Source organism: Lampris incognitus, chromosome 18, assembly GCF_029633865.1.
Source record: "Lampris incognitus isolate fLamInc1 chromosome 18, fLamInc1.hap2, whole genome shotgun sequence".
Lineage (NCBI taxonomy): Eukaryota > Metazoa > Chordata > Actinopteri > Lampriformes > Lampridae > Lampris > Lampris incognitus.
The window spans coordinates 24163968-24308146 of NC_079228.1; the positions used below are offsets into that span (position 1 = coordinate 24163968).

Below are 144179 nucleotides of genomic sequence, written 5' to 3' on the forward strand. Positions count from 1 at the left end.
TATTTAAGTAGTGATACTGAAGTCCATCAAACTTGACGTATATGCCAGGTGCACATTTCAGTTTCCTCACTGAAGCAGCACAATATCTTCACTATCGGCAACTGGAAGGACATGAAAGGATCCGATTCCGGCTACAGAGCATTACAAGGAGGTTTTGGCTACTCCTGCAAAACCTGATCTGACCTTGTGAGTTTGGAAATGAAGTTTCTGTGAGCCATGCGCCTAACCCAGACCGACCCAGTTAGTTATTGCAGCTTCACTGGCGAAGAGCATGACTCATACACCATTTCTCTCAATGACATAACTTAGTGAATCGTGATGTGAGGCAGTGAATTGTTTTATAGCTATTTGAATTACACCATGAACAAATCCGTGTTAATATCCAAAGAACTCCATTATTCCTTCCATGAACCCTTTTCATTTTCCTTAAAGAAAATTAATTTTCAGATTTGGCATGCTGTAGCCAAAATACCACAACACAATAAGAGCATGCATCATGAATATTAAGATTATAAAAGAGATTTAAGAGACTGGGGATGACAAAGACCAAATGCATGTTATTAAAGTTGCATGGCTGCAGAGTGATCACAGTGTGTGTTCCTGTATATAAGGAGCCCGGGGAATCTTAACAAAGACGCAATGTTCACAAACTTGACACATCACTTGAATTTATCTTGGTCAGCATGGGTAGAAGCAATAAGAAAGGGATGAAGAAGTGGATGAGGATGGATAAACTATAATCCCGTTTGCTAAGGAACAAAGTGTGCATCAGTGGGGCAGCTTGAGCGTCTGGCACGCTCTTTTCTGTTTTAAACAACACATCTCAAGAGCCACAAGATGCTACGCTGGGCAATGGCGCCAGATGAATGACAGCGTGATAAATTGATGTCGTGCTGACTGCATGTCATGATACATTTCAAGCTTTGAATGGTTAGGCTATTGGTAGCCGATTTCATCCTCATCCCACCAGTGCAGTCAGCAGCAAGGATGAGCAATACAGCTCATAACTTGTAATAGCATTTATTGGCTTTGTCTGCAGGGCCACACAATATTGAAGTGAAAGTCATATAAAAGTAAATTAAGAAAAATTTGTGTGTGTGTGTGTATATATATATAATATATATAGCAGTTTACATAGTCTACTGTAGATAGAGGCAGTAAAAAGGATTGTATTTGCAATATTGAATCGCAATATTTACAATCACATACTATTTGAAAAATTTGAAATGTATTGAATTGGCGCTCAAATAACATTGTAATATTGAATAATAAGGTACCTGCCATATATAGATAGATGGACAGATAGATAGATGGATAGATAGATAGATAGATAGATAGATAGATAGATAGATAGATAGATAGATAGATAGATAGATAGATAGATAGATAGATAGATAGATAGATGGATAGCGTTTTTTTTTCTCCAGAAACCATCAATGGTGTTGGTAGGAGTGCTCAACAAATGAGGAGCAGAATATTAAGATAAACAGGCTTGTACTACTATGAATTATATATATATATATGTGTGTGTGTGTGTGTGTGTGTGTGTGTGTGTGTGTGTGTGTGTGTGTGTGTGTGTGTGTGTGTGTGTGTGTGTGTGTCAAGCTAGGGAACAGAATACAACAAAATAATGATTACAAGTACTTCTCACCACATATCTAACCCTCCAAGCAGGTGTCTGCTTAAGAAATTCTTGGCTAAATCCTATCCTAAGAAAAAACAAAACAAAACAAAACAACTCCTTAACACCTTCACGTCTGAGCAGGTGTCGTGTGTGAATTAGAATTTGCACACAAGAGCCACTGAGGGTCTCTTGACATGATGCATATGGGAACCTGCCGTGGAAGAACAAATCAGAGAAATACTATAATCCCAACAATGCAGAAGTCCCATCAGTGCATGCAAATATCTCACTTACAAACAACATGGGATGTTATACAGTAAATGTTAGTTGACGAGCCCAATTCTCCAAGACGAACAAGAGGGACTGGTTCAGAGAGAGACTGATAGCATTATACTGTACAATCTGTCGACAATGAGGAAGAAACGTAATGGCTGTCAAAAGAAGGGCAACCTTATACAGGCATGCAGGTGTCTCATACCAATCATACCTGAGAACACACACGCACACACACACTCTTAAAATACAACCAACAAGCATTAAAAAGGCTTAAATAAGTTTGTATGCATGTGTCAACCCCCCCCCCTCACCACCACCCCTTCCCCATATACCTCTCATTGGATTCTGAATCCACAAGATGCCTCCGATAAGATGAGGGGACTGGCCGAGCATACTGTCTCAGATGCACCGGGGTAAAGGAGAGCAGACTCCGCTCACCTATTCTGTCCAGACAAGTTACACCTTACGAAACTACTGGCAGTCACAAGGAACAGCAAGTGCCCCATCCACATGTTACACCACCTGCTGCGAGATGAACTGCCGGGAAGCTCCAAGTGAACCGCTGCATTGGCTGGTCAAAGCCAGTATCGTTGATATGATCCAGAAGATCTCGCTCGGAGTGGAGACAGGATGCTCTGGTTTGAGATCACGGATGTATAGGTGTCACTTCCGAATCCTCTAGAGGATAGGTGGAGAGACGGCGTACGGCAGTTGGCGGACTAAAACACGCAAACGCCGTGCACTTTGCCTCTGTACTGGTGGACGCGCCTCAGTCAGAACAATAAACAGACCCGGTATCGTTGCATCTCCCTGCATTCGCACGGCTTTCGTTCACCGCAGCGCTGGAGCTCTCGCGCACATTCCGAACAGGCGCACCTAAGAAATACGAACACAGGCAGACGCCTGCGCACTAATACAGATCTTTATGGTAGCATGATAATGTTCCCTAACAATGACAACCACCGTGGCACATCAGTAAATTGTAGCCTGCTATGCAGCGGGGTAAAAAGAAGAAGAAAAAAGAAGATGACCCGCACAGGGTATCAAGCAGCAACATCACCCAATCACAGGCTTTTTTTGACAGTTGACTGGCGCCATCCACACCACGCAGATCGTTTTTTGTTTTTTTTATGCCACGGTAGTACAACAATTGTCTCTCACCAAGACCAAAACAGATTCAGACAAAACACAACAACAAAAAACGACAATGCCACGATGAATAACGTCCGGATTCTAAAAATGTCTTACCTTCGACAGCCATTGTCCTACTCCATAGACTTGTACATCCTTCGTGAAGTGGTGTGAGAAATGTTTTAACTCGGCGCTGCGCTCATGTGCAGACCTTGTTTCGCATGTTGTCACTTTGCTGCGGGCTAGCAGGAGCGCACAGCAGCCGCCGCTGCCGCCTCGCAAAGAACTGTGGGAGTTGAAGGCGCTTCTCTGAAATTAGAGAAGGGTGATTTTTCCATCAGACGTCTCCAGCCCAGGTCAGAGACTCTTGCGGTGACACATGTCTGTGAAACGTTTACTAGAAAACGATAACGCTGACGTGTGTTGAGAAAACGTAGTGCTCATCAAACTGTGTCAAAATGAACACAGCAAATCTATCATCGACTACTAAATCCCTTAAAAATGACCCTTTGTGAAAAAAAACGAATTTAAGTATAATTCTAAGGTGTTCTTAAGTATACGAAATGTACTAATTTGAGGGAACTCAAATTGTACTCTTAACTAACCTATTATATACTATACCATGTTAATATTTGGTACTAAATTTGCTCACTTTTTAGTATGTCGAAGTATACTTGTAAGTGTATACTTTAGAGCTATAACTGAAAATAAAACTGTGTGCTGTTGGGACTTAAACGTATATTTCTAGTCGACGTACTCAAACACTAGAGGTGTACTCCAAAAAGTGTTCAACAAGTCTAAAACTAAATATACTGTTCTCATGCCACCTACTTCTCAAGAGAAGTCTGGATGTTCCATAAGCTGTAAATATGTCTCTACTGGGTTTTTAAATAGTGTTCCAGCTCAGGAAGGTGTGGCTGATGGTATGCGTTTGGGGCTTTCTCTTCCCTCTTCCTTGTTTCTTTTTGGTCAAAAGGTCTGCTGAGCCTGTCTGATGAGATCCTCTGACATTTCTTTCAGTTTCCTGCAAAGCAAAACACAAGAGAGAGAGAGAGAAAGAGAGAGAGAGAGAGAGAGAGAGAGTGTGTGTGTGAGAGAGAGAGAGAGAGCGTGTGCGCGTGCATGTGTGCATTAGTGTATCTTTGTGTTTCTCTTTGTGTGTTTTGCTCCATCACGTATCATGTTGCCTGTTGTTATGAGGCTCAGAGGATGGAAATGTTTTGAGTCAGAAATGCCACCCCTAATAGGTTACCATGGGTGCGAAACACCCCAGATAACAGTCATTAGGAGGAGGAAAGGGAAAAGTGATTGAATAGTGAATATTTTGGGGTGAATAATCGGCAACTGTGAATGAAGTTTTTCTTACACTGTGGAGTGCACAGATTGCCAAGGTGAAAGAACAGGTTAAACTCAAGGTTTTGGTGGCGGTAACAGGAGCACCCTTTTCCATAAGTCTCAATAAGAAATCTATCAATGGTGGCAGTCTATCCCAGTGAAAGGGGTTACATTTCATTGCATTGGGGCTGGGACAATACCTAAGGCACATGAATGACAAACATGTCACCTTACTGACACCTAGAATATCTCGTCTGTGACCCAGATGAGATGGCGGGGATGAACCCTCCGGCTGAAGTTGGGGTTGGGATGTGTTGCACAGGTAAGTGTTGTGATGGTGAGACAGCAGCTCAGTCCCTTGGTGTGAATGCTAGCCCGTTCTCTGGCAAAGCCAAGTACGCTTTTATAGGAGCTTGTTTGGTGTTGTTGCCATCTCAAAACTAGACAAATCTTCAGTTTCATTCACCAGACACTAAATTTAAATATTTTCACATATGGGTTTATTGTAGTTAATGTGCATATTATACAATGACATGTCTGTTGATTGTGAAGCATCTTTTTTTTAAGGCTCCCAGAACTAGTCCACCATTTATTTAGCAATATCTGTCAATTGTCATTTGATTTGGAAGCACACAGAAAGGAACGATCCATATGGGAAAAGGCTGTTTTTTTTGTTGTCTCCATCGCACAAAGCAATTTTTTGTTGAAGTCAGGACAGTAGTGCAAAAAATACTTTGGTGATTTGCTGTATGACTACAACAGCACAATGTTATGTAAGATAGTGGATAAGGTACTCTGAAAAACAGTATAAACTCAGTCTTAGTGAGACAGGATAAGTGTGATCTGAGCCTTCACATAATGTTGAAGCTCTTTTGCCCTTAAACCTGATAAGTTTATCGCCTGCATATTGCATCTCAGCTCTCATGATGGTCTGTAAGACTGTGAAGCTACACTGATCAGCCAAAACATTAAAACCACCGACAGGTAAGTGAATAACACTGATTATCTTGTTACAATGTCACCTGTCAAGGGGTGGGATATATTAGGCAGCAAGTGAACAGTCAGTTCTGAAGTTGATGTGTTGGAAGCAGGAAAAATGGGCAAGTGTAATGATTTGAGCGACTCTGACAAGGGCCAAATTGTGATGGCTAGACGATTGGGTCAGAGCAGCTCCAAAACGGCAGGTCTTGTGGGGTGTTCCCAGTATGCAGTGGTCAGTACCTTCCAAAAGTGGTCCAAGGAAGGACAACTGGTCAACAGGGTCATGGGCACTTAAGGCTCACTGATGTGTGTAGAGAGCGAAGGCTACCCCGTCTGGTCCGATCCCACAGAAGAGCTACTGTAGCTCAAATTGCTGAAAAAGTTAATGCTGGCTATGATAGACAGGTGCCAGAACACACAATGCATCACAGCTTGCTGTGTATGGGGCTGTGTAGCTGCAGACCGGTCAGAGTGCCCATGATGACCCCTGTCCACCGCCGAAAGCACCTACAATGGGCACATAAGTGTCAGAACTGGACCATGGAGCAATGGAAGAAGGTGGCCTGGTCTGATGAGTCCCATTTTCCTTTAGATCACGTGGATGGCCATGTACGTGTGTACCATTTACCTGGGAAGTGATGGCACCAGGATGCATTGTAGGAAAACAACAAGCCGGTGGGGGCAGTGTGATGCTCTGGGCAATGTTCTGCTGAGAAACCTTGGGTCCAGCCACTCATGTGGGTGTTATTTTGACATGTACCACCTACCTAAACATCGTTGCAGACCAGCTACACCCCTCCATAGCAATGGTATTCCCTGATGGCAGTGGCCTCTTTCAGCAGGATAATGCCCCCTTCCACACTGCAAAAATTTGTTCAGGAATGGTTTGAGGAACATGACAAAGAGTTCAAGGTGTTGATCTGGCCTCCAGATTCCCCAGATCTCAACCTAATCGAGCATCTGTGTGGGATGTTCTGGAAAAACAAGTCTGATCCATGGAAGCCCCACCTCGCAACTTACAGGACTTAAAGCATCTGCTGCTAACATCTTGGTCCATACCAGATACCAGAGGACACCTTCAGAGGTCTAGTGGAGTCCATGCCTCGATGGGTCAGAGCTGTTTTGGTGGCACGAGGGGGAACTACACAATATCAGGCAGGTGGTTTTAATATTTTGGCTGATCGGTGTAAATACATACAGAAGTTTCCCCCATTACTTTCCTGAAAAGTTTTTTCTTCTTCATCTTAATCAAGTGTGTAAAGACAGAGGGTGCCGACCATTGTCCTCTACTCTATCAGCTTTTCACTTTATGAATGTATGTAAATCCAACTGAGACTGTAACTGTAATTTGGGGCTGCACAAATACACCAGACTTATTATGCGTTTACTCACAACACGTTTTCTTGTTATTTTATGGGCAAGCATTTTGTGAGAGTAGTTATAACTTATTTTAATATTTCATATTTATCTGACATATAAAAATCTCATCTCTGTGCTAAATGACAGATATGCTGTTCCTTTTTCTTCATCTGTGCTTCCTGTGTGCTAGTGCTCTGGCTCAGTGTAAGTGACTCTTACCACCACATCGTATTCAATGCACACACTTTTATATCTGCTCTCTTTTCTTTTTATACTTTCATTATACGTTGAAACTTTTGAAACACTTTCGATGCGACTCTCTGAAACCCCTCTACTCATCCCTGCCAACAATTCTGACAGCATGGCATAGGGAGAATAAAAGCAGAAAGTGGGAGATGCTCAGTGATAAAATGATCTGATAATTTGTTACTGTCTTTGATTCAAACAGCAAAAAAACTAAAAGTCTCATTGTTTGTCTCTGATAGCTTCATCAGTGCACTACTCCAACTCCCCGGCTGTCGGCACCGGGCCAGGGATGGTTTATGCCACCTCTGGGTTGGGCCGTATCACCACTCCCCAACAGCTTTATCACTGGGTAAGGACAGCTAGTGGGCACAATATTTAGTGTAATTACTCAAACTACAGAAATATTTTCACATATATGTTGTTGTCAATATTACTCCAAGATATGATTAGCATTTGCATTGGCAGCTTTGAAATATTGAAATCATAATAATAATAATAATCATTACATTATATAGCGCTTTTCTAGACACCCAAAGCACTTCACATTGAAGGGGGTAACTCACTTCAACCACCACCAATGTGTAGCACCCACCTGGGTGATGCCCGGCAGCCATTTTGCACCAGAGTGCTCACCACACATCAGCTTGAGGTGGAGAGGAAGAGGAAGGAATCATTGAGCTAATTACATGGGGGGATGATTAGGTGGAGAGAACCAGCTTGGGAATTTTGCCAGGACACCGGGGAACCCCCTACTCTTTGTGATTAAGTGCCATGGGATCTTTAATGACTACAGTGAGTCAGAACCTTGGTTTAACGTCTCATCTGAAAGACGGCATCTCCTACAGCACAGTGTCCCCATCACTGCACTGGGATTTTATATATTTATATATATATATATTTTTTATTAAGACCAGAGGGAAGACTGCCCCCTATTGGCCGACCAACACTACTTCCGACAGAAACTCATTTTCCCGGGAGGTCTTCCATCCAAGCACTAGCCAAGCCCATACCTGCTTAGCTTCTGTCATTCGGAAGAGCCAAGGTAAATGTCGGTATGGCTGCTAGATCTCTGGTTGTCCAATCAAGACTTCAGACTTCAGACTTCAGGAACAACACTATTTAATCCAATTGCAATTAGAAATATCTTTTACATTACATGTGACTAAAAATTATTCTAATTGCAGGGGGATTAGATAAAGTGTTGTTTCTCGGACTGAAGTCTGGATGAGAAGGCATTATTAAGACCAGAGAAGGAGTCTCTGGTCTTAATAATGGATTTATGTAATACTTGTATCTATTTTCAATTCTGTCTGCAAATCAGATTTTCATTAGGGCCACAAGTGGTGTGTAGCGATGCACACATCTTTGTGTGTGTGTGTGTGTGTGTGTGTGTGATAGACATTATATGATGTATGAGGATATACAGCTGTGTGTGTGTGTGTGTGTGTGTGTGTGTGTAGCTTTCAAATAATACACCTGGAACCGGGTATTTTCTTGCCCGGTGCGGGATTCGATACGGGGTGTACTGCACCACAAGGCGACATCGCTAACCGCTCGGCTAAAGGGTCGGATCCGTTAGCTAGGGGCTAACGTGTCTTATTAGTAGTTTACAGTCGTCACCCTCCCCGGAAGCGCGCCCTCGCGCTTTGTTATTCCCGCGCTCCGAAGGGACTTCCGAGGATCTGCAGGCTTCCGGATCCCCACCGCTGCCACCAATGTAATCGGGTATTTTCTTGCCCGGTGCGGGATTCGAACGGGGTGTACTGCACCACAAGGCGACATCGCTAACCGCTCGGCTAAAGGGTCAGACCCGTTAGCTAGGGGCTAACGTGTCTTATTAGTAGTTTACCCATCCATGAATATTCAAGACCTAATTTTGCGAGAAATTTTAGGTAATAGATTCTTACTATCATTCATTTAGACAAAATTGTGTGTCACGGTACGACAATAATGGAATTTCATTTTGATAACAATACTACCGAAAGACAATTATATTTTACTATGGTCACGGAAAATGCTGGTTTGTGGTTGGCTAGAGGGTGTGCGCTAAAACCATACACGAATCAGGGGAAGTAACGGAAGTAAACAAGTCGCCATTACTGCGGTCGCCATTACGCTCTCCACATTACGCGCGCTTTTGAATGCAAGCTGTTATAATTGTACAGTTTTCTACTTTTACCTTTACTTTTTATGTAACGTCACTTTTGGCAGCAATGTCTAGGAGGTCGGGACGAACTGTGCAGATCTTAGCAGCTCCAACGGGGGCAGACTTCAACTTGCACAGTTTAGCCGCTAAGCTAAAAGTAAAACAATTCATAGAGATGAAGGCAAAACGTTCGTGGAACTCAGCGATAGCAAGTGCCGGTGTGCTTTGGCCTTCGTGGTGGACATTACCAAGTACATGTCAACTGGCTGCTTTGTAAAAAAAAAAAAGTAAACAAAAGGAGTTGAGCATATTTGCTGCGCCATTGAATGTGACACCAGTTGATGTGCCTGACAACCTACAACACGAAAGCAACGACGAGCTCAAAGCGAGCTACAACAACCTCCCCTCCGCTCGAGTTCTACAAACTGCATGTACGTCCTGAGGGTTTTCCCTTTCTGAGGAGACATGCACTGAAGTTTGCATCTCAGTTTGGGACAACCTAACTGCGGTGAGAAGTTCCTCTCAAAACTGACTCTTGCAAAGACTGTTCCGCTCAAGCCTGACTGACCCAAACCTGGAAAACCAGCTGCAATTAGCATCATCATCATCATCGCTACCATCTGACATCAATCAGATGCCTCGCCAAAGAGAAGCAGTTTCAGCCATTTTATTAGAGGTATGTGTGAAGTCTGACCAATACAAAAGCATGTTAATTTAACATTTAAATTATTAATAAGATAGAAAAATTAATACAATTATTGAGCTGAATTTGAATTCAGTAATTTTGTATGGCCCTCGAAGGATGTTATAAAAATTGAAAGGGCCCTTGACAGGAAATAGGTTCCCCAACCTTGGCCTAGTGGCTGACTTTTGCGTCACAACCTTTTCATAACCCAAACGTTCAACAAAAAATAAGTGTATGCTTTCATTTTAATTCTTTGTTAAGTGGCCATGGTATAACGACATAATCAACTCCAAGGTGTGTGTTTTCTTGTCATGCAGTTAATGAGTGAACTCTGTATTTCTGGATCTTCAGTCAGTGAATAATAATATTATTAAACTATTGCCAAGGCCTACTTCAAACAAGTTCTGGGTGGGGGGGTCGAAGTTTCTCCCATTGTCCCGATTTGTATGAAATAGCTGCGTTTTGACAGTTGAGTGGCATTTTCTTTGTGAGTGGAAAGTTTGCGTTGATTCAAGCTGACACCCCCCCCCACACACACACACACTCACACACTGTGGTTATAATTACATAGAGAACTTTATGGTGTTACCAAAATTAATAAATTATTAGAATCAAGGCTTTTCCTGGAGGAGTTTTTATTCACTGACATTGCTTACTCTTGTGGGAGTTTTCAAGACAGAAAAGGGAAAAGACTTAATTTCAGGAACAAAGGAAGTAGTCATACATGAGTAGTCAAGACATCATGCAGTCAGTCACAGACAGTAGGAGTAAACCATAAGCCTTTGACAGATTTGCCCATTATGTCTGCACTGTGATGTATTTTGCAGTGTTTCCTAGTCAGACTCTTTGGGCAGATAAAATCAAGTGTGCTACTATTTCCACATTCTTTAGTCTGAAAGACAGAGCTGCTGTATATATAGCAGGAATTAAAGTAAATTATGGTTATTATGACATATAATTTATAATTTACATTGCATGCACTCTTTACTATGATAGTATTCAGTGCTCGAAGATCCCTATAGGTTGTAAATTGCTTATTCTCTTTGTAAGTTGCTTTGAATGAAAGCATCGACTAAAATGTAACATATAATGTGACAAAATGTAAATGCAGACGATTCCATGGATAAGGAATGGTGACGTGCAGAAGACACAGCTTTAAGAGACCATTTGAAATCGTACACACAGTTTAAAGAACGATGTAGTGCTGACTCAAAACTACACACCTGACAGACATTACTGAGATAACGTGCGAAATCGATATTATTAAAAATATTCCGGGAGTAGTGGCTTCTAGTAAAAAAAATGTGCTCAAAGGAAGGAAGGTGTCGCATTGGTGTTCTTTTCATATATGTCGATGAAAGCCCAGGAAATGCCAATGAAAGGAGAGCAAATTTTTTCTGAATTATGCACCTGCATTTCTTGTTTCTTTGTTCACACACACAGATAATAATCCACTTCACTCCTCAAACTGTTTCTCTTCTAACACACCCGATAGTATAGTATATGAGTTCAGCAGTCTGATGATACATTAATGATGAAAATAAACGGGGAAAGCAAAAAAACAAAAAACAGAAAATCAAATGTCTAGTTAGTCAAACTAGGCAAAAATACTCCCTCTCTTTCCTGCGGTACTATATGCTGAGAGGTAAACTACATTAACATACTACAAAAATTGTTTACAATAAGCCATACATTATAGTAATAGTATGGTTTATTTGAGCTTGTTTATAGGGTTAATAGTTTTACTAATCATATCCCATGACTGTTCAGTGACATTTATGTCATGAAAGTTTCTTTGCAGTATATTGAATTTATGAAGCAGACTTTTCATTGAAATGCAACAAATACCGACCTCAATCACATGATCAAAAGGATATTACCTTCTATCTGGAGTACACATACAGTTAAGTCTTAAGCATCATTATTACCTAATACTTATCATTCATGTCATAACTAATAGTAAACATTGTATTTTTTGTGTTCTTAGATTTAGTATTTGCACCGAGGCAGGCAGCTCTGGTGGATAGTCTGGCTGAAGTTATACTGAAATAACATTGTTGGCATCAGCAACAATTTTCAAGTCTATAGTCTAGGCTAGCATGCCCTCTGCTGGAGTAAATTTGTCCATCAGGTGAATTGGCTTAGACTAGTGTTTAATATAAGATAAGATAAGATGTACTTTTTTTTAACCCATGGGGAAATTCATCCTCTGCATTTAACCCATCCCAACACACACTGTAGATAGGAGCAGTGGGACCACCCAGGGACCAACTCCAGTTTTTGCCATGCCTCAGTCAGGGGCACAAACAGGAGTTTTAACCCCAACAAACATGTCTTTTGATGGTGGAAGGAAATCGGAGCACCCAGAAGAAACCCACGCAGACATGGGGAGAACATTCAAACTCCACACAGAAAGGACCTGGGATGGCCTGGGGTTCAAACCCAGGACCTCCTTGCTGTGAGGCAACAGTGTTAACCAGTAGGCCACCTTGCTGTTTAAATATATATCAGCAAAAATACACTGTAGATGACCCATATTAGTGAATTTCTAAAAAAAAATTCTCTCAATGCCTTTGTCCTACATGTGTCCAACACAGAGGAGACTCAGGTCAAACTGTTTTCGAAATCACTGACTTAGGCTTGCCCAAAAAGTCAGTACCAGCCGCATGTTTCTCATAACTTTGTGCCAGGCAATTGCAATTATTTAACTTCATCATGATTTCCAATACAACACTGATCCGGGTGATGTCATCAAACCAGCAAAGTGATGATCACTGCATCATCACGGCCCTGCCACAGCATCTCCCCCTCAAACGCCACCTTCCCATGTTTCCTCGCTCTCATCAGAATCCCCACGACCTTGTCCGAGATTCGGACGTATCTATCAAACAGGTGTCCAAATGTGACGCGGGACTTTCCGTCAGGGTCTGGGTCGGCCATAGTCCTGATGACATAACACATGTCGCCTATCTCGCGATGGATGTGCTGCTCGGCGCGTTTGGCCCTCTCCGCAGTCTTGGAGCCCTCTTTGGGGTGTCCATATCCTTCCTGGCCCTTGTGGAGACGGAGAGACATGGAGTACTCATAGTCAAATTCTTCACTGAAGGGGTTTAGTTTCTGGTTGACTGTATGCTCTGATGCCCAGTTCTGCCAGCGGCTCTTGAGGCTGCCCACAGTGCTGTACTTCATGGAGAGGGCATTGATCTTGTTGGCATCCTCAGCCTCCTTTCTATACCTGGAAGGTAAAATCACATAGAGCGTTGCAAATAAATAAAAGATATGATCCCCTAAGTGTCTATTTTTCTGGACCCCCCCCCCCTTTTTCTCCCCAATTATACTTGGCCAATTACCCCACTCTTCCAAGCCATCCTGATCACATGCCTCCTCCAATACAAGTGAAGTCACCAGCCGCTTCTTTTCACCTGACAGTGAGGCGTTTCGCCAGGGGGACGTAGCATGTGGGAGGATCACGCTATTCCTCCCAGTTCCCCCCCCTCCCTGAACAGGCGCCCCAACTGACCAGAGGAGGCGCTAGTGCCGCGACCATACACATACACATACACATACACATGGATATGACACATACCCACATCCAGCTTCCCACCCGCAGACATGACCAATTTTATCTGTGGGGATGCCCGACCAAGCTGAAGGTAACACGGGGATTCGAACCAGCGATCCCCATGTTGGTAGGCAACGGAATAGACCACCACGCCATCCGGACACCCTAATTGTCTTTTTTTTTTTGCCTGAAAGAGGTATATATGGTGATGAGGAAAAAGTCAGTGAAGCTGTTGCCGTGGGAAAAAAAAGAAAAAGGTTTTGAAACCAAAGTACTGAAATGTGGCTCACAGTTTTATATGATGGAGGCAGTCTGTGTGACTGCATGTGGCTGTGTCACTGTATAAAAGGTTCATGGGTGTATCCAAGTTGGGGTAGGGGGGTTTGTTTCACCTATCTCAAAAAACGAAAGGTCCAAAAAGTCCAACTAAAGCGGATTCAATAACACCACACAGTGGTAACCCTAGGAACAAAATAACCCCGTAATCACTACCACATGATGCTTTTCAACCTGAAATATCCATTATCTGGCTATTCTTCCTCTAAATGACAAATTTCATTATACTATAAATTACAGTATAATCATAGTCATAGGTTAAAGGCCGGCTTGTAAAAGGAATCCAATGCCTGGAGTAAAAAAGTCCACTTTTGGGAGAAAAAGGCCCACTCTTGCCTGCAGCCCTGAAGTTGGTTGAACATTTGTAAAGTCTACTCACACAAATAGACAGAAAATAATAATTAGAAGGAGTTTAAACACAACGAAACACTGTGCTCCGCTGTTAGTGTACTCACACTAGGGCAGAAGGCCTCTTTATCTTGATTGCTGTCTCAGAGTCTCCCTCAGGTAATTCCTCATTCTCTGCTTCAGACCTCTCTGTTTTTGCAGCCTCAGCTCCCTGACTCTTCTTCTCTGGGTCTGGGTCTTCGACATCCTCTCTAAGCACACTACAGCTACGTTCTTCTCCAAGTCCACCTCCCTCTGTTGCATATTTCTGCTCTTTCTCCACCTCCTTCCAGCTTTTGGTCAACGATGACACAATGTTGGAGCATTTTCTGTGGCACGTGGGCGAACTCTGCTTGCTCAGCATCTTGTTGATTTCCTCGCCAGATGGCAGAGCTTCATTGCTGATCTTCTCGGTCAGATATCCAACACCACCACTTTTCTCCTGCATCCCGGCGGTCACAGATTTGACCGCCTGCTTGGTCTTGATACAAGATTCTGTCAGCGGCAGTGTTGCAGGTTCAACCTTAGCCTCTGTCTGAGATGTATTTTGGGACTCCTGAGGGGAGGTTTGTATCTTTTGAGCATCTCCAGAATCAGTTATGTGATTCTGAGAGGTAGGTGTGAGTTGGTTGTGATTTGGGTGAGCCTCCTTGGAGGAGTTTGCTGCTTGGGGCGTCCATGGTTTCTTGGATTCCTCTGCCGGTCCCCCCATCCAGCCACAAGGCTCGCTGGCCTGCTTCTGCTCATTTTCTGTCACCAACTGCTGCCAGCTCTGTGTCAGGCAGCACACCATGCTAATGGTACGCAGCTTCTCGATGTTCTTGTTGGTAGAAGGTTTCCTCATTGGGCGCTGCATGGTCTGTGTCTCAGACATAATAGTGCACCTTTAGGTCGGTTCAAATCCAAACAGTATTCCTCTGAGTTATTCTCCCTGACAACAGTCAGGTTGTTTGCTTTGACAGTTTCATTGAGGCTCCTCTCTCTTTTAAACCTCTATCTATGTAACTCTTCTCCCTCTGCATGTGCCCACTCTCTGCTACCCTTGCCCGAGCAGTGATGGCTCTAAAATGGGGCAAGCGAATCCTAAAATGACTGTGGAAAGTATTTGAGTCATCCCAGGCTACCGTCCCGATCATCTTTCCTTGACACTGACTGGCTCCCTGAGGGCTCACATTTCATCACAGATCGTGGAGCTATATCCAGAGGTAAACAGGACAGCGGAGCTGAGAGGCTGCTAAGCTTTGTCAGTGCCAGGTCAAATGGAAGACAAGCGTACCAGAACTTGCAAGGATTTGTCGGTCTATCCAGTTTATCTAATTGTGAGGCTGGGGAGTAGTGTTCAGGTGCTGATCATTTAAAATGGGTCCACGTTCTACGGCAATGATCCCTGGCATCGCACAGCTATGTTGCACTACAGTCAATTAATGAGTGTGATAACAAAACAACCCCAAGTGCATGAAAGTCACAAGGTGTGTAAGGTATTTTTATTCATTTGTTTGTTTGTTTATTTGGATTTTCCCCTTTTTTTCTCCCTAATTGTATCTGGCCAATTACCCCACTCTTCTGACTCATCCCGGTCGTTGTTCCACCCCCTCTGCCGATCTGGGGAGGGCTACAGACTACCACATGCCTCCTCCGATACATGTGGAGTCACCAGCTTCTTCTTTTCACCTGACAGTAAAGGGTTTTGCCAGGGGGACGTAGCATGTGGGAGGATCATGCTGTTCCCCCTCCCCCCCAAACAGGCGCCCCGACCTTCAAACCGGCGATCGCCGTGTTGGTAGGCAACGGAATAGACCGCTACGCTACCAAATGCCCTAAAACCTCACTATTTTAAACTTCATACAGGTAGTAACTCAAGGTGATGTCCACCTTGTACAGTGGGTGGTAATTAAATGATCCTGCGGCTGTGTCTCCTGTTTTGCAGTCACTCCTGTCAGATGGAAAAACTTATGCAAAGCTGCAGAAAAAGCTGACAATAAAACCAGATTATATGAATCATCTGACAACTGGAGTGCAAATCAGCTACAACTTTCATGACTTCATAATCTACTACTACTACTACTACTACTACTACTACTTTTGGCTTCTCCCGTTAGGGGTTGCCATAGCAGCTCATCTGTTTCCATTTCTTCCTGTCTTCTGCATCTTCCTCTGTCAACCAGCAACCTGCATGTCTTCCCTCACCACATCCATAAACCTCCTCTTTGGCCTTCCTCTTTTCCTCTTCCCTGGCAGCTCCATAACTATCATGTATCTATCATGACTTCATAATCATTGAGCTCTATGTCTAATTATTATAAATCTTTTTACATCGGCAAATTAATTAACAGCAACAAGATGAAAAGACATATCCACAAATTCACTACCATACACCTTATCAAAATCTAACCTCTGTCTTGCTGTTTCACTGTTACATCCACTTTCACAGATGAACAGAACACAACTTGCCTGCGAATAGCAAACACATACATAACCCATGATGCTGAGGCAAAATACTATAAAGCTTAGAGGGGATGAAACAAGGTCTGGGACTGGACATGGACAAGGCACATGGACTTTGCACCAGGATAGAATGTTCTCACGAGGGTAGAATGTGACACTTGGGGGAGATGACGAGCTCTTGCGAATGGTAGGAGGTTTAGTCTTGCAATGCACCTGGTAGTAGGATCACAGTTCACTATATTACCCAAGCAGGGAAGGCATGTAGACCACAGTATGAGGAGTCTGGCACAGCACCCAAACCCTCAAGTCTATGAGTTAGATTCCAATCATTTTCCCTGTATGTAGCTTGTGTAAGCAGGATTTGGCTGAAGTGTTTAGTGTGAATTTAAGAGCTGTGTTTGATGTGAATATGCATTTATTTTTGTGTTGGCTTTTGATATGTTCATGTTTGCAGAGGGTGTTTACATGTAGATATAAATAGAATTTGGCACACCCTCACTTCTTGGGGACCCTGGCCCTGTGTGTGCATGTATACACGTGTGTACACACACACACACACACACACACACACACACACACACACACAGTCTCCCATACTTGTGGGACCCCTCATTGACTACATTCATTCCCTTGTCCTTAACCCTAACCTTAACCATCATAACTACATACCTAACCTTAACCTTTACCCTAACCTTAATCTAATCCTAATTCTAAAATTAACCCTAAACCCAAGACCTAACCTTAAAATAGACCTTCTTTCTCATGGGGACCCATAAAGTGTCCCCATGAGGTAGGTGGTTTCTGGTTTTACTACCCTAATGAGGGCATTTGATTCCCATTGGGATAGAAAAACAAAGGCACACACACACACACACACACACACACACACACACACACACACACACACACACACACACACACAGGCTGGGAGTGACAGATGTGAGCATTCTGTCATTAACAGTGGGCAGCATGGCTCAGGACGTAGAACAGGTCGTCTCTAATGTGAAGGTCGCTGGTTCGATCCCTGACTCCTCCAGAGAGCGCATCGAAGTGTCCTTGAGCAAGACACTGAACCCCTAACTGCTCCTGATGAGCAAGTTGGCGCCTTGCTTGACAGCCTCCACCACCAGTGTGTGAATGTGAGGCATACATTGTAAAGTTCTTTGAATGGTCGGTAGACTAGAAAAGCACTATATAAATGCATTCCATTTACCATTTTAAGTGTGTCTGAGCATGAGCGGAGGGCATCTAAAGTTACGTCAATATGTTTTTATGGTCGATGGTGCACAAGGAGATTTTTTTCATACCTGATCATGTGCCCAGAATTGTAGAGAACATAAAAAGAAAAGGGTCCTGTGCTTATCTACATATGCACAGCTTACAGAGAAGAAGTAGTCTTTTGCGTAGTGGTTTTACCACCAGCATAGAGCATAAATTAGGTGTGACTTTATTGAGCTGCCAAGCCCTCTCATACAGTGCTGCTGAACAAGGCATATTATCCTAAAATAAAAGTATTTGATTCATGTTGTTATAGATTATAAGGGTCTTTATAACAATTTATATCACTTGTAAACATTGTGGTAAATTGGGATAATTTTTTATTCGTGACAAAAATGTCATACAATTCATTATGTACTGAGATGAAGTTTCCAGAATAGTTTATCAAAGAATTCACTCGTCCTTCTAATTAAAAGATGCCAATAACTTCACCCTTTCATGTTGGATTATGTGCCTGGATATGACAAAGTAGATCAGAGTAAATGCATTTCTGACGTAATATAATTTCCATTTGAATTAACTGCAGTTTTAGGCAGGGTTGTAAATAATTACAAGGAAAACTAGGGGTTGTGCATGCAAATTAAATGAAGTTGAGTGTGAGTGTGTCATACCACCACTAGGGGGTAATATAAGGCCATTAATAGAACACCATACGAGGTCTACGTTTTGGGCCACAGCTCAGCGTTGAACGTTCTGACTCTGTCTATAACTCCATCCATCCATCCATCCATTCATCCATTATCCAAACCGCTTATCCTGCTCTCAGGGTCGCGGGGATGCCAGAGCCTATCCCAGCAGTCATTTGGCGGCAGGCGGGGAGACACCCTGGACAGGCCGCCAGGCCAGCTTCTCTTCTGCTGAGATGGATAATTAGGAATACGCTGACATGAAGTTAATGTGGCTCACATTTTAATATGACAACCTGCTCTGCATGTCAGATTTACCTGTTTTTTTAAAATTGTAATATGGGAGCTTCTCCACATGGGTCTTAGAAGGTGTAATATATCCTCTCATACTGTTTGACATTGTCCTGCAGTGAGATCCTTGCTTATCATTAAAACAAGTTGCAGGACAATTGACCTGGCAAAGACGATGACCTTTGTTGGAGTTTTTGTTTTCAGTTACTTTATTCCATTCTGCAACAACACCGCAGTCAAATATCAACCGTAATAATGCAGAGCACACATAACACAGCTCTCTTTCTCCGCGGACATCTTCTTTTTCACAACACCAGAACCTTTTCAGAGAAACCAGAAATTGTAGGCGTTGTGTACATCGATTTCCAGTTTAGCCGCCGCAGCGGTGATTCAAATAATAGGATTGCAGTGGAGCATTTTCAACTTCTCTCTCAAACAACAGGGAATAAAAATCGACAAGCGTTATATATTTTTCCTACGAGTAATTTGTGCATAATGATCAAGGTAACTTAACTCTTAGCAAGCTATGTTGGCTCTACTGAATGTTTCCTACTCCGAATTTATCAAAGATTGGCAATGCTAGAAAATGTTTAACCAGAATTCAGGTTATTAGAGGAACAAATGCAAAATTGAATTTAAATGTAAACTAGCTCTGCTAATACATCTGAACATGAGTACAAACAGTCAATTTACCCCCTCCCTATGCAATTTTTCCGTTGATTTGAGAAAAAAAAAAGGATTGAGCTGGAATCCCAGAGATGGGCATGAACATTGACTCCCCATTTTAGAGGTTGATGAATCTACACAAGTAGATAAAAAAAAATCTAAATAAAAGGAAAATTACATACAGCAGTAGCTGTATGTAAGCATACAAATCGTGTAAAAAGTGTCACCAGCTACTGCTACCGAAGAGTAGAAAAGGCTGCCAATTTTTGACAAAAATAAAGCTGCCAATTTTTGACAAAAATAAAGCTATCAGTTGCTTTCAATTCCATCCGAACTCATGCAGCAGTTTTACACTGTAAGTTGCATTTGGAAATACTACTTTCATGATATATAAGGCAACTAGTCTTTAGGGCTAAAAAGAGAGTAGGCCACCCCTGAGGAAGTCAACTAAAGCCAAAGGTACGGAACTGGACTGCACCTGTATCCGCTCTTGTTTCTCTGTTTTGGTTTCTTTCTTTTTTTCTGAAGCAAGTCCCGGGATTGTTTTGTTTGGCCGTCCATCCAAAAATTGTGCACGTTTACATTTGTGATGACCTCTCAAGCTGTGACTGCTGTGCTAAACCAGTACTGATTTGAAGGGTACTTTATGGGCTGCATAGAGATAATTGGATTTCTGTTGGTGCAATCAGCTGATGATTAGCGAGATGGTCTGGATCCCAACATTACAATAGACTTAAAAATCCAGCATAGTTTGATTGCAAATGCTGCAGTCTCTGTGGTTAACTCAGACTTGTTTGCTGGCCCACATGTGGTAAAGCCTCGGTAAGTATTAAAAAATGTAGCAGATGTAACCAGAATTCAGAGGATGTTTTTTTTAGCCAGTTGACGGGAGATTTTGATGGATTTAGTGTAATTTCCAATACTCTCAACAATAACATCCACTACTGTCAAACATATTGCTGCTGACAAATCATCTGCATGAAGAAACTACATGTTTTGGATAACTGTTCGTGTACACAACTGCATAGGATTCTTGACTGTCTGCAAAAGTGACCCCCTACAAGAAGCCGGCCACCCAAATTTGTCCTGGCCCAGTAAATGTAAAAACTATGTCAGCGAATCCATTGAAAAAAAACCCCTCTATAATCCACTTATACTTCCCTCCTTAGAGCCTATGTGTTATTGACTGTGTTTGATGGTGCCATTTGGTCCTCATAAATAAAATGGAAGCCAGAGAAATTTTCTCAAGCTATAGATGGGTCAGTGAAGGCTGGCCAGGAAGCCGAGAAAATATCCTATCTCCTGAAGAAAGATCGACAGAATGACTGAGAGGGCCTCTGAGGCCACAATGAGCTCATTAGAGTCTGAGGGAATGGTAAAGCTCGCTAATGTGGATTTATAGGACACATTTGTGATAGATTTCTACATGCATGGGAGATAAAAAGCCTTCGAGCCTGAAATTTGGAAAAAGATGAAAACATGGATTTTGTGAGGGCTGGATGGTGGTGAAGCAGTTGAACTACATTGCTGTGTATCTTTGCTAAGTTTGGACTAGATCAGACTCAGATTTCGACATCTCTCCAGTCTGTTTTGGGCTTTTGTGGCTGCCTATTTGCATAGCACATCTCTCCAGTTAATTTATGTTAAAGAAAAGCTGAGAAAAAGCCCTTTTATATTTTTCTGAACTTTTGATGAAAACGCTTGTTGAGCTTCATCCATATATTGGCCGCCATTTTGCAAAACCGCTCCCTAAAAATGAAAAGTTAACAGTAAATAGGTTCCTCTTACTGGATTTAATAAATTGAGAAAAATTTGAACCATGAACTCCAATTACGTAATTATTTTATCTTCCACAAAAGATAGGCTATATAGAAATTTAGAATAGATTGTTCCACTTGGTCTTGTTGCCAGACGTCCTGACAAAGTTGTTGCTCTTGGCTCGTGTTGTTAAGTCAGCAATCACACATCATATATATCTGACCAGCAGGCTCTGCAGTGATTTTTAATTAACTACATACTTCTCACTCATCATAATTAGAGCTATGAAATTTTATGAACAGAGTTATCAAAAAAAAGATCCCTCTTTAATCTAGACCTCACATGCGTTCATCTTGTTTGGGTTTCTGTCCAACTGATCACATTTTGTGATTTCCGCAATGCATTTTTCCTCCAAGCAACTGCAACGTAAAAATTAGAGCCGTTTCTAAAGACGACAACATTATGAGAATTCGGGGGGGAAAAAAACTAACCTAAACCTTCTTCCAGACTCGGCTATATGTCTTAAGCCTAATTCAATTTCTCTGCGCATTCCCTTGGGTCTAATCCACTGTTTACATGAAATTAACTGGCTTTGCTTTAAAGCGCTTTGTAATTCATCCAACTCACAAACTTGTATATTATGTGTCTGAACGGCTACTGCCCTTCGTTGCCTCACACACTCTTTCTAAACCAACTGTCATTTCCACTACCACAAACCATCTGTCATAATGAGCTCCTATTGAGTTTTTCTAGAGGGGGGACACCCTCACCTCAACCCATGTTTATTATAATTCTATTCTTTTTGATTTATTTTGCTACACGACAGGAGATTTTACTCAAGACTGGCACTGTACAGTCCAAGGTTGCTGTATAACTGCAAGTGCAGTGTTATTTAGGGGTTTTCGCCGCACATTTGGGCAGAAGATCTACTACTCCCAACAACCAATAAAATGAGCCATCAGCAACCATTCTTGTTGCAGAAGTCAAGAAGTTAGCACAAAGGACAATCAACCGTTGATTGTCTCAAGTGACAAGTTCACTTGCAGATTCTGGTGTTGCAATATTATCTTGGATTTATTTAATGATACAACTTATTTCATGAGAAACACATTTGCTCCACTTGTGATCAAGATTCACCATGACAGATATAAACATTTTCAAAATGCTTTAACTTGATGTGGATAACATGTTTGATTTTAAAAAGAGGTTCTACACAGTTGGAGTTGGAGCAAAACAATAATCCTGTTTCTAAGAAAAAGCCATTAATACAACTCATGACCTGATCCTAACGGTTCTGCAGAGACCATACGGCTGGTTTTGGATTTCAGAGTGCACTGGAGTGAAAAAGGCAATGACTTGGAATTGCATGCATTGATGTCAATACTTGATGCAAGAATTTCAGGTTGACTTGCATATGGTGAAATTATGAGACCGTTACCTGGGACCCTTTAGAGCGGACTCTCCATTGTGGCAGCTTTTTAAAATGTTTTTCTTCATCACTAGTCCATGTGGTGCCATGTAGCATATGGTTGAACAGCTGAGGTGTTAGTGTTGTTAATATCCTTACAGCATCAAGGCATTTTAGACCCAGCTGTTAAGTCAAACGCAGGAAAAATGTTAGCCTGCACCATGAAATGCAAGCAATTGATTTTCTTCTCTTTCCGATTAATTAACAAAACGACTGATCGAAGTTTAGTGACAGGCAAACAGCATCCAAAGGTATGAATACATTTTTCCTGTTTATATATATCCATTAACAGTCTACTTTCCTAAATGGCGTCACAGATTTGGTCTAATTTTGTGATCCGGGGTTAGACACCGTTCAGAGTTTGTTCCGTTACACAAACTGTATAGACTACTATTTAAGGGAATCAGTCAGGTTCAAATACAGCAATGCTATTTCTCCCGTCTTTTCCTGCTTTTAGGACTGGAGAGGCAAATCCTAGATATTTTCATGCGATATCACATGGAATTTGACAGTCTGGTCCAAAACCAGCCTCACATAAAGCTAGACAAGCTCCATTTAACTCTGCTGTAATGCTAGGATCTACTTTTGCTCATATAATAAGTTAATATCTCACGTATTTACATTCCGTTCCAATTTTCATATCCAGCAGCGCACAGCTGTTTTTTATTAAGTAAATTTAACGTAGTGATGTAACCAAATTAGCATGCATCGGTAAAATCAGATAAGGCTGCAAAATGCAAAGGCCTCTGGATGTGAGTGCCAGAAAAATTAGGCTCCCTTGTTTTATTTAATTAGACCCTGTGAAACTAAGAACATAATTTTAGTCACACCTTTGAATGTGCAGGTCAACCGTTAAGAATTATTGGAGTCTTTTCAACAGGCTTCAGGCTTGAATAGCAACAGCCTGTCTGGTGTCATAACATTGGCCAAGGCATAGCTAATAACGCTGACAGAATGATTTTCATCTTAACTCTGGAGCTGTTTGGATTAAATTATCATGAGGCTGGTTTGACGGCTATTTTTCTCACTTTGGCTTCTCCTCTCTGACTCGCAGTATCTTTTATCCCTCTTCTTTTTTTTCGTTCTAGGATTAGGTGCATGTGGAGCAGTCTGGTAGACCTACAGATCTTGACTGTCTGACAGGAGAAGAGCTATAAAGTATCTAAGCAAATGTCTTCCAGTCCTGACCTGATGATCCAACGTTTTCAGGTAAGAGCTGGTAATGTGTGCTAGTGCAAATCTCATTGATCCTTCACTGTATTCAGAGCAGATTTTTCTTTTTTTTTTTATGATCACTGTAATCACATTTTTTGTCAAAGTCATAACTAAGGAGACGTTTGGCCTTGACAATGTTAATGAGTTCTGGCCTAAACGAGACACGCATGCCTTCACAAACTCAATCTTTCCATTTCCCTTTCATTGTTCATATTCTTCATGGGTAGGTGGTCTCATGGGGGGGGGGGGTATGAGATGGCCCTGGGTCTTCACACTGCAGGTACTGTATTATCGTATCTGATTTGGCCAGGGTCCAACACTGTCTGTCTGCAGCCCCGGCCCAACCTCCCTCTGGGAGTCCCATTGCCCAACCACTGTCCCCCCCACCAACCCTGAACCCCTCAGCAAACAGGAAATGATCCGTCTTCAGCACAGCCAACTGGCTGTAGAAGCATAGGATTTGTGGTAGTGGTGCCTTAATTGTGTGTGTATGCGTGCGCGTGTGCATGCATGTGTGTGTGTGTGCGTATGTCTGTGTGCGAGCACACACATTTGGTGGTAAAAGTGTTCCGAGTCAGATTTTACTTTCACCTCACAGCCTGAATATTGCTGTAATGTTAGAGTCTGACCTAGACCTTCCCAGTGGAAGGCATGCATGCTCCGCTCTCTTCTCCTCCTGCTTTTACTAAGAGTAGACTAAACTTCTCCCTTGTTCAAAGTGCCTCTCCATTCTCTTTGCCCACACACCCAGAGAGAACATAACTCATGACCGATGTAGGTGTAAAGTTTGCCACTGTTGCCGACTGACCCTAATGCACCTCCTCATTGTGTGCGAGTGCATGGACCGCCATCGCTCTTCATAGCTCCAGACTCCGTGTAGAGCGCATTCCAGTAAGGGTGTCGGGTCAACACAGGCACTGAAGGATAAGCAGTGGTTTGTAGGCTGCAGTAATTTGTTTAACCTCCGATTAGGTCCAGGAATGCCAACTATGGAGAGACACTGCGGGTCCCGACAGAATCGTTTGACACTTTGGCAATCTGTCATTGCCGCTAGCAAGTAAGCACGCCACCATCTAGGACAATAGCCACTCCAATGAGCAGAAAGAGTGTCTAATCTTTGCACCATCTGGTGAAGTCCTGAAAGAGAGAGCCGGAGGGAGAGAGCGCACATCTCTTTTATTTATCTTTTTCCTTACTCTGCCTGTAAGCTTGCTTTGCGTGACGCATGCCATTTGTTTAGGAGCATTTTACTTGATTTTGAAGATATTATCATGAAAGGGAGTTTTGAGTTTCTCCACATTCGAGTTACGTATGTCTGCCCAGTGAAATATGTACTTTAAGGGGGGCCAATTTGTGGAATCTTGACTCAAAAATCATGTCCATCACATAGATTTGCGAGAAGTAAAAATTGCGGTTTGAACTCAGATTGAAAACATTAGTGCATCACATGCTCTTTATTTAATCTAACAACACAACATTGACCACATGTTACAAAAAAGACGTTTAAATAAATTGGCAAATCTACAGTTTTAATGAGGTAAAAGCAGAGTTATCAACGGCACATTTCTTCAGGGTTATTATCTTTACTTCTATGTTTTATGCTCAACTTCAAAACACCATTGTTCTGAAGGGAAAGAAAACAAAAAAAAATGCAAAAACAGTTTTCCGCAGGAAATCAGTTTTACACATACACACATTAAATTATACCATTTTAGTATGCTAATTAACATGTCATTTTGCAGTTTTACAAGTTTCCAGACACACTTTCTACTTTCACTACAAGTACCTTTCTTAAATCCTCCGCAAAATATTCATTGTTTTTGTTGTTGTTGTTGTTACAATTTGGAAATTATGCAGTTTAATGAAATTATCCACTGTACACGTGGAAGAATCGTGGATTTAATGATTCATCTCCTGTTCTCTAAGCTGCTTTGATGAAAGACAAACAGACTGGATGTTGAGGCTGTGTGATGCAGCTGTCCGCACACCACGAAACAAAGCCCAAGACAGCAACAAAGGTGTGCTGTCTAAGTCTTCGACTGAAAGACTTTTGACTCCCGGTTCGAGGTCAGAGTGTTATCTTATTGGCAGGCCTGACTGGACTGCCGTAGACTCAAAGATGCTGCGTATCAAGCTGTGAAGCTTAGAAACGAGATGCATTGTAGTCAGCCTTACTGTCATTCCCTCTAGGTTTTTGAACACGTGATATCAAGACACATGCGAGACAACTGTTTTTGCTCCACTGGTATTGTGGATGATTTTTTTTACTGTGTACCGTAGTGTCCTTACATTTAGCGTTATATTTACTCTTTCCCAATGGCAATGTGCTTTATTAACATTTCAGAAAATTCCCCTTACACACAGCTGATAGTGAATCTGCAAAAATGCATATTCTCATTTTCCATGTCATCTGCATACAACTGTAATATTTAAAAACCATGAGTATATGCATCTGTATTAAATGTTCTCATTTTTCATATTCAAAAGAGGTAAAGTGATCACCCAAAACTTGAGCCTTTGGCAGATATAACTTGTTTGTCAGCCAATTACAAAAAAAAAGACAAACTTCAGCCCAGGAGCTAATCCAATAATAACGTGGCATCTTGAACTCTGAAAATTATCAGCACACTCTGGCAAGGCAGCAAGTATGTAAGTGCGAGCAAATACGGCTCCCCTTCAAACTATTGCAAGGCTAACTTGACACCGTCCATATCAATGCTTGGGGTTTAGAAGGTCACCTCACAACAGAAAAAAATGTGTTTTCTTTTACAGTATGCAGACAATATATATATATATATATATATATATATATATATATATATATATATATATATATATATATATATATATATATATATACACACACACAAAATACACAGACATACAAACGCTACTCACTTTGAATGCCGTGCACATTAGGCATATCAATAATAGAAAAAAAACCCCAATATATATTGTACAGATGACAGATTTATGACCTGCTTTTACTAAGTATCATTTTATCAAAAAAATACATTGTATCTCCCTTTTACTTCTTTAGAACATTCCAGATGTTTGAAGTTCATAGAGAGTCCTGCTGTTTAACACAGAGACCCTGATGCCCTGTGACAGCCACTTTCCATTTAGACGAGTACAATCCCTCCTTGCCAATAATACAAACAAGTAGTCCAAGTGAAAATAGAAAAAAAAAAAAAAAAGCTGCTCAGATTTTTCACCTGAAACGCATTCAATATTGGCCATTTTTCCTCCTGACATTATTGAATAACTGATGCATTAATTTCAGCTGTGTGATAAGAGACTTGAATCCAAACATCTTGAAATGCATTTTATGTTTGCTATTTTGGTTTCATTTCAGAAACCCTTTCAAATCTTTTCAAAGTTAATCCAGAGGACCTTTCACTCGCCATCCCCAAAGCTGCTTTTCGGAGTGCAGTCAAGGCAAAAAAAAGGTTTTACTTAAGCAACAGCAGCCTGTTTAAATCAGAGCATCAGAACTGCGTCTCTAAGCGAAAGCCATTGCTCCGGTTAAGAACCAGCTCGGACTAAAGATTCAGATCAGGTGATTCCCACGATCAACGCAACGAGATGAGACAACAGGACTAAGCAGGAAGTGTGACACAGCCTTTTCGGCGGCTTAAAAGTTCAGAAGTTCAGCAGTCTATGAGAAATCTAGTGGACGGATCATCATGGCTGTGGCTCGTAGCGAGTAGCTGGGACCCTTGAAGTAGTGCCACTTGATACCGTTCAGCTTCCCCACGTGTTGCCCTTGGGTGAAGTACATGCCATTGAGGTTGGACGGGCCGCAGGCATCGAACCACCAACCTGAAGAAAGGCGAGAGTAAAAGCAAAAATGAAGCATTTTTTGCTATCTTTTTTTGCAAAGTTTGAAAGTTTGAGTATCAATGAGTATGATGTGGCATCAAAAAATGTGAGTTTTGTTTTAAACCACGCCCTAGGCCATTTACACCCCCTTCACACATGTCATTCAAGTGTCACATTCTTGCTGATCTCTCCTGGTATACAGTAAATGTAATTAACAGAATGTGCCACCTGCTTCTAAGTTGACAATGGACTCCTTTAGTAGTAGTAAAGGTTGACAGTTTCCCATGTATTCTCTCATGGAGCCATGGCAGTGGTTCAGACATAATTTCAGTGCCATCTGCTCACCGTGTTACTGTCACTGGGTTCACTGGGCTGCCGATACCTGTTGCTAACTGCTTCAGGAACCTCTCTCTATTTAAAGAGAGCATTGATGTGCATCAGCACAAATGGGACTGAGCAAATGACATGAGCAGCAATTATTTTACTACCAAGGTGACAAATTTCCATTCATCCCTGACCCTTAGTCAGAGAAAGAGCAGATGCACATGGATTAATGTGAACATATATAGATTTCAGATGAATGGCCTAGCCCTAGAGGACAATTACTTTATACCAACTGTGGCAGAATTTATCTTCTGAACATGAACTGCAGCACTATGCAGCTTTTAGGTCTTAAATTTAAAGTCTCTCTCTCTCTCTCTCTCTCTCTCTCTCTCTCTCTCTCTCTCTCTCTCTCTCTCTCTCGCTCGCTCGCTCGCTCTCTCTCTCTCTCTCTCGCTCTCTCTCTCTCTCTCTCTCTCTCTCTCTCTCTCTCTCTCTCTCTCTCTCTCTCTCTCTCTCTCTCTCTCTCTCTCTCTCTCTCTCTCTCTCTCTCTCTCTCTCACACACACACCCCGACACAATTAGAGATAACACGTATACCAGGCATGGCATGTGTCAATCTCAGAGTGACAGATGGTGGTAGCCCAGCCTGTCCTGTCTCTTTCAGACCTGAATACCACTTATGCCAGTGACATTTTCCTAGACTCAGTGGTCAGGACAATGTCCGTGTCCTTGTCCTTGGCATGGGGTACAGTGGTGGAAGTGTCACACTGATTGCCTCTTCGCTGCATATGCATGTATATGTTTACAGCTGCACCCACCAAAGCACTCACACACACAGACACACAATATAACATGCCTCTTGGAGGTGGATTTATGTATAGAAGTGCCATACATAATTATCAGTCAAATGCAATTCAAAGTGCTTTACAAGCTTTTGACAAAACATAAGATGTAAAAAATGGATGTGGAGATTAATGCAGATAATAAAACATAGATAATAAAAGAAAATACAAGCAATAAAAGTAACAAAATAAAATGAAATACTGCACAAAATAAATAGATTATAGTAAGGCAGTAAAATGTTAATAAAATAGATAATTAAAATGAGCCCTGTGATGGACTGATGGTCTTTCCAGGGTGTCTCCCCGCCTGCTGCCCAATGACTGCTGGGGTAGGCACCAGCATCCCACAACCTGAATTTGGGTAAGCGGCTTGGATAATGGATGGATGGATGGATGGATAAATCATAGTGATCAATAGTAAAATGTTGATAAAAACAGATAGAATAAAAGAAATAATAATGATGATAAAAATAAAATAAGTATAAATAATAAGATTATAAAACACTACATAAAAGCCAGACTAAATAGATGGGTTTTTAGTTTATGTTTACAAATATAAATATTTCCAGCTCCTCTCAGATCTTCTGGGAGGCTGTTCCAGTGGCTTGGAGCGTGATAGCTGGGAGCATCGCCTCCAAAGGTTTTGTTCTGCTTTACACAACAGCTGAGAGGTAGTCTGGTGTGAGGCCATGTAATAATACCTTATAAACTAACTAGTGCTGTCAAAATGAATGTGTTAATTTGAAATATTTAACACGTTAAAAAATGTAACGCAATTAATGCAACTGTGTTTTGTATACTTCCTGTGGCAGCTGTCTTAGACAGTGTCACAAGCATATTTATCCTCTGGGATGGATCTCCCGGAGGGCATTAGAGCGCACTCCACCAGAGGAATTCCATCTTCCATGGCTTTTGCATGGAGGAATGGAAGACATTTGCACTGCGGCTTCTTGGTCTTCCTCCTGTTCTTTGAATCTTTTTTATTTGCGAGATGTCTCCCGTTTTTCTATGACTCACTCTGTACTGGGTGTTAAGTCAGAGTGATTGATATCGGGGGGATTCAGTTGTCGACCGAAAGCTGTCCTTTTCCCCTACTCTGCTCCTCGCTGGAGTGTGGATTGGGAAATGCGCATGCGTGGAACGCCAGACCAATGCGGACTCTCCATTGTAGTAAGAATGGAACCGTGTGCGCATCCCCGCGACTGGTAAAAGTCCGCAGATGGATGCGGAGTGCAGAAATTATGTTTGAGCCTTTATTTATTCCCAGCCCTCATCCCCTCGTGGAGAATATTAGATATTCTACTATGCTATGCCATTGGGGTGCAAAGGGGTTTCTGTGATGAACACGTTATGAACATGTAATGAACATTGTGAATTCACAGCATTTTAAATTAAACTGGCACCTGAATATGGAACACTTTTTTTTTGTTAATTATTATTTATATTAGTGCAAATAAGAAATTATTGCCTCCTAAGCTGATGTCTAATTTTAAAGAGGCCATATCATGCTCATTTCAGCTCTATATTTTTATTCTGGGGCTCCACTAGAGTAGCTTTGCATGATTCACAGTTAAAAAAAAAATCTTATTTATCTTATACTGGCTCTTTATGCATCCTTTGTCTGAAACAAGCTGTTTCAGCTGTCTCATTAAGGCTGTTCTCCCTAAAACCTACTGCTTTCTTCTGATTGGCCAACTTCCAGAAGCTTGCTGAGGGGTAGCATTGTCTATCTAAAGACAGGATGTTGTGTTGCTGTAAAGCCCCTTGAGGCAAATTTGTAATTTGTGATATTGGGCTATACAAATAAAATTGACTTAACTTGACTTCACTAGCATTCAGTCCATGTGAGCACCACCTCATCCTCTTGCTGGTGTTGAGATGTTGAGGACAGCCCAAACTAGCCACTAGGCAGGGATTATGAAAATGTGTTACATAGTGATGTAGATAAGTAATGGGAGAAAACGCTGGACTACAAACGAGGTGTTTCAGGCAGTTTTTTTCAGTTGGAGAGAATAACTCCCTTTGGCATGGACTATGTAACTCTGCAGACGTTTTACATGCACCTCACAGCTGTATAACACACTAAAGGAAAGGGAAAAACCCAAAAAGCATGATATGGCCTCTTTAATGGACTTGATGGTTTTGAAATTCAACTGGCACTTTAACATATAGGCATGGGTTTTGTTATTATTTCTGTTAGTGTATATAAGCAATATGCCTTTCAAACTGACATTCAATTTTGATGGTCTTGATGGTGTTATTGGAAATCTGTAGTTCATAGGAGAGAATCTGTGTTCAAAGTCTAAAAGGTGCTATTAAACAATAGTATTTGAATTTAAATATACTTCCTTTGTGTTGTCTACAATCATTTTGGGATTTTACATTTAAATTTCCATCATTAGATGCTTCAGTCTTAAGAAAAAAAAACTAAATTTTGATTGATCAACAGCCCTAAAACTAATAAAAGAATTTCAAAATCAAAGACTTCATAATAGTCGTAATGTGTGCTCTCCTTTTGGTCTTAGTCAGCACTTATGCAGCAGAATTTTGAAATAATTGTTGCTGATTTATTGTATTCTTCGGTAGAACAGAAAGGACAACATTACAACAATCTAACCGGCTAGTTATAAGAGCATCCATCAGTCTCTCTGTTTTGCTCAGAGAGAGAAATGGCCTCACTTTGGATATATTCTTTAAATGACAAAATGCTGTTCTGTGACCCCGCACATGAGCGTTGAAATTAAAATCAGAATCAAACATCACTCCTAGATTGCTTGCTTCTTGGCTTGGGTTGAGTCCTAGTGTGTTTCGTTTGGAGGCCAGTTTTTTTCTTTGAGCCTTGAACCAATGGTCAATACTTCTGTTTTATCCTGGTTGAGCTTTAAAAAAAGAATCTAATACATCCTGGAGTTTAGATCTAAAATACAGTGAAAAAGTGAGTCAGTCGGCCCAGGGTCATCAGGAAACATGGCCACATAGTGCTGAGTGTCATCAGCATAGCTGTGGAAAGAGTTGCCGTGCCTCCTGATTACACTGCCCAGGGGTAGCATGTACAGATTAAACAGTAGCGGTCCTAAGATTGATCCTTGTGGTACCCTTCATATTGTTTGGAGGCATGGTCATAGATAGAAAATTTTTCTTTTGCAAAGATATGAGGTAAACCCATTAAAACACTTCCAGACAGGCTGACATGCTCACTTAATCTATCTAAGAGAATTTGGTGGTATCAAAGGCAGTATCATATCAAAGGCAGCACTCAAGGAGCACCAGAACTAAATGCTTGTTGCTGTCAAGATTTGTTCCGATATCGTTTGCTGCTTTCAGCAGGGCTAGCTCTGTGCTGTGCTGTGTCCTAAAACCTGATTGAAATATTTCTAATTTAGTTTTTGAGTTTAAAAGGGTACTTAGCTGATTAAAAAATAGTTGTTTCAAAATTTTGCTTAAAAATGGGAGATTTGAAATAAGTCAAAAATTGTTGGGTGTTAAAATATCCAGGTTCCCTTTCTTTAAGAGAGGTTTTACCAGAGCAGTTTAAAAATCAGTGGGGGAGACACCAAGCTGTAGGGAATAATTTACTATGGCAAGGATGTCTACAAATACAGAATTAAAAACAGTTTTAAAAAGGGAGGAAGGCATTGGGTCAAGGGGACACATGGAAGGCTTCAGTTCTGTTACTATTTCCCTGAGAGTTTCAGGATCAGCTAGGTTAAAATGTTCCAACTCGATATCACTCTGTACAGAGGTTATAGGTAAAAGTGCAGTGTGTTTGTTCTGCTGGCAGATACCAGATCTGATTTTGATTATTTTCTCCCTGAAATAGCCAGCAAACTCTTCACATTAAGAACCCGGAAGCTCGATACTGCAGTTAGTTGTGAGATTCACCAGAGAATCTATTATCCTAAAAAACAGTCTGGGATTATGAATCGTTGTTTATCAGCTTTGAGAAATATGCTTACTATGAGGTTCGAATTTAAGTTTTTCGGTGCGTATATTGTAATGTATTGATAATTTTTTTACGCTATCTGCACCCAGAAATTCTGCAGTCTATCTTTAGTTCCATGGTTTGACTGTTTTTCTATGGGGCGAGCTTTTTCGTAGTTATTTTCCTGGTTTTAATTGGAGTGACTGCGTCAAGCACTGTTTTCGTTTTAAGGTTAAGATAATTAATTATCACAGGATGATGATGAGACATTATTTTTGTAGGCTGCAATATTTGATGTGAGAGTTGTGGCTACTTCAGGGATAATGCAGCGTTTTTTGACAAAACATTCTGTGGTACTTGGCAGAGAATGATAAAAAACAAACAAACAAAAAAAACACAGTGGTGGTCAGACAAAGCCAGATCAGTGACAGAAGATGTATTGATGACGTTAAGGCCATCCATTATCCAAACCGCTTATCCTGCGCTCAGGGTCATCGTGGGGATGGTGGAGCCTATCCCAGCAGTCATTGGGCGGCAGGCAGGAGACACCCTGGACAGGCCGCCAGGGCCCACACACACACACACACACACACACACACACACACATTCACACCTAGGGACAATTTAGTACGGCCGAGTCACCTGACCTACATGTCTTTGGACTGTGGGAGGAAACCAGAGCACCTGGAGGAAACCCACACAGACACGGGGAGAACATGCAAACTCCACATAGAGGACGATCCGGGACGATCCCAAGGTTGGACTACCCCGGGGCTTGAACCCAGGACCTTCTTGCTGTGTGGCGACCGTGCTAACCACTGTGCTACCATGCTGCCCGATGTTAAGACCATATGATATAATTAAATCCAAGGTCTGTCTATATTTGTGAGTCGGTATTTTAACGTGCTGTTTAAAAGCCATAGAGTCCAACAATCTTAAAACCTCTGGCTCTGGTGTCTGCTAGATTATCAATGTGTATGTTAAAATCACCAATTAAAAAGCTCATATGAATGACAGATAGTACGTCTGAGAATTCCGATGAAAAAGAGAGGACAGATAATTTAGGAGATCTATATACTATCTCTGCAAGGAAATGAGGCTGAAAATTAAAAAAAGAAAAAGAAAAGAAAAAGCGTATATTAAAGGCATGGAATGTGCCTAGGTCCAATCCTTGTCCTTCAGTGACTCTGTAGATTGCAGCTCTCCATCCACCCTTCTTTCCCTCTCTGGACGAATAGGAAAAAGTGTGGCTGGGTGGACAGGCCTCAGTCAGTGTGTCAGGTGCATCTGTGCCCAGCCAGGTCTCAGTAAGAAAAAGACAGTCCAGATTGTGATCATTGATGAGGTCATCGATACAAAAAGATTTGTTTGTTAACACCCTTATAGTAAAAAGAGCCATGTTGATTTCTGTCCATTTTGCAGCCGAAAACGAGTTCCTGTTTATGGAAACTATGACCAAGTTGTATATACTCTATGTACAAAAGTATTGGGACACCTGGCCATTACACCTACAGGAGCTTTTATGACATCCCCCCATTCTAAATCCTCAGGCATTAATATGGAGTTGGTCCCCCCTTTGCAGCTATAACAGCTTCCATTCTTCTGGGAAGGCTTTTCACAAGATTTTGGAGTGTGTCTGTGGGAATTTATGTCCATTCATCCAGAAGAGCATTTGTGAGGTCAGGCACTGATTTTGGACGAGAAGACTTGGCTTGCAATCTCCGTTCTAGCTAGTTCATCCCAAAGGTGTTCGATGGGGTTGAGGTCAGCGCTCTGTGCGGGCCAGTCAAGTGCTTCCACACCTTGCTTTGTGCACAGGGGCACAGTCATGTTGGAACAGAAAAGGGCCCTCCCCAAACTGTTCCCACAAAGTTGGAAGCATGGAATTGTCCAAAATGTCTTGGTATGCTGAAGCATTAAGATTTCCCTTCACTGGAACTAAGGGGCCTAGCCCAACCCCTGAAAAACAACCCCATACCATTATCCCTCTTCCACCAAACTTGACAGTTGGCACAATGCAGTCAGACAGGTAACGTTCTCCTGGCATCCGCCAAACCCAGACTCATCCATCAGACTGCTAGACAGATAAGTGTGATTCGTCACTCCACAGAACACATTTTCACTGCTCCAGAGTCCAGTGGCAGCGTGCTTTACACCACTCTATCCAATGCTTGGCATTGTGCTTGGTGATGTAAGGCTTGCATGCAGCTGCTCGGCCATGGAAACCCATTCCATGAAGCTCCCGGCGCACAGTTTTTGTGCTGATGTTAATGCCAGAGGAAGTTTGGAACTCAGCAGTTATTGAGTCAACAGAGCGTTGGCGACTTTTATGCACTATGCGCCTCAGCACTTGTTGACCCCGCTGTGTGACTTTACATGGTGTGCCACTTTGTGGCTGAGTTGCTGTTGTTCCTAAACACTTCCACTTTTCAATAATACCACTTACAGTTGACCGTGGAATATCTAGCTGGGAAGAAATTTTATGAACTTACTTACTGCAAAGGTGGCATCCTATGACAGTACCATGCTTGAATTCACTGAGCTCTTCAGAAGGACCCATTCTTTCACAAATGTTTGTAAATGCAGACTGCATGACTAGCTGCTGGATTTTATACACCTGTGGCAATGGGTCTGAAGGAAACATCCGAATTTAATGAGTAAGAGGTGTTTCCCAATACTTTTGTCCATATAGTTCATGTTTGGCCCCTTCATAGCACTATTGGCCGTGTTGTTTTGTGTCGAGGTGATGGGTTTGGGTGGGGTAGGTAGTCATGGTGAAACATTGCACTATGTTGTGGGCGAGCATCTGAGAGCCCCTGTGGTTGGGGTGCAGTCTGTCACGCTTAAAGAAAACGGCAGCCCCAGAAAGCATCAAAGTTTTATATAAAAGTGACCTTAAATTTGTCACATGCAGTTTTCAACCATGAATTTAAGCTGACAGGTGTGGGCTCAGCACCATAAAATCATTTTCCAGTCTCAGCTCTGGATGAGATGGTAGGGGGGTGGAGGATTTCCCTCTGTCTTCCCCGCCTGCCTCTGTCACCCACCCATTTCCACTGACGTTCCCTTGAGCATGGTGTGGAGCAGGAGTCTGTTGGGCATCCCACTGCTGGAGCTGCCATGTTGGTGGTCAATGGTGGACAAAAGTCTTCAGCCAGTGTTTCCACTCATGGCTCTTGAACCGGGAGAGTTGATGCAAGGAGCGCTGAGTTTTGTGTTCCCACGCCAACTGATCCAATTAAAACTGTGGCGTTAAAAGTGTCTTGAAGTTTGATGTCTCTTTTAAAACAGCGTTTAGCTCTGTCATGTGCATGTGCACATGTGTTTCATGTGCAAATCAATCAGCTTCTCATGCAGTTCTTTTATTTTCATTTTTAACACGTGCCTGCACATTGTTTTAATGACAATAAATTGAATTGAATTGAATTTTATCGCATTCATGCAGATAAAAATTTTCCTTAAAAATCCTCCACACTGATGATTAAAAACATGTCACAGAGTTACCATTTTTGGGCCCTCTTGCTCTCAGCTGTAGTTGAACCCTCCATTTCTTGACCCGGAAGTCACCTCACCATTATGAGGGCATACCATTGTCATTTACAACATGAGTGGCTCCAATTGGAATCAAAAGCCTGACCTTAAGGACCTTAAGCCCATGCTGTACATAACAAACGATGCCAGAATATTGCATCTCAGACCCCCTGCCCACACACACACACACACACACACACACACACACACACACACACACACACACACACACCATGGTTCAGTCCTGTCATATGCTTGCAACATTGAATGCACACTGCAGAGATCCCCTGGGATTTATGATATCTTCTATTTCCAGGCCAGAGAGTTCTACTGTCATGTAAAAACAGCAGGGATGTCATCCCTTAGAAAAACCTGGCGTCTGAGCCACTGTTGACTGATTTCAAAACAGAGTCTTACTTTCGCTGTCTCGCCCCCATGCGCTGATGATTGGTGAATATGGTGTGTGTATACAAGTGACTCTTGCTATGGAGCATATAAATACCATTACATAGATACAACAATATCACAACCTTCCATATCCTTAGCACGACATGTTCTAGCTGTGTTCATAAATGGCAGAGATGTGTTTTCCTTTAGTTTTTCCTAAAACACTTACATCATTTGATGTCAACAGCGGTCTTGTAAATGTATGAAATAAATCAAACACTACATGTGCTATAGTTAGCACACCGCTGGCCTTGGATCAGATCATTGCTTTCTAAATGAGCAGGCCTCGGCTCAGGGGTACGTATTGTCATGCCTCTCCGGGTGCCTGACCATAGGCAGGCTATGAATCAAATCCAGTTCATATTTATCAAGCCTTTTTGGAGTGTTGATCTACGCTCAGGTGCCAACTTGCTGTGACCCATTTCATTCACAGTGACCTAAGAGCTAAAATTGACCCTGAATCTGCACTCACATTAAGAGCTGCTTGATTAGTACCAGGTCTGCCGGGGCTGCCATAGAGTGACAGCCAGGGTCATTGGGCTCCACTTTCACAGTGAAGAATTAATGTCATTTTAAATCTCTTTGACACTTGGTTCCTAGCCCAGATATGTTTAAAGTGTGCTTCTTTCCAGCTACAGTGCACTGCAGTTGAGAATAGATGTACAACATAGTAAATGAATGTTGATCTGTAATTGGTCATGTTAGCCCATTGCAAGGCTTACGAAACAGTTTTTTTCTCATAACATAAACTAATGATTGGGAAATGGACATTGCAAGGTTGGCCACTCGGCCAATCAAAGGAAATTGGTTTTGCACTTGTAAATGTCATGCATATGTCATGGTATTGTCAGGTCCCACATTGGCCCATTAACTTGTTTGAACTCAGCAGCATCGAGGGGACAGGCAAGATAATGCTGGTTATGTAGCGCAAAGAACCACGTGGTCTTCCTATTTTGCTGTGAATTCATCATTATTGTTTTGGAATCACTCTCCATGTCTAAGCTTACCCCCAGTGAGCATGAGAGCACACTTGCACATGCAGTTGTCGTTGTCCATGTCCTTGGTGCTGAAGTCCGCTCCGTGGATCACCAGGCTGCTCTGTCTGCCTGCAGTCCCACTGTGGCTCTTCAGGAACAGTCTTAGAGAAAGGATGAGGAAGAGACATGGTGAGTGAGTGTGTGTGTGTGTGTAGGGGGGCACAAATGTAGATGGGGGAGAATAGAGAATTGTAGTGTGGGCAATGTAAGCAGCACAGAGAGAAAGGAGACATAACACTGCAGGAAATGTCTCCTGAGAGATATATGCTTGACTGTGATTGACGGCATCTGCTCAGCAAACAGTTTCCACACCTGGAACAATGTTAGCAGAGAGGGAATAAGACAAAGAATATAAGATAAAGCACATATATTGAAAGAGAGAAGTGTTTGTATAAGAGAAAGAGAGAGTGATAGGGTGGGCAAGAGAGGGATGAAGTCTTGTAGAATGACTAGAAAGTACAGTACCACCTGCAGGGCCACAGTACAGCAATTTACACACATAAAGAGCAGAGAGTATAAAGACGAATGCCGACCTCTAACCATAACATAGAGAAGTGAAGAGCAATAACCAAGCCTGTACAACCTGCACAGTAAAACTTCTTATACATCCACAGCTGGACGGGCTATCCATATTCCCAGTGGGTCTCCTGTCTCTGAGTACACAATGTTTCTTCTTGTCTTTATGCTCTATATCTACTTCCTGATATCCAATTCATATTGTCACATTCCTTATTGCCAGAGTAAGCTAATAAGAAAAGACCTGCTTTATTAAAAAAATATGCTGTGTTGCTAGGAATACCAGCCCAGTGTTGCAGCTACCAATAATAATAATAGGGAGAGTTCTGTATTCATTGCTTGTTGAAAAGGCATGTTAAGAAATCATAGACACACAGCAGCCACACAGCATGCATTGTACACAATATGTTTGTCTTGGGCGATTCTCAGGCTAACCTGAACATGTGGAACCTGTAAATCACCTAGTTACAGCTGTTGAGAGACACAGGGAGAACAGGGTGGGGGCTTGCTGAGCATACAGGACTCTGGGACTCCGTGGATGGAGAACTTGTAGGAGAAAAACTGTGTTTTTGTTTGTATTTTGTTTATGGGCCTGAAAAAGCCTACATTATTAGTAAAACCAATTTATCAACCCTCCATTTAATGCATATTATGTGTCGTGCCCAAATGGCTGCAGTTACCATCGGCTAATAATACGTAAAGCTATGTCAAGTTAACATCAGCAACTATTTAAAGAACCACTGAAAATGATCACCTACTAATTATACACAGCGTTGGAGACTAATAAGCTATTAATATTATATCTCTTGCTCTCTTTTCACATTTTGATCTTCTGCAACGATATACTTCAGCAATTAGTCAGTCTTCATTTGCCAAGTAAGTTTTTACAGTCCATGAGTTTGACTTGGCAGGCTGCTCACACGGTATGCTTAAACATAACATAAAATACTTATTATAATAAGTATGTGCCATATAACACTGTAAGTCTCCCAGATTGCTAGAGTCCCAGAGTCTCAAACTGGATCCCAACCCCTCGCCCTCAATGGTCAAAGAGCAAGTCTTCTAAATTGAGCCTGGTGCATATTTAAGAAAGAAAAAAAAAGATTACTCCAGGGTATGTGTCTTGGTGAAATCACTTGGTGAGAATGAGAACTGCTCTGCTGTGGGTCCATCATATTCTGCCTCAATATCCCAAAGTGACCTCTTTCATTACAAGTACAAAATGCACTCTATGGCCTGCCCTTTTGCTAACTTATCACGTATACACACTTGTGTGTGTGTGTTTGTGTGTATGTGTGTCTCTCTCTTTCGCTCTCTCACGCTCTCTCAGTCACACCTCTCCCCAAAGAAGAGGTTACGTAGCCAAGGAACTGCATTATAGGGGCCATTCCAATGAAGTCGGCACTATGGAAAACAGTTCACTGTTAAAGAAAACAATTTCCCGAGTTCCACACTCATCAATGGGGAATGGACAAAGGAGCATAAGGGCGGGGTGGAGATCCTTGCACTCGTTTTCAGTGAGAAAGTACTAAATTCAAATATATGGATTTTTGGAGATGGTATTGTGTGAGACGTTAAAGCGGCAGTAGACAACTTTTTTGCTTTAACTTATTATGAAGTAAATATTGATTGCACGGTGTAATGGCTATAGAATAATGACACCATCGGTGTTTACACTGGGTATGATCTCCCGGGAAAATGAAGAGTCGGGTCCGCGGTGGTGTAGCGGTCTAAGCATCGGCTTTGTGTCGATGCAGTTGCCCACTGGGGACCGGGATTCGCGCCTCGGTCTTGTCAGATCTGACTATGGTCAGACTCGATGAAGGAGCAATAATTGGCAACGCTGTCTTCGGGAGGGGGGCGGAGTCGGCTTGTGTTCGTCACATGAATGCGTCTCTGTGTGTGGGGGGGAAAAGGCAGTCGTTCGGCCTTTGATTCGCCTTGTCACGAAAGTGGTGAGGTGTCTCCTTCGAGACTGCTGGCCGGAGAGATGCAGTTGGCGAACGCATGCAGTACGAGGGTGGGTGTTTGAACTAAAATAGGGATCAATTGGCCCCTAAATTGGGAGAAAAAGGGAAAAATCAGAAATAAAGTTAAGAAAAAAAAAGAAAATGAAGAGTCGATTTACGGCACCAGGGAAGTGCATCACCCATTGCGCAACCAAAATAGGAAGAGTATAGCACTTTTGTTTTCCCCGGTAGCTATCCTCAATAGCAGAAATGGCGGACGGTGGAACAACTGAAGTGACAGTGGAAACTCTACCTGGCAAGAGAAAAAGAACCCCATTGACGGAGGAGGCAAAAAAGGCGAAGTGGGAGAGTGACAGAAACAGGTAAAACAAGAGCAAACCTCGGATGGGCATTAACTTGACGGAGATAGCTCTGGTGTTGTATCAAACTGTTTCCCCATCGAGATCTGTTTCCCCCAAGCCAGACTAAAGCATTCACATGGGAACAGGTTAGCTATTGGTAACGATTAGGTTAAGATAATTGTTAGGTTAAGCTTAGGGCTAGGTTGAAGTTAGGTTAGGGTTAGGTTGAAGTTAAGGTTAATCAAGTGTCCTGGTGTTGTATCGAACACTGACTAGGGGGAAACAGAGCTCGACGGGGAAACAGTTTGACACAACACCCAGGACTTGATAGGGTTCCAAACCAACATTCAGTTGGCATTCTTTCTACTGGATCAGTAAGTAACACGACCTGCCTACTTATTAATTCTACCGGGTGTTTTACTCTGTCTTTATCATAGCACTGAGATGGGGGTTTCTAGTTCAAATTGGGATTCTGATGGTTGTTTCTCGCTTTAGACAATAGCCAGGCCGGTAATAAATGGAAAGTGATCTGGTTGTCTTTGCAACAGCAGCACAAACAATAAAAACGATTGGAAACGCTAGGGGCGGGGAGTTGAAAAAGTTGTCTACATCTGCTTTAAGCTGGCTGTATGAACATCCCACGGTTGTGTGGATTTCTTTACATGTTTGGACGATACTTGGTTGGAGCTCTTAAAGAAGGAGACTGGGTTGTATTCTGCTGGAAAGAAAGTCATCAGGTGTTTAAGACTCCTGTATTTGGATAGCTGTGCAACTGGCTGATTTGTACAGCTGAGTCAAAAGCGTGACTAAAAGGTCACTGAGGGGAATTCACTAATTCACTAAACCAGTACTTGTAATACTTAAATTTAAGGGTGAGTCATACGTCTAATGATAATCATTAATGACTAATGATAAGGAGGAAACACCGAGCGCAGTCTGGCATGATGCGGAAGCGGGGTTGGCTAAGCTAACCGCTAGCCCATGCAGACCGGCAGTTTCAACAATCATCCTGGTTGGCGTTCGTTTCCTTGGACAGTGATTTTTTTTTTGTTTAGTTTGGATCTATGTGTTAATTTGGGTATTTGTGTTCTTTTAGTTTTTGGATGTATTTTAGTCTATGTGTTGTATTGCTGTGGGCTGGGGGAAACGGCATTTCATTTCATGTATGCAAGTACATGAAATGAAATGACAAGTATTCCTGATTCCTGATCAGAGGCTACAGGCAGGGCCCAAAATTAACTTTTTGGCTTACCTGCCAAGGTGGCTGCTAGATAAAAAAAAATGTACTGGCCAGACAGATTTTTTACCAGCCAAAAAGAAAAATTGCTTTTACTATTCCAGTTATTACTATCTAGCATGTCATCTTGGTCTCATATGTGATTCTCAATCAATATTAGGATAAGGGGTTAATGTTAGGCATGTAGTAGATGGGATAGTTCAGGTTTGGGGCAAGGGAATAAATGTAGTCAACGAGGGTCCTCACAAGTACAGAAAAACAATAGTGTGTGATATTTGTGTACCAATCAGCATGTGTGCTCATGTAAATAAATAAACACAATTCCATCCTACTTAAAGTGGCAGGTAACTGAGCTCAAATCTGTGTTTTGGGATACCCATACCCCAGGAAAACATATCAGTAACCACCCAGCCAATTCGGTATGATTAAAAATGTTGCGAAGTATATAAAACCAAGCTTCAAAAACGTGTAAAAATCTGCAGCATCCACTGGTTTCAGACTCTGGGGGCGTGGCACCGAAAGGAAGATGGCGATGTCACCAAAGAAGCCAGCCAAAAAATCAAGAAAGGAAAACGGGAAAAATACCCAAAAACGGTCTCACTCCGCAAATCAGTTCTATACATGGTTCAACACATTTTAACATGTCAACAGCAATATATCTCCCACATTTATAAAGTATTTTGAAGCAAATCTGTCAATTTGGTTACCCTGCTCTTTGCGACGCGAGCTGCAGTTATGTACTCGTCTCAGGTGACAGATGTCTTTGTATACTACACAGCCCTCAGAATAAACTCTCATCCTAAACGCTTGCTTGACGTATTGGTAGTACAACTTTTATCAGCTGAGTCACAATTCTAAGGATTAAAACAGTCTGCATCCAGGATGAGGTCTGCTTCTGCCCTGATAAAGACCAGACTTCACTGCACACTTAAAAGCCGTTTACAAAAAGCGCTTATACTTTCTATTGCACTGAGACATTGCCAAGACACATCATCATGGGGGATTTTCAGCATTTTGACACTTTGACAGGTCCCTTTAAATATTTTGTATTTACCGGGTATGCAGTGTATTTACCAGACCAACACAATTCCTTTCCATATTGACATCTGTATTTCTTCCTGTCAGAGTCCATTATGCACTCAAGTGATAAGTGGGGTAATGTGAGGATGGACAGAGACATAAACTCAAGAGGAAGTGAAGCTTTTCCTGTGAGTGTAAATGTTCCGCTGGCTGCATCTCAACAGAGAGAGTGGGAAAGACAGTAAAAAGAGACCGAAAAATAGAGATACACAGGGGAGATGCACACGCACAAAGAAAGAGGAAAAACAGAGGTAGACACACAGACACAGACCCTGTCCGGTAATTTGTGTCACTGAAATGTTGGTTCTTATTGCAACTGGTCAGACATCTGCTCAGGCACCTTTGGCTCTGTTGAAAAAAACTTAGCAAATGAGATTGGCCCAGGCTGCTTAGTAACCGAACCGTCAAACTCTGAGGGGGTTGAGGGTAGACGTGGGTTTTCTCAATGTCACTTCTTGGGGGGGAGTTTGGTGTCCTGCCATTTCATTATGCTAATATCCGATGGGGATGCCGGCGTGCTTGCACTCTTTCAACACTGCATTACTGTGGTCCGCATCGTATCAAAATGGTGACACTACCGATGGCTGTACATCAATGTTGCTGCTTTGTTGCAGATTTAATTTCCAAATAACGAGTTAATGCCCTGGAGTATTACGACAAACTCTCTACATGGGAAACGATTTAAAACCGTGTCAGGTGAGGATGGCTGTGATGCACTTACAGCCGTTTCTTGCTGAAAAATAAGTCCACAATGATGTCTTTTCCCAATACACCACTTTCAAACGGCAGTGTCCCACACCATAATGTTATTTAATTGTACTGAACTAAACTGTTTTTATTAGTGAAATGGATAGACTTCCAAGCATTAAAATGGTTAAACATGGCTATCTCAAGATGTGAGCACCGTCATAGATAACACATTATACAACATCAGACTTAGAAATTAAATATTTACACGATGTCTACAATTAGGGTGTATATAGGTGATAGTTTTATGCTAGCATGGCTCATGCACAGGTTCAAGAAAGCATTAGTCCTTCCACAATGGGAAAAGTGTTACACAAGAAAAAGATGGGTGAAATATTTATCTTATTTATTAAAAAAGTCAGTTTTGGAAGATCACTTCATCTTTTTTGTTTTTTGGGGGGGGATTTTTCCCCCCTTTTCCTCCAAATTGTACTTGGCCAATTGACCTTTCACAAAGTCCCGCCCCCCTTAGTTACTATTGCTATGCCGTCAAGCATTTCAGAACTATCCAGGAAGTAGCCGGAAAACACCAAAACATGAAGGAAGAAATCAGCGCATTGTGTGGGTAAAAGTAACAGTAATAATACGTTAGCTGTATTAGCGATCAATAATAGCTAGTAGCAAGTTTAGCTTGGGGCAGGCAGGTATTTTTGTTGATTTTGGATGGATTAAGCTGGCCATGGGGTCTGCTATATTGCGAAATCTATTGCCGACATTGCGCTTCTTGCGTTCTGGGTTTCGGGAAGGGAAAGAAAATTACACCCCCTCCAAACTTTTCAGATATCTAGTATCCAATTTGCAGATCCCATAGGCACACCGTTTCAGCATTTTGTTGTGTGTTTGAAAGCTTGACGGACCGTTGCTAAGGTAGGATTGGACAAGCACCGTTCTGGGGCGGTACTTTGCGAAATGTCAATTACCCCATTCTTCCAAGCCGTCCTGGTCACTGCTCCACCTCCTCTGTCGATCCGGGGAGGGCTGCAGACTACCATGTCTCCTCCAATGCATGTGGAGTCACCAGCCGCTTCTTTTCACCTCACAGTGAGGAGTTTCACCAGGGGGATGTAGCGCATGGGAGGCTCACGCTATTCCTCCCAGTTCCCCCCCAAACAGGCACCCCGACCAACCAGATGAGGCACTAGTGCAGCGACCAGGACACATACCCACATCCGGCTTCCCACCCACAGACACGGCCAATTGTGTCTGTAGGGACGCCCAACCAAGCGGATTTGAACCAGAGATCCCCGTGTTGGTAGACAATGGAATAGACCGTCGTGCCACCTGGATGCCCGGAAGATCACTTATTTTAAACAGCAGCTTAAATTTAATGGTTTGCTGATAGTCACCCAGATTCAACAGGTTCTTTGATGGATTGCAACAAAAAGATGATTTTAAACCCTACGAGTGGTAAAATACAAGTCAGCATCACGCACTTCCACCTCAGGGGGAAAACAGTCCATCAGTGTTGCCATCCAAGTGTTTTCATGCAAATTGAATAAAATAGCTTGATGAAAATGGCAAGTATCGAATAAAGTCCCTCAAAATTTGCATAAAAGTTTGAACGTTCACTTTAGGTGGATAAACTTTTTATTCAATATCAAGAAAGGTGATAAAATATAAGTGACGGAAATGCATCTGCCAAATAGAAAAATGAAATGCAAATAGACTTTAATCCCGGGATGACCTTTCTCTTCATCTTAACCGGTCCATCTTTCTCACGGGTGTCAATGTTTGGACATACGACAGGACGTATAGGCCCATGTTTAGGGTTTTATTTGTCTAAACAGATTTGATGGAAACACACCTTAATTTGCATGATTTCTTTGGCAACATTTTATCATTTGCTTGAAAGTTATTCAAAGGTTGTATGGAAACACAGCTAGTAAAGCCTCAAAGCACTGCCGTAGGAGGGATCAGTAATGGGAATTCCTCCCTAAACACAGAAAATTAATGCACACGTAACCAAAAGAGCGAGATGCGTCAGACTAAAACCGAGCAGGTTGGTTTTGGAAATAGTCAGAATTGCTAAGGTGTCTTGTTTTTCTGCAGTCATTCCTTTGACTTGACGTGCCATTTCAAAAGCCTGCATGTTACCTTGTGTGAATATTGCTGTTGCACATAACCTGAGATGTTTGGATAAATAATAATATGCCAATAATAATTTGACTCTGGTTTCTTGACTCTCTCAGTCTACTTAACATAGAATAACAACACTGCAACATATCAAACTTCAGATATGACATGAATCCATATTGTTCATTTGTTTGTATGGCTGTGTACATGTTTTGCAGTCTTTCCCATCCTATCCCACTATCGCTCAGCTTTTGATTGACAGTTTGGTTTGGCCTGCTTGTTTCCTTAAATCTCAGTGTGTGAAGGGGACAGCCCTGTTGGATGGGAGTTTGTGTCTACTATTGCACACTTGGTAAGCATTAACCTGCTGAACTGAAATCTGATTGGCCAATATCAGAGGTTAATTACCCTGCCCAATGGAATCCCCCCCCCTACTGTGTTCCACAGAGGTGTCTGATTGGCCGAGGCCAGCTTAGTTGCTATCCAGCCCTTGGCTGCCATATACACTGCAGTTCTATGTAGACAAACATGCACTTGCGCTGCGTTCACACCGATTGCAACGTCAAATGTGGTGTTACTCTGTTTGTACCAACAGAGCAAGAATAGCATGAATAGAGCACAGATACCGATTGGCGACACCATCAGGAAGTTCGTTTGACCAGTGGCTACTGAGCAAACAGTACTGAGCTATCGTTCACACCCTTGCATCTTTCCCATTAAATCTATGCTAGAGCATAATGTTTTGTACTGAGCCATGTTATAATTTCAATGCTATATGTCGACATTTTCAAAAATGAACATATGTTGGAAAAAACTTTTGAGTTGTACGGTTCGGGAAAGGAGTGCACAGCAACGACTAATTTATCCTTCGTTTTTTTAACAGATCATACTGACTTGGCACGGAAGTTACTTTCTAGTGCTTTAATCTGATTGGCTCTGTAAGAGAAATCATTGCCCAAGTTGAGCATTTTTAAATTCAAGTGAGCGATCATTTCCCCCATTTTGCGTATCTTGCATGGGATGAAGCAGCGACTTGTGGCGCCATATTACCTCTTTCCATTGAGTTTTTATTGATTTGTGCCGTGCTTAAACTTTGTGTCGTTCATTGTGTCCTCTCTCGGACACTAAATAAATTAATTGCGTCCATTGCAGTTAATAGTAGAATGTAGTCCTAGGTTTACAACTCCAGATGATGATTAATCTACAGGAACCCTCTGACATGCACAACGTATTTATTAAAAAAAGCAAAGCCGGGGCATCCAGATAGCATAGTGGTCTATTCCGTTGCCTACCAACATGGGGATCGCCGGTTCGAATCCCCGTGTTACCTTCCGGCTTGGCCGGGCGTCCCTAGAGACACAACTGGCTGTGTCTGCTGGTGGGAAGCCGGATGTGGGTATGTGTCCTGCTCACTGCAGTAGCGCCTCCTCTGATTGGTTGGGCGCCTGTTTGGTGGGAGTGGGGTGGGGTGGGGGGGGAGACTTGGGGGAATAGCGTGATCCTCCTACATCCCCCTGGTGAAACTCCTCACTGTCGGGTGAAAAGAAGCGGCTGGTGACTCCACATGTATCAGAGGAGGCATGTAGTATTCTGCAGCCCTCCGCGGATCGGCAGAGGGGGTGGAGCAGTGACTGGGACAGCTCAGAGAGCGGGGTGATTGGACAGGTACAACTAGGGAGAAAAAGGGGTAAAAAAGAAAAAAAGCAAAGCTCTGATACCTGGTTTTTATAATTGGGAACAAGAGATCCCTGAATCCTGCATTGACAAGGTTAGGGGAGACTGATTTTGAGGTATCCTCAGTGTGAGCCTAGGACAATAAAGGGGTCATAGCCTCTTAGGGGCCTACTTTCTGCCAAACTGTTCTAAGTCTCCACATTGAAAACATCTAAGGGAGATCCATCTGAGTCCACAGGGTGACCTTACCATTACCATGTTAAGAAATCCCTTAGGATTTAGGACCGTGGCTATTCAGACGAGGACGGATAATGAATAAACGTGCAAAGGCCGGTGATAAAAATGTATATAAAGGGCTTTGCTTCCAGATAGGAGGCTTTGACGAAACATTCAAAACATTTTTGCTGTAAACCACAGCTTGTGTCCGTGCATATGTTAAACTCCGTCACAGATTTGTACAAGTTTCTATTTCATACCATCCTGGATATGACAGCTATTTTTTGGCCTTAGGTACTGCATTGCATGCACGTTGGGATATTTTAAGGATTTTAAACATACGCAGACCCACATGCTCACTGACTTCCATGCTGGCCCTCTCATCTACTTGCAAATGATGTACATAAGCTGAACATCATATTAACATAAAATGTATTATCTCTACACAGACACACCCAGGCCAAGATTTTTAAGCAGAATGTTTATTATAGCAATTATAATATGTGGGTATATATATATATATATATATATATATATATATATATATAAAAGCCAGGGATTCAAGTAAATTCTTTAATGGACAGTACAAGCGTGTTTCATGCCATCAGCAATCATAAGCTGTCTGGTTTGACAGCTGATGATCGCTTCTGATCACTGGATTATTTTGCTCCTTATTTGTTGAGCACTTTCCCTACTGTTGAATGTTTCATTTAACAAAGTTTTATATATATATGCTTGGTAAATTATTTCTTTGTTGTAACAATGCTTCTTGGCAATAAATCTTATATCAGGCACCTGGTTGTCAGCACCTGGGGTACCAGAAGCTCAAAACAAGAGTCGATAGCAACAGCAAAATAAGCTGTTTGGCATTGGCAGAGAAGATTAGGCAAATTTTTCATGGGGGCAACCCACATACTCAGCTCTGCTGCTCATCCCACAAATGCTTGTTCCTTACAAATGTGGCCCCATTTAAAAGGTAAATAAACAGGCTTTCCAAGGGTATAAGATTTATTGCCAAGAAGCATTGTTGCAACAAAGAAATAATCTACCAAACACAAATTTCCTTACTTTTTGTGCTAAGTATATATATTACTCCTGCAAAAGTGAACATATTCCATGTTGTATACCAAATAGATTGAAACCAAAGATGAGAATAATTTATCAGTTCTATTTAAACTAAATATTATAGATGGCAAAAAACAAAAAACAAAAAAAAAACTAGCCAATACATACGTCAGTGTGAAATATAGACATTTTCCTCAGAGAGTGAAAAGCCCCTTTAAAAAGGTCAGTTGAAATGGTTCACAGCGCTTCTGTAGGCTCTGTCACATGACCAGACCTGACCCCTGACTGATGACTGTCTACTTGACCCCGATGAGGAGGAATAACATGGATGTGGTGTTATCTCATGCCCAAACTACACCAGGAAATACTCACCCTGACCGCCCTGAAGTCTGCCTGACACGCAGCATGCATGAACACACATGTTCCATATGTGTTCATGCATGCTGCGTGTGTATACACACACGCGCGCGCGCACACACACACACACACACACACGATTCTCATTGCACAAACAACCTTGAATGAAGACTCACTTTCTTTCCTTTGTTTGCTTGCGGTTTCTCTCTCTCTCTCTCTCTCTCTCTCTCTCTCTCTCTCTCCTTCTCCATCCCTCTCTCGCCCTGTCTCATATTCTTGCAAAAGAAAACTCTAATGTGAGGCCCTTTGCTTTTGTTATCCCTACATTACAACATTGTAATTTTTAAGTCCAGCTCTACAAGCATTATGATTTAAAAGGGAGAGTCAGTATGCCAATATCTATTGTAGATTTCCCACCGCAAGTTGAGCCTTTAAAGTCCACCATGAAAAGCTGATTACACACATCTATTGTCTAAAATATTCTCTCTTCACAAGCTGGCTGATTTCATGGGTTTTGAGTCCAGTCATCGCACGCAATACACTGGAAGCTAGCCAACTTGACATTATGACTATTAATCACTGGAGACCATTTTAATTTCAACAGAAATCTGTTTTTTTTTCCTTTTTATATTCCTGGAAATCAGAAACCAGAATCTAAATGGTGGTCTAAACAGATCTTTAACTAGATTTGGTTTCTCCGGTCTGTAACTTGAATGCTGAGCTCTGCAATATTTCACTATAGACATAAAACATGATCTCGCCATTGTAATGTGCAATTTTCTTCATTATATAATTTCATGGCGGCACAATGGCGCAGTGGTTAGTGCAGTCGCCTCACAGCAAGAAGGTTCTGGGTTCGAGCCCTGGGGTAGTCCAACCTTGGTGGGTCATCCTCCTCGTCCTCTGTGTGGAATTTGCATGTTCTCTCCGTGTCTGCATGGGTTTCCTCCAGGGGCTCCGGTTTCCTCCCACAGTCCAAAGACATGTAAGTCAGGTGAATCGGCGGTACTAAATTGTTCCTAGGAATGAATGGGTGTGTGTTTGTGTGTGTTGGCCCTGTGATGGCCTGTCGGCCTGTCCAGGGTGTCTCCCTGCCTGTTGCCCAATGACTTCTGGAATAGGCTCCAGCATCCCCGCGACCCAGAGAGCAGGATAAGCGGTTAAGACAATGGATGGATATATTTTCATTTCCGTCCCTGCCCCTCCACTATTTAACTGCCCTTCATTCCATCTGTATTTTCCCTAATTAGCTTTCATTTCCGTTTTGTCCCTTTGCCATTTTGTTGGGTTTCTTCTTGCTTTTCTGTAGGTCATTTATGATTATTTTGTTTTATTTTCACATTCAGCAGTATAAAAAAAAAAACCGAACCCTAATTTTTTGACAACGAAGCCTTGTCAAATTAGGGTAGTTGTTTAAATCAGCTGATCTGATGGCTGTCAACGAGACAATCTTTGTAGGCCGTCAAATAACATTTCAAAAATTTGACGCCCACTCTCACAACTGGCAGCCCCCCTATAGCCGCAATGATGGGATGGTATTTTCTATTGTTTGTAAAGACAATTACCTTGGCAATTATGGTAATCTGAATCACAATGGAAGATGAAGTAAAACACAAACTAGCTCATTTCACAACACTATGTGGCCGTGGTTCAGGGAGATCGTTTTATGCCTGGTGTAAAAGGTTAACACTAAGGTATGAAAGCAACATCTTTAGGGTTTGTATCTTAAAAATCAAATAAAACTGTTATGGTAGATTACATGGTCAGGCCACTCTACCTTTTACTTGACTGTGTTTTTCCTGCACCACTACTCACAGGAGCAGCTATTTGACAGTCTGATGCAGTACAGATTTTTTTTTTGATTTTGATATATTTTATTAATCCCGGTGGGGAAATGCATTTAACCCATCCTAGCTGTGTAGCTAGGAGCAGTAGGTAACCGCCGTGCAGTGCGCGGGGACCAACTGCAGTTCTTCTTGCCATGCCTCGGTCAAGGGCACAGACAGGAGTATTAACCCTAACATGCATGTCTTTTTTGATGGTGGAGGAAACCGGATCACCCGGAGAAAACCCACCGCAGACACGGGGAGAACATGCAAACTCCACACAGAGGATGACCTGGGTTGACCCCCAAGGTCGGACAACCCCGGCGTTCGAACCCAGGACCTTCTTGCTGTGAGGCGACAGCGCTAACCACTGGGCAACCGTGCCGCCCAAAAATGAATAGCTAAATAGATAAAGCCTGGGCGGACGTCGACTGTATTTACTAATGTAAGTGTAATATCAATTCTGCTCAAAGTACAGGAAGGGTATGCGTATGAGGAAAAAATTGTTGGATGCAGTGCAATGGTGTTACTTATCGAAAATCAACTGTCAGTTGTTCAAATTTGACTGACAGTATTGGAGGCAGATGCGTACTGAAACCTCCCCATGATATACAATAGTCTGGTATGCACAGTACAACACAGAAAATATATGCCAACGCCCACCTTATCATTATGCCTGCATTATGGGGAGGGGGGGTGACATCACGTATTACCCAGCATTTCCCAGTAAGCACTACTCCAATGCCAGGAGATGATGACATCCATAGAGCATCAAAATCGTATGTCTGCACAGACCTTTCCATGTTTCCATTGTCATAGATCAAATGGAATAGTTTACCAACTGGTCTTCCTGTGTCTTGTGTCTTGTGTCATGCCACATTAGCGTAATCCAGGTTTAATTTTGAATGCAGTGTTTGTATAAGTTACCTGATTATGAATTATATACTGATATGATGGCTTTATTTACCGAGCCAGTATTGGATAAAGCTGTGCTGGTTGGACTAGGGTGGTTTTGGGAACTATTAAGCTCAAGAGTAATAAATGTGATATCTACTCCATGTACACGATTTAATTTAAAGGGGATTAGAATCCTATATTTCATCTGGGAATAATTGCAACCCCTCCTCTTTCTCGTTCTCTCTTCAAGCTGGATGTTTTCTGTCTCACCATATATTTGGATGGAACCAAGGAGCTGCCAGGAAGGCAGGGAATTCCTGGCTGGCAGCTCTCCATATTGCTTATGATAAATGGTGAGAATTCGCTTCACTGGAATCAGACTTATTGAATTATCGTTTTGTGGTTTTTAGTGGGTGCTTATCGGTCTGTAGGGTTCTTTGTGTGTGTGTGTGTGTGTGTGTGTGTGTGTGTGTGTGTGTGTGTGAGTGTGTGTTTTTTGTGTCTTTTTATAACTGCTTGTCTCACTCTGGATGACGCAGACTGAATTCCAGTAAACCATGACCAATGGCGCAGAATTATTAAAAATAAAGCTGGGAGACAGGTCCTGTCTGTTGCTACCATCATCTGTGTGATAAATGGGAGCCTGAGAACTTGTCGCGCACGATCCGGCATTTGAAAGACAAGAAGGTGCCAAAGCAGAAAGAACAGAAAATACGGCTAATTCTCTCTTCAGTGTTGTTTGTGGTTTGGCCCCCTGGTTTGTTTTGGACTGTGTCTCTGCAAAGCAGTTTGTGATTATCATACCGCAACCATTCGGGAGAACAAATCTATTTATAGGAATCAGCATGCGGATTTGACTCCGAAACTGCCCGAGCCTTCCTCCAAACTCATGTAAAAGAGTCCGGATGCCACTTTGCCGCTGGTAAACGAAAATAACTACTGTTTGAATAATCCAAAAAAAAAAATCCCAATTACAAAGTGTTCGTCATTAAAAAGTGTGGGAAGGTAAAAAATGTGGGTGAGAGACATGGCGAGGTATGTCGAGCGTAATTGTGCGCTGTTTGTGTGTGCATGTGGGTTTTTAAAAGAGGTTAAGGGATTAAGTGGCTGAGAAAGAGAGAAGGAGACAAAGAAAGAGTGAGAAAGAGAGCGCAAGTATGAGGGAGAAACTGAGGGAAAGAGAGCGAGGTTGCCTGAGATACAGTGGTTAACCAGTCCTAAATCAATTTCAATTAAATCATGCCATATAAAACCCTGTGCAATTAGATGAAGTTGTACACAAAAACACAAAGTCCGTGCACAGTCTCTCACAAAAGTTTTAACCCTAAAAAAAAAAAACACTTGGTAATAATTCTTTACAACAGAAAATCTCTTAAAGTAAAACCTTGCCTGTCTTCGTGTGATTTAGGAGAGTTTTGCAAATGGGATACGACAGTAGGCCTAAAAGCACCCTACTATGAGGAAACACCTGACACCAGCATGTTCTCCAGAGCCTGATTGCAAACGGTCGGAGGATTGAAGTGAAGGCTTTTAAGTCATGACAGCTTCTCCTCATGGCAGGCCATAAATGGGTGCATTCGGAAAAAAAAGTAAAATAAACACTTTCAGTCATTGAAAGTTGAAAAGTGGACACTGAAACTAGAGGGAGCTCTTATCACAAAGGGACTAGAAATCAAGGAGAAATTGTATGATTGGAGCTGTCAGACCTTCTGAGATCTCCAAAGTGTCTGCTAAAGTTTGCAACCCACCAGTTTTAAACGGCGCAAAAGAAATTGGATTTTTTTTAAGACCCCCCCCCCCCTTTTTTTTTTTCTCAACAGTTGAATTTGACAATTACCCCACTCTCTGAGCCATCCCGGTCGCTGCTCCACCCCCTCTGTTGATCCGGAGAGGGCTACAGACTACCACGTCTCCTCTGATACATGTGGAGTCGCCAGCCGCTTCTTTTCAACGGACAGTGAGGAGTTTCACCAGGGGGACGTAGTGCATGGGAGTATCATGCTATTCCCCACAGTTCCCCCTCCCCCCTGAACAGGCACCCTGACCGACCAGAGGAGGTGCTAGTGCAGCAACCAGGACACATAGCCACATCCAGCTTCGTACCTGCAGACATGGCCAATTGTGTCTATAGGGACACCCGACTAAGCCGGAGGTAACACAGGGATTCAAAGCGGTGAGCCCCATGTTAGTAGGCAACAGAATAGACCGCTATGCTACCCAGGCGCCCCTGAAACTGGGAATTTTTGGCACTTCATATATGTACAAGGGCAGTGAGAGGAAGGTTTTCAGAGACCAGACTATAACGAGGGATGTATTCGAGTAGGAAGGATTTTGCAGTGAGAGAAATATTGTCAGTTTCACTTTGGGCGTCACATCTTTAATGTTTCTCCAAGTCAGTATGGGAACAGTGTTGAAGCTGAAGGCCACTGAGGCATTCATTTATTCATTCATCCACCCAACTATCCATCCATCCATTCATGCATTCACTCGGTGACTACCTCTCAAAGGCACAGCCTTTACACTACTAATGTGAAGGTATTGCCAGAGAGTCTACTTGTTCTTACAGCTTCAAAGCCATTTCATGCTAACACCATGCAAACATGCAACATAAGTATGGCTTTGGTCATGGTTCAAACTCCTAAATGGCGTTTGCACACCAAGTCTGACATTTTCATGTGCTTTTTTTTCTTTTCTTTTTTTCTCTTAATCCATTGTGGTTCAACAACTCTGAAAAGTTGATATGTGAAAAAATGCAGAACATCGAAACTGTTCCTTAAACATTTATGACGGACAACATTTTCAGAGTTGGTGTGTAAACTTAATGGACATATTGTGAGGTCGTATTCATGTTTTTACTGTTTGAACATCTGGGGTTTTTGTTTATACCAGCCACTGTGCAAAGCTGAAAAGCAAATTAAGCTTTTCCTTTCATGGTTTTGTGAGTTGTGTGCACATAACCTTGTGTGCACATGAGCCTTAAAACTCATCCAGAAAAGGCAATTTCACATTTGGTACCCATATCTCATCTCTGCTCCAGTAGCAGTTCAGTCATGAGAAACACAAGTTGAACTATAATAGTTATTTAGCAACCAACACAGCAGATGTGGATTAAACCCTATCATTTTAGGCCATAGATTCCTTCCCGCGGGAACAAAAACATGGCCATAATACTCGTGGTTGTACTCTGGTGGTGCAAAGAGTCGTGGATGGTTTCCAAATTGGCAGGTTTAGATAGCCAATAGATGAACGCACACCACGTGACAGGGACTATTGATTACTTAAAGGAGAATAGACGACTAACACAGTAGTTGTGTAGTTATGATAACAGTGGTCCCACCTGTAGTTGTGTTTCTCACTGCCGATGTGGAAGCGGTCGTAGAGAGAGAAGGCCTGGTGGCCGTCCCAGTCGGTCAGCTCCACACGTAGGGCGTACTGCTTTTGGCTGGTCAACAGATACACATACTCATTCCCCAACCAGTGCTCCGCAGACACGGCCCCAAAGCCCTGCGATGGAGGAAGAGAAACGTAAAGCCTGAATAGTCAGCATTCAGATCACACAGAGAGGCCTTTCAGAAGGAAATGATTCCTTTTTATCTCGTCGTTTCCTGCAAAGATGAAATCTCTCTACTAGAGGGATGTTCCAATTTTTTTTTTTTACAAAGATGAAACCTTATGTGATTGTAGAGAAAAAAGAGTTGTTATATGATGATGAAAAAAATGTGATATTGGCTGTCCACCAGAAGTAATGTTTCCATACTATGTTGATTTTTTTTTTAATGCACTCTACCGTCCTCTCATTTCTCCAGACTGCAGTCAAAAAGCCAAATACATTAGCCGAGTGGTACATAGTATAGGAAAGTATATTATGCAGTTTTTATATGGTGGACCATGATGTTGGCTTGATATTGTGCATTAATAGCATTTCTGTTCAATAAAAAAAGCATAAATTGGTACCAGCTGAAATAGGCACACATAGCAGACACACCTTTTCCACTCCTCTCGTACCGTCACACATGTTAAACTCCTTAATATCCATGAATACTCATTCCAGAGGAAGAACAGCATGCATGCTCACACAATGGCACTACTGCACCACTTGCATCATTTAAACAATTGCAGAGCTTATATTTGATCAGAGTGACTCCTGGTCACAGGCAAAGTGCTTTTGACAGCAGTAAAGGCGGTGGTTTGGAGTGGGGGGAGTCTCATAAACCAGGACGACGTTACCTTGAGCTGCTCTGACAGAATGGTCTGGAATGAATGGTTTGTTAATGACTGACGAATTTGAAAAAGGGGGTGGGCGGTGGCGATGGGGCAATGGAGGCAAAGTCGGGGGAAAGTGTGTTTGTGTTGACTGTGGTGATTAAGCAGGCGGGGGGGGGGTAAATAAAGAGCATTCCTCTGACTTGAGGCACGTCCTGCCGTGTGGGTGGAAGAGAAAGTGGCTGGGGCCTATTATGGTTAGTTCTCCCCATCTTTCCTTTACTCTCTCACTTTCTCTTTTTCCCTCTTGCTCTCTTTAAATTTATCTTACTCCTGATGAGATGTTCCCGTCTGAGCGGCCTTTCAGCTCTGTCCAACGCCCTCCTCCTGTGTCTGGGGCTCACCCCAGGACCCCTGGCTGGAGCGGGGCGGGGTACTGGAGTCAGACTCCGTCAACAGAGTTTCCCATTGTGTTGTTCGGGAACGCCGCGTTCCCTCACACGCAAAACCTGATCTACATCTCTCAACTCAGAAAAGATGAGGAGGTGGTTAGTCATGTTGTTGGACAGAGCGCTTGGTTTGCATTTCACCAACACTTGTTCAATTTGATTTTTTTTTTTCTCAGGAAAAACAAAATCTTTGCAAATGTTGAATAATTTGTATTGGTCTTTTAATCAGCGGCCCCTGGTGTGTACAAAGATCAACATGAGTTTGTACTTGGGGTTAAATTTTGGCATTGATTTCGAAATTACGCAATATACGACAGAGCGTGGAGTGGGTTTGCGAATATTAGTCGCACGATAGTCTCTTGTGGCGCATTTCCATCTCTGGTAATGTAATTAGGAACATTGTATGGTCATAAGATCACAGTTTAATATGTGGACTGCACCTCCGCTGCCAGATTATTCTCCATCTCAGCACTGCAAAACCCCAGAGGACCCTGTAGGTTGCACAGCTTGCCTGAAAGATTTACAAATCCGTCAAGTGTTTTAACTCTCCCAACACGGGTCAAGGGAGCCTAATAGCGGTGTAATTAATAACACAGTAGGATGCTATTGATGACCCCCTGTCTTTTCAAGGATAGAGGATAAAGAAAAAAAAAGGATCCAAAGAAATTCTTTGGCTCTTTAGCAATCTGCATGTCTGCCAAGGTCCATGTGGGTACACTTCCCCACATATTCAAGTCCATGCTTTCGATTTGCTCACCTGTCTATGGCTTTTCATGGCTCCTTCACCCATACTAAGTACTAAGGCCCCTTTCTTTTCATTTTTTCTTTATTCATTTCATTTCTGCCTTACTCTTTCTACTCACCTCCATCTGGTCTGCTTTACCCACTGCTTACTTTTTCCCCCCTTTCCAATCGTCAAAACTGTTCATCCGCTGAAAGCTGTGATGACTTCGCCTACCCTGATTCTCTGATTCATGGAGACATTGATCGGTTCAACCAAACAGAACACACGATGGCGAGTTGTTAAAGCTCGCACATGCTGGATTTTCTAATTAACAGCGTTCATCGGTGTAGCCGGTTGTAAAATGGGGGCGGTGGTGGCTCAGGAGGTAAAGCAGGTCGTCCGGAAACTGGAGGGTTGCTGGTTCGATCCTCGGCTCCTCCTTGCAACAATGTCGATGTGCCCCTGAGCAAGACACCTAACCCATAGCTACTCCGATGAGCTGGGGTATTAATTATTAAGTATAGCGCAATATAAATGCAGTCCATTTAAAATGATGTCGTGTTTTAACATTAGTGGAAAAAAGTGACCGGTACAAGTAGCAACACTAAGTTAACAATAAGTACAAGTATACACCAAGTACACTAACACTAAGTACAAGTGAGCAAATCTGGACTTTGTGGACTTGATGTGAGTGAATTTCAATAGAATTCTCTCCAATGAACCTGTAAGCTACACATTAAAAGTAGCGGTGTGTGTGATTATTTTCAATAGACAGTATATCCCAAGGACTAGCATGCACCCACTTCACTTGACAATAATACATTTAGTCTGCCTACCAACACGGGGATCGCTGGTTCGAATAACCGTGTTACCTCCAGCTTGCTCGGGCGTCCCTACAGACACAGTTGGCTGTGTCTGCGGGTGGGAAGCCGGATGTGGGTATGTGTCACGGTCACTGCGCTAGGGCCTCCTCTGGTCAGTCGGGGCATCTGTTCGGGGAGGATGGAGAACTGGGGGGAATAGCGTGATCCTCCCACGCGCTACGTCCCCTTAGTGAAACTCCTGACTGTCAGGTGAAAAGAAGTGGCTGGTGATTCCACATGTATCGGAGGAGACATGTGGTAGTCTGCAGCCCTCCCTAGGTGGAGCAGCGACCGGGGGTGCTCGGAAGAGTGGGGTGATTGGCCGGGTACAATTGGGGAGAAAAAGCGGGGAAAGTAAAAAAACAAAAAACATTTAGTGCAAACTGCAGTTGCCCTGCTTGTGCAGTAATCGTATGCATCCAGACATCCTAGCACCAGCATCAGTGTATATGCAATGTGCTGTGTAAGCAGACTGGAGGTAGACTGTTAGTACTCCCAGTGTTAAGACGCAATGATTTGTCGGATATAACAAACAGATGACTTTTCCCCCAGCACCTGGCACAGCGCTGGAGACTAAACAAATGTATTGTCAGATTTTAGGAGTTTATTTCTTGTGAGAAAAACATGAAGAATAACCAATAAATTATGCCCCGCAGTGAAGATAGGTGCCAGGACAACTTAAGTACATATTGGGGCATTTCTCCAATAGAGGCAAGCTGAAATCGTCCCATTGGGTCCAGCTGCTATTTCTGGGGAGGTAGGACAACTTGTTGAGGCCTTCCAAATGGTCTTGGATCAGGGAATTCTCTGTCTCTGTTTTCAATGTGTTCAACATATGCCAGAAAGTGCACCCTATTTGTCACAGTCCGATGGAGAAAGTGTGTTTTTAGAACAGGATGTTTCTCTCATCCCGCGGTTTCGTCATTTGTATGTTTAATGGATATGGATGAGAATTTCGCTCCGTTATTGTGTGTCTCTTGTCCGACTGTGTCAGGTTTAATAGATCATCGTAATCTTCCTGGGTTCAGTCGATACAGATGCATGCTTGTGTGTTGGATGAGGTGTGTATGGAATCTCATGGGTACATGTGTGTGTTCATTCAGTGTGTGTCTCTGTCTGCCTGTGTGTGTCGGTGTGTGTTAGCCTTGTTTTACCATCTTGTATTCTTTCCACGTTCTCTGAAAGTCGACACTGCCGTCCTCTCTGCGCTGGATGACCGTCCAGCCACCACCGGCTGTTTCCATGTTACAGTATACCTAGAGCATGCACACACGGAGGCAGAGAGGCAGAGAGGAGAGAGAGAGAGAGAGAGAGAGAGAGAGAGAGAGAGAGAGAGAGAGAGAGAGAGAGAGAGAGAGAGAGAGAGAGAGAGAGAGAGAGAGAGAGAGAGAGAGAGAGAGAGAGAGAGAGAGAGAGAGAGAGAGAGAGAGAGAGAGAGAGAGAGAGAGAGAGAGAGAGAGAGAGAGAGAGAGAGAGAGAGAGAGAGAGAGAGAGAGAGAGAGAGATGTGGATGAAGGAAGTGGAACAGTGGGAATACATGTAGGTTTTTCCAAATATAAATTATTAATTTAGAGGGTTTATTTTACACAAGAGCAAACTCATCAATGCGCCACATTCAACATCATCCAGACTCACTCCCAGGTGCATTAAGAAACGGCAAACGGTCATTTCTAGAATTGTCTGGTTGCCAGAACACTCCTTTTCCCCCTCGCCCTTCCATGAATCATCTTTGGGAATGCGAAATATCCGCGTCCTCCTCAAACTTAATCAGCGTCTCCTTATCCCTCACCAACTCTCTGGAGATGTTCTTCATCAGAGCGCCTCGATCCTGCAGATCAAAGAAGAGGAGGTCCAGGCTGGACACATACCAGCGGACACCTGGGTGTAATGTGGCCCTTAACCTTGGACCTCAATGTGTGTAAGCCGATAACGGAGGACCACAGCTCTATCGGCTGTTCACCTCTTTGTTTTGAGATGGAGACCCTAGGGTAGATCGTAAAGGTTCTCTCGCCTCAGCCTGCCCACACAGCTGAACACACAAGAACACAGCCTGGGTATAATTAAGGGAAGTGCCCCTGACAGAATCATTCGCCACACACACGTAAATGTGCACACAAACAGCACTTATCAGGACTGCAAAAATGTGTGTTCTCTCTCGCTCTCTCTCTCTCTTTTGCACACACACACACACAAACACAAACACACTCATACACATGCATGCACAGACACACACACACACAACTGTCCCCCTTTAAATCTCCTCTATTAGACCGATGTTTGGCAGCACCCTGCTAAGGTTAAAAACAGAAAGACACGCATAAAAACATGCAGCTGCACACATATTGACACACACACACACACACACATTCTGTCAGTCTCCTACCTTGTTAAAGCTTTACTGCCATCAGTCAAAAGTCTACCAGTATCCTGCAGAGATGAGAAACTCACGCTCACTCACATCTGCATTGTACATGTGCACACACACACATACACAAACATGCGCGAGCACTTATAACTGCCCACCTCTGCCATTATCAGTTTGAGGACAGATGGCTCCCAGTCGAGGTAGCGGACACCTGTTTCACCCCCCCCCCTTCCTCCTCTCAACTTTTCCCCTCACCCAGCTGCCGAATGTATTTTCAGCTCTCGGTTATTGCTGAAGCCGCTAGTACTTATCATTCACAACCGTCACTGGCTGATGTCCAGTGGTGGCTGAATGTCTGGCTCGGCTGGAGAGAGCTGAGTCTTGCTCTGACTCAAAGAAAACAAGCTAAAACCTATAAACCTCCCGTCAAGGAGCTGTCTTGAAGTGAGGAAAAGGGGGATATTTTCACATTGTGGTGGACGCCTGGCTGTAAATAGTTGCGGCGGCCCACCTTTTTGGTCTCTTGGGGGTTGATGTGGATGGTGTAGACGCCATTCTTGTGAAAGCCGGCTTGGTAGAGGTCCGCACAGTCACGAAACTTCTTCTCTTCATCCACCCTCTTTGTGCTGTTGGGCACCACTGTGGACACGAGAGAACGAATTATGATCTTTCATCCAAGATTTTATACTTTAGAGTACAAGGCAGAACCATGAAAACTGCGATTTTGATAATGAATAGTTAAATAGATTTTAAAATATAAACTGATAGGGTTCGAACAAATCGAGCAGTTATATGATATGTTGATGACAGTATACATATTTAAAACCATGACATTTAAAATAAGTGGCACATGTTAATGAAGATGTTTTATTTCGTTTCATGTTTGTGCTGCTGTTCTGCGGTTGCAAAGATATGCTCAGTCTCAGCTGTTGGTCTAATTTGGTCGTCTACACATCTATTTTTCCCTGCTTTTTCTCCCCAAATATACCCGGCCAACTACCCTACTCTTCTGAGCCATCCTGGTCTTTGCTCCACCCCCTCTGTCAATCCAAGGCAGGCTGCAGACTACCACATGCCTCCTCTGATACACGTGGAGTCGCCAGCCGCTTCTTTTCACCTGACAGTAAGGAGTTTCGCTAGGGCGATGTAGTGCGTGGGAGGATCACGCTGTTTCCCCCAGTTCCCCCTCCCCCCTGAACAGGTGCCCCGACCGACCAGAGGAGGCGCTAGTTCAGTGGCCAGGACACATACCCACAGAAATAGCCAATTGTGTCTGAAGGGACGCCCGACCAAGCTAGAGGTAGCACGGGGATTCGAACCGGCGATCCCTGTGTTGGTAGGCAACGAAATAGACTGCCACACCACCCAGACACCATCAAAACATCTACTTTTCTCCATCAAGCGGACTGCCATCTAAGTTTTCAGTGAGAAGCATGTGAAGAGTGTCTTCATACAGTGTCTGTCTCCGATGCTGCAATATATGCAACACAAAAGGAATGAATACACGGAGAACAAATGATGGCAAAAATAGCAGCTACTCAGTGTCAGTCATGTCAGATTGGATTAACATTTTGTCGTTTCCAAATACAGGAAAAGCCTCGGCTTGATTGTGTCAACTGGAAACGTGGAACCTTCATTTAATTCAAAACATTTCATGGAAACAACTTTACCTTTTATCACTTCATATTAAGTGTCCCAACAGACGGTGGACATTTGTTCAGTATCAAACCGTTTATCTTAATTCAGATCTCCACATCTCGGAAGAGGGAGTATGTGAGGAAACCGTGGCAGAAGCTGAATGGGGAGGACTCGCTGTGGATATCTCATAACCCCCTGATAAAAATCAAGGGGTGACTGGTTTATTAGCAAGAGACAAGCAGTTCATCAGCTGGATGATCTCGCACTCCGAGAGAGAAGGCCTCAGACTTTGACAAGCCCTTTTCAAAGAGGCAGCTGTGCTCATTTCCATCTGCAGATAATTATGACGGCAATATTTTGAAACCAAGCAAGGGGCTGAGGACAAAATGCTACAAGCTATAAATTTCAAGTTCCTGTTATAACAAGTGGTTTATATTTACCTTCCAAGCCCTTGTTATATCGATGAAAATTCCTTCCGATTTTTCTTTTCTTTTTTTTTTCTTTTTTTGTTCCCGCCTCTCCCCCTCCCTTTCTCCTTGCCAACGAGAGGCTCATCTCAGTTTTCACATTATTGTTTTTACTGTTGGGATCATTGAGCCAAAGAAGATGTCAGTGAAAATCCAAACGTGTCAGTGATCCTTAGCCCCTACTTTGATCCCCCAGCACATGGTGGGTGCAGGCTGCCTATTTGGGCATATCATCGGCCATTTTGACGAAGTATTGAGTGTCGGTGACAAGAATCTCCCGCTGTGACAGGTTGACAGATTGGGACCTCGCACTGCGGACTCTAAGACAACAAAGGACAGCCCTGTCAGGTGGTAATTTACCCCAAGCTGGGAGGCGGCGGGGTACATTATAGAGGCCAAAGAGATCAGTGTCAAAGGGGAACTTTCTGGAACTCAATCTGTAAATGTGTGGACAATTATTTCACAATCACCATCGAGATCGCACTGGGAAGAGGAAGACCGTCTGCCGAGGAAGCAGTTGGTCGCTAGAGAAGCGGCTCCCTTGAACAGCATGCTGCCTGGCTCTGCAAATATTATTTATGTCCCAATATTTATTTATGGACAAATATTATGTGGTTCAGTGGGGACTTGTATTCAGGGGGGGGGGTTCATGTGAAAAGACCAGCCGGGCTAGGGTGTTTGCGTAAATCAGTGCCCTTGCCAAACGAGCGGTCATGCAAGATCCAATGGGACTGAGATGTTGAGCTCAATGGACTGTCATGGACCTCGCTGATCCCAAGTGAATGTGTTCGATCATAAAACACCACTGAGGATTAAAATTGTTCCATACGGAGCCCAATCACTTGTTCATATGGAGAAAAAAAAGTACAACTCATCAAACCTATAACTAATTAAAAAAAAGAAAAGAAAAAAGGTTGTTACCTCATTACATATGATGATGAATACGCAACATAGTCGATGAAATTATACATCTCTTAACATATAGTTCTGGAACACAATTTCCAGTATTTTGGACAGCTGTGTGTGCGTGAGTGTGTAACGACACAGCCTCGAAATAGTCAAGTTCCCTCTTTGGAAAGGGAGGTGAGAAGCATTCAACACCACCTGTGGGGAAAAGGTCACCGATTTGGCTGTCAATAACAGAGCGCAGAAACCCACTTCATGGTGTCTTTGCAACATCAGGTGTCAAGTCATTCTGCACGGTCAGTGGAACATAATAATTCACTACGTAACGTTTCAAAAGTTGAATATATTTGGATCATGAGGTGGTTTTTAATGGAGGCTATCTGATGATTTACCGTACATTACTGTGCGTGCAGTACTCGTCGTAATTGCCGTTATGAGGCTTTGCATAGACCTCTGAAGCAAGAAACAAGGACCCATTCCTTTCAGACTCTTGGTAGTCTGCCTGTAAAAATGATGGATGTCATTCATTTAGAGGGATAATAGAACGCCGTAAAATGAAAATCATATTTAGCAGCCAGAAAGTTTTTTAAAGAATGCTCCAAAGCTGAGGCCAATTACCGTTAATAACGGTGTGTGGCTCATTACACACTAATAGGCTTTTGATAATGTTTACAACCTAAACAGAGGGTTGCATAGTGGCATCTGGCCACATCAAAGAGGGTTGCTCAGTCCTCAGTTTTCTCTGAAGTAGTGGACGAGACAGACGAAATGCTAATTAAGAGGGAAAAGACAAATGTGGACAGAAGTGAAATACTGGATGTTTATGGAGATTTAGTATTTAAACTCCCCTTTATGAGTATCTGTCCTCCTCACAGCAAACGTCTGTGCGGATCTGAGTCCCTGCTTTAAAGGAAATGCTCGAGCTCAGTTTTCAAAACAAAGCCTAACGCAAGCAGACGCCACTCGATGGCATGAAACGCGAACCCTTTCTAACCCTTTCCTGAAATGAAAACACTAATCCATTTCTCAAACAAACAAAAGCCCTCCCCACCCCCAAAAATAAGCTAAAAAAAGAAGAATTAAGAGGCACTTCAGTGCTTCTCTGTTTCAAAATTCAACTGGGAATGGGGGCAACGCATCACGTGATCATTGAGATCTAGCCACCCGTTCCCCTCCTTTGGACAGGGCATCCCTCAGGAGCTATTACAGTTTTGACTTATTCAAGCTGAGGTGAAGAAAGGGTTGACCTATGACCTGCGCACCCAGTGCAGCCCTCAGCGCCACCATGGACGAGGAAGGGACCAACCACAGAGCGGCAGCGGCCACGTTCCACTTCAGTCGCCTCTTGTTAAGACGACCACCAATCAATCACACCCAACCAGGCAGGCCGTGGTGGCCTGCTGTCTGTCCTGACACTGCGAAAAAGATAGGGCAGTAGCATAGCTGACAAGGTGATAAAATGAAAGGTGGATGATGGACTTGAAAGCATCATTTGCAGTGGGGGGGAAACCAAATGCAACTCCAGTTTAAATAGCAAGTCAAAAGTGCTCCTTTAGAAACTACTTGAAATTCAAAAAGCTCATAAATGATTGATGTCAAAAGAGACTCAACAGACCTCTGGCTAGTAAATACAACATATATTCCCTAACAATGTCTGCCCTGGAAACAGATGGCGCACTAAAACAGACTGTGATCTTTCATGGAACATTAAAACTATGACAGAGAACAGCGTGATTAATACAAAGCATGTGTTAATCATGCGCCGCAGCTATACCCTCATGTTTCCCATAACCATGAATACCCATGTCATTTCCTGTCTAATTGGGAACCGCAGGGAGCCATGTGTCACGCCGAGGCATCACTGCAGGAAGTTCGCAATAGGAAATGGGGTATGCACGGTTCTCTATGATACATTGTGCATTACAAATCCCCTGTGTAGACAAACATGTGAAATCTTCTGCGACCAATGGGATTTAGGGGCAATGTTGGGATCAAGTGAGTCTTGGGTGTTGAACAGTTTAAACTGCCGAGAAAAGGGTAATGAGTTCGCTGTGTTTGGCCGACCCAAAGGGTCGCGTTGCTGCCTGGGGCAAACATAGGGCCAAAGGCAAATCCCTGGTCCCTTATTATCATGATGGGGGGACACAGAGGAATAAAACAGAGCCTATTACTCAGAAACGGTGGCTGTTTGACATTTCAGTCATGCGTTAAGCACAGACTTTATAGGCTTAGGCGTGTTACCCCATTACCTTAAAAAAAAGCACCACCCTCGACTGTGAAAGGGACTATAGCTCTCAAAGAAGAGTGCCATTCTGGGCTACATTCAAACACAAAAATATCACAAAGATGAAAACGAGCTTGGTGAAGCATAAGTCAGTGTGTCTTTCATTGTGCATTGTACAGAACTTGACCCATCTCGTTCCCATGAAGATTGTAAAAAAGTTGCTTCTTGGACTGCAATGTGATGATGAGATGAACTGAGTCTTGGAGAAATGAATCTCATGTAACCAGACCTTCATCTCACGCAGAGTTATGGATAAATTCAAGAGCCAAAGTTGATTAGTAAAAGGCATGGACACAGTGGACTGTCAACATACTTCAAACCAATAAAACTGAGCGAGGGAAAGCTGAGGGCAGAGCCTGCCAATGGGGCTGTACATGTACTCTCCTGTGAACAACAGTGTATGTATTTGTTCCACGCTAAGTAAAACTTAGGCTTGTGTGAGATGACAGCTGCAAACGTTAGATGTTTTCTGTGTTTACGGCTCATTTTTTCATTTGAGCAAAAAAAAAAAGAAGAAAAAGTCATCCATGTTGTTATCAGCGTAGCAAAGTTGGATGGGAAAACTTGATTCTATGTGAACAGAAAAACTAGCTAAAGGTGCTGTATCTGGAGGCAGGTGTTTTTAAGACCACAGCCAATCAAATGGCTGCCTCAGGATTTCTGAGGTCTTGTCATACTAGTTTATTTTTATTTTTTTACTTTTTTTCCTCTGGATCCTTTATCAGCTTGACAAGACGAAGAGGTCTAGCAATGTGGGGTTATGGAGTGATTGACTTGGTTCTCGAATTGGTGTACCATTTGCTTGCACATACATGCATGCTTTAATGTGATTGTTGTGTGTTTGGTGCAGATCTTTTAAGCCAAATACCTTGTGAGAATGTACTCCTCTTTTTCTCCCCAATTGTACCCGGCCAATTACCCTACACTCTTCTGAGCCGTCCCGGTCGCTGCTCCACCCTGTCTGCCGATCCGGGGAGGGCTGCAGGCTACCACATGCCTCCTTTGATACATGTGGAGTCGCCAGCCGCTTCTTTTCACATGACAGTGAGGAGTTTTGCCAGGGGGACGTAGCGCATGTGAGGGTCGCGCTATTCCCCCCAGTTCCCCCCTCCCCCCCGAACAGGCGCCCTGACCGACCAGAGGAGGCGCTAGTGCAACGCCCAGGACACATACCCACTTCCAGTTTCCCACTCGCAGACACTGCCAATTGTGTCTGTAGGGACGCCCGACCAAGCCGGAGGTAACACGGGGATTTGAACGTCTAAAATCTAAAACATTCTACTTTTCTTTTTTTTTATTTGTGAATGACTATTTTATTTTTATTTAATTTGTAACTGTTCTCAATAATCTAAGAACTGTCGAGGAGAGGTCTAGCCCTCATTAATATCCATGACCTGATCTTTGAGTGACGTGTGCAAGCAAAGGTTGATGGCAAGGATGGGTGGTGTTTCGTATTTAGATGATTTGATCTGACTGGCTGCGTGTAAATAAGTGTTTCTGATGACATCACGAGTATTGGAAAAAAAGATTGACTAAGAGAAGTTGTACTGGGTGAGCTCTTTTAAAAAGAGAAATATAGAAAAAATGTTTTGTCACATGCCTTACTGCTTCAGGCATTATCCATTTGTCCTGTTTTCTTTCTACTAGAAAAAAATATGAAGGTAGAATGCTAAGTGTTTCAATTTCATTGTGACTTTAAGTATCATATTTTTGCATGTGTAAACAAAACTTCCCTACGATTATCTTGGTAACAATATTTACATATTACATATCACCCAGCCATATACACCACCCTGCTTTTTTCAGCTTTTGATCCCCTAACCTGACCTCCAAGCTAACCCACCTCCGTCTTTAGAGCAGAGGTTGAGCAGGTTATGCACGGTGTCCATCATCTCCTGCTGTTGTCTCTGCAGGGCGGTGCTGTTCCCTGTGGCACGGCTCAGCGAGGCCTCCAGCTCCCTGATGATCCCGCTCTGACGTCCCACCAGTGCCTGGAGGCTCCCCTTCTCCTGCCGCAGCGTCTCCAGCTCCTCCCGGTGACGCACCTCCATCTCTAACATCTTCTGCTCCAGCAGCCTGGGGGGAGAAGGTCAAAGGTGAGGAGATGTTGCTTATGGAGAACAGTTAAGCCACGATTGTTATTCCTCTGGGCCTTTAGGATCCTCTTAGAGCTCTTGGGTGAAGCAGCGGACTCCCTTGTTTTCATGGGGGTTTAGCTGAATTGAATATCGTTTTGTTATTGTTTTTTCTTTTCTTTCTTTCTTTCTTTTTTTTTTGAACGTCAGTCATGATTTATGCAACCACATTTGTTTCTTTATCCCCTTTATGCCTGTTATGAAACATGGCGACATTGGCTTGAAGAAGATTTAATGAAAATCCCCCACCTTTTGACATATTACTTTCCTGCTGTTACGTTTTGGTAGATACTGCGACTGATTATAATGAAGCTGTGGCGATATGATTGCTTCACCACAATGCCAGTTACTGATATGGAAAAACAAACGTAAGAACCTTCGTTCATGGAATATAAATACGATGTTAATGCCAGAAAGCTTGGTTGCTGTATGCTCCACGCACAAAACAAACATACAGTAGATCATATCTTTTGCAGATTAATCCAAGATTAAAAGTAATCCCTTACAATATCAGTGCTCTCGTATTGTATAATCTAACATTGGATTGATTCTACAGATTTGACATCAAGTTCATCTACCAATCAAACCTTCTCTGTTTTCATAACATTGGTAGAGGAAAACGGAAAACAACATGTACAAAACAGATAAAAAAAATAAATAAAATAAAAATCCATAATAGCTAAAGCTTAAGAAAATTGCCCTAAGCAATCTATCTCCATAAGCCTCAAGAATAACTCAGAAGTCAGAATCACAAGAGGCCATGTTATCGGTGTTCACTTCTTTCCAAGTGATTGCGGAGTCGCTGTGGCTGTATTGCTCAGCAGTTAGCGATGGGGACCAATAACTTGTGAACACGCCGTCATCTAAAATTATCCCATTGTACCAATCACTCCAAAGAACAGTTTTAAGAGAAATGAGATTCAGTCCAAAAGCTGCACTAAAATTGCTTGTTTCGCAGCTGCTTTTAAAGCTATACAGCCCAACAAAGGAAAAATATGGATTCAAGATGTTTTATGTGATGACAGTCATGATGTTGTTGATATGCTGTTTTTATAAAGCTGTATGATTTTCTAGACAAAAGACTAACTTTGGTCAAATAGTATTTCCTGTGTGAGTGTCTGATTTTGTTTACACATTCCTGCAAAACTACAGTAGTAGTGAGAAGATCTTTCATGCAGGACTATCTCTTCAACAAGAAAAAAAAAGGCATTTTTGGGATTTTGGAGAAAGATTTATGTGTCTGTTGGTATTTTGTTCTGGTCAGTCTCCATTCAGTTATGTGCAGCGTTAGCTACAGTAGCTTGTACTGCTTGGTGTGCTTGAATTGTTGTGTGTTTACCCATTCTTGTCATGAAGCTTGGTGATCTCATTGGTCTGGACCATCAACTCTTTCTCCAACTTGTTGGTAGAGAGAGAGTTTTCCAGAAGCTGGATCTCGAGCCGTGATGTCTGATTTAGAACCTGGCACACAGAGGAGTATAAATACAACAGAAATCATATATAATGCAGTTCTTAGGCCTTTTTTACATAGTAGGGCAGATCTAGCACCATCTACTTTATACTGCGCTGGCAGTGATAATTCTGTGCAGATCAGCCACACACACACAAAAGCACACTACTGATTTGGCTCCCACTGTCTCCTTCCATAAAAAGGAGGAATGGCATCACTTCAAAAGAGGAGAGGCTTTTAGATAGCATCCATATTATGTTTGGCCAGCTCTACACAATCTTTTTGCTCTGGCAGAAAAAGAATTGAAGTGTAAATGGTCCATGAGATGGATCCTCTTAGTGTGTGTGTGTGTGTGTGTGTGTGTGTGTGTGTGTGTGTGAGAGAGAGAGAGAGAGAGAGAGAGAGAGAGAGAGAGAGAGAGAGAGAGAGAGAGAGAGAGAGAGAGAGAGAGAGAGAGAGAGAGAGAGAGAGAGTAAAAGGAAAGAGGGAGAGAGTTACATAGAGACATAATGAATAATTGTGTTTGTGTATGTGTGTGTCAGAGAGAGAGAGTGAGGAGGGTGGGTTGGGTAGAAGGAGAGACACAGGAGAGAGACCCCCTGCCAGAATCTCAGTGATTTGTGGAAAAGAATATCAGAGTGGGAGAAATAAATGAAAGAGAGCCAGAAACGGATGGGAACCATCAATGCTTTCGTGCAGAAGTGTGATAGTGTGTGTAAGTTTGTCTGGGAATGTTTGTGAATGCATGTGTGCGTGTGCTTTTGTTAAGGAGTTCACCTGTGTCTCAACATCAGTTAGCTTGCGGGTCTGCTCAGCTGTCTGAGAGAGGAGGTTGGTGCCCATTTCCAACATGGCCGCTGTGTGATTGTGGACCGCACTCTGCTGCAGTTGAGCCATCTCAGCTTTCATGCTCTCCTTGATGTAGTTCTCAATCTGCCCAATATGAAGATGGCAGAGGATGGATTACACTCAGGAGATGGACATTGCTAATAGTGTGGTAAAGAGGGGATAGAGGAGGGTCCGCGGTGGTGTAGCGGTCTAAGCATCGGCTTTGTGTCAATGCAGTTGCCCACTGGAGACTGGGGTTCGCACCTCGGTCTCGTCAGATCCAACTATGGACGGATTCGATGAAGCAGCAGTAATTGGCAACGCTGTCTTGGGGAGGGGGGCGGAGTCGGCTTGTGTTCGTCACATGAATGCGTCTCTGTGTGTGGGGGGAAAAAGCAGTGGTTCAGCCTGGATTCGCCTTGTCACGGAAGTGACGAAACGTCTCCTTCGAGACTGCCGGCTGGAGAGATGCTGGTGGCGAATGCATACAGTACGAGGGTGGGTGTTTGAACTAGAATAGGGAGCGATTGGCCACTAAATTAGGAGAAATCAGAAATAAATATTTATACGTAAGGGGACAGAGGAAGAAAGGGTTTTTTTGTTTTGTTTTGTTTTGTTTTGGGTTTTTTTTTTGTGGCTTTTTTCCCCCTTTTTCTCCCCAGTTGTATCTGGCCAATTACCCCACTCTTCCGAGCCCTCCCGTCGCCGCCCCACTCCCTCTGCCAATCCGGGGAGGGCTGCAGACTACCACATGCCTCCTCCGATACATGTGGAGTCGCCAGCTGCTTCTTTTCACCTGACAGTGAGGAGTTTCACCAGGGGGATTTAGTGCCTGGGAGGATCACACTATCCCCCCCCAGTCCCCCCTCCCCTGAACAGGTGCCCTGACCAATCAGCGAAGGTGCTATTGCAGCAACCAGGACACATACCCACATCTGCTTCCCACCCTAAGATACAGCCAATTGTGTCTGTAGGGATGCCCGACCAAGCCGGAGGCAACACAGGGATTCAAACCAGTGATCACCGTGTTGGTAGGCAACGGAATAGACCGCTACGCTACCTGGACGCCCCGTGAGGAAGAGAGTTGAGAGAAACAGTAATGTAAAAGTCCATAATATGTTAACTCATATGTTGATGCATACAGTTAATCTCTATGTTTTGGTCTATTGACTTGAGAGACAAACCAATCACAGCCCAGTTGAGGCATATACACTCACCGGCCACTTTATTAGGCACACCTGTCCAACTGCTCGTTAACGCAAATTTCTAATCAGCCAATCACATGGCAGCAACTCAATGCATTTAGGCATGTAGACATGGTCAAGACGATCTGCTGCAGTTCAAACCGAGCATCAGAATGGGGAAGAAAGGTGATTTAAGTGACTTTGAACGTGGCATGGTTGTTGGTGCCAGATAGGCTGGTCTGAGTATTTCAGAAACTGCTGCTCTACTGGGATTTTCACGCACAACCATCTCTAAGGTTTACAGAGAATGGTCCGAAAAAGAGAAAATATCCAGTGAGCAGCAGTTCTGTGGGCGAAAATGCCTTGTTGATGCCAGAGGTCAGAGGAGAATGGCCAGACTGGTTCGAGCTGACAGAAAGGCAACAGTAACTCAAATAACCACTCATTACAACCGAGGTATGCAGAAGAGCATCTCTGAACGCACAACACGTCGAACCTTGAGGCAGATGGGCTACAGCAGCAGCAGACCACACGGGGTGCCACTCCTGTCAGCTAAGAACAGGAAACTGAGGCTACAATTCGCACAGGCTCACCAAAATTGGACAATAGAAGATTAAAAAAACGTTGCCTGGTCTGATGAGTCTTGATTTCCGCTGCGACATTCGGATGGTAGGGTCAGAATTTGGCGTCAACAACATGAAAGCATGGATCCATCCTGCCTTGTATCAACAGTTCAGGCTGGTGGTGGTGGTGTAATGGTGTGGGGGATATTTTCTTGGCACACTTTGGGCCCCTTAGTACCAATTGAGCATCGTGTCAACGCCACAGCCTACCTGAGTATTGTTGCTGACAATGTCCATCCCTTTATGACCACAGTGTTCCCATCTTCTGATGGCTACTTCCAGCAGGATAACGCGCCATGTCATAAAGCTCGAATCATCTCAGACTGGTTTCTTGAACATGACAATGAGTTCACTGTACTCAAATGGCCTCCACAGTCACCAGATCTCAATCCAATAGAGCACCTTTGGGATGTGGTGGACCGGGAGATTCGCATCATGGATGTGCAGCCGACAAATCTGCAGCAACTGTGTGATGCTATCATGTCAATATGGACCAAACTCTCTGAGGAATGTTTCCAGTACCTTGTTGAATCTATGCCACGAAGGATTAAGGCAGTTCTGAAGGCAAAAGGGGGTCCAACCCGGTACTAGCAAGGTGTACCTAATAAAGTGGCCAGTGAGTGTATGTATGCCACTGTCACATGGCGTTATCTGTGATAAAAAAAACACCATGCCGTCAGACGGTGCGTTGTCCTCACCCAGTCATATATCTTGTCTCTTACAATCTTGGGGTCCAAAAATGTTGGAATTAAACACACGATTTGCAGATGTTGCAAATTCCAACAACACAGTAAAGGAGATGCACATGTTATGCGAGATTTGTTAAAACTGAAAAATACCAATCTGCGTTGAAATAAGATACAGTACAAGCTGAGCTGTATTGGTATTCAGGTCATTCTGTGTGACGTGTTCATATTCATGACCCTAAAGGACGGCAGGCTTAATGAGTACCATACACCTTGATCAAGATATCATCTCTGAAAATAGTCCCTTGGAAACACATTTCAAAGTGGTCCCTATCTATATCACTATGTCGGGGATTATTGAAATGACTCTGATTTTCCTTTCCTATATATATATATATATATATATATATATATATATATATATATATATATATACTCTATAGATATGGAACTAGATGTAGGGTGGTTTGCAAGGGAAGAGACAGAGATAAACAGATATTCCATCTCTAAACTAAACGAATGACAACACCAAGGAGAAGCCAGGGCTGGGTTTAACTGTTCATATGTAATAAAACCATTGAGACTGATTTGACTGATATTGTCAGTGCCCTATCATGTTTCAACATTTCATCTAATGTGGATTTTTGCATTGCTATAAGAATGTCAAAATTTGTAAACACATTAGTTTAACAGCCGTAAAGATATATATTATTTTGTATTTTTCACATAATATATCGTTTTGTTCATTGGTTTGTTAAATACATATTTCTTTGGTTGAAAACTGTAACGCATGCTGTCTACCCAAGGGGACATGTGGGAAAAACTCAATGAAAAATGGGTGTTTAAAAAAGTGAAGTTCATTTTTTTTTAAGCCTAAAGAGGAATAAAAACACTAAGGAAAAAAATCCTTTGATGGACTGGCAGCCTGTCCAGGGTGTCTCCCTGCTTGCCGCCTAATGACTGCTGGGATGGGCTCCAGCATCCCCGCGACCCTGAGAGCAGGATAAGCGGTTTGGATAATGGATGGATGGATGGATGGTGGCATATGGACCCATAATACAGTACATACATTTCAATACTCAAAGTCATGCTGGTAGACTTTTTCCACCTACTCTATTTAATGTGGCTCACTAACACGTTATAATCGGCTGTTTTCAAGTAGGCACAGGCCAGACCAGATCCCTTTAAAAACGCCAGTGTCAAAACCGCTGATGTCCTTATTCAGCATCTGCTCCCTGTTCCCTGTTCCCTGGCTCAGGCTGCTCATACTGGAGACAACACCAGCCAAGCTATGCTCACTGGTCTGTGAAGGAAAATATTTTGCCGCTGATCGCAGTAAATTGATCGCTTTCTGTCCAAGGTGCAAGTCTCACCACCAAGGCATCCACGGTCGTTTAGAATGACACGTTGAGGAGAGTGCAACACACGCTCACACACATGCACACTATATACATATATATATGTATATATGTATGTGTATATATATATACATATATATATATGTGTGTGTGTGTGTGTATATATATAAATGCGAAGTAGAGGCCGCTCCATAGCATTGTCAAAGCTGAAAAAAATTGACTCAATCTCCTGTCTTAAACAGTATTTTTGGACTGCTTCCAGTTAAAGTTTCATCCAAGGAAAAGTCCAGAGAAAAGACATAATTATTCTATAGACCTCGTGGTTTTTTTAAAAAAAAATTTTTTTACTGAAAGAGCACATTGAGATAATTACCTGCCAAAGCAAATATCACAACAAAGAGAAAGACAAAAGGAGAGGTTCAATAAAAGAAATACATTTGTTTTGGATGCAATGCCTGTGACCACAGAGTTTTGCTAAAGAGCAAATCTTTGCATCGATATCTCATCTGTGGCTGAAGATATTTAGCTCAGGGAAATCCTAACAATGTTTTTACATATGCATGGAAAACCCACACTCGCAGGGAGGAGATGAATTGCTGTAGCACTTGCCTATGTAAAGAATGGATGAATTTCAACATTTCAATCAACAAGGGTGGACGGAGGATAGAGCAGACAAAGCGTAGATGGAACATTTTATCTTCAACTATAACAACCAGCTATTGGCCACAAGCATACCGCTGCCAAGTGGAATTACTAGCTCTTTAATGTAATATCCTCTCTTGGCATGGATATTAAAGCACTGTAGCATTTCTGTGGGTGTGATTTCAGTTATAGTACAACTTTCCTTAACTGTGAACTTCTTCAGGCAGATATAAATGTCACTTTTCTGCAAAAACCTCCAGTGGTCCGGCCCGAGAAATTGGAAAGAAAACAGGGAGTCTGGAGTCCACATAGCTCAAGCCATGATGGATTACCCTGGCTGATAATGAACCAGAGAATATAGCTGTATTTGGAAAAGGTTTTCAGTCCGTGCCGAAATTTGAAATTCAGCGCTCGGTGAATGGTTTAGGGATTTTTAAAGCATCCCCTTTAGGACTGGGTTCAAAACTGCAATTTAAACCTCAGACTTCAAAGATGCGCTTTGTAATATAGCCTGCTCCTGTTGCTCGCTAACCTAGTGAGACTTAACTTGTGCGCCGTAGGTGGAGCGCCAAGACGCTTCACACCCTTTAAGTCACCTTGGAAGAGAGAGAGTAGTGAAGTGACAGATGGTTGACAGAAACTTAAACCCAGCGCTCGCTCGCCTCGGAGCCCGTCTCCCAGGGAATGTGGCTGACTCATGGCCAGATCTGCTGAGAGTCATAAATGGAAAGTACCAGGGAGAAACAAGATTACACAAACACACCCAATCATGTAAATGCAGTACTTGGGAAACAGTAAAAATGGGTCTGTGCGTGGGTGTCAGGTTATTTGGATGGCTTCGGACTGCCACTTTGCATAGTGAAACAGCTGTGCGCTCCCAGACAGTGGATACCATTAGGATACAGCGCAGCAGTAGTTTCTTGCACCGCCAGTATTGGCATGGAATTAGAAAGGCCTTTTTGTCAGGTGGGAATGGGACTGTGATGGTGAAATCAATATGTGAGCATGATGTGCATGTGTAAAGGTTGTGGCACCCTCCCCTCTCTCTTGAGATGGTGGGATTCGAGGTCCTCATGCCAAGAGCTGATTTTTTTGTGTGACTTTAACCGAATATAGATGTACCCAGCCCAAAACTGGAACAAATGAATTTCAGTAGGTGATGCTGTATCGTACTGTATATCCATTTCTTGCTATAACAAACGTTGCCAGTCGATGATTTGAGTTAACAAAGTGCTAATTTTGTCAGATAAACATTTGGGTCCTCTTGCAGAGAGGAATTTGGCAACCCAGGTCTCAGACCCGTGCGGCTTGGCTTAGTGATAGCGGCTGGAAGCATTGATTTGCCCCAACAAACAGCCCACCGACAGGGGGTCATGCTAAATAAGTGGAGGTCACCCTTAATTATAGAGTCAGATTTAACCTGCCGTCTGTGGCATATCATTAGAAATGGCACTCCCAGTAACAATATACGTAAACGACACGTAACAGGATTTTAGACAAAAACATGTTTGGCTATCTTAAAACCAGTTGTATAGCATAAGTGGTTGGAAATCAGCTAACAACAGAAATTATTTATTTTTTGCTCTCTTTTAACTATGAATCGCAGTATAGTAACACCATGTCCTGCAAAAGCCTTATACGGTTGCTAAAGTGAAAGATAAACAATTCCAAGTTTAAAACCCAAAATGGAATTAAAATGTAATACCATTTCCCATGAAATTGGAAAGCAACGCTGCGTATATATATATTTAAATATAAGCTTCCCTCAGCGTTAACGGCATGGATTTACTATAAGGGACATTCCAGAAGGTGCAATAACACTACGGTCTGCTCCGAGGAGGGCTGAATTTTGCCTCCGGTTTTACATAATCGCCGCTTGCTAAATGAGAGTCACATAAACAGGACTTTTATGTTTCCCTAACTGCAACTTGACAGCAAGCCGTTAAGGTTTAAGGTGCTGTGTTTGGCGCTGATGAGTTTTCGCACAGACTGTCTGTGACTTTGCTAACAGTGTTGCCTTGACATCCCATAAATCCCTGTTCAACCACCCCCAACCATGATCTGTTGAGACTCATCATACCCATAAGTGCCCCAGCCGATGCTGTCGTTGCTGCATGTAGGGACGCCTCCATTTAGATGGTCCGAGTGCTGCGCTGGGGAACGACAATATGCTGCTAATGATAAAACAGTCTGCTCTGCACTGTCTTGGATGTAAATTAATAGACCGTGCAACATAAAAAATGGAGTTGAGCACACCTTTTAAGAGCTGAGGGACTGCTCTTTAACTTGTAAAAGGACAAATGTTTATGTTGAGGAGTGATCCGTTCTGCTCATGCATATTTTCGTGGAAACTCTCACCAGTCACTCCATCAGTGGGGATCCCACATGCACACTTTCTATACGCTATCACGTTGTGGCTGCCAAAGAACGGTAATTCCCGAAGATGATACTCCCCATTATCATTGTTACAGATTACTGCAAATGTTTACTACTTTTCTGACATTCCCCATTTAGAGGAACTTCCATCCCAAAAAGGGGGTCTTGATCTCCTCTAAACAGCGGCAGCGGCAGTGGTGGTGAGAGACACTGGGAGAGTTAAAAAATGCTGGGCCTGGACTGTATTAAACACTTAGTGCTAAAGCTCTGTCAGAGCTCTGCTTATCTGCTTTGTCTGTGTGTGTATGTGGAGGGGGTCTAGGTTCTGGGATGCTTCTCCCTTTGCTCTGGCCTGAAACCATTTCAGACCACTGTAATGGACAACAGCAGAGGGCCTATTACAGCCCCCATCGGCACCTCTCTGTACAATAACCAAGCCACCTTGGGACTAATGCCAGCAAATACAATTACGCCTCCTTATCACCAACTGACAGTGGGAATTTGATATGCCTCTGTGAAACGCGGTGCGGTAATTCACTCCAGCAGGACCTCAAGGGGAGTAACCCTGATTCTTTGTTGTCACTTTCCGTACGTGTGTACTGTAAGCATAGGCAACTTCCGTCCTTCTGTCAAAACTGTATTTTTCAGCGATTGGCTTGTTTGTTTTTTAAAATCCACCCTGAAGCAGTTTTTAGACAGATGTTGTCAACATTGGGTGAGTAAAAACTCAGTCTGAGTTCACAGTTGACCTCCATGACCTTTGACCTGGTGGCCAACATCCAGGTGTTTACTCAATTGCTGCCACATTTCTTTGGGACTAACAAACAATATCACTGGCGAGACAGAAAAAGAGGGATAGATAGATAGAGAGATACTGAGATACCTCTTCAATATTTGGAGCAGAAATGTAGGTGAGTTCGAATGTATATTCAAATTTCTGAAGCGTCTCAAATTTCACGGCCAAATATCAGCCTATGCTGTGACCAGTAATTTGTTATGTAACATGTTTTTCCATTTGTATCGAGAGGTAGGCAGAGACAGTTATCAGTCAGATGAATTTAGTGTTAAAATCCGTTCAAATTTTATTTATTCATCTAAAATATCAATTTTCCTCCACTCGTTTGCAAAATGTGTTGGTATGTAAATTTGAACTTAATTTTAATATTTAGATTTAAAGTGCAAGTCCCAGGAGAGACAGAAAATTATGAAGGGACATCAGACAACCCTATCTCGGTTTGTGGTGTCTCTGTAAGGAGAATGACAGCGTAGACCTGACTCTGAAATTGGGGAAGGGATGGATAGCTAGGTTGAAGCGGGGGTCCTCTTTGAGGTGGGTGGTCCAGAAGGGAGCCCTGCCTGCCTCATGGCTGATACAGCAGCTGAATGCTGGTGATTCCCGGCCTTCACTCAACCATAGTGGGTGATTGACATCCTCACAAACAACCGCTCTCTACTGCCAGGATCCCCCATCCTCTCCTCCCCCTCTCCGATACTGTATTGATTTAAATCCATCTCCAAAGACATATAGCGAGCCCTGTGTACCCAAATTGAAACAAAACCAAACATCTCTGCATATAAATCACTGGGGAAATTGTGGTACTCGGTGCAAAGTGCCTAGAATCACTTGGCAGAGCCAGCGGCACGCCACTCTCAATCCATCAGTGGTTTTCTATCACAACATTTTGATGGCAGTGAAGAGAACGAAACAAAAGGGAGAACGTTACAGTGAACATTTAGCGCTTGAGCTCCCAATGGTCTTTTTTTTTTTGGTATGGAAAAGCAAGCAAGGGTCGCCACCTCAAGGTTCAATCAAGCGATATAAATGCTTCAAGCCAGACTGATTTTCCACATTCATTTTATCAAATATACTGTAAGTACTGGCCTCCTAAATCATTATCAAATACAAACACAGGAAAAAAATTCAAATAAGCTAAGAATGTTGAGAACAATGTGAATGTGGTTTGTCGTTTTTTTTTTCGTGAATATTTATCCTGGCAATTTAGAGTCCTATGGGATCGCCTCTTGTAAATTGGAAAATGGCAGTAGGCATAATGAGGCTTGGTTTGCATAAAGTATGAATTCACATTTTTTGTTTATATTTATTTGCCATTGACTTGTTTTTGAAAAGTGTGATTTGGACGATATGAGTATCGGCGTTATTCAAATCTGTGCCTCGTAAGGTTATAGGTCAAGTTCTCAAACATTTTGTTCTCAAACACATGAAAACCATGAGAACAGAACAGACAGAGACTATGACTGGATGTACCACTGCCAAAATATTTGAGTTTTTCTGTTTGGAAAATCATCCTCATATAGTATCTCACATTTGTTAGCTCGACAGAAAACCCCTCTTCACAATCTAACTTCATGTTTGTGACCTACCTTTAGTTTTCGCTTTCATCTGCACTAATGCACCATCACTGGCTAAACTATCGCACTATGTATAACTGGCAAAGACTTTGTAAATCAAGTACCCTGACAGTGTTATGGCTACAAGACATCTTCCCCACAGTTAAGTAAAGGACTTTATTTACTGCAGGGCAAGATGAATTGGACAGCGTCTTCTGCGAATCTGTAATACGTAAGATGAAAGCTAATTTCTCACAAAAGTGAAATGCTGTTCACAAAAGCAACAGGATGGTTAATTTTTGACATCCTGCTCTAACAAACATGAACTTGCCCTTGACGTAAAAAAAAAAGGATGGACAAAACGTCTTGCCTTGAGCTTCAATACTTTGGGCCTTCTGAAGAGCTGCAAGTTGAGCTGAGCACATCCAACAGAAATGTTTGCTTTTCTTTCTTTTCTTTTTTTTTTGATTTGGGTACAGCGATGTGGACATTCGCTTGTTGTTGCAATCAAGATTCTGGAAAAGGCTATCCCGGGTTGGTCTACACAAGGACTGTTTGGCTCTCCCCTATGACAAGGATATGGCGGGGTACCAGCTTTTCGTCTCTAGAAAAGGAGGAAGTGAATGAGGGAATTGTTGCAACATATCGTTAAATAAATGCATTTCAATGTAATCATGCTTTACTGTGTTGCGTTGTATTGCCGACCAGATAAATCCAACTGACATGGCCGATCACAAGTTGCTATGCCGCCTCTCCTTCTTTCCTCCAATATAGATTCCTGCGTTGAGAGGATGCACATTCGCCAAGCACTAGTCATGACTTTCTATTCATGTAAAGTGAAAATAAATACTGGGCAGTACAGATTGTGTATGCATGTTTATTTTCATGTGTCCTCCAGTTACAAGGGGACCCTCTAATGTTGAAGAGGTCCCTAAAATTACCTCAATTAATTATGCGTATCTGGACATATGGGAGAGGAAGTACTTGCATTCACCCAAGACATGGGAATGCAGAATGAAAACTAAACAACCAAACAAAGTCAAACCCGGTCATTTTGCCCAGGCCTCTAAGAACCACTGTACATAGAAGGGCAGACTGACAGAGAATTTGTACAGGCTGTATATCCTCCATATGCCTCTTAGTACATGTTTTCATGAGAAGCAGTATTCACGAAAGTTTACATGTTGAACATATTCCTGGGCTATACAGAAATACCACAAAACCTCCAGTAGCACAGAGGTGGTGCTTTTGTCTAAATATTTGCACTGGTATTTGTGTGTTCCCTCTAAATATTTTGGTTGTTGTTCCTCTGATGAATTACAGATAGATGGGTAGGTAAAGCCTGTAGTGTGCATCAACAGGGGCCTTATCCGAAAGACTGGAATGCGTACTGCTCCTTGTTAAACTTCTCACCAGGCGAGGTTTCGAGGAAACACAATCCCTAATGACATAAGCACTACGTCCAATGTTCCACTGTGTGTGCCAGCGGCACTATCTATCATGAGAGATGCCACTTCTGATCAAATTGGATGAGCGTCTAATGACAGCAGTTGTTTCCTTCAACCATGTTTATCTTTCATCCCCACATCCCATTAAGCAAAGACCTCTACATTTATAAAGCAGCTCTGTCGTCATCCTGGGTTACAGTCCCCAAAAGGCAATCTCCACAGCAAACTTCTGCAACCCCAGGCCGTCCTCTGTTATCTTTTGGCCTTCTCCCTCTCCCTCTCCCTCTCTCTCTCTCTCTCTCTCTCTCTCTCTCTCTCTCTCTCTCTCTCTCTCTCTCTCTCTCTCTCTCTCTCTCTCTCTCTCTCTCTCTCCACTGTCACACCCTTTGCTATGAATGCATCATCAGAGAAAGTGAGCAGCTGTTTTTTCCGGTCCAAATGATGCTAGAATATCTTCCATCATTGCCGGTACTGGTGACTGACATGCATAAGGGATCATGTATCAGCAAGGGTCTTTTGGAGGCTTGACAAGGTGCATCAGAGAGACCAGAGCTGCAAGCAGTAGTAAGTATGTACTGGAGTAGTACAGCACAGAAGGGGTAGTAGTTGGTGGTGGAGGAAAGAAAGTAAAGAAGGAGACTAAAGTTTAGCTGAGATAAACTCAAAACATCTGTAGGGAAACTGAATTATTGAATTGAATGAATTGAATTGGACTGATCTACTTGAATGTATGTACACATGTGACTAAGTGCACATGTAAGTGTGTATGTATGTACATATCTTCCCGGCTCTGTCTACCTGCTCGAGTGCGCATACACTGTACCTGTGTTTGTGTGAACACGCACATTTGTTTGTGTGTGTATGTCTGTTGTGTACCATGTGTGTCCGTGTATGCATGTGTTTCCCGTCAGTAACGCTGAGCTGAAGTCCAGTCTAAACAGAGCAGGCCGGCAGGAAGGCGAGGTGCAGTAGTCTGACTGGTTTCCACATGGAATTGCTTCAGTGTGGCTTCCAGTTAAACACTGCCGTCGGACGAGAGCAAAGTCGATGTTGCGATCGAGGGCACCGTGCATCTCCTTTGGGGCCTGTGTTGTGTATATCTGACATGCTGTCCTCGCTGGAAACACGTGTTGCTGTCCGCCCTTCACTCGATGATAGATGGCAGCATTGATAACACTCCCAGTTAGTAGTTTTCTCTACTGTATATCTTGCTGTTACACGGGACTTTTTGGAAAAGGTGCAGTACAAATAACATTAGGAGATGTGTGTGAAATAAATTGTACAAACAAATATTGTGTAACAGTGTTACTCATAATGACCAAGTAATATTATTTTAGCGAATCTACAGTATGCCTTTGGGGTTCTTTTTTTCTTCTCCCCAATTGTACTTGACCAATACCCCACTCTCCCGAGCCGTCCTGGTTGCTGCTCCACCCCCTCTGCTGATCCGGGGAGGACTGCAGACTACCATGTCTCCTCCAACACATGTGGAGTCGCCAGCCGCTTCTTTTCACCTTACAGTGAGGAGTTTCGCCAGGGGGTCGTAGCATGTGGGAGGATCAGTGCAGTGACCAGGACACATACCCCCATCTGGCTTCCCACCCGCAGACACAGCCAACTGTGTCTGTAGGGACGCACGACCAAGCCGGAGGTAACACAGGGTTTCAAACTGGCGATCCCCGTGTTGGTAGGCAACGGAATAGACCGCTACACTACCCAGATGCCCTCGCCTTTGGGGTCCTTGAACTTTTTAGCCAAGGTTCATTGGAAAGTACTGACAGTACTGTTAGGTGAGGACCTACCAGAAATATGTGTGATTGGTTTTGTCTCTCAAGCCATAGTCGAATGCTGCTCTAGTCTTTGAACTCATTAGAAGGACACAGATGTGGCAGATTGGCATCAAAGCAGCGCTAATTTTTTTCTCAGCCATCAACAACACAACTAGGGCGCCTGGGTGGTGTGGCAGTCTATTCTGTTGCCTACCAACACGGGGATCGCCAGATCGAATCCCCATGTTACCTCTGGCTTGGTCAGGCATCCCTACAGACGCAATTGGCCGTGTTTGCGGGCGGGAAGCCGGATGTGGGTATGTGCCCTGATCGCCACACTAGCGCCTCCTCTGGTCGGTCAGGGCGCCTGGAATAGCGTGATCCCCCCCACACACTAGTACATCCCCCTGGCGAAACTCCTCACTATCAGGTGAAAAGAAGTGGCTGGCTACTCCACATGTATCGGAGGAGGCATGTGGTACTCTGCAGCCCTCCCCGGATCGGCAGAAGGGGTGGAGCATCGACCGGGATGGTTCGCAAGAGTGGGGTAATTGGCTGGATATAACTGGGGAGAAAAACGGAGGACCCCCCCCCCCAAAAAAAAATAAAAAAATAAAATAAACACAACTGCGTATACTGTAATAGTCGTACCCCAAAACTGACAGAAGTAGCGAAAAAGAAAATTACAACAATTGAGAAAGAGAGAGGGAGCAGGAGAAATATGGAGAATAAGAGTGTGTACAAAGCCATGTTACACAGCATGCTTTGTGTATGGTCATTAGTCTCTCATCTGTCTGGGCCTCAGTTTATTTTTGTTTTTGACAGACTCAAGTGCACATGAAGTGTGTGTACATAGTGATGAGTTGAGAAAAGATCAAATTATTCATACATTGCAACTAAAGCCTGGCACAATAGACCCCACTCTGCCCATTATCTCTATCACACATATGAAACTCAAAAGCAGCATTTTTGTAGAGTGGGGTCTACTGTGCCAGTAGACCACACTCTACAAAATACCCACATACCTTACAATATCACCCATGCTCATGAGAACATATTGACACTGTTTTCATGTGGGAAAAATAAAATCAAAAACACACCCTATAACCCCCTCTCTCCCCAGTTTTAGGTCCCCCCCCCTTTTACTCCCCAATTGTATCCGGCCCAATTACCCCACTCTTCCAAGCCATTCTGGTCGGGAGGGCTGCAGACTACCACATGCCTCCTCCGATACATGTGGAGTCGCCAGCCGCTTCTTTTCACCTGACTGAGGAGTTTTGCCAAAGGGATGTAGCACATGGGAGGATCAAGCTATTCCTCCCAGTTTCCCCTCCCCCTGAACAGGTGCCCCGACCGACCAGAGGAGGCGCTAGTGCAGCGACCAGGACACAAACTCACATCCGGCTTCCCACCCGCAGACACAGCCAATTGTGTCTGTAGGGACGCCCGACCAAGCTGGCAGTAACACGGGGACTTGATTTAGGTCCAATTTTAAAGTGGGACCACCTTCACCACTGGCTATGCATTTCACTTTAATTTGCTTTGGATAAAAACTGCATGTTAAATTACATATGGAATTGAGTCCGAGGTGGTGTAGCAGTCTAAGCATCGGCTTTGTGTCGATGCAGTTGCCCACTGGGGACTGGGGTTCACGCCTCGGTCTTGTCAGATCCGACTATGGCCGGACTCGATGAAGCAGCAATCATTGGCGACGCTGTCTTCGGGAGGGGGGCGGAGTCGGCTTGTGTTCGTGACGTGAATGCGTCTCTGTGTGTGTCGGAAAAAACAGTGGTTCGGCCTGGAGTCGCCTTGTCACGAAAGTGGGGAGGCGGTCTCCTTCGAGACTGCCGGCCGCAGAGATGCAGTTGGCGAATGCATGCAGTACGAGGGTGGGTTTTTGAATTAAAATAGGGATCGATTGGCCACTAAATTGGGAGAAATTAGAAATAAATTAAAAAAAAAATTACATATGGAATGACCCATAGTTTAATACGGTGTGAAAAGTAACATTCAAAGATTATTGGTTTGCCTTATGTCATACAAAATTAAATACACGTTTCAGTGAAAAAACCCCAGAAATCTTGCCTCGTTGTATTTTAGAATATTTCTGCGGTCAACAAAATGTCAAGAACCTAAAATGGATAGAGTGATATAATGGCATGTTACATTAATATTCTCAAGACGTACACATCATCATTCAGTTTTTTCAAGGAACGCGAGGAGTTCGGTCTACTTTAGCATGTTATTGTTTTATTGAAACATTACGAAGGTAAAGAAAAGGACACACAGAGGATACAGATCCGGGGCTAGTGAGGCCATACATATGGGGGCCTTAACCGCTCGACTATCCACATACATCATAACTCCTAATGGACAGTCACCGGAAGAGTGCTGCTTGACAGTCATTGAGAAAACATGCAGCTCGCATTATGCTTAAGGTTCACCTCATGACCGTGTGGGTCTGGAGAATTGGATCCCATTGGACCTTTGCGGTACATCATTCAACCTGAGGGTCCTCTCATCCAAACACAGACAAACAGAGTCATGTAATGGACTTGTCTACGTCAAACACACTCATGCATGTAGAGATGTGCAGAAATAAATGTGCAAACATATGCCTTCTGACACAAATAGGCCTGTAAATATGTGCTTGTGCGCACGTTCAAGCACACACACACACACAACCCTTCAGAGGATTAACCGTCTTCCTCTCTGTATCATTGCAAACTTGTCCATTTACACAAACATTATCGGCCATTTATCATTTATTTGCAGACTCTAACCAAAAAATCACATACATCCATCCATTCACCAGATTTGTGAAGGGCATTCTGTCAGATGACATGGCAGCCTCTTTTAGATTGGTCTGAGGGCTATTGTGTTACACTCTTTCTGTACCTTTTATAGTAAGAGCTGAAGGCAAAAACAACCAGTCGTGATTGCATAAATTACGTTCTACCGAATAACATGTTAAAACCATCATAGTGAGGATAACTCAGTTTCATCCATGTGAAACTGAGGTGGTATTATGGCAACTAAAGACATCAGTATCCATGCTTGTTGCATGTAAAAAAAAAACAATAACTCCCCATGTTCGCTCTGCAGTGTAACTCTAAAGAAAAATGATTTGGTAAATTTTGCAGTAATAATGCAGTAAAGATGCAGTGTTGCGAGCATAGATGCTGCATCTGGGTACAGCTGTCCATAAAGATGAGCACCTCTTCACGTACGGATAACTTTCATGTTCGTATTGGCCTGGACAGTCTTCTACAGAGTATGCTTTATGAATGCAAGTGTGCAGATATTTTGCCTTTGTATACCTTGAACGCCTTCCACAAGTTTGGCTGGCTGAGCTGTAGGAACTCTTCAGAGACTAGCAGTTGGTGAATTTATCCATCAAAATAATAGAAATAACATATATTAGTGAACTTTGGATTCATCATCCTTCCCTTTGGTTGTTGTGTTAAATAAAAAGGTGTTCTTGGCCAACTTAAACACTTGTCCCCCATGCAGCTCCACAGTAAGAGTAACCGAGGCTAAGAAGCATGCGGTGGTACGCTGTGTGGTAAGGGACAGTGGTTTTTCATGCGGATCGACTTTTGACTTATATTTAAAGTGGGGTGGGTTGGTGATATTTTATGACAAGGGGGGAGGGTTTATTAAGAGATGGCAGGGGATCAGCTACTCGATCGTATCTACGTCTCGACTATTCATGTGTAGTTGGCCGTGCCAGCTCCAGTCCTGGTATTGTGTGGAATGTGAGAAGCCTGGCTTAGGTCCCAGACAAGGCAAACACAGACCTGGACAGGGTTAAGATGTCCTCCAGAGCAATGTGTATGTGCCTGAGTGTGTGTGAGAGAGAGAATGTGTGTGCCTGAGTGTGTGTGTGTGTGTGTGTGTAAGAGAGAGAGAGAGAGTGAGAGTGTGTGGAGGGAGAAAGAGACTAGCCTGAATAAGGTGTCACACCAATTACGGCACTAAAACCACAAAACCTAGACTCCAAGCACGTCTCACCCAAGAGCACAAACCTCCCACCGAACAGTAAAGGGTTGTTATCCTGCCCGTCTTTCTGCGCTGCTCCACACTGTCTACCATGAAATGTGTGTGTCTAAAACAATAAGTTAATATTTTACAAGATATGGGCTCCAAAAAAATAGATTAACAAAAAACAACAACCTTATTTAACCTACCGCCTATCCTTTCTCAGTTCTCACCCACATCGACAGATTAAAATAAGTGAGGTAATTCCTGGATGTGACACGTAGGCTCAGAGCACTTATGGCTCAGTTCCCAACAGCGGCACAAGGACAAAACAAGCGATGGAGCTATTAGTCATTTTAAGAGCCAGCCCACGGTGTGAGGGAGTGAAGCTGTTCATCTGTCACCGATATATCTCACACTCTTTTCCTATCTCTCACTTTCTCTCACTTTGCTTTCCTTTGGTTCCTCCCATCTGGTTTCCCATAAGACTGACCGATGTCATTCATGTCCCATAATTAATCCCTCATTATTTGTTGAACAGAGCATCTTTCATCTGTCCAATTGTCATGCTTTCCATTTTTGTTTTTGTTTTTTGTTCTAGATATGGTAACGCTCAGTAAGATTAACAAGACAAACCGCAGATAAAGAGAAACAGTGGCATCCTTTGGAGCTTCTGGAAAACTTTCCAGTGTTGACAAACCAAGACATCTGCTTACAATACAACATCTGCCCGAATCACTTTGTGTGGAGGGAATGGCACCAAGACGGTTTGCAGGGAGGCCTCGGGATTTTCCCTCCGCATGACCGTGTCAGGGTTTAACTGAGATTAACATGTGTCAGTCGGAGGGGGAATTACAATCAACTTTGTGCGGAGTTGGGCATCCGGGTGGCGTGGCGGTCTCATCCGTTGCCTACCAACACGGGGATCGCTGGTTTGAACCCCTGTGTTACCTCCGGCTTGGTCGGGCAACCGTACAGACACAGTTGGCCGTGTCTGTGGGTGGGAAGCTGGGTGTGGGTATGTGTCCTGGTCGCTGCACTAGCGCCTCCTCTGGTCGGTCGGGGCGCCTGTTCAGGGGGGAGGGGGGACTGGGGGAAATAGCGTGATCCTCCCACACGCTACATGCCCCTGGTGAAACTCCTCACTGTCAGGTGAAAAGAAGCGGCTGGCGACTCCACATGTATTGGAGGAGGCATGTGGTAGTCTGCAGTCCTCCCCAGATCAGCAAAGGGTGTGGAGCAGCGACCAGGATGGTTCGGAAGAGGGGGGTAATTGGCTGGATACAACTGGGGAGAAAAGGGGGGGGGGACTTTGTGCAGATTCACTGACACAACTGAATTGCAGGGAGGATTTACTGAGGACAAATGAGACAGAGATGAAGGCCATAAGTGTAAACAGCTTTACACTGTTCACACACACACACACACACACACACACACACATATATATATACATATACATATATATAAATACACACACACACACATATATATATATATTTTTATATATCATGCATGCTCTGTAGTGATCCTGTGTAGCCTAACCTGATTCGAATCCAGCTCCGATTAATTTTCTTTTCTCCCTAAAAATGAGGGTTTCGATGTCCCTGGCCATCATCAAACATTTACTTGCCATGCTCAAATTTAACCATTTAACATAGCTGATACCACCGACTTAAGATCATCATCTGTTCTAATCCTCAGGAGACCTTATAAAGCAAATGAGGGATCAGAGAACGAAGAAAATATCGCTTTCGCCAAACATAATTTCAAACTCGAATGATTTGTTGCAAGAGACTGCGATACCCCCACGTTACCTGTCCACTAAATTTACTATCAGACTGACTATACTGAGTAATGTTTCACAGTTCCTGAGCTTTTACTATCTTATATTTGGGTCATAATCACCCGGCCATAGCACAGAGAGGCAGTGGCTGAGCTATAGCCTTGAACTCTGTGCCTTTGGCAGTGCTGCAAGCTGTAACTTAGGTACACCGTGCTAATGACTTCCACTCGCCTGCCCAAATAAGATTATTTTTTCATGTTTGCTCTTTTATAAAAAAGCACCAGTCTTGCTTCAGCCATTAGGCCCACACAAGATCATTTGAAAATATCAGCCGCAATATGGAAAAGATATAGGCTACACCTACAGTAAGTGAAGTGACATGTTGCAGAGCACACACATTTATAACATCACTGGCAACAAAATGAAGAAAAATTAGAGCCATTATGGGGATGAATATGCTCCAGGCACATGAAAACAAAATTCTATCATGATTTACTTGTAAATTATTCTGCAGTTACAATGATGGGTGACAAGCTGCAATAAGTAAAAATGGTTTTTGCTGAATATACGTTTAGATAAAAAAAATGCTTCATACTCCAAGCCAAACACAAAAATGAGTTTAAGTTATGTGCAATTAAACACATTCAATGCAAGCTGTGCATATCCCAGAAGGGGGATTCCCTGAAGGGATTAGAGGAAAGCAAACCACAAATATGCATCACCCCCTCTGCACATAGGAAAAGGGAGACTGAAGTGCACAAGTAAAATTACTAAGAAATTTACTTTGTCATTTGTCTGTTTTATTCCAATAGTGTAAATTTGTGAGGACCTTTTTGCCCAAAAGGGGAAAAAAAATCAAGCATGTTTGGGTTGGTGAAATGTGACTACACTGAAATAAGGCTTCGGCGGGTAGAAAAAAATGTTAGTCTGAAATAAAGTGAGTTGCCATATTGAGAGTGACAAAACTGTTAAATGCCCCTTTTCCTGAAAATCAAGAACATTAACAAAGTTGGGCTCCATTTTCACATCCATGTGGAAACACTGCTGCGTCGTTGTAATGTTTTTCCCTATTCCCCCGGCATGCCGAGCCAAAAGCTCTGTTTCCTTTTCACTTCCAGTGGCAGTGCATGTGAGGCAGAGCTGGCTTTTCTGGAAGTCGTTGCTGCAGCAACCCACAGCAATTTCCATACTTCCTTGTGCAAGTTTAGGGGTCAGGAAGGAAGAGCATTTTGTTATTCCTCCGAGTGTCTCCTAGCCTCTCTGCATCATCTGAGATTGTTGGTTTTGGCCCGCATTATCAGTGAAAATAAACTCTTGATAGAGGAAGTCACCCCTAAAATAGATGGGTCTCTTCTTGGCTCTCTAGGCATGCTGTGTGGCCCTGTGATAGCATTAAGTACAACGATATATTCACCCCTTTACCATATGAACTCCCAGTATAGACAGGAAACAAGTTGCTGTGCCTACAGTATGTTGGGTTTATCCTTTAAACCCTTTGTTTTTATTCTGATCAGGACAGCCATGTTCTGTCAGAGGCAGAACGATGGGAATTTCACAGGGATAAGACAGCGCAGATAGCTTCTCCTCCTCCCCTTGTCCAACAGCTTAGTTTGGCACGGGACCTCCTTTCCACTGAGTGCATGGTTGAAACCGTTGTCTACTGTTTCTACCAAAATATCTTGTTAACATACACTCCTGCGACTATATGCCATGTGGTCGCTGTCCTTGAAATATCTTCAGAGTTGATCGTGAGATGTACGTGTGGCAAAAAATTAAAGTCTGGACTAACGCAACTACCCTATGACTAAATGATATTCCTAGAATATTATCTTAATTCTTCATATCAACCATGTAAAGGTCACCATATCTCCAGAAAAATAATTGTTGTATTTTCTCGCATTTTGAGTTGGTATGTTAGAAGGAGCTTGTATCCTGAGACACCAGAGGCTCAGAGATCACATCCAAGCCCTCCTCTGATTGGCTAGCTGGCTGAAGAGGTGATCCAAACAGAGGCCACCTTTAACAAGGTAGAGATGTTATCAGGGTCCATGTACTCTTCCCTTCATAGGAGGAGGGAAATATCTCAAACTGCCAATGCTAGTGTTAAGGTCTCTCTCTGTCTCTCTCTCTCTCGCTCTCTCTACCCCCCACAGAAGAGTGAGAACAGAGGCATGGGGGGTGGTATCTGGCATGGTATCCTTTGTGTCTCTTTCATCAAGGCTCGGCTGGAGCAACATTTGGGCCAGTTTTCCTTTAGACAAGCAGCCCGGGCTTGCATGATTAAGATAGATAGACTGGCCGGGACACTTAATCTTCTGTCCAATGAAAAATGTTAACTGCATCCTGATGTCCCAGAGCGACCCCCTCCCTCCCGCCACCCCTCCTAAACCCCTGTTTCTGTGTAATTAGGTTGAATTATCACTGTGTGTTTAAGGGTCCCGTCTGAAATGCCTCTGCCAATTCCTTTACTATGCTGATGTCTATCCACTTGTTGCTGAATTTTCTACGTAGGAGTTCAACACTTTTTCCTACGGCTCATCATAGATGCGATGGGTGTTTTAAAAAAAAAACCTGAATGTTATTCTGACCATTACACATTTTGAAATGTAAATCTGTTAGATCCTTAAGTTTTTTTTCTATTTGCTTTAAAGTGAAAAATGGATGCGGTCCTGAGGAGAATGCTGCAGTGTCAGGAAAGAGTCATGATGGTGTTAGTGGCGATGGCAGACGCTTTCACATGCTCCCATTTTTACATCTGAGCAGAAGTTATTCTAGGGGTCTCATTAGTCAAACCTTCAGTCTGCCATTGCTGCCGTTGTGTTTTTATAGTATCACTTGTACTATCACAGACCGATGAGGTTCACTGAACAAAGATAAAGCCGGCGTTATTTCACCCCCCTGGCCTTTCTTGACACACGGCAGCCTCACGGCAACACGCGGACGGATTTAAACTGCTGAATCAAACCGAATTTGGCGCCCCGTTTTATCACGGAGGCATCTAGCACCTCCTCTGGGGCTTTGTCTTACTTATCTCAAATGTATAAAAAGGTGACGTCCTGACAACTGCCTGCACCCTACAGTTTAAACCCTGTCTTGAACTTTGACACCCTCTCTATTTATACCCCTCGCTTAAATGCGAGATACACTCAGTTATATACAGTCCATTGATAAGATGATAGTGCCGTGACACCCCCCCCCCCTCATAAAGAAAAATCCGTCCCATATATGTCATTAGGACTTCCAACAGGTTTTAGTCCAGTATGAAAGACCTTAAATTTACAGTAGGGAAGGAGATCCCTACGCCATTACTGCCCTAATTACAAACCTAACCATCAACAGCTTGCTGTAATGTATGGTGAGCAATGCCTTGTTAATTGATGACAAATGACTATTTCCCGCGAACCTGAGGAGTGAGAAGTTTATGTTCTGAAGGCAAATGAAAAGCAGGCACACCGTGGCCTAGCAGCATTGCCCCGAACAGCTTTAGGAAGGCACGCTGATTACTAATGAGGAGCTCAGCGTGCTAACAGGTATTAATGGCGTTCAGGTCAATTAAGACCACAATTCCTTAGTAATCCATCAAATCAGGGCATTATGTGTGCATTTGTTTGCAGCATCTCACCCACTTTTCTTTCTTCTTGTTTTTTTTTGCAGACAAAAATAAACTGTTATGTTTGAGCAATTAATCATACTAGATTGGACTGCCTAATCTCGTTTAAGAGGGACAATATTGTGGAAAGTGCGGAGCAGGAGAGGGGCGGCCTATGTCGAAGTTTGAGGTTTGTTTGTTTGATTCGTGTATTTGTTTCGGAGCGATAATCTCGGCTGTCTTCGGAGACACGGAGTCTCAAAGCTTAGAAAAGCAAGCCTGCTTGCCAGGCCGTGTCGCCGGCGACCTCAACAACTCTCAAGTCATTAACGTCTCGGCGGAGACATATTTATGATGTAGCAAACACCCTTTTTTTTGTGGCTTCTCAGACAAACCCTAACTTTGTCATTTATTGACAAACAGAAACTGTCAGTGTACAGATTGTTTTAATCTCCCATAATTCCACATCAGATCAGTAAAATGGAGAAACGTTATTCTTTATAATGGCTATTTTTAGTTGGGGGCAGTCAGCAAGACTTCTAAGATGGGTTTTTGTCTGCACACTTCGAGATAGATCTCCTCTGTATGGGTTTTCTCTGTTGTGGTCACAAGTTCTTGACACGCATAAATAAAGGCCACATTCTCTCTCTCTCGCTCTTGCTCTCTTTCTTGCTCTCTTTCTCTCTCTTGCTCTCTCTCTCGCTCTCTCTCGCTTTGTCGTTCTCTCTCTCGGTCTCTGTCTCTCCTCTCTCGCTCTCTTTCTTGCTCTCTTTCTTGCTCTCTTTCTCTCTCTTGCTCTCTCTCGCTCTCTCTCACTTTGTCGTTCTCTCTCTCGGTCTCTGTCTCTCCTCTCTCGCTCTCCCCTTCTCTCTCTCTGTGTCTGTCGCTCTGTCTCTGTCTCGGGGGGGGGGGGGTTATCTCTGACTTCCTGCCATTAAAGAGACAGCTCACTGGAGAACTGGGGGTGAGTGACACATAACTACCACGGCTCTATGACCGATGCTCTGTGCAACCCAATTGGACATCTGTGGAATTTACTCTGGACTTGTATGAACGCTCTGAGAAAAAAAAAAAAAGAAAAGAAAAGGGAAGTTTACTCGGGAAGAATAGAGAGAAAGAGAGGAAAAAATTAGATGCATTTGTTGGCTGCAGACAGAGCTGCGGTGTACAAAACGCCTAGAGACGGAAAAACTTGGACAGCTGAGTAACTATTGGAACAAAAAGTTCAGCGCAGTTCATAAGTACACGGTTACATAAGAGCATAGCACGGTTAATATAAATTGTATATGAATGCGGTGGTAAGTCGGACATCTCGACGATAAAAAGCACATTACTTTGCTTTGATGCACAATATACAATGACATCACTAATGTGTGTCAGAGCTCCAGAACCGTCGGCTGTCACCAAATTTTATGTTCATACTTTTGGGCCGTTGCCTCTGAACGTTTCGTTTTAATGTTGTCAGGGAAATGTCTGTTAATTGTAAAACAGCGTCCTTGTAAAATCCATGACATGGCAATTTGAAACTGGTTCGCAAGACTTGCAGTGGAAAAAAACTCATTTCCAAAACCCATAAACTTCTGACAAACCATGTGACTTTGAAATCACTGCCAAGGCATGCAACGTAGTGAAAGTCTGAGCGCCGCCATCCAAGAACAAAAACAAGTTATCAAGTAAAGCCACAAACAAATGCAACAGTCAGCTGAGACCACACACCAACAAAAAGACAAATGAAGATTTTCAAACACGACATCTTCAAAGGATGCATTAGTCACACCGCAGCAACCCTTGTCGCAATTCAGACATGGTTTAATGCATGACATTAGGATGCATAACCAGCGACTGCATGGCACAGTAATATCAAACCACAAACTAATTGATCAGTCGTCTCTGATTAAAAAAAAATAGGATGTCTCAGAAAACTGGATGGCTTTGCATGTTTTTGTCTGCATGTCAATTTAATTTCAGAGTTTTGGAGATTTTTTTTCTTTCCTTTTTTACAAATCTGTCATTCAAATCACTGCAGTGGGAATCAACAGGAGCGTTGCATTTGAAATTGCAACCGCTATCTGTGTGGCACCGGCCCGGGCCTTTTTTTAAAAAAATTTTTTTTTAATCTCTTACAGCCACAGGACCGATGTGTAACACAACCTTTAAAATTGCCGCCTACACTTCAACACGGAATTTGAAATTACGACCGCCACCTGCAAGGCCCGTATTTTAAGGCCTCTCCTTACCTTGTGCAACCACTGGGTGTAGTTCTCCATAATGTGCTCCAGGTGCTGGATCTTCTGGTTGGAAAAGTCCTGCTCTGGTAGCGGCGCGTCTCTCTGGAGAGCATTGGTGTTGTACCGGGCACCGCCAATGGCTTTCGCTTCCTTGCAAGATCCTCCTCCATTCCCCTCTCCCTCAGGTAGGATGAACGTGTAGGTGCACTGACCATGCTGGATCTTATGGTAGCGTCTGTTATTGTAATCACTACTGCTTCCACTACTACTACTGCTTCCACTACTACTACTGCTACTACTGCTACTACTACTACTACTACTACTATCACCACTACTGCTCCCTGCGCTGCCACCTGTGCTGCCCTGTCCTGAGCTGCTGGTTCCGCTTTCCGTTCCTCTCCTCTGTTCCCCTCCTCCGCAGCTCACAATGACCAGGAGGGTTGCCAGCGAGAGAAATTGGCAGGCAGACTTGTACCACAACATCATAGTAGAGAAGGTTGCAAGATGTAAGAGTCTTTATCCTTGCTGCTGGTCTCCTCTCGTCTGAATCAGGTTGTGTTCATGCAAGTGGTCTCTTGGCTTGAGACAGTATCAGAATGTGGTGAGGAACATCGCTGATGTAGAACATGGGTCATCCATCCTTGCACTGGACCTCCAGTATGGAAAAGTACTGCGGAGCATTGCCACTGTGTCTTTTGTAATTCGCACCCTCTTTTTCTCACTCTCCTAGACAAACACAAGCACTTACACACACGTGTTTTGGTCCCGGATGTTCCCTGCGTCCGTCCAGAACTCCTTTAACTCTCCATGCTGGCCGGAAAAGTTGTATACATGTGTCTCTGGCAGGACAGCTTGGTTGTGGATTTTAATGGTCCTCCAAGGATATATCAACACAGACTGTTTTGGTATTTACATGTCAGTCTGCACTTTTAATTTCAGTGCCAGTGCGCTGGGATAGTGTTGTCAGACCTCCCCTGGTCTCTCTGCCTGCCCTTCCTCCCCTGCTCTGTGACTGAGCGATTGAAGAGAGTGAGAGAGACACTCAGTGGAGAACAGCACTAAGCTTCCAGCACGCTCTGTGCCTGCCCCTCGCAGAGCCTGCAGAGGAATGTGTGTGTGAGTGTGTGTGTGTGTGTGCGCGCGTGTGTGTGTGTGTAAGCCAGGCAGAAAGGGACCCCGGCGCAGAGGATGTGCTCAGACTGTGAGGATCGTTTTACAGGCTCGCTGACCCCAGGCTCAGGCGGTAGCCCTTCCCTTTTGTACACATATATATGTGTGTGTGTGTGTCTGTGCAGGCACATAAACAGAGGTGAACGTGTGTGTGTGGTTGTATCTGTTCCTGCAAACACACAACCGAAGTGGAACCGTCATGCCCCTTATTAAATATCGAACGGGGCTACGTTACAAATAAGCATGACAGAGAAATAACTAGCGTGTCTGATAATCTAGATTTAGATTTGGCACTTTTTCCTCTTTCCTTTTCCGCACAGAACACGACTCGGCAGCCAAGAGCTGGACCTTTGTATGAGCCCATCTCCCCCATAACTATTAGACAGCAAATCCTGATCCATTTTAGAGGATGATGAAAGCACTCCAATCCGTTGCCCCAAATATTTACATACTATTTCTGACTGACTGGAATCAATTCTTACAGTTCCCGGTATTTAGACCACAGACAGAGTCAGCATGAACAACAGTTTTGGAATGAGAATTTGCCAAAGCTCTGTAAAAAAGATTCTCTCTCTGTTGCTTTCCTTCCATCTGTCTTTCTGTATTGCTCTCTCTCGCTTTCTCTCTCTATCTCGCTCTCTCACTTTCTCTCGCTCGCTTTCTTCTTTGCTCTGTCTCAGCACCCACTCCACTTTGTGCTTTCAGTAAAACAAAAGCGAAATCCAAGAATGAGCCGATGGAAGAGGAATGTCTCTTCATCAGCAGCCAGAAGAGGGGGCGGAGCGAGAGAATACAGTGCTGAAAAAAACCCGAGTCAAAGGTCAAGTCCCCTTAAAAAGGACAGTGTGTTGAAATCTCCTAGTTTGAACGACGGGGGAGCTGGCTTACTTCTGACTAAAATCCCCATCACTTACCTTTGGTTCCATCCATCCAAAAATTGTGTGTCTTCAAGTGCGTGTTTTGTGTGTTTGTGCATGTGTAGCATGTGCATCTGTACGCCCATAAAAAAGTGTGATTTTGAATATGTGTGAGGACGATATGTGCATTTGCATATGTATATATTTGCTTGCATACATGTCTGTGTGTGTGCATGTGTGCTCACATACATTCAATTAATGCATGTTTGCATGCGTGTATGCGTGTGCGTATGTGTGTGAGTGTGTGGGAGAAGAGGGGTGTTGTGAATTAATGCATGGAGGAGACTCAAGATAACGAACCCGAAGACAAGACCAACCCAGGCTTCCCAAGACACAAAGCATGTGCAGACATATCTGGGAGAGGTCGTCTTGGTTGATGTACTTAGCTGGTGTCCTAAAAATATGGGTGCCTGTTGCCTTGTCCAAGGGGAGCGGGCAGGGAGATAATGGTTTGCGTAGGGCGACCTTGAATGTGTGAAACCATAACTTAGACTACCTTCCACCTCTGTAAACAGCTTAGTTACACACAACGAAGTAAAAAAAAAAAGTTAAGGGAACTTCGTAAGATGTTCTGCAAAACTTTACACACGTCGTGAATTTTGGTGAGAGCAATGCGGTGACACCAAGTATCTGACACCAAACCCGAGTACACGTCTGTTGATGGGATATATATTTACAAATATTTTGCAACAGAAGAGAAAAGATTTCGTTGTGATTTGGCTCATCTTGTCGGGCCCTTTTGTTATTACAGGATGCAGTGCTTGTGAGTCCCTGAGAGGAAGCAGACAAGCTGTTCATATTTACGGGATGTTTGATTGAGTTGTGTAATCTCCGATCTGAATTCTCACTGGAATATAAACAGTGAAATTATTGAGAAAACAAATCTGGTTTTCAAAGCTTCGAGAGTACAGTCATGTTACTGTTTTTTTTCTACCATTAGGAAGGTCCCAAGTGCTCTGCCCCCCCCCCCCCCCTGCCTCTCACATATCCACTAAGGACCCGGCCCGGTAAGACGTGATAATCGTTTTGCTCGCGACAGTCGAGCACAGTCATGTCCGTGGTGAGGGGCTGCGAGGCAGCTGGTTTACATGGGAATCTGGCTTGTGTTTTACTTATGAAAAGTTTGCGAGGACGTTTTGCATAATTCATCATCAGTCTGACGGCTACTCGCTTCCCGCATGTAACGTAAAATTCACCAGATGATTCGGTGAGATATCAAACAAGATGGTTTCTTGGCGGTAGATGTGGCCCTGTTGAAATTCCTGTATTGTATGTCACACTGTGTAGCAACGTGTCGGAGTGAATGCCTGTGTACAAACCAACTGAAGTTACTGTAGTACTTGTAGATGTTTTCACTTGTAGTAGCTATTGCACCGTAAAAACGCTTCCATGTTATAATAATTATCATAATAATAATCATTCAGTGGTTCATACAGTCTCAAAGAATTTAAAGCAAAGTTTTTGCATTTACAGGTGACTGATGTCATATCACAAAAAAAAGGGATGACAACTCGTAGTTTGATTCAAATGTTAGGGATTATTTTTTGTATTTTGGTATACTTTATTAAGCCCTGTGGGGAAATTCGTCACTGCATTTAACCCATCGTAGCTGTGAAGCTAGTAGCAGTGGGCAGCCGCCGTGCAGCGCCCGGGGACCAACTCCAGTTTGTCTTGCCATGCCTCGATCAAGGACACAGACATGGTGGGGGAAACCGGAGCACCCGGAGAAAACCCACTGCAGACACAGGGAGAACATGCAAACTCCACACAGAGGACGACCTGGGATGACCCCCCCCCCAAGGTTGGACAACCCCGGGGTTTGAACCCAAGACCTTCATGGCTGTGAGGCAACAGTGTTAACCACTGTGCCACCATGACGCCAATTTGAACATAATTATCAAATCTTGTGTTGCAGTTTTAAATCTTTGAATACCCAGTTTATGTACAAATAAAACTCCACAACTCCGCTGGTCCCCCACAATGTGCCTCATTATCCACTGTAGGTCAGTCTTTTTGTTTTGTTTTGGTTTTTTTTATTTCTCCCAATTGTAATTGGCCAATTACCCCACTCTTCTGAGCCGTCCCAGTCCCTTGCTGCCGATCCGGGGAGGGCTGCAGACTACCACATGCCTCCTCTGATACGTGTGGAGTCGCCAGCCACTTCTTTTCACCTGACACTGAGGAGTTTTGCCAGGGAGACGTAGCGCGTGGGAGGATCACGCTATTACCCCCAGTTCCCCCTCCCCCCTAAACAGGCGCCCCGACCGACTAGAGGAGGCACTAGTGCAGCGACCAGGACACATACTCACATCCGGCTTCCCACCTGCAGACATGGCCAATTGTGTCTGTAGGGACGTCCGACTAGCCGAAGGTAACATGGGGATTCGATCTGACGCGCCCTGTGTTGGTAGGCAACAGAATAGACCTCCACACCACCCGAACATCCCTTTGTTATGTGCAGTTTGAATCCCCAGTTTATATACACAAATAAAACTCCACAACTCTGCCAGTCCCCCACAATGTGCCTCATTATCCACTGTAGGTCACGGTTTTAATAACGTGCTAATCGTGGGTGAATATTTTGTTTCCTTTTTCCCCAGAGGAGAAACGTTTTAGACTCTGAAATCTGAGGGATTTTCGTTTGACTCCAAAGAGAGATCTCAGCAACCCATTCAGGACCTCTTTTCAATGGCTTCAGCACCTCCAGTGTTCAGCTGCTTCTTTTAATGAAGGAAATTTGAATCAATTAGATGGTTGCATAATCTGCTCTGTACGCCGAGGCACCATTAGCTGACATAGTACAGCTTTTACCCCTAATCCTCTGTTTGTCATGGTGATGGAGATTGGTGGGGGTAGGAATACACACACACACACACACTTGCTTGCTTGCTTGCTGGTTGTCCATCGTGCCCGATGATGACCATCTTCTTCTATTTGTGGGTCCTTTGGTGGCTGAATAGTCCGATCCTGGATGACCAGTTGCGGTTGCAGACCGGGCATGTAAAAGTGGTGCTGGAGGGGGTAGTGGTAGCTTTGCGAGCATGCCTCTTTGCACGCTTTGCTACACGGTGTTGTGTGCGCTGGTTTTCCATGTACTTCACTCCCTCTGAGATGTGAGAGCGCCAGGTTGTGCGGCAGAAAGCAAGTTCCTCCAAAGAAGAGGGGTTGATCTGACATCTTTTTAGTGTGGTCTTCATTTGGTCTTTGAACCGCTTCTTCTGCCCACCAGCAGTGCGTTGACCAAGGCGTAGTTGGCCGTAGAGGACTTTTCGTGGGAGTCGTTCGCTGGGCATGCGAATAACATGCCCAAGCCACCTGAGTTGATGGTGTTTTAGGGTAGACTCCACGCTGCAGCTGCCTGCCCGCTCCAACACCTCTGTGTGTGGCACCCTGTCCTCCCAAGTAATGCCAAGGATCCTCTGGAGACATTTTACATGGAAGGCCTCCAGGCTTCTGAGATGGTGGCTGTAGATGGTCCATGCCTCACATCCATAGAGTAGTGTGGAGATGCACACTGCTCTGTAAACAAGCACTTTAGTGTGGAGATTGAGGTTGCTGTTTTGGAAAACCCTTCTCCTAGAATCTGAGGGATTTTCGTTTGACTCCAAAGAGAGATCTCAGCAACCCATTCAGGACCTCTTTTCAATGGCTTCAGCACCTCCAGTGTTCAGCTGCTTCTTTTAATGAAGGAAATTTGAATCAATTAGATGGTTGCATAATCTGCTCTGTACGCCGAGGCACCATTAGCTGACATAGTACAGCTTTTACCCCTAATCCTCTGTTTGTCATGGTGATGGAGATTGGTGGGGGTAGGAATACACACACATACACACACACACACACACACACACACACACACACACACACACACACACATACACACACACACACACACACACACACACACACACACACACACACTCATGCATGCATGCACGAATGCACTCACATACACATATGCATGCGTGCATGAATGGACTCTCTCTCTCTCACACACACACACCCACACACACACATGAATTCACACTGACCTGACACCCCCATTTGCCCGCAGCCACTCCAACACACATTCATACATATGCAATGACATGCAAACATAAAGGTTAGGTGTTTGTGCATACACACACATATACAGTACACACATATAAACACACTCACACCCATAATAATGTCACGGTTAGGCTGAGCAAGTGTCACTGCCCATACCATTGAATCATCTGCAGTGAGACCAATTTGCAAGGGCTAATGCGGGTCAGTCCTTTGTGTTATTCTCCTGTTTTGAGTCCAGGGTGGATCTGTCATATCCTAAGCTCCTTCTGAAAGAGTCATGGTCTTCACTGCTGAGGGCTCAAGAGATCTTTAATCACACACACAATAGCCTTGTTAGCATGTCTCTGTTGATGACTTCAGTTTTCACACTTGACAGGTCAGAGGTGATAGTCAAGGAATGATGGTTTACGTGTGTTGGTTGGGGAAGGGTTTTCAGTTTTCTGAGGGTCACTAGCTGAGTGGTTATGGAGAAGTGCACATGTAAAGGCAAAGAACGGGAAACCAACAGCTCAATCCAGGGGGGCCACTTCAATGACTTTGCCATAAGCTTATAGCATAATAAGCTCACATTGTGAAGCCTGCTTACAGAGGTCCTTAAGGCAACAAATGCCCCGGCTCAAGCTCTGAAGGATTTTCTTGCTGAGAGAAACATAAAAGGATTAAGGAGCAAAGTAGACACTTAACTGAGCATAGAGTAAAAACAGAGGCCCACCTTGAACGGAAGTCTTGCTATGCACACAGACTGTGTGTGTACGTGTGTGTGTGTGTGTGTGTGCATGAGCTCTCCATCTCTCTCTCTTTCTCTCCCCCCCCCCCCCCCCGGTTTGGTGTTACTATGATGGAACACATACCTGCACGCAAATCTAGCTTTTGTTCGTACCCATTAGCACATCCATTTGATAGATTCCCTAAGCAGCCCATCATGGCACATGCCTGCCTGGGGCGATGATGTCATCAGGTTGAGACGATTAGAAGAGTGACACCCTGAAGCCATTAGCGCAAGGCAGCTGCCATGCCTTGTAGTCCCCATAGGCTCCTGAGGCCCAAATCACCACAGGCACAGGGCTCTGTCCCCCGTCAAAGCAGCCGTTCCCGATCCCTTGTCCCACCTCACTCCTCCCCAGCATCCACTCATGAGGTCAAGTTGAGTTGAACATGAAAGTTCATCAATATTGGAGGAACATATTTCAGTTTTCATGACAGATTTTCAGGGTGACTTCCTCTTCCACTGTTTTGAGTAGCTCAGCTGAGAAAGAAAGAAAAAGCAAGGAAGCAAGGTATTTTCCACAACCCAATGGTCCAAAATCAAACATATCAGCATGGTAGTGCTACAAATTAAAGACACAACACACATGAATGGTAATTTAACTGTAATATTAGGCCTGCAATATATTTTAAGTCATAAACCCCATGTTTGTTTTACTTTCGTGGTTTCTTCGTTCAGCACTGTACCAAAATAAAAAAGTCCTTTTTTTGGTGTGTGTGGGGGGGATTCCCCCCCCCCTTTCTCCCCAATTGTATCCGGCCAATTACTCCACGCTTCCGAGCCATCCCGGTTGCTGCTCCACCCCCTCTCCCGATCCGGGGAGGGCTGCAGACTACCACATGCCTTCTCCAATATATATATGGAGTCGCCAGCTGCTTCTTTTCACCTGACAGTGAGGAGTTTCACCAGGGGGACCTAGCGCATGGGAGGGTCACGCTATTCCCCCAAGTTCCCCCACCCCCCCGAACAGGCACCCCAACCGACCGACCAGAGGAAGTGCTAGTGCAGCGACCAGGACACATACCCCACATCTGGCTTCCCACCCGCAGACAAAGCCAATTGTGTATCTGCAGGGACGCCCGACCAAGCTGGAGGTAACATGGGGATTCGAACTGGCGACCCCCGTGTTGGTAGGCAACGGAATAGACTGCTACGCTACCCGGACACCCTTTTTCTTTTTTCTTTTTGAGAAGGTGCCAGTATTGTTTGTATACGTTTTGGTATATCTGTATGTACCTGCTTGTTCCAGTCTTGTATCTTCAAGCTCACCCTCCTAAAAATGTCATCCTGTTTCCACAAGTTGTACTGTGGAATAACTTCCCCTTCAAATCACTTTAATCAAATTTGTCACAGCGCAGTTCATCTGCTGTCACACGAGCCCTGTTTTTAATTTGCAATCAACAGGTTGGCTGACCCTGTGTGCAAATAAACCCCTACACAAAGAACATGATCGCTGCCGCTTCACTGCTCTCGTTACTAGGTTCAGAGGAGGATTTGGCTTGACATGAAGGCATCTGCCGTGTCAGACTGGATGTGCTGCTCTCTGATTAGACTCTAATCCAGAAAGCTGAGTAAACACACACACACACACACACACACACACAAAACTGGACAGAAACATACGCTGACACTGGAAGGTAGACACATGCAGTAAATGCACACACAGAGGTAACGACAGCTACAGACACACACATACACACACACTCACACATTAAACTAAACAAACAAAGGCCTTGCAGAGCTTTTCCGGAGGTTCAGTGGTGCGTGGAAAATTACTCCACTTCCAAAGATGACTGGAGTCTCCACAGTAAACTTGTGTAGATCACCTGTAGGCTCCTAGCGTCTCTAATCTCTGTCATCTCGCTTTGATCTGAACAACTTGCCCAACAGGACTGTTGTGTGCATGTGTAAGTGTGTGTGTGTATTTTATATATAATAAGGAATGATTCCTCATTTTAAGGAACGGTTGGCAACCCTAATCGGGGCGCCTGTTCGGTGGGGGGGAATAGCATGATCTCCCACGCACTACATCCCCCTGGTGAAACTCCTCACTGTCAGGTGAAAAGAAGCAGCTGGCGACTCCACATGTATCGGAGGAGGCACGTGGTGGTCTGCAGCCCTCCCTGGATTGGCAGAAGGGGTGGAGCAGCGACCGGGACGGCTCGGAAGAGTAAGGTAATTGGCTGGGTACAAATGAGGAGAAAAAGAGGGAATAAAACCCCCCCCCAAAAAAAAAAAAAATTAGCTACGGTTCATTTTGCCTGGCTACCTGGACATTTCTTTTGATTGATGTGGCCTGAAGTTGCTGATGGAGACCCTTTGTCATTGTCGGCCCGAGCAGCGTGGGGGAGCGTCATCCATCAGATGAAACACAGTGAGGCTAGCTATTTCTTCTTGAGCACTCCGCTAATTTTACCACTGGCGAGCGTTGTTTGCTCTCTCTTTATCTTATTGCAAAGCCAGTTTGCTGCCATTTGTCACATTATATTTTCTTCTGTGGTAATGGGGCCGGTTAGCCCGTACACGGGAAAGGAGCATGACATCAGCGAATGGTTATTTCCTCGATGCTGAGCCCCCTATGGAATCAGCAACACATTCGGCTAGGGTGGGTGTGTGCTCTCGAGATTGCGTGCGTATATGTTTACGTGTGCGTGTTGGTGCGTGCACCGGAATGAGATCACACACGTGAGAGCAATAATTTCACCCACCAAAGACCCTTTTGCCTCCGCTCTTTTCAATCGCACAATTCCCTCAGTTGCCAGCAAAGCACGAAAACGGTTTGCTTTTCGCCTGTCGTGTCCAGCGCATGAGCACTAAAAAGAGGTGATGAAATGAACGTCGCACACAATTTGCAGGGTATAGAAGTTGCCTTCTTTTTCATACTACTGTGTTCCCTTGTCCCCCCCCCCCCACTTTCTCACGATGATGTGTAGTTCTGTGTTTTTTCTCTCGATGATGTGTGTGATTTATCAGACATGAATAGGGAAGGGGCTGGTTGGACCTCCAGTTTTACCTCATCGCCCACTCCCTTCCCCTGACTCCTAACAACTTGAAAGATGGAGGGTAGGAGATCTGATAAAGGGCCCCGGTGTACAAGGGTTCTCTGTCCACCCAACCTAACAACTATTCACGGGTCTGTTTGTGAACATCATGAAGTATGATACAGCCTCCGCCAGACCGTGCAGGGTTTTGTCGATTCTGTCACTTTAGTAATCCTTTAATGGACGTGGAGTTTTTTTTCCCGGGGAAGCCAAGAATGTGTGCAATGTTTCTGCCGTGTCAGGTAGTGTCCGCTGCCGAGATGAACGAGCCAAGATGGATCGTATCGATCCTGCGGCCAATGTAAGATCCATTTAATGCCGAGATGAGACGTTGTGTTATTTTGAAGAAGTGATGAGAGAGGAAAAAAAAACGTAACACGGCAGAGAATAGTGGTTGATTTATTGAATTCTTCTAAATGGCGGAGGCAAATCCGCGTGATTAAATGCGTCTCAACTCCAGTGATGTCTATCAGTGATGGCTCGGAGGTTGTACATCAAGCACTATTTGTTTTTAAAAACCTCTTAGCCAAGCAGACTGGAGTTGTAATTTTTATCAATAGGCCGTAATTTCTGACAGCAAACTTGCCCCCCCCCCCCCCCGAAAAAAAAGTCCCATAGGAAGCAATGCCCCTTTAAACAGCTCAAAGGCATTACTGGGATTAATGCCAGAAGGGACTGATGAAAGCTGAAAAATATCTTTTACAAATATTACTAACAGCAATTAAATGCATCACAATTAAATGGTTAAAACCTGCCCCCCCCCAACATACAATTTATGGACTGAGAAAGTATGGGAAATATATCAGATGGAACAAATAACATCCTCTTTGAGACTTCAGAAAGATATATTTATTAAAAGGTGGAGCCCGGTCATGGCTGTATTGAGACAGTGATGTGTTCTCAACCCATGTATACATTCTGTATCATACATGCATCTCTACCTTCCCAGTTCCCCTTACCTGTTTATGCATAGGCGGCACGGTGGCGCAGTGGTCATTGCGGTCGCCTCACAGCAAGAAGGTCCTGAGTTCGAGCCCTGGGGTAGTCCAACCTTGGTAGGTCATCCCAGGTCGTCCTCTGTGTGGAGTTTGCATGTTCTCCTCGTGTCTGCGTGGGTTTCCTCCGGGGGCTCCAGTTTCCTCCCACAGTCCAAAGACATGTAGTCAGGTGAATTGACCTTTCGCCAAGTACCGCCCCAGAACGGTGCCTGTCCAGTCCTACCTTAGCAACGGTTTCTATGTGAGGGAGGTCTGTTAAGCTTTCAAACAGACAGCAAAATGCTGAAATGGTGTGCCTATGGGATCTGTAAATCAGATACTAGATATCTGAAAAGTTTGGAGGGGGTTTAATTTTCTTTCCCTTCCCAAAACCCAGAACGCAAGAAGCGCAACGTCGGCAATGGATTTAGCAGTATAGCAGACCCTATGGCCAGCTTAATCCATCCAAAACCAACAAAAATACCTGTCTGCTCCAAGCTAAGCTTGCTGCCAGCTATTATTGATAGCTAATATAGCTAACGTATTATTACTGTTACTTTTACCCACACAATGATTATTACCATTATCAACATATCAACGCATTATTGACTAACAAAATAACATTATTAATGTACCTGATGAACATAACCAGCTCAGTCTTTGGCCACATACCTGATTTAATGATAGCTAATGATAGCTAGCCCACTAACATAACTTTGTTGTGCTAGTCACAGGTTAGCCAGGCTCCACCTTTCATTTCAGAGCATAATGACCCGCGGGGAGGGTCGGCTGGAATGGTCTCTGGCCAGTCTGACCTCCCCATATCCGGCCTATTTTAAATGTTTTTCCCCCTCTGTGAGCTCCAGGTGGGGACCGGCCGTTCGGAAAAGTCATCCCACCCGCGGAGGCATCTCGTTTGCCTTATTTTGTTGAAAATACCGGTTATGATGCGAAGGTAAAAAAAAAAGAATGGGGCGGTTCCCCTGGCCCTGGGGCATGTCCCTGGCTGCCCTGTGACCCCCTGAAAAAGCCTGGATAAAAGAACGCCATGGGGAACCTTGGCCAAAATCAACACTATAATACGGTGATGTTGACAATGGATTATTGAAAATATACCAATAATAGCTAAAATATTTAACTTACCCTACAGTGCAAGAGTACGATTGGTCCACAAAGTGTTTCAGAATTAGTTGATGGGGTTTCTCATTCTTTGATTGTGACCGGTAAGCTTTACGCTCAATTACAGTCACACCCGGCAGCCCGGACTCCACGCAAGTCAGTTTATTTAATATTCTGACTGTATCCCTCCTGCATACTGTAACCCCTTCTTCCTTTCACGGGGTGATATTAAGGATTAATTACTCCAAAATACATCACTTATTTTCTCTGGGAATGCACTGATTTCTTCCTTCATGTTTTGAGGTTTTCTGGCTACTTCCTGGATGGTTCTGAAAAGCTTGACGGACATAGCAACAGTAACTAAGGGGGGTGGGACTTTGCGAAAGGTCAATTGGCCATACTTAATTGTCCCTAGGTATGAATGTGTGTGTGTGTGTGTGTGTGGGCCCTGTGATGGCCTGGCAGCCTGTCCAGGGTGTCTCCCCACCTGCCGCCCAATGACTGCTGGGATAGGCTCCAGCATCCCCGTGACCCTGAGAGCAGGATAAGCGGTTCAGGTAATGGATGGATGGATGTTTATGTATATACACGCACCCATACCACGACACATATTCGTACACAACTCCCCTCCCCGACCCCGACCCCTCCTTTCCTTTTTTTTAATTATTCATGTCTTTAATTTATACCTCATTACAACTAACACTTAAAGCTGAAGTAAAGGTTTTTTCCTTCTTTTATTTTTTAAATTTCCATTTGTTAAATTATCTGTGAACCATATAGGTACAGCTGAAAAAATGGAGAGAGAAAAAAAAACAACAGGCAAAATTGTGAATGTGGTTGTATAAGTTGTTGAAATTGAAATAAAAAATAATATATATTTTTTTTAATTAGTAAAAAAAACAGCTCAAAGAGTGATTTCAATGCACCCCTTTTGGTTGAAATGCTTCTCATCTTCTGCATGATCCGTTAACTATTGGAAGAGGGAAAAGGGAAAATCCAGATCGGGGATTGTTGCGAACAAAAATCTGCTCCATAAATTGTATTGCAGGGCTAACAGCTCGATAAATGTTGTACAAACCCTCCTGGCATATGTCACATTTCATGCGCTGAAAGCATAAATATTTGCTTTCAAAAAAAAAAAAAGAAAAGAAAAAGAACCACACATGGCAACCTTATCCCATGTGACCACTCACATTAAATTCAGTCTGTCTTTTATGTTCGCAGACACAAACAGAGGCATGATGAAACATTTGTGAATCCTGTATCAATTTACATTGGGCTTAACGTCCAGCCCCGCGGCCTCTGCAGTATACATACTGAGTCACCCCTCACCTGCTTTCCACTTCCCTCACTGTGCAAAGAGCACACGAGTGAAGCAACAGGGCTTCAGGCTAACGCTAATGGTCTTTGTGAGGTTTAGTGTGCCTTGCGACGAGATGGATAGCTTGTGTATCTGTTACCCTGCCGAAAAGCATCTCTCTCTCTTTCTCCTTCTCCACTTCCATTTCTCCCGCTTGCGCACCCCACTCCTCTTTATCGTGCACAAACAAACATGCACATCTGCACAAAATTCATTGTTTTCAGTTTTCTCATCCTCTTATCTGTCAGTATATTAACCGCCTAATGACAGCACAAGGGGACTGTCATTTCCTCCGTCTCGTCCACCTGGACTCACTCTCTCTCTCGCTTGACCCCGTACATATGTTCCTTGTTCATCTTAATGATAGTATTCAAATACCACCCCTACTACAAAGCCGCGATCTGTGATGATTTTACTTATCGGCTTCATCCTGAGGAAGCATGGACCATGAAGAAATCCAATACTCAGCGGTGTTCCGCCTCGAAAAAGTCCTTTTGGTCTAAAATTGCTTCATCCATGTAAAACAACAAGATTAGATTACAGATAGATGCTACGCTGGGAGACTTTTACTCATGTTTGGAGTAGGTGTCCTTGTTTTGTACACATCATAAATCGCAATAGCCCATTAAAGTTGGGATAAAGCTGTATACCGGCCAATCCACTTTCTCCAGATCTGCAAGTTCCTGGCAGATAGCGCTGATAGCTTTTAAATACGACTTAGCCTGAAAGATACGCTGAGGCGCGCGGGGCCGATTGGGTCATCAAGGGCCCCGACTGCTTGGATCATTTCTTTGCGATCCCTTTAATACTGTCAGAATCAGAGTTTCTTTTCGTCCCAAAACGCAGTTTAAGCTATTCATCTTGCACTTGAGGAGGTGAACCGCTGCGTAGTGCCCTGTCATCACCTCGGGGTTGTTAAGTTACTCGGTCTGAACTACGTCGCAACAGCGGTGAAACACAATGCCGTATTTTCATTTGTGATTTGTTTTGCATTCGCAGGAGTTTTTATTATTGTGTTTTTTCCCCCCTGTGTTTGTGTCTGAGTCACAAAACAACGAGACAGTTTCCCAAGGAAAACCCCACAGATATGAACCCAGTCAATGGAGGCTAAGTGTTTTTGGTAGACTAATCACTGGCACTTCTTCTGACCTGTGTTTTGACATTCTCCCTCGTTTCCACATCCAGTCTGACATTCCTGCAGTTACTTGGCGTGATGCGATTGTTTTGATTTTGTTTTCTCACTCCCTTTCACCAGATTGATGACCCCTTCATGTAACAGATAGAAGAAGAAAAAAGCCTTTTTTTTTTCCTCAGACATTATTTGCCAATAATAACTTTCCCCAATATTTTCCGATGTGTTGAGACCACTTCTGTGACTATGATTCAAGTACTTCCCTGCAGCCAACCAAAAGCATGGAGTTTGGAGGTTTGTGTTTTGATTTTCCGGTGGGACTTCGCTGAACCTGAGATACCGTCATCATAAAAATTGGATTTAAGATGTCAGAATTTCCTAAATGTGTGTTATTAACCTCATCCTGGACCGTAGAAAGCTGGGCCGCAAATAGACGTGCACTGCTCGAGGCTGATGTGCTTCTAAAAGAACATTTTGCTGTGGAAAAAAACCCCAAAAACAAACAAAATGTTTTAATAACAATTTAGCGGAACATTAAATTATAGAGCTATGCTGCACCATGGGTCATAATTTATTTCCACCTTGAACAGCTGTCTTCTTTATGCACAAATACCAAATGGTGAACACTCAATATAGCTCTAAGAGAGTCCTATGGTCATTTTTTGCAAACCTGTGCCAAACTGGCAACTCGGCCAAAATGTGATGTTTTCTGACACGTTGAAGGGGATACGTTATGAGCTAAAGTGAACTTATTTTTATGATACAACCGCTACCAAAAAAAAGAAAAAAAAAGCACCTAACAGATATGACCACATCCCTATGTGCACTCGTAAAGCTGCCTGACATGCAGCCAAAGTATTTCTCTGTGGTCTCTTGCCACAAGGTTAATCTTATGCTTCTTTAAGATTCTGTGTGCACGTTGCGATAGTGTATAATGTCATAGTCTGAGTGATATGGATAAATAAATAACAGACACTGTTGCTGATAGCACCATCTTGCTTTGCTTTGACAAGACCTTTTTGATATCTGGGGACATTTATGGACTGAAATGATGAAGAGTGCGAGAGAGAGAGAGAGAGAGAGAGAGAGAGAGAGAGAGAGAGAGAGAGAGAGAGAGAGAGAGAGAGAGAGAGAGAGAGAGAGAGTTAAAAAAAAAGGCGGGGGGAAACACGGGACCCAAATGTACCATGAGTATTTCCACATAGGGAAGAGAAAGATGCTGTTCCGCCATTTCTCTGAATATGGAGACAGCCTGCAAAGCATCATTGCGTCAGTGTCTGGCGACGCTTGCCTCAGCTTTCCGAAACACAGTGAGGTCAAGGGGAGTGAGTGACAGAGGTTTGTGTTGAATTAAAACACCTCTAAGAAAGCAGGGCTATTAGCCATCTATTAAAAAACAGTGAGAAAGTGTGCCCAACATGTTTCTTAGCTCACTAGCAGTTATTCGCCTTGCTATTTGAAGGGGGGTACATTGCAGTGATCACCTGTCAAAAACAAAGACTGTGCAACAAACCAGACCTTTCCATCCTCCCCCGCACTTTACGAGGTGAAGCACTCGGAACGCCAGTCGTTTCTCGGAGGTGAATTCTTCAGTTGCTGATCAGAAACAAATGTCTCATTAAACTGTCACGATTGATAAATTGATCCCCTTAAAATCGGGGTAATTTGCACTCACGCGGCTGCTAATTTGACTTTATCAATTCCATGCCGGCAAATTAGGTGGAAGGTGGGGAAGCCGTGTAAGCTCGGCCATGCTGTGTTTATGTTTACTGCGAGTCTGTCACATCAAATAAAGCCAGAAGCACACCAATGGTTTACATCACGTCACTTTTATTGTACGGGTCAGGAGGCCAACACTAAACACAATCAAAGAAGGGCTGTCTCGTCTCGTCTCGCCTCCAGGACACACTTTCGGTGCTTATTTGAGTGTGTGTCTATGAACTTGTCACCCGCTGAAGTGACTATTAGCGTGTAAAAATAAATGGAGGCTAATTTGGCAAAGGGGTGGAAAAAGCGCCAGCTCATGGTACGTGACCTGTGTGACCCCAGGGTTTTGACCAACTTGCCGATCCTGCCGTCTCTGTTTGTTGCTCTTAGTGTTCAAACAATTGACAGAACTGGGGCCTCGTTGTGCGGCGCACTTCCCAGTTTTCACAGATGGGCAACCGGCGGAGACACGGCTAATGCACGCTCCCTGCTAGCCCAGCCGTGTCCCCGTGACAGCCGTTCCATGCTCAGTACGGAGCGAAGCCCGTGTGGACTTAGAAAAATAGCTAGCAATGCCAAAATCTCCAACATCAGTGGGGCTCGGTGTGCTTTTAGGACTTAAATCCAGTACCAATAACACACCTTTTTTTTCCGATGTGAAGTAACTCACAGACCTGGAACGGAACATGATCATTCAGAAACCAAAAACTGATAGCAGGGCTTGAAAGTTAAAATCTGTTCAGTCAGATTCGAGAGGCGTAAAAATGAAAACAAAGAATTTACAAAAAAGTGCAAATGTAAATGAACAATGAGCAGCTCAGTGTTCAGCCCCCTTGTGAATCCTCCCCAGATGGATCGTACCGTTTTTCCTCATACAACTAGACATATGCCCTGATGAGCCTCACGTCTACTGAACACATAAACAGACCACCAGATATCTCTTTCTAAGAAGCATGACTAGCACCAGAGCTGGAGGTGTGTTTGGATAGCGTGTGAAAAGCAGGTGCTGAATGCTGAGGGGAGCTACTCGCTAGTTGTTGCTACCCACTACGTTTCAAGACAAATGAGATATCCCTCCTTTTTCTTTTTCGTCATAATACTGTATGACACACTTGTGAAATGTCAATTAAATCAAGGTTTTATCAATACTTTTTTTTTTCTCCCCAATTGTACCCGTCCAATTACCCCACTCTTCCAAGCCGTCCCGGTCGCTGCTCCACCCCCTCTGCCAATCCGGGGAGGGCTGCAGACTACCACATGCCTCCTCCAATACATGTGGAGTCCCCAGCTGCTTCTTTTCACCTGACAGTGAGGAGTTTCACCAGGTGGATGCGGCACATGGGGGGATCACGCTATTCCCCCCAGTTCCCCCTCCTCCCCGAACAGGCGGCACGACCAACCAGAGGAGGCGGGCGCTAGTGCAGCGACCAAGACACTGCCCCACATCCGGCTTCCCACCCGCAGACACAGCCAATTGTGTCTGTAGGGACGCCTGACCAAGCCGAAGGTAACACAGCCTCATGGATTCGAACTCGTGATCCCTGTGTTGGTAAGCAACGGAATAGACCACCATGCCAACCGGATGCCCTTCCTTCCTTTTTATTTCTTCTTTTTTTTTGACAATGTATCTCTAATTTTCACTTCTTCTCTGGTACCGCCCCTCCCTCCTTTTTGGGGGGGGGGTTCCCCCTTTTTCTCCCCAATTGTATTCGGCCAATAACCCCACTTTTCCGAGCCATCCCAGTCACTGCTCCACCCTCTCTGCACATCCGGGGAGGGCTGCAAACGACCACATGCCGCCTCCGATACATGTGGAGTCGCCAGCCATTTCTTTTCACCTGACAGTGAGGAGTTTTGCCAGAGGGAATAGCACATGGGAGGATCACACTATTCCCCCCAGTTCCCCCTCCCCCCTGAACAAGCGCCCTGACTGACCAGAGGAAGCGCTAGTGCAGCGACCAAGACATACCCACATCCATCTTCCCACCCGCAGACATGGCCAGTTGTGTCTGTAGGGATTCTTGACCAAGCCGGAGGATTCGAACCAGTGATCCCCGTGTTGGTAGGCAACAGAATAAATCGCCACACTACCCGGATGCCCCCCCTCCTTCCTTCTTATTGGTTGGTGAAACCAGAAGTGACACTGATGATCTGTGTGTATGAAATAGTTTCATCTTTGGAAAGAGGAGGAGCGCTGATGGTGCAAAGCCCAAAAATGGGTCAGGTCCTTTACTTGGGTCCGGAGCATTCAAACCCCCACCTTTCCACAGAAAACAATAAAGAAACACATGAAGCACTTTTTTTTTTACAGGTCTCCGGTGGACCCATGGTCTTAATTCTGCTGAATGCAAATTAGCTTTGCATCCATTACACTGTGTCCTTGCTATTCATGGTTACACTGCAAAAATTACTCGATCGCCATCGATGCGTAATTATGTTGGATTATTTTTCCCTGACCTTTGGAAAATAAAGGCAACAGTTGCTTATGAAATTATTCCATAAAGAGTGGCTACGGATAAAAGCCCATAAAATCTTTGATTCAAGGTTAAAATGAGTAAACCTAAACAATGTAATATTGGGTTTGTTTAATTTGTAATTAAGGTACTTTGAAGTAATAGCGTGTTGTTTGTCTTTGGACTAGAGTCCTGTCGTTCGGCTTGACATAGAGGCCAAAAGTTTGATATAAAACATGTCAATTGGTTTCCCAGGCAAAAAAGAAAAAATATATATTGGGGTTTTGAAGGAGATGTTCTTTTGAAGGGTTTAACACGCCAAACACCAGGTTGTGGTTAAAAAACAACAGAGAAGCATCAACTGTGTTATGAGAAATAAAATTAATATGACGGCGCCAGAGAGTCCGCCAAAGAACTGGATGTGGTTGTATTAATCAGCAGGTTAGGCATGTTACCTTTGTCGACATCGGCCCTCTCGTTTGGCAAAACAGATTCATTAGTGCTGTTGTGTTGCTATTCATGCAATTTCCAAATGTGTTAGGGAATCTCATCTTTCATCCCATCTCGAAATTATTGTTACCATGTGATATGAGTCAGCACTAATAGGCCGTGAAAGACATTTAGCCCTGGGTAAACAAGCAACAAACTGGAGCCGTGTGTTTGGTGGGAGCGTACCACTTGTCAGATGTTGCATTATGTGATCGCTGAGGAGCAAGATAAAGTCCAGTGATGAGGCGGCAAAGAGATGATACGTTTATGGCAATAAGAATGACCACAGATATAGTTAGTGTCTTGTAAAGGAAGTTGTCCAACTGAATTACTGCTCAGGAGGTCACTGGTAAAGTCTTTCAAAGTAAAATTATCATAAAAATGTCAAATGGTTCATCCCAGTGTGTTTATCACTTTCTAGCGTGCTATAATAAAAAAAAACTATCTGATGCGTAAGCAACAGTTTTAAAAGTGCTGCCAGTGCTGGCCATGCAAAGGAAATATGGACGAAGACTGAAGGTTTGTTTTATGATAATAATAGTTTGAGCCATATCTTTGGCAATTTTTTCTTCCTATTTTGCCTTTTCAAAACCTGCCGGGCATCGCCAACAATCTGAAATGAAATCCCGAGCTTCTCACTGACTGTGTTGAGACTGTTATTAGACAATGCATATTTAAAGACATGGCGAAGTTCTCGCATATTTACGATAAGTACTTTATTTGGCCTACAATATTTTTTATAAGTCTTCTTAATGATGTGATTTCATGGGGGTTCGTGATTTCTATCGTCTCTATGAGAACACAGAATGTCTATGCAACCACCCAGACCCTCCAAATAGATAATGAAGAGCTGATGTGTGCAGTGGAAACTTGCACACTATATCATCTATAGCTTGTCCATCATGCCACACCGCAGTGGATGTCTCATACTGTGCTGGAAAGCTGCCAGCCTTTCAACACTACATCTAGCCCCTGCTGCTCTTAACATGCTCGTTCACCTCTTTCCCCTCCCTCCTTCCTCACCCCCCGCCCTGGACTGCCATGATGAGGGAGAGATTTCTTACTAAGCGCCTTCATATGCTGTGCACTGAATGCCAAGAAAGCTCTCAACACATGGAGATTGGCCCAGAGAGATGGGCTCTCCAGGGCTTATTAAGTCCCTGTTCGGCTGTCACTGCCGCTTCTCAAGACTTACCCTGCACCTTTCCACTTTAGAAGCTCAAATAGAAGCGTAAGAGTTTGTGGAAAATGGGCAAAAGTGATATATCCACATTTGACTGTATGGCAGGTTGTCTCCATAGAGGCCTAACCCTAATGGTATGTGCTGTAACAGTGTTCAGCAGACCACCACAGGAGGGGAGCGTCAGCTAGGGAGAGAAAGGTGACTCCTTGGCGATGCCACATTATGCACGTTGCACGAGATGATAAATCATTTGCCTGTGTCAACCCATCTGACCAGTGATATGCTTTTGATTACAGTAATAAAGTGGTCCTCTGGGGGCTGCAACACTAAATAGCAATAAATCAACAGCATCTATAAAGGGGTCTTAATGGCCGCCTTGCTCTTGGTATGCTGGAGTTAAAGTCCCTACACGGAGACCGGTTTCACCCTTGGTCAGTCATCAAGATGGCTGACAACCTTGAAGGAATAATGTGCCCATGATAAGCAATTTGAAACACAGTGAAAAATAGAAGGAAAAAAACCTAGAGTCCATCTTTTTCTACTTTGGCTTCACAATATCAGATCATAGCTATTCAGAAAAGTTGATTCACTTGCAGGAAAGTGATATGGTTTTTGTTAATATTGTGCAATTTGCAAATATATGGGCGAAATGTGAACAAGTCAGCAAAGGCAATAAATATTTTTCACAGAAAGAGGTGAAAAGCTAAAGGGTTATGTAAAGGGTTTTATTTTAAATCATTCTTGGAGGCTGTGTTGCTGCCTTAAATCATGCCATAAAAAACATCTCCAGTAACATTAGTCTGGAAATGCAATCTTTTCAGCATCGCTTCTCCTAGACCTGAATTTCTCATGTTATTCGTTTATTTATTTATTCATTAATTATCATTACTATGAATGTAATGGCATTTCTGTCCACTGCCCATGTATTTGATTCCTTTATTACTCCCCTTTAACTGTGTATAACCGTATTCATGACCCGTCCTTTTGCTTTCGTGGCATTTCCTGTTAGGTTAAGAATCACCTTCTCATGCCAGAGGTCCTTTTCAGATGAAACAATGATGCTTTGTTTATTGTCTGCACAATATTAAAGAATAGTAATTATCGGAGCATTTTTGTAAAATAGCTTGATAAATACCATGTTCTCATTTTTATCAAATTTGGCAATGCTATCTGATTTGATAGTGGAGCATAGCAGCAGAGATAAGGGGGAGTGAGAAAATGTCATCTAACATTGGCCATGAATTAGATTCAGTCCTTTAACATTGTGGGAGCATGAGTACACATGGATCATCAGGATACGTGCAAGTTAGCTAGATTTGCAGCCAGTGTCTCTTTATGCTTGACAGGATTACAAAATTGGGATTTTCTTGTCTGGTGGAATTCATGTAAAGCTACAAAAAGGCTAAACAGATGATTTGGCTTGCTATAAGTCAAATAAAAATATATGGTGGTGATGAACTATGGGTAGAAGTGAGTGTGTGACACTTGTATGCTTTTCCTGTTGAGCTCTTTTTTGTGTTTTATATATGTGTGTGTGTGTGTGTGTGTGTGTATGTATATACTATATATGTGTGTGTGTGTGTATATATGTATATACTATATATATATATATACTATGTACATACACGCACACACACACACACACACACACACACACATATATATATATATAACTTCGTTAAATGAAACCTTCAACGGTAGGGAAAGTGCTCAACAAATAAGGAGCAAAATAATCCAGTGATTCAAGTATGATTGCTTATGGCGTGAAACAGGCTTGCACTGTCCATTAAAGAATTTACTTGAATCACTTGATTTATATATATATATATATATACACACACACACATACACACTGCAATCTGCTCTAGCACAAGATGCCCAATGAGTCTAAGGCAACCACGTATCATTAGAACTTAATTCAAAAGTAGTGCATCGCTGTAGACTTTAACTTGATGTTTCATCAACTTTTTAAACCCTTGTCTTCTCCCTTTTCAAATCCTATTTGTGTAACATTGGCCAGAGGAACCACTGTGGGAAAGGTGAAGGGCAGGCAAATAAAAAGCAATAAGGGAGTGTGGTGCTGGGAAAGGCAGCCAGCACTCAATCTGTATGAAAGGGTAGCCAAGGGCCATGGGCCTATTAATAACACTGACTAATAGAAGAGGGCACAATACATACCACAAGCTGTGTGGGTATGCGTGTGTTTTTGTGTGTGTACATAGACAGGTACAGGGGTACGGCTATAAAAGGCAAAAGCAAAACAAATCCCAAACATTCTCTGTGATTTTTTCCAAGTTCGAAAGCTTGGAAATGGGCTATATAGCATTGTGGCTTGACTGTTAGCAATGCTCGTGCTCTGGAGTATGTCACTCGTGTTTTGCTTTGAGGGATAGTGTTGCTGAGTGGGATGTGGTTGCACCTGTCCCAAGTCAGTATAGGGACAGGTCAATGTAATCGACTTGGGACAGATCAGAACAGGGGCAACTGTATGTGACCTGTGTAACCTCAGTAAGACATACCGTCAGCATGTTGTCGGGTCAATGTTTATTAGTGTTCAGCCTACAGTCTTAGTGCTTGTTTTCAAGGCATGCGGGTGGCATGGCGGTCTATTCCATTGCCTACCAACACAGGGATCGCTGGTTCGAATCCCCATGTTACCTCTGGCTTGGTCAGGCGTCCCTACAGACACAATTGGCCGTGTCTGTGGTTTGGAAGCCGGATGTGGGTATGTGTCCTGGTTGCTGCAAGAGCACCTCCTCTGGTCAGTCGGGGCTAGGGTTGCCAACTCCTTGAAATGGAAATAAAGAACAGGGGACAGGGACGGGGGTTGGATGGACGGGGCGGCGCGGGCATAACAAATATAATGTGCCTTAGACTATACACACACACACACACAAACACACACACATATATATATATATATATATATATATATATATATATATATATATATATATATATATATACGTACAGTGCATCCGGAAAGTATGTACACCCCTTCACTTTCCCCACATTTTATGTTACAGCCTTATTCCAAAATGGATTAAATTCCTTTTTTTTTCCTCATCAATCTACATACAATACCCCATAATGACAAAGCAAAAAAGGTTTTGTAGAATTTTTGCAAATTTATTAAAAATAAAAAACGGAAATATTGCATGTACATAAGTATTCACACCCTTTACTCAGTGCTTGGTTGAGGCACCCTTGGCAGCGATTACAGCCTCAAGTCTTCTTGGGTATGAAGCTACAAGCTTGGCACACCTATATTTGGGGTATGCTCCCATTCTTCTCTGCAGATCCTCTCGCACTCTGTAAGGTTAGATGGGGAGCGTCGCTGCACAGCTATTTTCAGGTCTTTCCAGAGATGTTCAATGGGGTTGAAGTCTGGGCTCTGGCTGGGCCACTCAAGGACATTCACAGACTTGTCCCAAAGCCACTCCTTCGTTGTCTTGGCTGTGTGCTTAGGGTCGTTGTCGTGTTGAAAGGTAAACCTTCGCCCCAGTCTGAGGTCCTGAGCGCTCTGGAGCAGGTTTTCATCAAGGATCTCTTTGTACTTTGCTCCATTCATCTTTCCCTCGATCCTGACTAGTCTCCCAGTTCCTGCCGCTGAAAAACATCCCCACAGCATGATGCTGCCACCACCACGCTTCACTGTAGCAAGGTGATGAGAGGTGCCTGGTTTCCTCCAGACGTGACGTTTGGCATTCAGGCCGAAGAGTTCAATCTTGGTTTCCAGACCAGAGAATCTTGTTTCTCATGGTCTGAGAGTCCTTTAGGTGCTTTCTGGCAAACTCCAAGCGGGCTGTCATGTGCCTTTTACTGAGCAGAGGCTTCCGTCTGGCCACTCTACCATAAAGGCCTGATTGGTGGAGTGCTGCAGAGATGGTTGTCCTTCTGGAAGGTTCTCCCATCTCCACAGAGGAATGCTGGAGCTCTGTCAGAGTGACCATCGGGTTCTTGGTCACCTCCCTGACCAAGGCCCTTCTCCCCCGATTAGTCAGTTTGGCTGGGCGGCCAGCTCTAGGAAGAGTCCTGGTGGATCCAAACTTCTTCCATTTACGAATGATGGAGACCACTGAGCTCTTCGGGACCTTCAAAACTGTAGAAATTTTTTTGTACCCTTCCCCAGATCTGTGCCTCGATACAATCCTGTCTCGGAGGTCCACAGACAATTCCTTTGACTGATCAATTGAATTTACTAGAGGTGGCCTCCAATCAAGATGTAGAAACATCTTAAGGATGATCAGTGGAAACAGGATGAACCTGAGCTCAATTTTGAGTGTCATAGCAAAGGGTGTGAATACTTATGTACATGCAATATTTCAGTTTTTTATTTTTAATACATTTACAAAAATTTCTACAAAACCTTTTTCACTTTGTCATTATGGGGTATTGTGTGTAGATTGATGAGAAATTTGATCCATTTTGGAATAAGGCTGTAACATAACAAAATGTGGGGAAAGTGAAGGGGTGTGAATACTTTCCGGATGCACTGTATGTGTGTATGTGTGTGTGTGTGTGTGTGTGTGTGTATTTTATATATAATAAGGAATTATTCCTCATTTTAAGGAATGGTTGGCAACCCTAATCGGGGTGCCTGTTCGGTGGGGAGGGGGAACTGAGGGGAATAGCATGATCTCCCACGCACTACATCCCCCTGGTGAAACTCCTCACTGTCAGGTGAAAAGAAGCAGCTGGTAACTCCACATGTGTCGAAGGAGACATGTGGTAGTCTGCAGCCCTCCCTGGATTTGCAGAGGGAGTGGAGCAGCAACCAGGACGGCTCAGAAGTGTAGGCTAATTGGCCAGATACAATTGGGGAGAAAAGTGGGGGCGGGGGGGGCATGCTTGTTTCCGACACATTTTATGTTATATGAAAATGCATGATATACCGACAGGTGAAAAATTAAAGGAAAAACCTGAATGCTTGACCCCTACAGTGAGGGGATCCAGTGGCTCTGTTATGCTGTGGAGGGCATTTTCCTGGCATGGTTTGGGTCCACTTGTCCCAGAGAAGGGTCACTGCAAATAAATACAAAGTTATTATGCGTGATCACCTTTATTCTATGATGAAACATTTCTATCCTGTTGGGATGGAACCCCCCCCCCCCCATCCACAGGGCACAAGGGGTCACTGAATGGTTTGATAAATATGAGAATGATGTAAATCATATGCTATGGCCTTCAAGGTCACCAGATCTCAACCCAATTGAACACCTGTGGGGGATTTTGGATCGACGTGTTAGACAGCGTTCTCCACCGCCATCATTAAAACACCAAATGAGGGAATACCTTTTGGAAGAATGGTGTTCATCCCTCCAGTAGAGTTAAGAGACTTGTAGAATCTATGACAAGGAGCACTGAAGCTGTTCTGGAGGCTCGTGGTGGACCAACACCTTAGACAAGGTCCTTAGCGACTTCTGGTGATCGATGTCCTCTGGTGTCCATCCAAGATTGATTTTTCTTAAAATGATGGGCAAAGAGTTCATAATACAGTGAGTGGTCTATAAAATGCCATGTGTTTTTCATGTATCTCATTTCAATAAATAAGGTGCTGACTAAATAATTATGATATTAGTAATTACATTCTATTAATAGTATCAACTCTGTCCTTTGCATGATCGGTGGGACGACAAGTGCACAGGGTTTTTATTGTACATTTACTGCCCCCACCGGTCCTCCTCTTCAGCATGTTTGATCAGCTAACAACCAATCAGCAAGTGAAATGAGGAAACTCAGACACGAGAAATGACAATCATTTGTATTTTTTAATGATTAATGATTTGGTAGTTTCCCCAAAGTGGGCAGACTTCATTTTGCAGCCTGTCTTGTTAGTAATTACTTGCTATTTATACAATAATTGGGAGTTTTTATCTGCAGTTTAATGGTAGTAAGTCCAAGTGTGCAGACTTCATTTCACAGCCGTCCTGTTAGTAATTACACAGTATTTATACTATAATTAGTGGTCCTTAAGACTAAGTTCCTGTGTACTTGGACAGAATATCAGTACTTAGAATGACAATTGCTGCTAGTTTTAGTGTAGCTACTGAGCTTTTGACCTGCAATTTATCACAAATTAGTATATATTTTGCTCAGTGCTTTAGTTCTTACAAGTTATCACTCAACTGTCGCTGATGTGTTTACATTGTAACTCCGTCTAACAGACGGCAAATTAATAGACTAATTTCACTACATTGTCAATGCTATTTAACTTAATGTATTAGTAAATGGTAAATGGACTGCATTTATATAGCGCTTCCCTAGTCTACCGTCCACTCAAAGTACTTTACAGTGTATACCTCACATTCACCCATTCACACACACATTCATACACCGATTTTGGAGGCTGCCATGCAAGGTGCCAACCTGCTCATCAGGATCAATTAAGGGGTCAAGTCTTGCTCAAGGACACTTTGACATGCTCTCCGCAGGAGCTAGGGATCAAACCAGCAACCTTCTGATTGCTAGATGACCCACTCTACCTCCTGAGCCATGCCGCCCAATTTAGTCATTATCACATTTATTTTTCGCAATCTCTATCTAGCTATAAAAAATAGCTTCCAGAGATTAGCCTCTAATTTACAAACTACAAACAAATTATTGCCTGTTTTACCTCTAGCAGAGGGTCTATAAAATAAAGCGTTAATGGTGTTTTTGCAGCCGTGCTGTCTCCCATGTTGACTGCTGTGTTCTGTCACATTGGCTCAGTGCTGAGAGCCTCCTCTGGTGTCGACTTTCAATACAGAACCGCCCAACACACATAAGCTAAAATCAACATCCAAGGACAAGATGGTGGGAAGTGACTGGGGAGGCACTGTGTATGTATAAATTAGACTATGAGTTAGACTGAGCTGTGTCTTATAGCACAGGAGAGTGTTGATGTAATGGCCTGCTATCCCACAGCACCAAGTGCAAGCGGGCTGAGGGATTTGTTCAAGTGGATAAAAAGGTCAATTCTGCTTAGAGACTGACTTTCGAAGACAGATGTTCAGGTTGTCTGAGCTCTTTGTTTTTGATCAGCGGCACGAGTCATTAATTTATATCAAAACACATCTTCCTAACTGTACTTTACCATGGGTGTGCTTTGCCTTTAAAGTGCTGCGAGTGGACCTTTGAACTGTTTGAACGCTTGTCAGTCAATTGAAAATATTTCAGTCCCACACTACACCCAGTTACCTTAAGAGAAACCTGATAGCATCAGTATGATTTTAACATTGGCAGGAGTATCAAGTTGTAAATATTTGTGAAGGAGGGAAAGATTGTGCGTTATTAAACTGTTTTTCATAAATCATAGCCTAAAGACACAAGAAAATATCATGTTAATGCTCACGCTGCTCGTAAATTTTCCCCGCCGACGGCAAATGTTGGCCCATTGTAGCATACTATATGATAGCAACAGAATAGGGGATTGGAGAGGCCCTCTTTTCTGAGGGGATCATGGTCCACGATGAGGCGGAGGGAGACTGGATGAGCACAGAGATGGAGGCGGTGCCTTGGGCCAACTGGACATGGATAGGAAGCTGTCTCACTGCACTCGAGTGTGAATGGAAAAGACAGCTGAGAAATGAAGTGAAGGTTGAAGTGGAGCACAGGGGGGACCAAAGCGAGAGAAAAAACATAAATGGAAGCAAAGAGAGAATAAGCTGAAGGCTGCTGTTGAAGAGAGGGAGCAGAATGCAAAAATTGAGGAATTGACTGATCTCAATTAGGTGCAGTTGCAGAAGAAGAAATTTCTGGAAGAGCGGAGAGGAATAATGAGTCCAGAACAGAGGAGGGCCACTGACCCCACGGAGATGGAGGGAAAGAATAAAACATGGCAGAAAGAGCAAGAGGTACTGGTAAAGGAGATGAAGGCTAGACTGGAGTTCATCGGATGGTCGGAGGAGTTCAAGAGGCAGATGGAGAAAGAGTTCCCCACACGGCTTGAGGCAGAAAGTGAAGAGCAGAGATTAAGACGAGGGAGCTGGTAATGGAGACGATGCGAGAGGATGTGAAGGCTGGCTTGGCTGTAGAGGCCAGACTGGCTGAGCTCACAGAGGGGGGGGGGCGAGATGCACCAGTGAGAAAGAAGGAAAAAGAGGGAGAGTCACTCCAAAGGATGCAGGAGACCGGTGTCGTCATAGGGGGAAGTGTGTGTCTACAGAGATACAGACAACTTGGAGATTAGGTAGACATGAGAAGTAAGGGCAGATATTTGAAGAGAGAGAGGGGATCCATAGAGCTGTGAGCTGCTGTGAGGAGGCTGATAGTGATGGAGGTGAGGTCTCTGAGTGCTGGTTTCTCGTCCAGTACTGGTGTCAGTAATAACAAAGCAAAGAAGAGGTCCATATTTGCCAACTTGTTCACACAGAACTAATCACAAAAGACTGATGACAATTACTAAGGTATAATAGCAAAAGGTAAAAAGAGAAAAAAAACTCACTAAGTCTAATATCACGGGTGTCTGTGTGGCGTGGTGGTCTATTCCGTTCCCTACCAACACAGGGATCGCCAGTTCAAACCCCCATGTTACTTCCGGCTTGGTCAGGCGTCCCTGCACACACAATTAGCTGTGTCTACAGGTGGGAAGCTGGATGTGGGTATGGGTCCTGGTCACTACACTGGTGCCTTCTCTGGTTGGTCAAAGCGCCTGTTCGGGGGGAGGGGGAACTGGGGGGGGTAGCGTGATCCTCCCACACGCTACGTCCTCCTGGCGAAACTCCTCAATGTCAGGTGAAATAAGCAGCTGGAGACTCCACATGTATCGGAGGAGGCATGTGGTAGTCTGCAGCCCTCCCCAGATCGGAAGAGGGGGTGGAGCAGCGACCGGGACGGCTCGGAAGAGTGGGGCAATTGGCCAGATACAATTGGGGAGAAAAATTTTAAAAAAGTCTAATATCGCTATATAGAGCACTTAAAAAAAATCTTTATTGAGAGAACGGGTTAAAAAGATATATGTGGGACCACATCAGGGATCAAGTGGAAGACAAAGGTAGCTGAAAGTCCATCGCAAAGAGACGTCAAATGTTTGGAACCAGGAATCACAAACAAAACAAGTCAACCAACAAAAAGCATTCGTAAGGAATCGGTTACACAGGCGAAGCCTGTCGGTTTATAACTGCCTGAGAGAATGCAAACAAGACTCTCCACAAAATTGGAGTGATTGTTTCTCTAAGCCCCACCAGATTAAGGAGATATAGAGATTCAGTTGAGGGAAACGTTGGGCACCAGTTGTATCTCAGTAGCACTGCCCTGGGGAAATAATTTGCAAGGTTGAGTATGGAAGTTGATAGCATACGGAAAGTATAGAAGTGTGTGTGCATGTGCACGTGTGTGTGTGTGCCCATGTGTGTTTGAATCTAATTTCTGCTGGCTGGTCATCTGCTCTCATCTCTGTGAAGAACTGCAGCAGGGGGATGGCAGCTGAAAGATGTGAGGATGAGCTGAGGCTTGAGCTTCACAAAAACACCAGTAGCCCCCCGTGGTTCCTAAAGGAGAGGGGAAATAAGGGTAAAGACACTGACATGAGATTCTGCTTTGGCTGTAAAAACACAGTGGTGGCCAGTCTCCCATCGCTGCATGTGTCCTGTATTACATCTGCTTATTCAGTACTTTGATCCCGGTCTTTGGTGGATAGGCTTTCACAGAGTCTCTGGCTGGAAGTAGAGATGACTTGTGGCGGGAAATAAAATGGAGGCTTGAATTTTTATTTTTCAAAGTGGCATCAAATTATTGCAGATGGGAAGTAACCCAATTGCCTGGTGAAACCAAGTCTGCTGCAGTGCTAATGTATGTGGGCTGATACGAAACAGCATGGAGGCTTGTAGGTTAATTTAAATACTCTGTAACCTGTGTTAGATAAGCTTACGCCACAACCTGCCAAATGTTTTGCGGTTTGGGTCTTGGTAGATAAAGTTTGCAAGCCGTTGATGTACAGTATCCATATATCATGCTGGAGATAGTTTACACTCCGCTTGACACTAAAAATACAGCGGGGGTGGGTGGATTTAGGTCAAATTTTACTTGGCCCATCCATAGCAAAACATTAGTTCCACTCTCGTGAACAGCAGGGAAATATTTTCACACTAAACATTTTTCTAGTTGGTGTTCAAGATGTGGGAAAAAAGAATGCAAAATAGCATGCAGAAGATGCTTCTCCTACTTTATGATCAAAACTATAACAGTTGATCTTTCCTCATTTGTATGGTTCCCCCTGCACAGTATTTTTAAGAAATTTTATCAATTTAGTAAAAAAAAAAGTTTATTTAAGTAAATAATACTGAAACATGCAGAAGAAAGGTCAGTGTTCTCTCTTGCTTTTTCTAAACTGAGTCTTTGATCAATGCTGACAGTATTGCCGATCAAGAGAGCCAACATCTGCTTTCAGCTTTCAACTTATCCTTCTCTTCCTGTCGCTACAAAACAAGCCATGCACAACCAGCAAGTTACCTCAGGTGTCAACCCAGACTGGAGTGAGTCAGAAATATCGCACACGTGATTTATATTTATTAGATTAACCACACAAAGACAACCCATAATGAGCATAATTCATATCTACGGATGACGTTAAATCCAGAGATGATGTCTATGGATTCTAGGAAACTGCTGCAATAACAACTGGGAGACTTGTACAAAAAGCTATATTTTACATTATAAACATGCTCATATTCATGCGTGTGCGTGTTCCTGTGTCTGAGTGTACGCCTCTGCACAGGTTGGTCTGCACATGTATTTGAGTCTAAGCATGTGAGTGAATACTTGCATGTGCACATTATGCGCACATGTGTGTGTTTGTGTTTGAAGGCTTGGCTAGTGCTCTCCTGCTGTGGTGTGGTGGCTAGCACCCTCTTGTGATATCACCATTGCCTCCCTGTCACCTTGGAGTTGGATAAACCCCCAAGATGCAATCCAGTCTCTGCCTGGAAATCGAGAGCTGTGATCCAACTCTAGTGCTGCAGCCAAACTATTTGGTCTTTGGTGTGGTGATAAAGTACAGCCTTAGTGGCGCTGTGTACCAGCCATCTGGTGAGCAGGAACAAGCCTTCTGGAAAGCGGGAACAAGTTTTATCACACAGACCAGATAAACATCCCTGATAGAGGACTGTTTGAAATCTGTGTTCAGAACAACTAAAGCTCTGTTCTATTCTATTCAAGTCAATTCTATTCTATTCCATGTGTGTGTGTGTGTGTGTGTGGGGGGGGGGGGGCTGGATGTGAAAGGAAAGGTGTGTGCATGCATTTCTGAGAATATGCAAGTTGAAGTGTGTGTGTGTGTGTGTGTGTGTGTGTGTGTGTGTGTGTGTGTGTGTGTGTGAAAGCCTAGGTGTGTGCATGCCATGCATAAATGAGCACCTAAATCTGCTACTGTGTGAGTGTGTGTTTGTCTGCTTGAGAGTACGTGTCTGCTCACGCAGATCTGCGCATTAGCTAGTGTGTGCATGTGTTCGATAAGATAAATTAAATCATGAGATAGAGGCGAGAGGGTCTTGGCCCATTCCGCTGTAGAGCCCCCTCCTCCCCCAGGGGCCTGGTGTCACAGGGGTGTTGGGAGATTAGACACACACACCACCTTCCCTCTCAAAGGTTAATTCCTTTATGGAGGAACTGCTCGATTAATTGTGAGTGTCTCATATCTGCTGGAAGGTGTCAGGAAAGAGAGAGGCCTTTGCGGCATTAGAGCATTGACCATCCCTTCATAGTGGCACAGGCATTTTTTCTCTCTACACCGTCTATTTTTACATCCCTCTGACAGCTGTGGAGTATGGTAGAGTTGAGCAACACATGGAACCCCTTTCTGACAGGTCGGCAACAACCGGATGCCAGGCCCCTATCCACTCTAATCCCAACCCGACAAATGAAATGATCCTCAAATATTGATGTAGTCCTGGTTTTATGCTTCATGTATAACTGAGAAAATGCGGACCTGCCCGACCGGTTCCTCATCAGCGCCAGTTGTGCCCATATGTATAACCTCATTTCTCAGTGGCTGGAACCAAAAAAAAAAAAAACAATAATAATGCAAAAAAAAAAAAAAAAAAACCATCAGCCGTCATGTTTCATTAAGACTGGCTTCCTTTCTGTTTCCTCTACAATACGTTTCAGTAACCAATTTATACTAATTTATTTGAGATGTCATGTTGTGTTAACAGACCACCTCTCTGCGTGTGCTGCTTTGGGAAATCCGAAGCATGAGACATCTTCGTTTATCTGTAATTATACAATCACTTTCACAGCTGCATGGCATTATGGTCAATTTGCTGCACAAGCTTCGATACGAGCCCACTGAAATGTGCCACGCTCCGCCGAAGCAAAGATATATTTGTTTTGGCATCGGGATGCGCACGAGATGTCTCCCTGACATCCCCTAATGTGACAGAAATACCTGAATCCGTGCCAGTGAGCTCTGTCACCGGCTGGTTGATCGATGAAAAGAGGTTTCGCGAAAAGATTTCCACTCTAATTGCTGTATTTACCCTCTGACGTTGCTAGGGTAGAGTACGTCTGTATATACAACCATGAGTACGTGTGATTAATCTGAAAACCGAGACAGGTTCCCTGGAGTGCCCCTTGATAAATCTGACCTCAATTTTGCGGTTCAGTCCAGAAAGCTGCTTCATTTCAATTTCACTGTCGTGTGTGTGTTTTTTTTTCCTGTCATCCCCCCCTTTACTTGAGCCACACGTACCTGAGCCATGTCTCAGGCGAGAGCTGCCAAATAATTTCCAAGGTTATTATTTCCGCGTCCCTCTCAAGTGTCCTGCACAGTGCTGGAAAGATGGCATCTGTGTTGAAAGGGTATTTCTGCCATGTTAATGAATGGGCTCTTTGTGTGAGCGGCACAAACCTGTGCTCTGCGGAGTGTTACGAAAGTGCTTCTCATGTCGTCGTTATCTGGACACGGACAGAAATGGGTTCCAGACTTGTGCAAGCAAGTTTGAGTGGCAAAGAAAGAGGAAAAAGAGCGCTATCTCTGGCATGATCGGTGTTTTTTTTATTCCCTTTGAAAAGGCATTTTCAAATTTTGGCGTGCTTTTTATTATAGATATGATTCAGCCTGTTAGCACCGAAAAAGGTCCAACCTGGGAATTTTGTCCAAGCTGGCGAGGTTTAAAATTAGAAACTTTCTGTTCGATAGAAGTGATTCATGGCTGATGGGTTAAAGACACTTCAGAGAATATAAAACGGCAAACGTTATAAATCACTGTCTAATTATTTGCCCGGAACTGAGCTGCATTTAATGCTGAGAATTCAGCTTTCATCAAGGCATGAACTCCTCTTATCCTTTCCTTCAGCACTGGCAGCTGAACTGAGGCAACAGCAATTTCATACGTTTGCACCTCCGAACTTGCATTCAGTCCGCTGAAGAATGAGCACAGAGTCTGTTGTGAAGAGAGTTTTGGAGCCCATTTTTCCAACTGTAGGAGGGTATTAGGTGACACTGTTCTGCGAGTATGATTAAGCTTTGTTGAAACCATCATTAAACCCATATCTGCCTTTCAAATATTTGCACACATCTGTGGCCTATACGGAAGGTTATGCCAGGGTCTTGAGCTTGAGTATTGCGTATGGTGTAGTGATTGTAGATATCTGAAAATGTTAACACATGGTCATTTTTAATCTATCCTGGGATCTGATCCAAGCCTCTCCTTGCCATCAAAGATCCATAGCTCTGGTTCTCACCCTGTGCTACAATTGAGCCTTCCATTAGCAGAACTCGGTGTGAGGGGTATAACCACAAACACTCTAACACATTCAATGCGTGTTCACACACACACACACACACACACACACACACAAACACTGATGAAAGAACAGCCTCATGTAGCCAGTCTTGGGCGCAGATCCTGGGGGGTCGGAGGGACATGTCTTCCCCAACTTCTGAAAAACATGAAGTTGTTCACCCCTAATAAATTATTTCTAAATAGATGAGGTAATCTCATCTCATCTCATCTCATCTCATCATCAGCCACTTCTCTGGGGTCGGATCGCGGTGGCAGCAAGCTAAGTAGGGCACTCCAGATGTCCCTCTCCCCAGCTATGCCTTCCAGCTCCTCAAGGAGGATCCCAAGGTTTTCTCAGGCCAGATTGGACATGTAGTCCCTCCAGCGAGTTTTGGGTCTACCCTGGGGTCTCCCCCCAGTTGGACATGCTCGGAAAACCTCCAAAGGAAGGCGCCCAGAAGGCATCCTAATCAGATGCCCGAACCACCTCAACTGGCTCCATTCAACGTGAAGGAGCAGCGGCTCTACTCCAAGCTCCCTGTGGATGTCCGAGCTCCTCACGTTATGTACAAGGCTGAACCCAGACACCCTATGGAGGAAACCCATTTCAGCCGCTTGTATCCGCGATCTCACCCTTACAGTCACTACCCAAAGCTCATGACCATAGGTGAAGGTTGGAAAGAAGATTGACTGGTAAATTGAGATGATGTAATTGAAAATTTATTTAATAGAAGCCGACTCCACTTTTGAAATAATTCACACATAAACACAACACTTTTCTAATGTTTTACTCAGGGGTGGATTTAGTCATTTTTAGGCCTATGGAAAACACAGGCATGAGGCCCTCCACATCCCTTGTTCTCCCACTTTTTCAATCCTCATTTTATCTAAGAAAGACCTACTTGTAACTTTTTCTCTTCGCCAGACTTCCCACAGCAATGCTGTCTGGACATCTGGAATTACATCTGTAAAAACACAACCTCCTTATCAACTCAGCTTTAGTGGGTGGGGAACATATGAAGGGAATCCTGGGCTGTTGCTGTATTGTTGCATCCAGAGTAATCAAAACAGTGATGGATCTCTTCCGTGGATTCTCAGAAGTTGTGGTATGTCATATGCTATGAGGCTATATTGTCTATGGTGTGGGGGCACAGTTTAGATAGCCATACTAAAATTTTACCTTGTGAACATTGGCCTCAGCAAATCTTGCAATCAGGAATCAGGAACACTTTCTCATTTCATTTCATGTACTTGCACACATGAAATGAAATGAAATATCATTTCCCCCAGCCCACAGCAGTGCAACACAAAGACAAAAACACATATCCAAAAACTACAAGAACAAATTTTTTCTAACTAACAAATATAGCCAAACTAAACAAAAAAAATCACTGTCCAGGGGAACGAACACCAGCCGATGACTGTCGGAACTGCTGGTCTGCATGGGCGAGCAGTTAGCTTAACCTGCCCCGCTTACGTGTCCTGTCAGACTGCCCTCGGTTTTTCCTCTTTGGGTGCAGCTCCAGGCAGGGCAGTGGTCCTTGGCCCCACCGGACACAGCAGACCAGGCTCGCTCAGCCGATCCAATGCTAGCTCTCCCAGCCAGACACCTTTGATAGACCTCCCCGCACTCCACAAACGCTAGGTGAGGCCGCCGCTATACCGCCCTTGGTGTTAATAATAATACATTTTATTTTTGGGCACCTTTCTGAGCACTCAAGAACACCTTACAGAGCACAGTTTAAAAAAAAATTAAAAAAACAAGCAGCACTGTATCAGACAGCATAAAATCAAAACAAAGCAGGATAGACAATAATAAGTTAATGCAACAGATCAGTGTAAAATCATCATCTGCACAAAACTCAATGAAGCGTGGATCAGACTGAATATGCCAGTTTGAAAATGTTTTGAGATGGGATTTGAAGGTTGAAAGAGAGTCAGTGTTGCAAATATCTTGTGGGAGAGAGTTCCATAGGTGGGGGGCAGAATGACCGAAGGCTCTAGACCCCATGGTAGTCAAGCGGGCCAATGTAGTGAGTTGGAGAGCAGAAGAGGATCTGAGTGCGGGAGGGCGTGTGGCTATGAAGGAGTTCAGAAAGATATGAAGGAGCTAGGTTATTAAGGACCTTAAAGGTGAGAAGCATTATCTTGAGGTCAATACAGTATTTAACAGAAAGCCAATGGAGTTGCTGAAGAACAGGAGTGATATGATCTATGGAAGGAGTTATGGTAGTGATACGGGCAGCTGAATTCTGGCCCAGCTGAAGTTTATGAAGACACTTGAGGGAAAGACCATAGAGGATAGAATTGCAGTAGTCAATACGGGATGTAACCAGGGTGTGAATGAGTATGGCGGTGCTGTTTGGTGTTAGTGATGGGCGAAGACAATTAATATTGCATAGGTGGAAGTATGCAGATCAAGTAACATTGTTGATAATGTGCTGTCCAAAATGACACCCAGACTCTTAACTTGAGGCGATGGAGGAACTATAGAATTGTCAATAGTTAGGGAGAAGCTATCAGGTTTAGCCAAAGTAGATTTAGTACCTACTAAGAGGACCGGGGTTTTAACACTATTAAGTTTGAGGAAGTGGTATGAAAACCAGGATTTAATTTCTAGTAAGCAGTCAGAAAGGGAAGTGGGTGGAAGAGTGGAGGTAGGCTTGGTGGATAGACAAAGCTGGGTGTCATCTGCGTAGCAGGGAAATTGAATGCCAAATTTCTTGAAAATGTGGCCAAGAGGTAATAGGTAAATAATAAATAGGAGTGTTCCCCAATAAAGAGCCGTGGGGAACACCGGTAATAACAGGAAAGGACTGTGATCTCAAATTTTTAACTTGGACAAACTGTGCGGCCAGAGAGATATGATCTTAACCAGTCAATGGGGGTGCCATTTATTGTAATGGAAGCTAATCTCTCTAGGAGGATGGTATGTGAGATGGTATCAAAGGCTGCACTCAGGTCAAGAACGACAATTATAGTTAAGAGCCCAGAGTCAGCTGTCATCAACAGATCATTAGTGATTTTCACCAAGGCTGTCTCCGTACTCTGCATGGAGCGAAAACCAGACTGGAATTGTTCAAACAGATTGTTGTGCATCAAGTGAGCATGTACCTGAGATGCGGCTGTTCTTTCAAGTGTTTTAGAAAGAAATGATAAATTTGAGATTGGGCGAAAGTTATTCAAATTGTTGGGGTCTGTACCAGGTTTCTTGAGTATTGGCGTTATTGCAGCCATTTTGAGAGATGAGAGTACAAGACCAGAGGTAAGGGAGGAATGTATGATATCAGTTATTAAAGAGGATAGAGAAGGTAGACAGGCTTTTACTAAATGCGTGGGAAGGGGGTCTAGCTGACAGGTAGATGATTTGGATTTGTGAATAAGACCAGCTATTTCAGCAACAGTTGGGAGTTTAAAACTAGATAGTGAAGAAGAGAGAGGAACATAGAAGGCTGAATAAGATGAACTGTATGCGGTATTGTTTGACGAGGTCAGTTGCTGATGAATATTTTCAATTTTGGCATTATAAAAGGTTATGAAGGTGTTACGTTGAGCAATTGAATACAAGTGAGGTGCAAGAGTGTCCAGTGGCTGTAAAATATTGTTTACCATGGAAAACAGGGCTCCAGTGTTCCCCTCGCCTTATGTAATTAAATTTGCATAATAAGACAATTTTGCTGTGGACAGAGCCTCCTTATAATGAAGTATGTGGTTGTCATACATGTCTTTATGAACAACAAGGCCAGTTTTCATGTAAAGGCATTCCAGGCGATGGCCTTTAGCTTTAAGCTGGCATAGTGCAGGTGTAAACCAAGGGGCAGAGTGGGTAAAAGGAATAGACCGGGTTTTTAAAGGAGCAAGATCATTTAAAAGACTATAAAGTCCACCATTGTAATTAGAGACCAGTTCGTCTGAGGTGAATAAATTGTCTTTGCTGGGGAGGTTATCAATTCCACTAGAAAGAGCACATAAATAATATTACGAAATGAGATAGAGCGTCACAAATTTGTTTTGGATACCTTTAAGTTAACATTGCAAGACACTAACTTGTGGTCGGAAATGGGCAAATCAGATGCTTCAAATCAGATGTTATCGGAACTGCCGGTCTGCATGGGCTAGCAGTTACCTTAGCCTGCCCCATATCTGTGTCCTATCAGACCGCCCTCAGTGTTACCTGTTTGGGCGCAGCTCCGGGCAGGGCCGTGGTCCCTGGGCCCACAGGACGCAGCAGACCAAGAGCTCCCAGCCAATCCAGCGCCAGCTCTCCCAGCCATCAAACGAAGACACAAACTCAGATGCAGACGTAGACAAAGACACTGCATGGACGGTACTGGGTGAGGCTGCCGCAAACATGAGTTCGCACCGCCATCTTCCCACACCAGTACTGGGTGAGGCCGCTGCAAACATGAATTTGCACCGCCATCACTAATCACTAATTCCATATCGAGTGACTTCTTGACTTTATGCTCGATGGAGAGAACAGCAAGTGCAGACAGCCTGTCCTGTGACATAATTGACCTGAGGTCCGTTTTTATGAGTTTCAGTGATGAGAAACATATCTCACCTGAAGCTACTGTGACAGGGAGAGTGAGAAGTCTGAGAGCTATACTCAAATTTGGATATTCTCCATATATATAATCAAGCATCTCAAATGGTGATGAAATATGTGTAGGAAAGGATCTAACTGCACCCTTTACCTCAAACTTCTCTGCATCAGTATCATCCATTCTCTGCTCAAATCTGTGGCAGCATTCATCCAGCTTCTTTCCCATCTCATACAGTTAATAGAAGGTTTCCATGTGTGAAAATATCTCCTCTAATTTGACAGGGGCTTATCTATGAGGCAGGAAAAACTCCGTTTTAAAGAGCTCTTCTGCAGTTGACTGGGTTTGCTCTCTTCATACTCAAACTGTCTAGTTGTTCCTCTCTGATACACCTCTGGCTAGCTTATCTCCACCTCAAGCCTCTCTGCTATCTCCCTGGCATCTGTTTTGGCAGAGTTGAAACCATGATCTCGAAATTACTGAAGGAATTCTGTCACTGCCCTGATCTCTTCAGGAATTTCGACTGAAACTTTAAGGCTCTGCAGGATCTTGCTCACTTTATTTATCTGGAACAACACATTGTACCACACAATGGTACTTAGCACAAAAGGCCATCTCTGTATCTCCTGGCATATGCTTCCAGCTGTTGAGGCGACATCTACATCCCATTTCTCTGTGGCATACTCCTTTAGAGCAGTCAATGCCTTCATGATTTCAGGCAGCTGGTAGCAAACAGATTTAACAGCTTCAACCCTATGCTCCCACCTGGTTGTAGACAATGTCTTCAGTGTAAAGGTATTGACATGTTCTGTGAGAATGGTCCAGTGGTGAACTGAGGAGCTGAACAGAGTGTAAGGTTGCCTTAGCAGACCAAGAAGCAGACAGTTGTCACAGATGACGTGGCTGCATCACAAACAACAAGGTCCAGTGTGTGACTTCTTCAAGGAAAACATAACATCTTGCTGTTTAGTTCCAGCACTCTCTATTGGATCCCCTGCTTTTTACCCGGCATGTTACTCCCATTATCTTAAGATTGGCTTCAACAGTCTGAAAGCTCTAAACCTAGTATTTTTAGGTGCACTAAAATGACTCACATATGAATTTTCCTGTTGTGTCGAGTGTCCTGAAGAAAACTGACAGTGCTCATGAATGGAGACACCTTTTGAGATCTCAAAATTTACAATTTGTAGCACCACTCATAGCTGCTGTGACTGACGTGTGGAATGCAGTCCATGAGTACTGCATTATATTGAGCTTGCTTTATTCGCTCTACAATTGCATCAGTTGTACACTTTGCTACAAGGGAAATTCATTTTGAATATGCTTGCGTAAATAAGTGTCACTTAGCTCTTTTGTCCAAACTCTCCTCAAATGCTCTTGCATGACTGGGTCCAGCTGAACAATCAGTTCACCTTGCCCAAGGAAATTTACATTGCCAGACTCAAACAACCTGTCTGAGTGGCCACAAAATGCAAGATTACGCTCTGCCAGATGGTTCACCATTGCAATTAATCTTCTTAAAATCGCTTGCCAGCGGTTTACTTCAAGAGCAATTAGATCTTGGTTCACCTGATCTATAGCTGTGTTTGTTTGTTGTGTCTGTGATAGATTGTGCCAGGTATCCATGTTTGTGATGTGTTCAGCAGACTTCTCATGCTGTCTCAAGTGGGCTGAAAGATTTTCCAGTTATTGAACCCATCCACACTTAGCTGAGTACTCTTTTCTTGGTTTCCAAATAGGCGGCAACAAAAGCACACAACGCAGTCCTTTTTTTTTAAATTGTACACGAGCCAGGATCTACTTATCTTCTTTTCATTCTTCATTTGCATGTAATAGTTACTGCTCGTAAATCGACACCCTTCTTGATCTTTTTTTGAAAAATTCTGTCCTTGACCTGAACTGGTCCTCTCTCCACTATTGAGCAGCGCTCTTTGTCTGACAGCTGTTTCGGACAGAGTGCTAAGTCCTCAGCTGTTTATCTTGTAGTTATATAAAAATATGAAAGTTCTGAGACACATTTTGGTTTCTGTGGAGGAGCTACATCTTACATGGTATCAATCTTCTAGCTAACATACAAGTTTTACTTAGCTGTTTACATATGTAACAGCTCAAATTAGCTAGCTACTGTGAATTTATGCTAACATTATAGCCTCCAGTAGCCTACATTAACACCCAATGCTCAATATGTTATATGTTAGTGTAATATTAGAGTTAAGTTAAAGTATATAAAGTCCTTCCATAATTAACCTGGGTTCTGTATGTGTGTGTGTGTGTGTGTGTGTGTGTGTGTGTGTGTGTGTGTGTGTGTGTGTGCTTGTGCTTGCGTGCGTGCGTGCGTGAGTGCGCACGCGCACCAGCCAGGTTAGGGTTTACCAAAACATGCTAGAGAAAAGAAAAAAGGTGGACATCAGGACATTTGTTGAAGGCTCAAAACATCACTGTGATATTACAGGGGTCCTCCTACTTACACAAATACTAGTTGATAAAGTCCTCATAGAAAATGGATGCGGGGCTATACAAATGTTCAAAAATTGTGCCATTAGACAACAACAGTAAAACAATCTGGCGGGCAGCAACACACAGACGGACAGGGACGAGGAGTCTCAGGTGAGGTTTCACAGTTGTAGTAAGACACCTCTATGAGAGGCCCAGTCATTCTGAGTACACAAGTTGCAGAATGAAAGGTGCTGCATTTGTGGATGTGTGGCTTTGTAAAATTGGTAAATATGAATAGTGATGGCCTAAAAGTGGTTCATTAATATATACTGCTCAAAAAAATAAAGGGAACACCTAAAAACACAATATAGACCTCGATGAATGAAATATTTCAGCTGAAAATCTTTATTTATTAGACAGAGGAATGTGTTTAGAGCAAAATAACCTAAGAATGATCAATGGAAATCAAAATCATTAGCCCATTAAGGTCTGGATTCAGAATCATACTCAAAATCAAAGTGGAAAATGAGAACATAGGCTGATCCAACTTCTGTGGAAATTCTTCAAGACGATTCAAAATGAGGCTCAGTAGTGTGTGTGGCCTCCACGTGCCTGTATGCACTCCCTACAATGTCTGGGCATGCTCCTGATGAGACGACGGATGGTCTCCTGAGGGATCTCCTCCCAGACCTGGATCAGGGCATCGGTCAACTCCTGGACAGTCTGTGGTGCGACATCGCGTTGGCGGATGGTACGAGACATGATGTCCCAGAGGTGCTCGATTAGATTCAGGTCTGGGGAACGTGCAGGCTAGTCCATAGCATCAATGCCCTCGACATACAGGAACTACTGACACACTCTGGCCACATGAGGACGAGCATTGTCATGCATGAGCAGGAACCCAGGGCCCACTGCACCAGCATATGGTCTGACAATGGGTCTGAGGATCTCATCCCGGTACCTAATGGCAGTCATGGTACCTCTGGCTAGCACGTAGAGGTCTGTGCGGCCCTCCAAGGATATGCCTCCCCAGACCATCACTGACCCACCGCCAAACCAGTCATGCTGGAGGATGTTGCAGGCAGCAGAACGTTCTCCACAGCGTCTCCAGACTCTCTCACGTCTGTCACATGTGTTCAGTGTGAACCTGCTCTCATCTGTGAAGAGCACAGGGCGCCAATGGCGAATCTGCCAACCAAGATGTTCTCTGGCAAAGGTCAATCGGGCTGCACGGTGTTGGGCTGTGAGCACAGGCCCCAATTGTGGACGTCGGGCCCTCATACCATCCTCATGCATTCTGTTTCTCACTGTTTGAGCAGAAACCTGCACATTAGTGGCCTGTTGAAGGTCGTTTTGTAGGGCTCCGGCAGTGCTCCTCCTGTTCCTCCTTGCACAAAGGACCAGATAGCGGTCCTGCTGTGGGGTTGTTGTCCTCCTGCGGCCCCCTCCACGTCTCCTGGTATACTGGCCTGTCTCCTGGTACCTCCTCCATGCTCTGGACACTGTGCTGGGAGACACATCAAATCTTCTTGCCACAGCACGCATTGATGTGCCATCCTGGATGAGCTGCACTACCTGAGCAACTTCTGTAGGTTGCAGATCCCGCCTCATGCCACCTCTAGTGGTGAGGGCACTAGCACAATGAAAAACTAACCAAAGATCGCTAGAAAAGATGAGGACAGGCAAATGGTCTGTGGCCACCACCTGCAAATCCATTCCTTTTATAGGGGTTGTCTTGCAAATTGTCTAATTTCCACCAGGTGGAAATTAGACAATTTACCAATGGGTGAAATTGATTCACAAATCAGTGTTGCTTCCTAACTGGACAGGTTGATATCTCAAAAGTGTGATTGACTTGGAGCTACATTGCATTGCTTATGTGTTCCCTTTATTTTGTTGAGCAGTGTATATTAAGCTACTGTTAATGGCTGTGTCTGTTACAACAGATAATTTGATGTACGTTGGTGATATTATTAATGTCCCCCCCAGAATATACTCTTGAGAAAATTCCATGTTTGTGGTGCCCCCCCCCCCCAAGTTATAATGAGATCTGTGCCCTTGCAGCCAGCCACACCATCCCTGTATGGCCATGCTGAACAGAACTTAGCTTCCACTCAGCCAATTGACAGGAATGCAGAGGCAGATAGAGAAGTTCACCAGTTCATCTCACAGGGACTTTGCCAGTACTTGAGACTGCAGGGACTACATTAGCTTAACCCACACATGTAAAGAATGCCATGCAGATGCCAGATTAAATAGATGACGCACAGAGTACCCATGTCTGTCAGCCAGGCTTACATAATGTGATAGGATGTGGAGAATTATAAAAATTGTTTTCAATATCTTTGTTGTCTGTTTTTTTTTTTTTAAGAAAAATGTCCCCCCTTTTTCTCCCCAATTGCACCTAGCCAATTGCCCCACTCTTCCGAGCTGTCCTGGTCCCTGCTCCACCACCTTCGCCAATCATGTGGAGTCACCAGCCGTTTCTTTTCACCTGACAGTGAGGAGTTTCACTAGGGGGACGCAGCGCGTGGGAGGATCACGCTATTCCCCTGACTGACCAGAGGAGGCGCTAGTGCAGCGACCAGGACACATACCCACATCCGGCTTCCCACCCACAGACACGTCCAATTGTGTCTGTAGGGACACCCAACCAAGCCGGAGGTAACACGGGGATTCAAACCGGCGATCCCCATATTAGTAGGTAACGGAATAGATCGCCACACCACCCAGATACCCATTGTCTATGGGGTTTTTTTTCTTTCTTTTTTTTCCCTGTGTTCATTGTCCGAATAAATCCAAAAGCATTATAATCACATGACAATACAAATCAGTAATTGTCCTTGTTTATAAACTGGTGGTGTGTGTTTTTGTGTAGTTTTGTGGGTATGTCACTGTGCATCTGTACTTTTGTGTTTGTGTCCATATGTTTCTGTGCAACCGAGTCATCTGGCTTTCGACTGCTGTTTAGCTGTGAAAATGACAGAGGGAAAACAGAAGCGAGTGAGTCATTTGCATTGAGTTTGTGTGTGTATGTGTATGCATGTGTGTTTGTGGGAGGATGGAGGTGCAGGTGCTTCTGGCTTTCTGTGTGTGTGTGGGGAGGGGGTGTCGGTGGGTGGGTGGGTTTGAAAGCGAGAGGGAGAGAGCGAGAGACAGGTTTCAGAGTGTCATGCATATTCAGTCATCAGCTCCATCTGTCATCTGTCATCGCCGGTGCAGCGTAGGAGCTGTAAAAGGCAGCCTCCAGAAACTCAACTCAACCACAGCAACTTTCAATTCTGCAGAACGAGGGTGCACTATAAAGAAGGATTCCTGATAAATCCATTTTAAAGGAAGGTATGGGCATCCGGGTGGTGTTGCGGTCTATTCCGTTGCCTACCAACACGGGGTTCGAATCCCTGTGTTACCTCTGGCTTGGTCGGGTGACCCTACAGACAGAATTGGCCGTGTCTGCGGGTGGGAAGCCAGATGTGGGTATGTGTCCTGGTCGCTACACTAGCACGTCCTCTGGTCAGTTGGGGTGCCTGTTCGGGGGGGAGGGGGAACTGGGGGGAATTTTATTTTTTTGATTTTGAATTTGATATACTCTATTGATCCCCGTGGGGGCATTCTTCCTCTGCATTTAACCCATCCTAGCTGTGTAGCGCGGAGAGTGGGCAGCCGCTGTGCAGCACCCGGGGACCAACTCCAGTTCGTCTTGCTGTGCCTTGGTCAGGAGCACAGACAGGAGTATTAACCCTAACATGCATGAATTTTTGATGCTGGGGGGAACTGAAGCACCCGGAGAAAAAACATGCAAACTCCACACAGAGGACGACCTGGGATGACCCCCAAGGTTGGACAACCCCGGGGTTCGAACCCAGGACCTCCTTGCTGTGAGATGACAGCGCTAACCACTGCACCACCGTGCCGCCCAATAGCGTGATCCTCCCACGCGCTACGTCCCCCTGGTGAAACTCCTCACTGTCAGGTGAAAAGAAGCGGCTGGTGACTCCACACGTATCGGAGGAGACGTGGTAGTCTGCAGCCCTCCCCGGATCGGCAGAGGGGGTGGAGCAGTGACCGGGACGGCTCGGAAGAGTGGGATAATTGGCCAAGTACAACTGCGGAGAAAAAAATGGGGAAAAAATCCCCCCAAAAAAATAAAAGGACGGTGTGACTGATTAAATCTGTTTTACCTCCTGGGTAAAATTGTGTTTATGTTTAAATCCTTACGTCCGTTCAACTGCTGCCTACGATTTGATCCTTGTTTTAACAGATTCCTCTAAAAGTTATTAAAACCACCGTTACTTATCATTGGTACACTAAGCCCAATGAGGTAATGCATTTCAACACAATCTCCTGCTTGCTTTTTGTTCTTTTTCTTTTTTTCTATGACCTCTATCGTTCGATTTGATGGCCGTGGTTTTGTTCAGGTGGTCTGATCACAGACCAGGGTACGTGTTGAAGAATCCATTGCCTTCATGGTCTTGATTTCATATGCACACACACACACACACACACTTACATGCAGTCTTTTGGACCAATTAGTAAAGCCAGAAACCTGACATCACAGCCCCGTGTGGCGAGAGGGGCCCGTGGGCTCAGCGGTGAGCGGCTTCAGTTTGTTCGCACCTCCTCTCACCTCGCGGTGACTTAACGCTCCTCGATGGGAAACACGTTTCAGGAAACCGGCGTGGCGACGCTGGGACATCGGTCCCACAGCACTGTAAAGTGGGTCAGCTATAAATGGTTGGAGAGCCGTGGATCTGAATTTGATTAAATGCGCTGTTCCCACCCCCTCTGGAGATTACAGATTAGAGAATTAGAGAGAGAGAGAGAGAGGGCGAGAGAGAGAGAGAGAGAGAACGTGGAGTCTTTGTTTCACATGCTGATGTAATGGTGCATACGACTGAACAATCTTTATCTTTACTGTGTGTGTGTGTGTGTGTGTGTGTGTGTGTGTGTGTGTTTATGGGAGTACAAGGACGAGAGTCACCAGAGAGGTAATTCAAACCTGTAGTGTTTAAGACCCTCCATTCATCAGTGTCCAGGCACGCGACTGGGGTGTGTGCGTGCGTGCGTGTGTGTGTGTGTGTGTGTGTGTGTGTGTGTGTGTGTGTGTGTGCGTGCGTGCGTGCGTGCGTGCGTGCGTGCGTGCGTGCGTGCGTGCGTTCGCGTGCGTGTGTGTGTGTGCGTGCGTGCGTCAGAGTGGGTAGATTGTGAAACCGATCTAACGGTGACCCACAAAAGCAGACGGGGGATGCTTTACGTCTGAATCATGGTTTACGCGAGCGATACTCATCAGCGCCAGCCACCAGGACAGCAGTTGTCTCTCCTCTAAACAATCCCTTGATAGCCACAGTGACTCAGGACAGACACACTAGGCTGTCCACATTGCTACACAAATTCGACTGAATTCAGCCCCGATAAGCACACAAGATCCCCTCTCAAGGAGAGCTTTGATTCTGAAGAGTGGGCTTAGCTTTGGCGTTGACTTAAATCGGGAGATCTTCCAGTTAGCATCCACCCCTGGTGCTCAAATGCCGCGTTTCCTCCCGGGTCGCTGCTCGCTCTGTGGACAACTCAAAGAGGCATTATGCAAATGGCAAAGGTATCTAATCTCGGGTTAACTCCGTCTGAGTGCTCAGTGGTGGAGATCAAAGGGGAGTGTGTCTTCCAGCTATGGCCCCACCACCTCCTGGGGCAGGTGGGTCATTAGGGCCTCTGATAGCTGCTGGCCCTAAGGTGGGATGGGATGAGAGGGTAAGATAGAGGGAGGAAGAGCGAGATGAAGGAGAGAGGAGGTTGTGATTAGATAAAGTGGGCTTGGTCGATACTTTTCAGAGGAGCAGCGATAAGGGGGGGGGGGGGCGACTCTGTAAAAGGCTCCAGTGGAAGATGCTCTCTCGAGCAAGGCTTGTGCAGGAGGCCTGGGGATCTCAAGAGGACCTGCCGTGTTCGTAAGTTGTTCCACCAACAACACATTAACATGTAAAAGTAGCTGCATGAATAAATCATCCTTTCACCTTTTGCCTGACCCGTCGATTTCCATGGCTCTCGTCCCTCTCTTGTAGTCACTTTCCCTCTTTCTCCGTCTCTCGTTTCCTTTCTCTTATCTTACTGGGAACACTGAAGCTATTGTACAATCGTGTGCAGGATTTGACAAAAAGTGAACTGATTTGATTGATGGGCGCTGTGGGAAAGATTACAAACCGGGCCTGTAGTCCAAAGCAGGGGAAGAGTCGGTCAGCGTTACACACAGTTGTCCGAGAGATTCATCAATCAGGTAAAGAAAAGACTCGCATGAATAATCCTGGGGCTGCAGATAGAAAACACATAGCATCCTTTGGCAGTGTTTACTACGAGAAGGGTAAAAAAGAACGTCATATATATTAGAAAAATTTAAAAATGAAAAAAAGATTTCATCCACGTTTTGTTTAGATGAAGTCAGAGCTGATGTGGCATATACTTCAGATTTCATTCGTCGAAGTACGGCTGCTGAATACCAGACATGACGTATGATAAACCCCAAAGTTAGGGTGAGCAATAACAACACTTGACCTGAAAGATGAACAACGTTTACCACAACTGTCAGTGTGGCGAACGCTTGGTGACTGTCTCTGCACGTGTTTTTTGTTATTTCCATTTCAACATATGCTTCTCAGTGACGTAAAAGAATAAAACACTTAAAAATGTAGGTCAAGTGTGTGCTGTATGAGTTCAGAGAAGAAAAGAAAAGATCATAACTAAAGAAAAGAAAACGTTTGTTTGCCTCTCTTCAAAATAACAGTAGTTTGTCTCGTTTCTTCCTCTGGTAGAAAACGTACCGTGACTGCCATCTGGTGGACAAAGAAGTAACGCCACAAAGCTGCATTCAGTGTTGGCTGGATCATAATTAAGGTTATTCAGCTCGATGAATACGGCTCCTTTCACAACCGATATAGTTACATGAGAAATCAAACTGGCAATGTTTAGAGCTCAGCAAGAACTGGGGAGAGAGGAAATCTGAAGGACAGGTAAGACGGTAGTTTGTATAAGGATCTGCAGTTATGGTGGGTGGAGGCACACACACATACACACACACACAAACTTTCTCACACACACACAAACGCGCTCTCTCAAACACACACACTCTCACACACACACAAACTCTTTCTCTCTCAAACACACTCTCTTACACACACACACACACACTCTTTCTCTCTCAAACAAACTCTTACACACACACACACATACACTCTTTCTCACACACACACACACACACACTCTCTTTCTCTCTCAAACACACTTACACACACACACATACACACACTCTCTTTCTCTCTCTCAAACACACTCTCTTACACACACACACACACACACACACACTCTTTCTCTCTCAAACACACTCTTACACACACACACTCTCTCTTTCTCTCTCAAACGCACACACACACTCTCTTTCTCTCTCAAACACTTACACACACACATACACACACTTTCTCACACATACACACTCTCTTTCTCTCAAACACACTCTTACACACACACACATACACACACTCCTTCTCACACACACACACTCCCTCTTTCTCTCTCAAACACACTCTTACACACTCTCTCTCTTTCTCTCTCAAACGCACACACACACACACACACACACTCTCTCTCAAACACTCTTACACACACACATACACACACTCTCTTTCTCTCAAACACACTCTCTTACACACACACATACACACACACACATACACACCCTCCTTCTCACACACACACTCTCTCTTTCTCTCTCAAACACACTCTCTTACACACACGCACACACATACACACTCTTTCTCACACACACACACTCTTTCTCACACACTCTCTCTTTCTCTCTCAAACACACTCTTACACACACACACTCACACTCTCTCACACACACAAACAAATACTCTCTCTGACACACACTGACTCACTGACTCTCACACAGACACACACACACACTGACTGACTGGCTGACTGACTCACACACACACACACACACACACTAATGGCCCATGGAACACGTGAGGAGGCGCTGAGGAACCAGGTGTGTCTGAACGTGAATCCATCAGGCAGCTCAAAAGCTACTGGGAGACAATGAAGGACCAGCGTGTCTTGTAAGTGGGATGACATGTAGGGGCCCTGGCCTTTTGTGCATGTTTTTGATTGCGTTTGTGTACATGTGATATATAAAACAAGTTATAAAGCACTTTACAGCCAATTGAAAAGGCAGTAAGCAAACAGGTAGAATATGAAGATACAATCCAATGAAAGACAACAAAATAAACAGTAAAAGCAAACGAACACTAAAATCAAAAAACAAAAAGTGATAAAATACAAGATAAAATACAATGAAAGATTTACCGAAAATGACAAACAGAAAAAACCAACAAAAAGCGAGTCTAAACTAGTGGGTTTTTAAAAGAGACCTAAGAGAGGACAAAGTGCTAGCTTCCCGGGTGTCCTCCGGCGGGTCCTTCTACAGCTGAGGGGCCTGAACAGAAAAGGGCCGCTCACCTTTGGTTTGAAGGTTTGACCAAGGAATGGCCAGGAACGACCCACTACAGGGTCTCAGGTTGCATCCAGGCTTGTAGGAGGTCAGCTGTATATTATGGAGCTAACCCACTACGAGCCTTAAAAATGATCATTAGAATTTTAAAATCCACCCTAAAACGGAGTGGGAGCCAATGAGAAGAGAGAGAGAGAGAGAGAGATTATACAGCACACTAGTAGTAAAGCAGGAACTATACATAAAAGGCCTGTCTCTTTTTTGGGGGGGGCGGTGTTTCCCCCTTTTTCTCCCTGGTTGTATCCGGCCAATTACCCTATCTTCCGAGCCATCCCTGTCGCTGCGCCCCCCCTCTGCTGATCCGGGGAGGGCCGCAAACTATGTAGTCATGGGCTGCAGACATGTCTCCTCCGATACATGTGGCGTTGCCTGCCAGCTGCTTCTTTTCACCTGACAGTGAGGAGTTTCGCCAGGGGGACATAGCACATGGGAGGATCACGCTATTCCCCCTACCCCCCCCCCCCGAGCAGGTACCCCGACCAACCAGAGGAGGCGCTAGTGA

General features: G+C 43.7%; 3 protein-coding genes across 4 annotated transcripts in view; all 3 read right to left on the minus strand.

The window, feature by feature from the left end:
* Positions 1-3285, minus strand: part of samd12 (sterile alpha motif domain containing 12) — a 169282-nt gene extending 165997 nt beyond the window's left edge. The window contains exon 1 of one of the 2 annotated variants that reach the window (XM_056297924.1): positions 3149-3285. In XM_056297924.1, coding sequence (XP_056153899.1) covers positions 3149-3161 — 13 coding nt within the window. In that variant the 5' untranslated portion in view covers positions 3162-3285. Of the gene's footprint in view, positions 1-2232; positions 2388-3148 lie in introns of those variants that run through there. The other variant, XM_056297923.1, reaches the window with a different exon arrangement.
* Positions 3286-12534: 9249 nt separating this feature from the next.
* abrab (actin binding Rho activating protein b) lies at positions 12535-14942 on the minus strand. The gene is made up of 2 exons (XM_056298000.1): positions 14137-14942; positions 12535-13018 (listed from the first exon to the last, which is right to left on the minus strand). Exons 1-2 carry the CDS (start codon positions 14940-14942, stop codon positions 12535-12537), a joined length of 1290 nt encoding a protein of 429 aa, XP_056153975.1.
* Positions 14943-26636: 11694 nt separating this feature from the next.
* Positions 26637-95128, minus strand: angpt1 (angiopoietin 1). Its single transcript, XM_056297936.1, has 9 exons — positions 94080-95128; positions 70001-70156; positions 69113-69234; positions 67482-67714; positions 60855-60982; positions 59133-59234; positions 55077-55243; positions 37711-37841; positions 26637-27637 (listed from the first exon to the last, which is right to left on the minus strand). Exons 1-9 carry the CDS (start codon positions 94554-94556, stop codon positions 27474-27476), a joined length of 1680 nt encoding a protein of 559 aa, XP_056153911.1. The 5' UTR covers positions 94557-95128; the 3' UTR covers positions 26637-27473.
* Positions 95129-144179: the final 49051 nt, after the last annotated feature.

Excerpts from the sequence above, each read along its gene's own strand:
- abrab (XM_056298000.1), bottom strand. The coding sequence starts at position 14,942 with ATGTCTGAGACACAGACCATGCAGCGCCCAATGAGGAAACCTTCTACC. Across the intron at positions 13,019-14,136 it reads AAGAGGCCTTCTGCCCTAGT|GTATAGAAAGGAGGCTGAGG; the intron begins GTGAGTACACTA and ends TTTACCTTCCAG.
- angpt1 (XM_056297936.1), bottom strand. The coding sequence starts at position 94,556 with ATGATGTTGTGGTACAAGTCTGCCTGCCAATTTCTCTCGCTGGCAACC. Across the intron at positions 69,235-70,000 it reads TAACTGATGTTGAGACACAG|GTTCTAAATCAGACATCACG; the intron begins GTGAACTCCTTA and ends TCTGTGTGCCAG. Across the intron at positions 67,715-69,112 it reads AAGCTTCATGACAAGAATGG|GCTGCTGGAGCAGAAGATGT; the intron begins GTAAACACACAA and ends TTCTCCCCCCAG.